The sequence below is a fragment of the Lemur catta genome, chromosome 17, assembly GCF_020740605.2.
Source record: "Lemur catta isolate mLemCat1 chromosome 17, mLemCat1.pri, whole genome shotgun sequence".
NCBI lineage: Eukaryota > Metazoa > Chordata > Mammalia > Primates > Lemuridae > Lemur > Lemur catta.
The window spans coordinates 50007041-50126374 of record NC_059144.1 but is presented as its reverse complement, the minus strand read 5'-3'; the positions used below and the strand labels follow the sequence as shown (position 1 = coordinate 50126374).

Here is a 119334-nt window from a genome sequence, read left to right as displayed (position 1 = left end):
TTATAGGTGGGAGCCACCACACTGATGCTGTTAAAATTTCAAAACAACAATAGTTTTGACAATAACACATTTTATGCTGAGCTTAAAATGTATCTGGGCCCCTTCACCCCTTTTAGAAGATAGCATATACCAAAAATGCAAGAGCAGCTACTGACTGAGGCAAGCAGCACAGCAGTGCAGCGGGAAGGGCCGCCCGAGGAAGCAGCAGGCCTTCTGTGCATCGTCCTCAGCTCGAGGGACGCGAAAGAGCCGACTTAAACTGCCCCTGTGCCGGCACCCTTTTGGGCCAAAAAGTGGGGGTGGGGCGTGGTAGGAAATAGACAGAACCAGAGTCTTAAGGTAGAAAACGTGACAAACATTAAAACATCATCTATTGAAACCAAAAATATAAAATACTTCGAACACAGCTGCTGCGCTGCAGAAGTTTTAGTGGGGACTCAAACTCAGTGCTGCTTGTGCCCTCTGATGTCATACCTCAACTGGGGGCTTGAACAAAGGTCTAAAAGCAAATGGAAAGTCACTCTATGACGCCCAACAGAAACCAGGGTCTCCTGAATGGCAGTTCCTCCACAGTACCCACAGCAGTTCTGACCCTGTGGGGGGACCCCCAGCTCCAGTAACTGGCATGTCATCTTAGAACCTGGCCACGAGGAACCGCAGGGAAAGCTCGGATACAGAAACCGAGTGCGAAAGATGCCACTTTCTAAAGAACTATTGCGATTACACCTAAAGATATACATTCTCTTAAAAAGGTTAAAAAATATGGAAGTTTATTGTAGGACACTCAGACAGTATGAATAAGTGATAAATGGAATGGAAATCCCTACACATCACTGAGACTCAACCATGATTTGAATTTAAAAATTGTTACAAGTAAGGAAATTTGATTTCATCATGATGCTTTCTTTTGTTTCTTCTTTTCGTTTTCTTCTTTTTCTTTTTCAATTTCAGCAACATATTTCTCAATTTCTTCAGGATTTAAAATCTACAAAAAAAAAAAAAAGGCATTTACAGCTAACCAGCAAGCCACACAAGGTGCCACGGCACTAGCACCTTCCTTTGGTGAGGGCAGCGGGAGTGTGTGTGGCACAGCCAGTCGTGCAGCCTCTGGAGAGACTCCAAGGAAGACCCGGTGACATCTGCCCGACCCGGGCGAATATTCAGAGCAGCAGCAAACCCCCAGTTGCTGGCAACTATTCAGTGTGCCCAGACAACACGCAAGGGGCGTCTTTAACCAGACAGGAAAACAGAAGTGATTCCTTTTAGACTTCCGTGGGGAGCCTTGGGAAGACACTTCCCTCATGTTAAAACCACAGAATGGCCCCATGACGTTTCCTTCCAAACGGGTACTGCCTGGCCCTGAGCGTGGAGCAACATCCATAGGTAAGAAAGCAGACACACTGGGTGATCGATTACCTTGAGAGGTTGATCTCTCCTCATGACGGCAAGTTCTATGTTTTTGCCACCTGACTGAACCACCTTGAAGGGGAAGAAAGAAGCATTAGATACCTCTACCCACTCCAGACCAAAGCAGCTCTTCCGAGTACCTTAAATAAGGTGTGTACCCAAACCCAGCACTGCCACGAGGGAGGGCCCAGCCCCCAAAGCCTTTGTCCTAAACACAGTCCACCTGTGCAGCCACATCAGCCTGCCCCCTCGGACGCTCCTCTCTTGCGCAGCGGCTGTGCTCGTGGCCCTCCCCACCACACGGCGGCTGCCACCGTGACCTCATGCCTGCACGCCGGCTGGCCTGCCCCTGGCCTCTTTGGCTTCACTTGCCAGCACTTTCAAGGCCTTGATGAGGCCTGAGACTTCACAACCCCAACCGTTATCCCCATTTTTTCTCTCCATTTCTCAGCTCAAGCCTGGCACATAGCTAACTCCAGCATCAGGCACCGCTGTTGCACCCACCTTCCCGTGTGGTGCCTTTACCACCGTGTGAATTTGAAAGTGCACTTACTTCCAGGAGCGCCTTGATCACCAGCTTGATGGTCAGATCATCTGTTTCAATGGCTTCGTCAGTATAGTTCTTCTCCAGGAACTCACGCACTGACTTGGCACCCCGGCCTATGGCATTGGCCTGAAACAGACACGTGTGTTCTCACGTGGCACAGGGTGCAACAACCCAGAGCCAGTCCAAGAACATGGCCTGCCTGTGGGCTGGCCAGCCTCTGCCTGCCTCCTGTTCCCCAGGCCCTGTCCCCCGCCTGCCTTCGCAAAGAAGCATTTACAGTTGGTGCTGATTCTTACCAAGAATGAGATTATACCTTTTATTTCATTATCAAGACATACGCAAGATTTTGGTTTGTATCTTTATACTTTGCTGCCCTTTGATATTCTCTCAAATGGCAATGTTTAATGATTTTTTTTGCTCTACTGTCAGAAGTGTCATGGAACAAATACGTGCACGTAGGACTAGGTTAATTTGATCTGTCGCCTGTTCACTGGCGCAGGCCCTACGGCAGGAGGTCCAGAACCTCTCAGCGGGCTCTAAAGCCTCGCTTTCTGGTAAGACTGCCCGAAGCTCCTGTGTTTCCTCACAACTCACCTTCCAGGCATGGTATGTGCCCGAGGGGTCAGTCTGATAGAGTCTGGGGGTGCCATCAAAGTCGAACCCCACAATGAGGGCTGAGATACCAAACGGCCTGCGCCCATTGCTCTGTGTGTAACGCTGGCAGGAAAAGAAACAGATCAGTGCTGTCAACCGTAAGAAGATACATGGGATGAAACTGTACTTAGTGAAGACATGGAAACATCTTAAATCACCGAGCCCACTCAGGTTATTAGCAATTCGAATGATAAGTAAAATTAGCCAATAGCTTTCAATACCCTTTTTCTTTCTCTACCTTCACTCCTACAAGACTTGCCTAGAATTGCACCATGAAGCACACCTCAGGCCCCTAGAAATTATTTTGACAGGCACACATGCATTCTGGCTACATGCTGGTTTTAAAGATTAATGGCATTTGACCATAGAACGTGGGTGGCTGTCAGCCCCCTCCAACCTGCTTGGTGATTGAGTGATTGACTGGACATTTAGAATGGCAAGACAAAAGCTATTATTTCCCTCCCAACACATGAATTTAGACTGGCCCATATCAAGCAATGAGAACAAAGCAGTGTACTGAAATTGATAAACTCGATTAAGTTACATGTGTAAGATTAGGACTACGCCATGGATTAAATGCAGTTTTCCAATCCCCTAAGGTGACAGGCGATGCAAAACATGCACATGAAGTAATGTGGTAGGACACTTTTCATGACAGAGCAGTGACTGCTCCACAGCCAGAGGTGAGCACGTGGCCGGGCAGGCACCCACCTGCTTCAGGCTGGCGATGTAGCGGGTGATGTACTCCACAGTGACCGGGTCCTCCACCGTCAGGCGGTGGCTCTGGCACTCCACCCGGGCCCTGTTGATGACGATCCTCGCGTCGGCGGTGAGGCCTGCAATGCAAGCAGAGGCTTCTGCTGGAGCCACACCTCACAGCCCTGACCCGGGACTGGATCAACCTTTGGCAGATTCCAAAACAGTCCTTTGAACCCTGGCACCAGGCTATCGCCATTGCCAACAGTGGAACTAATCAGCCTCGGGAACTTCTCTGAGGAAACTGGGTACTGATGCTCCCTGACCGAACAACAGGGTTACGTCCCAGCGAGCCCATTGTTAAGTTGAAAATACCATCAGCTGAAAATGCACTTAATACTCCTGATAAACCTGTATTTTTGACAGCATAAAGTAAAAAAATAAGTGAAACCGTCCTCAATCAGGGACCATCTATATATGAAGAGCTTTGCATTGGACCATGTTTAAACACGGTAGCCGAGTCTTCTTGGGAAGCTTACGCATTAAGTCAGTCCCTAAGTTTGCTTATGTGAATTGAGATCTTCCTAGGGTGGATTTGCTGAGGGAAGAAATGAGTGAGACCAGGCAGTGCTGAGGATGTTCAAGGCCTGGCTTCCACGAGTGCCGCCCTGGCTGCTGCTGGGAGGGCAGGACGCCACAGGCACCACGTTAGCTCTAGAAAGCCTGACCTTTCTCCAGATCTTAACTGACAATACAGAAAAATAATGGTGGAGAGAAACAGCACAGTGGCCAGGGAGTGTTTTCATTCATTTAGCCATTTGTGTTTCAAGGAAACCGTGGCCAACCCTGTTCTTAAAGTCCAAATCCATTTCTTTTACGTGGTTTTTGTTTATCCAGTTTCCACGCCTCACAACAGCCCACCCACCCCAGGTCATCTCCAAGCTCTGTTCCTGGCGAGATTCCAGAGAACAAGGCACTGTCCTGACACATACCTGCGAAGGCCATGCAGACATTGTCATCCAAAGCACAGATCTTCCGCACTGTTCTTTCATCCTGCAGTTTGGCCACTGACTTCTTTTCCACACCAAGAACAACAATGTCTCTTCCTCGAACGCCAACCTTCAACAAAGATCCACAAACCACACGAAAAAGTGACATGAGGGTCTGCGCCAGGCTCAGAGCATTAGGAGCAGATGTGCACTTGGGTCCCGGGCATACACAGTGGGCAGCAGCCCCAAGGGAAGGTGTACTCTCCCACACCCTTCCTCCTCCACTTCCCTGTCACTGGTTGGCGCCACACTGGCAAGCCACTCAGGTAGAGCCAACACAGGTATTGACCTAGGTGACTGATCCTGTGCCTTTAAAAGGCTGATACGTAGTCTTAGTTACAACAGAGTAAGTAACCACCACATAACCAGTGTGTGTTTCACTTCAACCCAACTTAATCACACGGTCCTATGCAAAGCCTTGAAGCCTGAGACTTCACAGTTAAGTCCAGGATCCTCAGGCCAGTGTTTCTGTGGTTTGAAGTTCTATGAAGGTCCACTCTGCTCTTTCTTGCACTGTGGCGAACTAAAGTGCGCCAGTGTGAGGAAGGGCCTGATGTGCTCTCAGTGGACAACGGTATCAATTGCTATGGGAAGGGCAACGGCTCCATTTACAGCTGACACTGTAGAGAGAGGATGTAGCCGTTACTGAAAACACGGACGGTCACTGACAATTAACCTTCTCAAGCCAGAAGCAGAAACAAAAGGAACAGCCCCTCTTGGTTTAGAGCTGTGGTCCCAACCCCCAGGCGCGGACCTGCACCGGTAGCCCTGGAAGGAGGTGAGCAGCAGGCCAGGGAGTGAAGCTTCCCGTGTATCTGCAGCCGCCCCCCACGGCTAGCATCACCTCCTGAGCTCTGCCTCCTGTCAGATTCGCACAGGAGCGAACCCCACCATAAACTGCACATGCGAGGGATCTAGGATGTGGCTCCTTACGCCTGATGATCTGAGGCGGTGATGCTAGTGCTGGGGAGCAGTTGCAAATACATATTATCATTAGCAGAGAGGTTTGATTGCACAATAAATGTCATGCACTTGAATCATCCCCAAACCACCCCCATCCATGGAAAAATTGTCTTCCATGAAACCACTCCCTAATGAGGTTGGGGACCGCTGGTTTAGGGGAATGCTTCCCACCCTCAGCAGTATATGCAGCTGGGCCAGCTCATTCTTTGATGTGGCTGCTGTCCCGAGCACGGTGAGCTATTGGGCAGCACCCCCTCTCCTACCCCCTAGACACCAGGAGCACCTCTGCAAGGTCTCCACACATTGCCAATGCCCCTGGGAGGCAAAAGCACCCCTGGCTGAAAAGCACTGGTCTGGAGTGTGCTTCCATTCTCAGGCAGCTTTCTCATGCACTGACGCAGGTGACATTCAGACTGACCCCAGGTGCCAGAAAAGCCACATGGGTGCAGCAAAGCCAGCTGAGGCTGGCTGGCCTGGGTGGTAGCATTGAGAGGGTGGGAGTGTCAGGGACTTCTCTTCCAGTGTTCTTTAAACTTAGGTCACCACATAGATTTCTGGGCCTTAATTTCAAAGCAAAGATTCAGGAAATGAAAACAGTTCAAGATTTACAGAACTGTGTGTGCTTTTTTCTCTTTGCCCACTCAAACCTCTGAAGTACCAGATGATAAAAACTGTATTATACAGTTTGACCAATAACACGAACAGATGTCTTTCAGATATCATAAATTTAAATTTCAAACAGCGTTGCAAAGGTCGCGGTAGTCAAAATGAGAGGTACAGGCTCAGACAAGGACTGACCGTGGTAGCTCACGCTCAGCTCATCACGGGGAGGGCTCCTTCCAGCTGAGCAGTCAGACCAGGGGCAGCTTGTCATCAGCTCAAGGCCAGCTCTTTGTTCTCAAAGGCCACCTGGGCCCAGCGGACAGCCGCTTTCTCTGGGGTGGGAGAAGTCTCCCTAAGTGGGTATCCCCCGAGTGGCTGGCTGGCTGGCGTAACGTTCGCCAGGCGAGCGCGCTCCCCTGGCTCCGCTCCCGATGCGCACGGGCACAGCCCGCACCCGCACCCTGGTCTCCGCGCCGCGCAAAGGTGACCCGCCAAGATGGCCGTCACCACGGCCACCTGCTCGCTCGCACGGGAGCACCTCGCTACGAGATGCTGAGGAAGAAGAGAAAACAGGCCCTTAGGAGATCACGGCTCACACGCCACATTCTGTTTTTCAAAACACCTGTCAAAAATCACTGCCCAGTAGCTACCAAAATCAAGGTAAAATCCACTGAGAGCAAGCTCCGACTGTGCTGTCCGGGCCTGCTCTTCCTTGAGCTCCCTTTCCTATCTCGCTAGCCACACCGATGTCGTTCCTCCCGTGTCCCCAGGGCCACCGCGCTAGTTCCGAAGGCCTATCGCACACCAAGCAGCGCCGTCAGCACAGCAGCAGCCGGAGCTCCCCGGCCCGGCCCGGCCCGGCCTGGCCTCAGCCTCCCCGGCCCTACGCCCTGCAGGGCCCCCGGCCCGGCCCTCTCCCCGCAGACGTCTCCCCCGAGAGCCCGCCCGGGCCCCCCAGCGCTCTCCCCGCGGCCCCCGGGGCTCCCCCGCAGCGCTCTCCCCCGGCTCCCCGCGGCCCCGGGGCTCCCCCGCAGCGCCCTCCCGGGGCCCCCAGCGCCCCGCGACGCCCCCAGCCCCACTTCCGCCCGCAACCCTGGCCGCGCGCAGGCCCCGGACCGGCCCTGGCGCCTCACCGCGGTCGAGCCCTTCTTGACGGCCTCCTGCGCGTACTCCACCTGGAAGAGGTGGCCGTCGGGGGAGAAGACGGTGATGGCGCGGTCGTAGCTCATGCCGGCGGGGCGGGGGCGGCGCGGCCGGGCACGGACGCTGTCGCCGCCGCCGCCTCAAAAGCGCACACTCACGGCCGGCGCCCGCGCTCCCGGCGGCCCCTGCGCGGCTGGCGTCGGCGGCGTCGGCGGCGCCGGGCGGACGTGCGGGCGCGCGCGGGGCGGGGCCGGGCCGCACCACCGGCGGCCGGCGCGGGGGGCGGCGCGGCCGCGGCGGGCCGGGCTCGGAGCGTCGGGCGGACGCCCCGGGGCGCGGCGCGGGGCTGGGCGGCGGGAAGCGGGCGGGAGTTGGGCGGCAGCTCGGCGGGCCCGGGAGCGCGGCGGCGGCGGCCGGGCGGGCGAGCCCACGGCGCGGCGTCCCCCGCGCGCTCCGCCGCCCCCCGCGACTGCGGAGAATGGGCACCGCGGGCCGCCGAGCGCAGCCGGAGAGCGCGCCCCGGTGACTCCGGGCTGAGCCCCGCGCCGCCAGCATGTCCGTGGCCTTCGCGACCGCCCGGCCGAGAGGCAAAGGGGAGGTCACGCAGCAAACCATCCAGAAGGTGGGCCGGGGCCTGGGGGCAGCCGGCGGGCGCGCGTGGGGCCGGGGCGCGGGCGGCCGGTGGGCGCGGGGCGCGAACAAAGCCGGGGTGCAGCCGAGCGGCCGCCGGCCCCGCGCCCTCCCTCCCGGCTGTGCCCGGGCGCTCCCCGAGAGCTGCGCCGACCGCGGTGGGCGCGTGTGCCGGGCACGGCCGGGCGCCCTGGGGACCCGCCGCCCCTCGGGGGCCGGGCGTGGGGCGAGGCGGGGCGCGCTCCGCTGCCGGCCTCGATGGCGAAGGCGGCGGCGCAGCGCGGCGAGGGGCACGGGCCGGCCTCGGGCGCGGGGACGGCGAGGACTGGGCCCGGGTCACGCCGCTCGCGCCGCCCTAGTGAGGGGCTCCGAGGCACAAAGGGGCCGCCCGGGCGCGCGAGTGCCAGCCCCAGCCCAGGCCCGGCCGCCGACGGAGCGCGGAAGGCGGGCGACCTGCGGGGCAGCGCGCCGATGCCCTGCGGTGACCCGGCCGCCGCCTGCCCGAGGCCGCACACTCGGGCGACCCGGCTGCGAGCGCGGCCTTGAGGCTTTCCACGGACAGCGTTACCTTAACCAAAAGCAAGTTTGGAAATGGAGACTTTTCGTTTTGTACTGTTTTTTTTTAGAAGGCAAATTCAGGAGCAAATCGCTGTAGCCATTCCCGTGTGAGTTTTCTCGACGGCTTTGGTAGCTAGGTGGGTTCTTCTCGAAGCTGACTCTGCCTTCACCCTGGCGGGATCCCGGGATCGACCGCAGTATTCTCGGTTCCCCGGAGCCTCTTCCGTCCCTGAGAGGATTCGCCTCGGTGACCCAGGCCCTTACGCCTGGATGGTGCCCGTCTCTGGGGCGGTTGTTCTGAGGCTGTCCCCTATTTTGAGATTGCCCTTGCTGTCGCTAACTTTAGAAATTTAATGGTTTAAACAAATGAGCCCCGCTAACCCCGTACAGGAAGGAGATTATTTGAGAAACAACAAAAATACAGATTTAAAAGTGTGGCATTTTTATTTACTTAGTAAACACTTACGTTGTGCTTAATGTATTCCAGGCACTGTTCTATGGGCTTTATAAATCCCAACTCCTTTAGTTCTTCATGAACATTGCTATGATCCCATTGTATAGCTAAGGAAACTGAGGCACAGGGAGACTACATCCCTTGCTGGCAGGCCCTGGTGCCAGGAGTCTAACCCGGACAGGCAGACCAGGCCTTGCTCCATTTCTGCCCTTGATCTGGGAACACTGGCTAGGCGGGAGGTCACGCGCTAGGCTCAGCGGCACACGGTGGCAATCCAGAGTGTCTCCTGGCACCCTAGTTTTTGGAGCTTAACAGTCACGGTTCCTGATGCTGCCTCTGGCTTCCATCTTCATCCAGTTATTTGCACTTAGCACCCCCTCCTCATTAATGCTCCCCAAATTCTCCAGGCAAAAATGTGTGTTGGAGTGCCGCCCCAAACATCAGATCAGAAAGGAGACCCACCTGTGGACTGTGCCTCCTGGGGCAGAAAGTAGCCCCCAGCATTGAGAATGGGTCTTCAGTTTGGGCTCCTGGCTGACTTGACCTGGTAGGGCAGGCAGTTCATGTACTGGCCTTGGCGTTTTGACAGTGAACATACACCCAGGGATCTGTTACTGGGGGTCTGAGAAGGATGTGAGGGGTTTATGTTCTATGCTTAACATACAGCATGTACTAATAGGCTCGTGCTGAACATTGAGAAAAACCAGGGGCTCCTCAGATTCTTGCTTGGTAGTGAAGAGGGAGGAAGTATACAGCTTGTCCTTAGAGCATATCTGTGGATAGGATTCTGCCAGGTCAACTTCTACTCAACCTTCAAAGCCTCACTCAAATGTCCCCTCCTTCATGCTTCTATCACAGTCATATGGCCAGCGTAGCACTTGGGCACATTGCTTGGGCTCCTGAGTTAGCATGTAGCTGACTTATTCTTTGCTGACCTTCAGCCTGGCATGATGCCCAGGCATAGTGCGTGCTTAGTAGGTACTGGAACATCTGTGACACTGGTGCTGTCAGTGGAAGTGTTTGGGACAAGCAGATATATTAGTGTCCTGTGATTGCCCTAACAAGTGACTACAACCCCGATGGCTTAAAACAACAGACGTTTATTCTCTCCCAGTTCTGGAGGCCAGGAGTCCAAAATCCAGGTGTCAGTAGGTTGGTTCTTTCTTGAAGCTCTAAGGGGGAAGGTCTGTCTCAGTGTTCCCTCTTAGCTTCTGGTGGCTGCCGGCAGCCCCTGGTGTCCCGTGGCCTGTGGGTGTGTTGCTCCAGTGCCTGCTTTCTTCTTCACGCGCTGTCCTCTGTCCAGTGGGACCTCATCTTTACTGGATTACGTTTGCAAACAGCCTGTTTGCGAACAAGGTCACCTTCAGGGATGGGGGGTTAGGCTACAACAGTGGGGGTGTGGCGCAGGGTAGCCCAGAGGGGGAGAACCATGAACTAGAGGTAAGGGGGGTCAGGAAGCTTGGGATGTCATGGCTGGTCCCGAGCACGGCCTGCATGGGTGGAGGCACCCGAAGAGGAAGGGCGAGGCCTAGCCATGGTGACCAGGCAGTGGCGTGGGGGTAAGACACAGAGCCATGCTGCAGTGAGAGACCTCAGGGGACATGACTGCGCTAGGGACCCTGGGCTAGGGCCGGGCTGTGTCCCACAAGCTGGAGTTGCTTCTGTGCCTGGCTGGCTGGAGGACCGAGCCTGCACTGGTCTCCACTGGCCGGGGGCTGTGCTGTTCCCACTGTCCAGTGCCGTACACCGGATACCACTGGTGGTGAGGGGGTTCTGGTGGTCACCGTGGGCTGCGTGGCCCACCTTGGCACGTTGGAGGTGAACCCTGGGTGCTGGGCCTCAGCTGGTGTCCAGCTGCCATCTTGCTGCTTAGCACATGATAATTGCTCAGTAAATGTGTTCTCATTACTATTGGTATTGGCTTCCTACTAGTTTCCTTGACTGCACGACAGGAGTGTTGTCTGTCCATCTGCTGGGTGTCTGTATCCCCGGCACCTATAGTGGGGAGAGTTGGGAGGCAACGAGGGAAACAGGACCGAGCTGACAGAGGTGGCGGTCCGGGACTGACAAGGGTGGCTGCCGTGCCCGGGGTTTCGAAAGACAGGAAGTGGTCAAAAGTAGACCAGCCCTGCCCCAGTGTCCTCCATTCCCGGGAGTACGGGTACGGGATGGCCTTGGGTAAAGGGGTGCTTCGGGCAGGGGTGGGCTACAGAGGAGAGGATGTGGGCCTGGGGAGGCAGTGGGTACCCTGTGCACTTTCACGCCTGGAACTTGCTGTCTTAGAGATCATGGGCTAATTCGGTTAAGAAGGTAACTCGGCCAGTTATAAAATTAGAGCTGTCCCCACAACCGTAAATGGCTTGGGGACTCCAAGCTTCCCATAATGTGGTTAATTGATAGCTTTTAGGCAGTTGTTACTGAAAGCACCTCCTTCCCATGAGCGGACCACACCCCACAGGGAAGCAGAGAGACTTGTCTTTTCATCCCCTCGCTCTGGTGCCTGGGTCCAGCCCTGGGAAGGGCCCCCACGGAGCCGGAGCCACAGGGGGACCTGTCTTTGCTGTCTTCTGTCGGTTGGGGGAGCTGCTCCGCAAGGCCCTGGCACCTGAACACTGCAGGGCGTGGTGGGGGAAGGGGAAGGGAGTCATCGGGAGGGAACAGCCACAGCCAGACCTCTGTCCCCTCTGCCTAGTGAAGCCGGGCCGTGAGCCTGCCTGCTGGGAGCGCCCAGAGAAGGTGTTCTCCCAGCCTGCTGTCCAGGCCCCGAGAGCCCCTCAGGCAGGAGGGCAGGGATGCGATGCCCACCCACCTCCCTTCACCCGTCTCCTCTACAAGGCTGGTGGTCTCCAGCGGTCGCTGTCTTCTGTCCAGAAGCTGTGTGTGGAGTCCGGCGAAGGTGGTGCTTACCTGGCGGGGGTGGTCTCCTCGTGGCTCCGGCCCTCTGCCTCCTGGGCTGTTGGCTGGGCCAGTGGGTCAGGGCCTGGGCACCTGCCCCTGTGCTCCAAGTCAGAGGGCAGCTTCCCTGGATTCCTTGGGCTGTAGGTGATGGAGATGCCACGCCCACCCCCAGCGGCTGCAGGAATACAGGACAGAGATCGCCACCACGGGCCCTGGGTGCCTAGCAGTTAGCCGGCAGGCGCTGGTGTCCTGAGAGTCGTGTGGAGCTGGGAGCAGGTGGAGAAGCCTGCCCTGCCTGGGCTGTGGCATGCACCTCCGCTGCCCTGCCCGGGCTGTGCCGTGCACCTCTGCTGCTTGCCCTGCCATGGGTGTGCAGGAGGGGTCGGGAGCAGGTGCCGTCCACGTGGTAGAAAGGGCGCTTCTGTGATGCTGGTCTGGTTCTCCTGGGCCACCATGCAGTCCCTGTGCAGAGTAGGGAGTGGAGGTGTCCTGTTCATGTATCTTTCCAAGTTGGAAATGGGGGTGCAGGTGGCAGGGTGGGGTGGGGCAGGCTTCCTGGGCTTTTCCATGGCTGGTAATTCATGCTTAGTTTTCCTGTGCCTCGGTTTCCTTGCTTGTGCATGAAGGCAGTGGCATGGCCTCCCCATAGGCTGTATTTGTGGCCAAGATGACAACCTAGCACGCTGTTGTAATCGACTGTCTCCAGCCTTTGATCAGGCACTTGACCAGTAGGGAGCAGGCATTTGGACAGGGAGGTGAGGGCTCCGTTGCACACTGTGGGGGACTGTGGCAAGTCCAGGGGCACAGACAAGGACAGGGCGCCTCTGCACGTGGGCGCGATGTCTCCACACAGCGTGTGTTTCCACACAGCGAGTGCACCTGTCTTCAGCATCCACATCCTGCAGCAGGGAGATGGTTTCTTGTGCTGTGCTGTGTAACTGGCATGTACAGGCACCCAGAGCAGCGTAGGACAGAAAGCGACTCCTGTGTTGTCTAAGGAAGGTGGAAATTTGCTGCTGCTCTCAGAGTCATTGAAAATTGGCCACGTGTGTCAAACACACAGTGGTAGGGCCACGGGGCAGGGGTGCTGCGCACGTGCAAGTCGGGGGCTGTTTTGAAACCCACCCAGCTGATTTGCGTATTCTGCCAGTGGGCGGGGTTCAGAGAGGCCCTGTGGACGACCCCGCTGGGGAGAGCCGACTTGCCCAGCTCCTGTGCGCTCTCCACTGGGGGCGCTGCCCGTGGGCGGGGGCAGAAGCTTGGTGGGGCTCCATGGGGAAGAGGGCTGACCAGCTGGCGCTGCCGGCCCGAGAGCAGGAGTGGCAGGAGGCCACCTGGTGACACTTCCCCAGCCGTCCTGGATCCTGCATTGGTGTCCACACCGGGTTGGAAGGGTGCACTGCCACCCTGCCGGCAGCACCAGGACTGGGAGCGATGTAATGTCTCTCAGAGAAGACCAACTGAATAGCACTTTTGTCCCTGTCGTGGGACTCCGTGGAGCGTGGGAAACAATGAAGTGGGTCTTTATGTGCTGACCCAGGACGGTCTGCGAGATACCAGAGAGGAGAGGGACTGAGACAGGCCCCTGGGAACACGGTGTCTCTACGTGGGTACAGAGTGGGGAGGGCAGTGCACACACGGTGAAGATGCTTCCGGAAGGGCCGGAGGCTGGTTGATGGTGGGGGCCGCGGGTGGGAGGAGCCGTGGGGGCAGGGACAGGGTGGGGGCACAGGCTCACTCTTGACTGGGGACTGCCTGAACTTCACGCCACACCGGAGGAACTCTTTTTCCATTTAAACAAAAAGCAGCCCATCTTTGTTCATTAGAGAGAACAACCACAAGGACGTTGTGGAGGGTCTTTCTCCCCAGTGTGGGGTGACCTGAGCCCCCCTCGGCAGAGAGCCTCGGAGCTCCCAGGCCTCCCCTGTGCCCACGTCCAGGGCCCAGGCACCCCCTTCAGCCACCCACACCTAGCCCTCCCGCGCTGTCTGTGTAGCCTCTCGGACCCCTCGTCGGGCCGCAGCCCGGGTGCTGGTTCTGCCCTCACTGCCAGGCAGAGGCCTGTACCCTCCATCCGAGCCCCCTGCGTCCCTCGCCAGCCCCCTGAGCGCCTGCAAGGTGGATTGCCCCAGAGCGGTGTCAGGAATGACCCTCCCTGCTCCCGTGGCCCCTGGCTCCGCTCCCTGTGGGTGGATGAAGGGCTCAGCCTTGTGACTTGCTTTGGCCACCGGGACGTCAACAGACACGAGCAGCACCTGCACGTTGGGGCTGCCCTCCTGGGACCTAAGACTGCTGGGCCACCACATGGAAGGGAGGTCCAGGCAGCCAGCTGGGCCCAGCCAACACCAGCAGAAGCCCCTGCCAGCCAGCCCAGGATCGTAAGAACTAAGAAATCGTGTCTCCACTGTGGCACCCGGGGGTGTCTCTGGCTCCCCTGGCTCCTCCAGATGGTGTTGCCGCCTCCCCCTCTCAGTCCCCAGCATCCTCCCCTCAGGAGGCCTCAGCCCCCCATGCTTGGCCTTGTCAGTGACATCAGCACAGGCTCACCTGAGCCCGCAGAAAATCAGCCTCCCAGGGTGTGGGGGAGGGGTGGGTCTTCTGATGCGGAAAGCACAGACCTGCCCGTGGGGAAGCTTGGGGACACTGTGTCGGGGAAGACAGCAGTAAATACCTGCAGAAGCAGATCTTTAACCCTCTGGGCAGCACGGGTGGTTTCTTCATTTTTTTGCCTTTGCATTATAGTTACACACCAGGTAGAAAAGTGAGACGGGGCTGGGTGTGGTGGCTCACGCCTGTTGTCCAGCACTTGGGAGGCTGGGGTGGGAGGATCGCTTGAGGCCTGGAGTTCGAGACCAGCCTGAGAAACATAGTGAGACCTCCTCTCTACAAACATTTTTTTAAAAAGTCAGGTGGGCCCCCAGACTGTCACCAGCTTGGGCAATCCCAGACTCCAGGCCGCTTTGAAATCCCTTTTTAAATGACGACATGAGCATATGCTTGTCTTAGAAGTTTTCATAAACATAAGCACAGGAAAATAGCGACCAACATGCCTAAGTTACGCCCTGGAGAGCGCCACGGCTGCCTTTCAGTGCATTTCCCTCCTGTCACTCGTCCTTTGTTGTAGATTTTCTGCTCATCAAGCCAGGCGTGCTCATCGCGTCGGACAGCGAGTGGGCTTTCCCTCCTCGCCCACTCCCCCGTGGCACTCGGCACCCCCCAGAGCTTTCTCAAGGCTGGGGTTGGGCCTGCCGCTGGCGTGGACGTTGTTGGGATGGTTTGAACTGTGCTCACGGCTGAGCCACGCTGGATCCGGTGGCTACTTTTCTTGCTCCGCCTTTTTGTTTTCTCTGGAGTTGGTCTTTTTTTTTCTTTTTAATCACTTGTCACTAGTTTATCTCCTCCTCAGCTTGGGCATTCTTGAAGGTTCATTGTCCTGGGCCACTGTCCTTGGGCTTCCCTGGGTCTCTTTCCACCATTGGCCTGGGTTCCCCGGGTCTCAGGGCTTCCCCTGTGGGGATTTGTGCCCTTGTTTCGGGGGAGCACATCCTCCCGTAGCTTCCTGAGAACAGGTGTGTGGGGCATGCCCCTCTGAAGAGAACCCTCACATTCCGTTCACCCAGCTCCTCAAGTGCTAAGTGTTACCCCACCTGCTCGCTCCTCCCCGCGTCTCCATACTGTAGTATTTTTACCTGAACCATTTGAGAATGAGTCATAGACCTGGTGCCCCTTTACTCCCAAACGCTCAAACACAACTTCCCTGTAACAAGGACGTTACCACCGCAGTCGCAGCCGGCCTGCCTCGTTCCAGCTTCCCCAGTTGTCCCAGGAGCGTCCTTTATGGGGCATTGCTAAGGACGTTGTTAAGTCCTGAGTCATGTCGGTTTCATCGCCCATCCGTCTTATTGTTCACAACGTTGATGTTTTTGACAAATACCAGCCAGTTACTGAGCACCCCTTGATTTGGCTACAGGCAAGGCTTCTCAAGTTGAGGGTGACAGCGTGCAGCCATTCTGCCGTCACACCTGGCGGGCGGTTTGGCTGGCCAGAACTTGGGCGCAGAAGTCTCCCTCGGGGTCAGGTCTTCACTGCTCCCCCGCAGTCTCCGGCCCCAAGTGGAGACGCCCCGCGCCTTTGGGACTCGCCACCTTTCATGTGAAGCCCGGCTCTCCTCTCCTGCCGTTTTCAGGATCCTGCCTTGTCTCCCGTGTTGGGCAAGCTGGTCCCTGGGGGCCTTCCCACCTGGAGATGCCTCCTGCAGCTCCGATCCTCCTCGATCCTTGGTCCTTTGGTCCTTTCCTCCGTGCTCTCTCTGGAAGTCCCGCAGGAGCTGCTGGCCGGCCCACTTGGACCGCACCTCCTGTTTCATCATCTCCTCTATTTTCTGTCTCTGGTCTTTTTGTTCTGCTTTCTAGGAATTTTCCTCAACTTTATATTCCAACCCTTCTGTTGAGCTTTTCCTTTTGGCCAATGTTTTTTTAATTTCCAAAGCTTTTTTTGTTTGCTCCCTCTGTTGTTTTTAAATAACACCCTCTTTTTCAGGGATACAATAACTTCTTTTTATTTTTCTGAAGATGCTAATGGTAGTTTTTTTGGATTTTTAAAAAGTTTTTCTTCTTGCACAATCTTCGTTTTGGCCTCTGTGCAGGTTGTGGCCCAGGGCTGGGGGCCAGAGGTCACAGGCCATGCGTGCCGTGCTCTAGCCAGGCTTCGCTGGCGGGCCTCGCTGTGAGGTGCTGTCCACCTGCAGCATCTGAGCATCTTGTCCTCCCAGGCTGGTCACACTCCCTGGAGACCCTGAATCACCTGGCCTGGCTCCTGCCAGTAGGGCCCAGTGACCCAGGAAGGTCCCCAAATCTCAACATCCCGGAGCCCTATGGGGCTCTGTGGTGTGGCTCAGATCTGGCATGCTGGGGTCTCCTGCCCCGTCCTTGTCCTTGGGAACTTGGACCATTTTCATCCCCTACGACAGGGTTCGGGGCGTCAGGCACGTGTCCAGCTGCCACCTTTCACGTGCCCTGTCCTTCCCTCTGTGAATGTTTTTAACTTAAGAAAGTACGCTCTGTACCCTTTTGTGAGAAACATGGTAACAGTACGGTAGTTCCTCCTGCTTATAAAAAACTGCGAAACATTGTAACGGCTGCTTAACATCCTGCTGCACTTTCTTAATTTTCCCGTGGGGACCCTCAGAGCAGGTTGAGAAGGGGAAGTGGGGAGGCCTCAGGGAAAGGAAGAAGCCTCTGGAGTTGTTTCCCTGGTGCTGGGAACGCCCTTTCTCACCTGCCCACAGGTGAGCTCCGCAGGCGGCTCCAGGCCGGCAGCGCCCCCTGGTGGCTCCCTGTCTTAGGACATGGCTGAGCTCAGGCAGCTTGTCCCCAGTGGGGAGGAAGCCGGTAGAGAGGAGGAGATTGTAATTTTTAAAAAGTAGAGCAAAAGAAGCCAACGCCGACGTTGTGGAGATGGGTGGAACAGGAAGCTGAGTTGGGGCCATCACTCGGCTGGGGCATGGCTGGGCTCTCTGTGTCTTGGACACCCCACCTGTGGTTGCGTTTGTGCCCCAAGGTCAAACAGCAGTTCAGGGGGCCTGTGTGCAGGGTGGAGGGAAGGGTGGGCGCAGTGGCCTTGCTGTCAGGGCTCCACCTGCTGGGGGCCTACAGAGCCCCCCCTGCCACAGGCCTTCCCCAGAAGGCAGCCGGTGTGGTGGGCTCGGTCCTGCCCCTCCCTCCAGGCTGCGGGGGCTGGTCGCAGGGCCGGGTGGAGAACGGCCACCATGCCCGCCTGGCCACCCCACGGCCAGCTGAAGCCCCAGGCCCACTGGGCTCCTCCCCCTGGTCTCCCTGGGCCACGCTGGCCCCCAGTGGCCTCCTTGAAAAGAGGCAGCTGCTCTGGGCCCTGCCTGCCCACAGCTCTCCGTGGCTCTCCACCGCCCCTGGGCGTCCTGTGTGTCCTCCAGGGGCTGCCATCTGCCCCACCCGCTTTGCACCAACCACAGGCCCAGCCCATCCCAGCTCCGGCCCACGGAGTGTGCCGCACCGCCTGGGCACTCAGTGTGCAGGAAAGAAACCGCCTGGCTGAGCCCAGATCGGTGCTGTGCAGACGCCCAGGCTCGCGCGTCCCCTGCCCAGAGACGGGCCTGAGCGGGCGCTGATGCTGCTGTGTGAGGGCTGCGGCCGGAGGAGGGCACACCCGGCAGTCCCAGCGCCTGGCACCGGGAGCCTCTGTGTTTTGCCACAGTTCTGGGATCACTTGGCGCCCACATGGAGAGCCCCGGTCCCAGCTCTGGGTCTGCCAGGCACTTGGGCCGTTCACCTGTGTCGCCCGAGGAGATGGTCTCACATCTGGGCTTTAGGTCATGACCCTGCACATGGGCACATCCGTTTATCGTATGTAAAACAGACCAAAGGTTCCGACAGCCTTGCTGGCCTTTCCCACGCTGCTGCGTGCAGGGTGATCTGAGTTCCGCCTTGTTTCGTTTTAGGGCGTGGCTGGTGGGGACCCACTGACAGGGAGGGCTGCAGGTCGCTGGCCCCAGGATGGGGTCACGCTCAGTCCCTCCGCCCCACCTCCACCCCCAGGCCAGTGTGTGCAGTGCCTCCCGCCCGCCATGCCGTCCTGGCCCAGGCAGCCTGTCCTTCCCTCACCTGGGCCAGCTTGCCTGTGGCCCCTGTGGGAGTCTTCATCGTGCTCTGCAGGGGTGAGAGCTGCCCCCCGGGGAATGTCCTGGCACCCCTGCCTGACCATGTGGGGGCTGCTGCCTCTGCCCACCCTGTGTGGTTGTGATTTGAGGGTCTGTCATTCCCTCCAGGTGGGGGACCTAGGACCTTGTGTGGGGTGCCCGCAGGGTCCTGGCTTCTGCTAGGCTGTGGCTAAAGGTGCGAAAGGCTGGAGGGTCCTGCGGGCCGTGGGGGCACTGAACCTCCGTGTTTTCGTCTGGAGGGCTAGACGACCTGGGAACCTGCCCCAGGGTTTTGGGAGACAGACTGTGGCTCGCAGGCGAGGTGCCGAGCACAGGGCTGTGGTGAAGGCTCGGTCCTCCGTGGCTGAGGTTCTCTATGATGGTGACAGTTTTATATACAGGTTGGGTTCCCAAATCCAGAAACCCAAAAATGTTCCAAAATCCAAAACTTTTCAAGTGCAACATGGCACTCAAAGGAAATGCTCATTGCAGCATTTCGGATTTTTGGATCAGGTGAGTATAATGCACATATTCCAAAATCCAGGAAAACCTGAAATAGGACACATTTCTGGTCCCAAGCGTTTTGGGTAAGTGTTCCTCAGTCGGTGTAAAAAGTAGCTGTGTGGCGCCCGTTCTTGCCTGTGCCGTGTGGCGCGGGGTCCTGCTCACGTCTCTCCCGCAGATGCTGGACGAGAACCACCACCTGATCCAGTGCATCCTGGAGTACCAGAGCAAGGGCAAGACGGCCGAGTGCACCCAGTGAGTCCCCGTGCCGGGTGGCTTCCTGGGCTCGGAGCTGGGTGTCTGTGTTGGAGCACTGAGGCCGGGTACCCCTGAGAAGGAAGGCCCGCTTCCCTCCTCGGCCCTCCCCCACAGAGGTGGGAAGGGTGGCCACCAGTGGGGGGGGGACTGGGGGAGCAGGAGTGCCAGGAGGTTCAGGCTGGCTGCTGCGGGCAGCTCCGTGGCCAATAGTGAACTCACTGAGGACAGCAGGCTCCTCCAAGTGGGACCTCCTGTGCCCCAGGGCTGCAGTAGGGCTTTCTCCAGGTCGCTGGTGCCATGGAGTTAGCCTGCTGCCCAGCTCCGCTAGTGGAGGGCTGCGTCCCCTGGCCTCCCCCTGGTGGCCTCTCCTCCCGCTTGGCCACCACCACAGGGCTTCCCAGGGCTTTTGTCCAAGGACAGGGCCTGTCAGGACTCGGGCTGGGTCTGCTCCGCCTGGATCCAGCGCCCTGCCACCTGCCTCTGTTTCCAGCCAGGCAGCCAGGCCTGTCCCTGGGTGTTGTCTGGGACCTGTATCCTGGTGGGTCTGGCTGGACTCTAGGTAGTCTTGCTCACACTGTACTTCTGCTTTGGATCAGCCTGCGGGTGCAGCAGCCCTGTTTTCCTGCCTGACACTCGCCTCTCACCTGCAGGTACCAGCAGATCCTGCACCGGAACCTGGTGTACCTGGCCACCATCGCAGACTCCAACCAGAACATGCAGTCCCTGCTCCCTGCCGTGAGTACCATGCGTGGCCGGGGCGGGGCGGGGGTCCTGCACTTCCTGACGAGGAGTCAGACATGGCCGGGAATTGGGGTTCTGAGCGTGTCACCTCAAGTAGCAAAGGTGACTAACAGAGGAATCAGAAATGTCACTAGAGCCATCAGACACAGGGACTGGAAGATGGCGGCATGGTCCCTCCTGTCACGCAGGGCACAGGGCAGAACTGCAGCTTCGGCTTCTTTGGCGCTTAGCGCGGAAGAACCAGACCTGGGACGGTGGACAGAGCTGTCCAGGCAGAGTGGGGAGGGCTGGGATGGGGACCCTTCTGAGCAATTTGAGCTGTCACAGACCACGCTTAGACACTGCTGGGATGGAAAATGAAACTTAAAAGGAAAAAATGCCCACCCAGCTCAGTAAATACTTCAAATGTTAGTTTAAATATTTTGATTTTTAAAAAATGCATTTTTCCCAAATTCAGTTATCACTCTGAAGGCTGTGTTCTTCCTGCTGCATGGGACAGCCCACCCTGAGGAGGGCCCGCTGTGGCCAGCAGTGAGGTTGCAGGACCGTCACCAGGGCGGTGGCTCTCCCGATGGCCCGCAGCTCCCTGAAGAGCGGTGACCTTGTAAATAGCAGGATGCATTTTGCAAGTGAAAGTGTTAAACCAGCCTCAGTTGGGCTTTCAAGTCAGGGTTCTCCCGGTAGCTACCCACAGATCCTGCTGGAAACTCCGTCCTGCTCGGGTGCAGACAGCGTCTGTGTGTCGGCCTGGGAGCTGCGGGTTGCTCTAGATCGGGACGGGAGGCAGAGGCGTCGCCATAGGCCCTCTTTCCCTTCCGTGTCCTGCGATCCAGGGTGCACTTGAGATTGGTGGAGGATGGGCGGGGAGGGGCACACAGTGGGAGCACAGGAAACAGGGTCGGCCAGCTGTGCAAAGGCCCCGGGGCATGGTGGGGGTGCAGACGTGGTACTCAGAGTCTGGCCTGCTGAGCCCGAGAGGGACAGGCAGGTGCAGCCTGGGCAGGGTCCTGTTGTCCCAGGAGAGGGGGACTCGGCATGTAACATCCACACGTGTTGATAAACTTGGTTCACACAGACCACTCGTGTCACCTCCTTCTGGGCCTGAGCGTCTGGGCCAGGTGGTTCCGACCATCTGCTGACTGTGGTGTAGCTGTTGATCATAGACGTTTACCAGGTGGCCGTGAAACGTAGCAGCAAATCTCATGTGCCGCCTGAGCCCTGGAGTGGCACGTGGTGGCTCTGTGTGTGTCGCCCATCTCCCTGAAACTGTCTTGTGCCCGCAGCCGCCCACCCAGAACATGTCGCTGGGCCCCGGAGCGCTGACGCAGAGCGGTTCCAGCCAGGGCCTGCACCCCCAGGGCAGCCTGAGCGACGCCATCGGCACCGGCCTGCCCCCGTCCTCCCTCATGCAGGGCCAGATCGGCAATGGTGAGCGGGTGGGGGGGAGTTCACGGACGCAGGGTCACCAGGGCCACCGTGGGTGGCGGCTGCCACAGTGGGCCACCCCACACTCCTCAGGGCTGGGCGGGGGCCCTTCACCTGGGCCTGGCCGCAGGTCACCCAGACGCATGGTGTCGTGGCTTGACGAGCAGAGGGGACAGAGCCCATCTACCCTTCCTGTTTCTGACACTCGAATCCCAGTCTCTGCACATGCGGAATGTGGGCTTCCACGGGGCTGTTCTAATCAGAGCGAAACCCTGCAGGTTTGGGTTGGGAACTGTGCAGGGCAGTTAGAAAGTGTTAGTGACAATGTAGCGATAAGTATACAGTGCACCACCTGCTCTGTCAGCGCACTTGGCTCCTTGTGAATCGCTTATTCATTCGTAGTGTCATTGACCCTGGGTTAACCTCCCTCCCCAAAATCACTGGGAGGAGACTTGGGGTGTCTGCCGTCAGAGGTGGCGACCTGCTCTGCAGCTCCTGACACCCCCTCGGCCATCCCCCCCGGCAGGCCCGAACCACGTGTCCATGCAGCAGACGGCCCAGAGCACACTGCCCACAACCTCCATGAGCATGTCGGGCAGCGGGCACGGCACAGGGCCCGGCTACAGCCACTCGGGACCTGCCTCGCAGACTGTCCCCATGCAGGGCCAAGGCGCCATCGGCAGCTACGTGTCCCGGACCAACATCAACATGCCATCCAACCCAGGTACCCGCTGTGCCTCCACCCGGCCCTGGGGAGCGCGGGCCTGTCTCTGAGACCCTTGGAAACACGTGCAGGTCGTGCGCGTGTTCCCTGGGGCTGCCCTCCTGGCGGGCGCTGGTGGGGAGCAGAGGGTGAATCGGTGCTGGCTGCTGTCCCCTGAGAGCCGGGGGTGCAGGGCAGGGGGTACACAGCGGCTCCAACCCTGGCTTTGAGGGGCTGCCCCTCCGGAGGCCTCAGGAAGGGGTCTGATGAGGGGCGGCTTGGCCGGGGTCTGGGGCGAGCACTGGTGCAGAGAGGGACAGTCGTTCCCGTGTGGGGAGCGGCCTGGCCAGAGGTGCAGGAGGGAGAGGATGAAGGGCCACACGCCAGGCCAGAGGCCCGGGACGTTCCCCAGGGCAGGGGAGCCCTTCGAGCCCGGCTGTCCCCCCTGGCGGCCACGCCGTGTGTTGAGCGCTTGGTAAGGTCCCAACGGCCTTGAGTGTTAAAGACACGGATGTCAGAGGCTTAGGACAAAAGGATGTGACGTATCTCCTTAACATTTTATAATAGTTGCATGTTGAAAATTTATTTTGGATTTGATGACTCAAATAAAATGTATGACTAAAATTGATTTCACATGTTTCTTTTTACTTTTCCAACGTGGTCACCAGAAACTCTAAACTGTAGGCTCGGGTGGTGCTTCTGTTGGACGGGGCTCCCCGGGGGGGTTCCAAGCCCGTGATGACTCGGCAGCAGGGCCACAGAGTCTCGGAGATGGTCCCAGGCCACCTCCAGGGACGGGGAGACAGGACTGAGTCTCGGTGGAGCTGGGGGTGTTGTGGGGTTCGTGTGTCTGAGGTGCGACCCAGAGAGGCGCTTCTCTTTGCCATGGGGGCCAGGGTCTTCCTGCCCGGGGTTCTTTCTGTTGCTGCCGAGGGTCACTGCACTTAACAACAGCTGGTGCCGGCGGCTGGAGTGTGACCGTGCGCTAGGGCGTTGGGGCAGGTCGCTTTGTAGGAAGTGAGCCTTGGAGCAGAGCGTGACATTCTTGTGGGGAACCACAGGAACATAGCAAAAGAACAGCCCACGAGAAGGAGGTATTCGGAGTTTGGAGGGGGCGCAGGACCTGCTTCCCGGAGCGCCCCAGTGACGGGGCCTCTGTCCTGTCGCACAGTGTCCATGATGCACCAGCAGGCCGCCACGCCCCACTACAACTCGGCACAGGGCGGGAGCCAGCACTACCCGGGCCAGACGTCCATCGCCATGATGGGCCAGGGCGGCCAGGGGAGCAGCATGATGGGGCAGCGGCCCATGGCGCCCTACCGGCCCTCCCAGCAAGGTAACAACGCCCACGGGCACCAGGCCAGGGCTCCGCCGTGTGAGGCCCTGCCCTTGCGTGTTTCTCCGTGTTGCGTGGGGGGTGAGGGTGCGGGGGCATGGGGGGGGTGCTTGCCGGTGGGTCTGTGCTGTGCCTGCAGTGTTGGCGCGTGGAGCAGGCTGGATCTGGCGTCCACGGGGAGCTGGAACCGGGCTGTGCGGTTGGCTCGGGGTGGGCTGGGGTGGGGTGGCCGGGTGTTGTTACCAGGGCAAAATCCAGAGTGCTGGGCACGGGGGTGGAGGAGAATGAGGGTAGACGGCCGAGGTTGTGCTGTGCCCTTGGGTGGCACCATGGGGTGCTGTCTCCGTGTGGGCGAGCTGCCGGGGGACTAACGGTCTCACCTGTGCGGGAGCACACCTGGAGCAGCTGCCCTGAGCGTGGCTTTCCCGCCTGCAGGCTCTTCCCAGCAGTACCTGGGCCAGGAGGAGTACTACGGCGAGCAGTACAGCCACGGCCAGGGCGCCTCGGAGCCCATGGGCCAGCAGTACTACCCGGACGGTGAGGGCCAGTGACTCCCGACGGCACTCGAGGAAGCGGAGTGGCAGAAGGCGCCAGGGGGTCTGACTGTCTGTCAGCAAAGCGGCCAGAGTCCCCCTGCTTGAGCATGTTTGAGGACAGGGACGAGGGCTGGTCTGGCAGCAGTGCCTGATCTCTGCTGAGAGAAGCTTCCGGCACAGGCTGCTGCCACTTGGCTTGCTTTCCTGAAAGGCAGTAAGAATTTATAGCGGGACACGCGGCCCCACTGAGTGGCTGTGTGTGAGTGGTCAGAGGGGACCCACGCAACATGGTGAATGCCCGAAGGTGGTGGCTCCGCTGCAGCGTCCACTGTGACCTTCTGCATCCACCGTGAACTGCCTCCCAGCTGCCCCCGTCGTCTCTGTAGATTATCTTCCTTTTGTCACCTTCCAGTCATCTTTAGACGTCCCAGGATCTGTGGAGGTGGCATTTAAGGTGGTCTTAAAGGACGGGTTGATTCGGGAGGCAGAGACATCCCGGCGGGAGCCGGCCTCAGCTAAGGTGGGAGACAGGAGGGCACAGCCAGGGCTGGAAATTGTAGCCACAGGGCCAGCGTGTCCCTGCTGCATGGTGGTCACGTGCAGTGAAGGCCTCGTGCTGGGAGCCAGGCGGCAGGATGGGGAGAAGGTGGGCACGGGGTTGGGGGAGGCAGGCAGGTTGCTGGTGCTGTCACCAGGCTCCCACACGGGCACCCCGTGTGCCGGATCCTCTCAGTAAGCTGTCCAGCAGCGTCACGGCAGCGCAAGCAGTGGGACGCCATGTCTGCGTTTTAGTGAGGAGGCTGTGGCTGGGAGTGTTGGGACGTGGGCAGTCCCTGGGGGTGCGGGTCGTGCCCGTCCTGGTGCTCGGGTGTCCCCCCAGGCCCTGGGCGGGGAGGGGCCCCCGCTGACCCCGTCTCCGTCCCTTGCAGGCCACAGCGATTACGCCTACCAGCAGTCGTCCTACACGGAGCAGAGCTACGACCGGTCGTTCGAGGAGTCCACGCAGCACTACTACGAGGGCGGTAAGGAGCGCGAGGGCCCGTGTCCTGCTCCGAGTGTCAGTGCCACACTGTGGCTGGGCACCGCGCTCTCAGGAGCCAGCAGCGCCCGCCTTCAGTCAGTCTCCCTGAATCACTGTCTGGCAGGGAACAGACTCAGACGTAGAGCAGGTGGCTGAGTCTTGTGACATCGTGTTTACTCCTGGAAGCTGGGGGGGACACAGGCTGTGCCTCGGAGCCCTGCTGGCCTCGTGTGTGCGTGAAGCGGGAGGGGTTCACCGGGCCAAGGGGCGGACTCTGCCTTGTGGCCCAGCCGCAGCTCGGGCCCGCGGGCTGCTCTCAGCTGCCTCAGTCAGAGGCCGTCAGCGGTTCCAGACTTGGTCACGCCGTGGGGACCAAGGCCCCACGAAAGCCCTCCCGGGCCAGGCCGATAGTACTGTGTGTTGCGCGGCACTGACACCTGCCAGCCAGGTGACACACACCTCTCGCCCCACATGGCACAGTGTTGGGGCTGCCTGCTGGGAGGAGGGGTGAGGCAGCCGTGTGCTCGTGGGCTGACCTCCGAGTGGAACGCCCTGGTCTGTGGCACTTGCCCATTCTCTGGTGTAAATACGCCCACCTGGCTGACCGGAAGCCACCAGTGGAACGTCCCAGAAAGTGGAGATGGGAGGAGGCACGCAGTGTAGGTTCCTGAGCAGGTGCCAGCCAGTCCCACCCCCTGCGGGGTAAAGGCAGCCCCAGAGCAGATCCAAGGACCCTAATGCGGGGTTGTGCGAGCCCACCCGGCAGGGAAGAAAGGCCACCAGCCCCAGGGAGAGGGGCTGCCTGCCTGCTGCCTGCAAGGGCCTCCTTGTCACAGGGCCCTGCGGTATCCGTAGGAGCAGCTGGTGAGGTTTCACCAGGCACGAAAAGCAGGCAGGCTCTCTATGCCTATAAATTGGCTTGTTTGGACTATTTTTTAGAAAATTAGATATGTAAAATTTTTGTGTTTTTTTTTTTGTTGTTGTTTAGAGACAGGGTCTCGCTCTGTTGCCTAGGCTGGAGTGCAGCGGCACAATCATTGCCCACTGCAGCCTTGAACTCCTGGGCTCAAGCGATCCTCCTGCCTCAGCCTCCTGAGTAGCTGGGACTACAGGCGCACACCACCACGCCTGGCTAATTTTTAAATTTTTTGTAGAGACAAGGTTTTGCTGTGTTGCCCAGGCTGGTCTCGAACTCCTGGCCTTGGGCTATCTCCTGCCTCGGCCTCCCAAAGTGCTGGGATTGTAGGCGTGAGCCACCAAGCCCAGCCCAAATTTTTGCTTTTGAGCTTACACATCTCAGCCTGCTGTGAAGAAATAAACCACCCAAGTGTGTATGTATATCAGACCATCCCACTGTACACCGTGAACGTATACAGTTTCTGTCCGTTATACCTTAATAAAGCGGGGAGAGAAATAAAAACACATAACTAAATAATAAAAGTTTTTAGAGAGAACGAACCCACCTAGGGCCAGTGCACAGAGGCTGTGTTTTGGCATATTCGTACCACGGCAGCTGCGCTGGCCCCGGGGCCAGCCCTCGTCCCCCTGACTGCTGAGCTGGACAGCAGGGCTCCCCCTCCCGTTGCACCCCGCAGGGCCCTGAGCCTGCCTCTCAGGGCCGTCACTGCTTCATCCAGCCAAAATAGTTACCCCAGAGACAAATTTAGGACATGCCCAGCCTTTTAAGTTTGAAATACGTATTTTTGTACCCTTGTTTTGGGTTACATATTCTGGCTTTCTGTAACTGATGAGGAGTTTGAGGAAGGAGCAGAAATTAAGAACTTAAGATATTTTCTTAGATGGTGAATGATTGGAACGACTCCAATTACCTTTCCCCAACGTTCCCAGCTTAGGGAGGACTCCAGCCTTGACTGAGAGCATGTGTGAGTGTTTTTATTCTACGTAACGACAAACTGAGTTTCCCTGGTAGGTCAGCTTTTCCAATGTGAATTATCTCGATCAAGCTGTTCTTTTAAAAAATACATTACTAGGATCCAGTTTTAAAATACTTAATTTTTATAGCTCCTACAAAAGGAAAGTTATTGACAACCAGAAAAGTAAAGTAGAAAAATGGATTCTTCAGATACCAGTTTTCACGGTCTGACCTCTTGCTGTGGCGTCTTCATCTTCTTACTGATGAGAAAAACTGCTTGTTTATGTGACCCTTGGTGTCCCAGAGCCTCAGCTCCCGGGCCTGGGATTGGGCCTTACGCAGTTGCAGGACTTGACAAGATGCAGACTGAAGGCTGTGCACTTCGGATGGTTTCGAAGGGCAAACCCTACTCAAAAGAAAATGATGAAACTAGACTTAATCTCTGTACTGCGTCTGAAACGGCAGCACTTCAGCCCTGTGTTAGGAAAACTTGGCGGGAGGATTCCAAAATGGTGGTTAACACCCTCCTTTGAACTCTTGGTAGTTATTTGGTAATATACTCACTGTTTCCTAAATTATTTTTTGCACTATAGGCTTTCTTCCAAAACAAGGCTTTAAGCATGGGTGCTAGCTGGTAATTAGATTTTTGACAGTAAGAATTAAGGTGTTTACTCTGGGAAAAAAAGAAAAAGTGACCCTAACCTGTCTCTTGGAGTTTACCAACCGGCTGATAAACCGCAGATACGGGTAAACATCTGCCTTACTTTCCACCTCCGTGGCGCTGGTTTCGTGACGTCACAGGAAAACCCGTCTCGAGGGGGGGCTGGAACTACAGCCTCTGCTTGACAGTCGCCAGTGCAGTTGGGGGCCCTGGGAGTCCGGGGGGCATGAGGTTGGGGGGCTGTCTGGGAGTTCTGATCTCAGAGGAGCGTCCAGTGGTCGCCCCCCGACAGCCTGTGGCTCCCTGGCGCGGCTGCTCACCGTGTTCCGTGGTGCGAGTAGGTCTGGGGGCAGGCGGTGCCTGGTGACGGGCCGTGACCGTTTCTCTGGGTGTCGTTTCCCAGCCTGGAGCCCTGCCATCGCCGCCGCCCCAGGTGACGGGCCCACAGTTCCAGTCCTGGCTCCCTGCTGACTGTGCACCTCACTGTCTGCATCTGCAGAATGGGGACGGGGATGGTGCTGTCTCACGGCGCGTTAAGGGACTTAAGTGGGACACTCCACGTGACGTGCTTAGAGTACACACTGGCCCACAGTCCATTCTAGACATTGCAACTCATTTTTTTCTCATCTGTGAGAAAATATTTCTGAATAATTGATCAAGTAGACGGCCCTTGAAGTGAATTTGTGGGAGGGAACCTCAAGAGAGTGCGCGTGCAGACGTGCCGGAGTGTCGCCTGTGCGGGCTCGCAGGTGGAAGCTGCAGGGCTGTCTCCATTTCTGCTCTCGTTACGCGGCGCCCTTGGGCTCGGCGTGCGTGGCGGGTCTGTGCTGCCTGTGCGGGTCCCTTTGCCTTGTCCACAGTGCCTCACGGCCCAGGCCCCGGTGGCCGGCTCGGTAACATGTTCACTGGTTACACCAGTCTCGCAGGGCTGTCGTGACGAAGGACAACGCACTGGGTGGTTTAAAACGGCAGGAATCTATTCTCTCACGGCTCTGAGCCCGGAAGTCTGAGTCAGGTGTCCGCAGGGTTCTGCTCCTGGGGTCTCTGCAGGGAAGCTGTTCCGGCCTCGCCCCCAGGGCTGCAGCCACTGGCAAGCCCTGGTGCTTCTCCGCCTCTGCCTCCGCCGTCAGGTTTCCCTCTTCTGAGGACGCCAGTCCTTGGGATTGGACCCACCCTGATCCAGCATGACCTCGTCTTAGTTACGTGTATCTGCAAAGACCCTCTGTGCAAATAAGGCCACATTCGTTCGCAGGTGCTTGGAGTGGGGTGTCTGCACCTATTGGGGGAACAGTCAGCTCACAGTGTTGGTATTGGTCTTTGTCTTCATTGCAGCATTGGCCAGGTCATTTTTTTGGCTTTACTTTTGTATTTTTATAAAACTGTAAGAGAAAATATAGTAAAGTATTTGAATCATTGTGAAAAAGAAAACATACTGAACCAACAGATTTGTTTTTGGGCTTCCCTGCTTGCCCGTGTGGCACGTGGTGACAGGACGAGCTGCCTTCACCACCTGGAATGAGCCATGTGTCTCCTCCTCCTGCAGGGAACTCCCAGTACAGCCAGCAGCAGGCCGGGTACCAGCAGGGCACGGCGCAGCAGCAGACGTACTCCCAGCAGAGCTACCCCAACCAGCAGAGCTACCCCGGGCAGCAGCAGGGCTACGGTAAGGCCGGCGCTCGCCCGCTGCGCGTGGGCTGCACGCGTGTGACCCAGGCACTTCATAAGCTTCTTGCTTTGAAGTAGTTGTCGATTTCTAGAAGAGTCATGAGGACGGTCCAGAGAGTCCCAGCTCCCTGTTGCTCATGTCACACGTCACTGCGGCACAGTTGTCAGGACTGGGAAACCCACACTGGTGCGTTGCGAGGAGGGAGACCCCTGCTTCGTTCAGACTAGTTTTCCCCCAATGTCCTTTCCTGTCCCAGGGCCTCATCTGGGACCCCACAGACGTCTGCTCCTCATGTCTGTGACAGTTTCTCAGATTCCCTTGTCTTCATTCCGAGGACTGTTGGGTGTTCTGCGGATCAGCCTCCGTCGGGCCCGTGTCTGATGGTCTCTCAGGGAGGGGGTTCGAGGGTTGGACACACACAGAGGGGAAGGGCCGTGTCCGCACACGGGGCCGCGGCGCCTCGGCACGGCTTGGGCCCGGGTGCTGCCCTGGTCCCCTGGCGAAGGTGGTGTTTGTCAGGTGTCTCCACTGTCACATTCCTCTTTTTCCCTTTTCTTTCTCTGTTCTTGGGAAGCCAGTCCCCAAGCCCACACTCATGTTGGCATTTATCTACATATGTTACTTGGAATCTGTTCCTCTGTCTCCTCTCCCCAGTTATTTAGTTATTCAGTCACTTACTTTAGTATTTATTCATGGGTGTTAATTCCGTACATTGGCTGTAGTCTTATCCTGCCTCCCTGGGTAGCTCAGTGTCCCGGCTTTGGCCTTGGAAGCTCTTTCAGTTGGCTCCCGTGTCCCCAACGTACCTGTCCTTCTGGCATTTTGAGCATGTCTGTGTTTTCTGGCACTGCAGTGACTGCGCTGCCCCAGCCCAGAACCAGCCACCTCACCACGGAGCCCTGGCTCCTTCTGTGGCCGAGTGGTGCCAGAACTGACGGCTGGCTGCAGGCGGGCACCCGTGAGCCCGGTTTACTTCACTCACCTGTGACGGCCCACGTGTGGGCCAGGCTGCAGCCGTGTCCAGCAGTGCTCGCCCATTCGCCAGCTTTTGTTCACCCCACAAGGACCCCTGAAGTGAGAACAGGCTGACGGGCATTGGTCCCAGGGTCACAGGATGCAGTGAAGAGGACAGAGGGGACGGAGTGGATGGGCCAGTCACACGGGCCTGGAGATGAGCAGGAGTGAAAACTCTCTCCCGGGTCAGATGCCCCAAGCAGTGACCCCATGTCTGCCCCTGTGCTTGGGGGCTCGTCCTGGCAGGGCACGTCCACTGGGAGCGGCCACAGCCCAGCCCCAGCCAGGTGAAGCTGTCCCCGTCGTTCTGACCGCTCCCTAGCACCCAGGGTGCGGGGCACGTGCTGCTCATGCTGCCGGCCCCTGAGGGCCACCTCGTTTCCCCGCTGTGTGCCATCGCTCAGATAGCCAACACCGAACGTGGCGGCAGAAGCCGTCCTCCCTGATGTTGTCAGAGCGGGTGGGCACCTTGTTCACTGAGAGAGTGAGCCAAGCGGGTATTCGTGAAACGTCCACGCCCGCCGACCTGAAACTCGGTCACCTGAACGTAAATGTGCACCCGCCACCCGTGGGGTCTCCGGCTGGAGCCGAGGCTCGGTCCTCCGCAAACCACACGCCCGACGCCCGCGCTGCCGCCACCTGCCACCCCGTGAGGGGACACGTCGAGGTCTGCGGGTCTCGGCCTGGGCCGCCCCGAGAACCACCCGAGGAGCTCTAGAAGATAAGTCGCGGGGCCACCCAGAGCGATTCCCGGGCCAGGTGCCCACACGTGGTTCTGCCTCAGGAGGCCTTTGACAAAACAACTTGGCCTTTATCAGTCGGTTCCGCCGCCGTGTGCTTGGGGTGCAGACACGGCGCTGCTTTCTCCTTTGCCTGCCGTCTCCCCGGGGCCCGTGACACTTCGGTTACAGGTTTACGGCAGCTGCCACGACCGACACCAGGTGGTTCTGGAACAGCCACTCACCTGGTTCCAGGAAGCACCCGGCACAGGCGTGCTGCAGCGACCCCAGCCACCGCCCCGGTGGGCGCAGGGACCGGGGTCTGGGGGCTCTGGCGAGTGGGCCGCACGGTGCGCTGCCCACACAGATTTAGTTGAGGAGAAGCAGGTGCCAGGTGTTGGGAGGTTGCAGGGGACTGAGGGCTGGCTCGTTGTGCTCACGGTTCCTGGTGTGTCCCCGCAGGGCCTGCCCAGGGAGCACCCTCGCAGTACCCCAGCTACCAGCAGGGCCAAGGCCAGCAGTACGGAAGCTACAGGGCGACGCAGGCGGGGCCCTCAGCCCAGCAGCAGCGGCCTTACGGCTACGAGCAGGCAAGCTTTCTGGATGCTTCCAGACGCGCCCATCCTCTCTGCCAGCCTCCTAGCTGAAGGCACCCCGACCTCTGATTATTAACAGGTGGGGGGAGCAGAGAAGCGGGGCGCTGAGATGAGTGGCAGTTTCCTTCAGCCATGGCATCTCCCAGGTGACTTTGCTCATGGGTCAGGGGGTCTGTCCAGCTGCCCAGGGGACCCTCCTGCCCTGCGGCCTTGCTGGACAGAGGCCCCCCAGTTCTCTCTCCCCCAGACTTCACATTGACTAAAACCTGTTATCCTGGTCATCCCCCACCCCATTTTCTTAATTCGGCAGGCTGGGGGGCCAGCGTTTGCCCTTCAGTCCCCACAGGACCGAGCTCCCGAGCGGGGACTGGCCGGGGGGGCTTCCTTCCCGGCGGGGTCCTTGTGGGATCTGATGCTTGGCACCTGGCCAGGCCCATCCCGCCGCGAGCCCAGAGTGTGACCAAATGAGCAGCCCTGTCTGACCTTCTCTGATCTGCACTGTCAGCCGCAGGCTGGGATGGTGGCTTCTGGAAAGCCAGCTCCCTCCCGCCCAGGCCTGGCGGAGGCTGTTTGGTGGCCTTGGCTCCTGCCTCCTGCTGACCTGGATGCTGGCTGGGAGCGGGGCCTGTCTGACCTTGTGTGTGGACCCTCCTACTCATGACTGTAGGGCATAATCTATGTCTTGATCTCTTTTAGGGCCAGTATGGAAATTACCAGCAGTAAGGGACAAGCGTCCTTGTTGGAGCCCTGTGGTTGTGTGTTCATCCAGGGGATGGACGGGCCGCTGGCAGTTCTGATGAATTGTGACATGTTGGTTACCCCTTCGCCCAGTGCCACGTCTGCATGTGAAGCGTGCTCATTTCATGCTGGGTATGACGCCGAGCGAGCACCGCGGGCACGAACCAGCGCTTTGGTGGTGCGACACATCTGGTGCTGTGTATAGTATCGTACGTCGACACGATGGAGCGGTTGTACTGTCCTTGTCCCCCACCCTTCTTGATGTTTCTAGCTAGCTTTGGGGGTCATTTTGTCATCAGAGTATTCTGTGCCCAGTGATGGGTCGCAGCTAGAAGACACCACAGTCCTCGTATTTCTGTGAACAGACCCCTCCCCTCCGGCAGTTGTCCCATCCTGGGTTGTAACGTTTCTTGCACCGGCCACCCGCAGCCTGACACACGTGCAGCCCCTGGGTGGCAGCCTCTTCCTGTGCCTCGATGGGTGGGTGGGAGGGCGTCTCCTGTGTTCGGGGCGGCGAAAGGGATCGGCACGCTTCGGTGCGGAGGCCGCGGACGGTCCTTGCTTAGCTCGCTCTTACCTCTGTCTCGCCAGCTCCGTTCATCCAGGAAGGTGCATGTTCTCATGTTAAAAAGCAAAGTGGGATCAATGATTATATTCCAGATAAATATGAGCCCACGGGGGCCGTGTGCAGTTCTCTGAACCCGGGGAGAGGGTTTCACGGAAGGAAACAGGCGGTCCTCTGGGCAGGGGGTCGCAGTTGGGAATTACTCTGGCTTTGAGCCTTGTCTATCTGGCGGTCATTTCTGGGATTTGAATGTTTAATACGCCCAATTCTAAACGTGTAGAATATTTGAAATACTGATACTGAGTTTTCCAGATGGCTGGCAAGTGGTTTATTTTATGTTATTTCTTCCAGGACCTGCTTGTGCAGATCTCCAAGCAAGCGTCCTTTTCTTTTAGGGAAATCTGACATTGGCGTCTTATTTTTAAAAGGAGCCCCAGTAACTTTGTTGTGTTCTATATAATGAAAAGTGAAGGTTTTATATAGAAAAATTTGAGTAATTTTTACATTGCTAGGACAGTCGATCCCACTTAAATTCTGTGAGACATTAAAGACAGCTCACATGGGAAAGTACAGTCAGAGGGAAAAGTCCTGCGTTTCCACTGATAAGTCACATGGACATTTGATCAACCTTTACTTGGATAATAATATTCATATTTACTATGAATCCTTTTTCAAAAAAAGTCTTTGGATAAATACTGACATATTTCCAAGAACTACCCAGAAAATACAAAAAAATCCAATGCTTGATATATTATGCCTGCTGCTGCTGTTTTTCTTTCACTGATAAATTTTATGTTTTAAAAATTTAAAGTATTATAATACTTTATACAGAGTTGAGTGCTTTAGAATTTACAAGGCACTTTGATCGTTTTTGCTTGATTTAACCCTGGCAGCCCACGTGGGGAGGCGTGGAGCAGTCACTGTTCCCATTTCACAGGTGAGGAGCCGCGGCTCAGAGGAGAGGACTTGGCTGTGCCGAGTGCCAGTCCCGTTCTAGGACGTTCTCCCCTCTGTGAGACAGCACACAAAAGTGAGGATAGAAGCGTTTGTTGGGTAGGCATGAGGGTTTTAAAAACCCTTAACACTGGTAAGGGCTTAGAAATATATGTCCATATTAAATTACTGAAATGAGAATTCTTAATTGCTAAATGACAAAGGTATCAGCAATTTCATTTAGGGACTCATCTCCCTTGATTTTGTTCTTTTCCTTTCTGACAATTTTCATAGAACTAATTTGCAACTCAATTGGGGACTAAAATTTCCCATTGAGAATGTTAAACATTTTAGATAACTGTGAAAATAGTTTATTTTTATTCCTTGCCAATCTGGGAATATGCCTTTTATGTGTGTGTGTGTGTGTGTGTGGTTTTTTTTAAGTGCTGTATTAATACTTTTTGAAAGAAAAGGACACTTAAAAAAACTTATCCCAAAACTTCAATCTGAAATGTCTTACATTAAGAATATCTTGAATGTTGTGTATATATTTTAAAAAGCACTTTGCGAAACAGTTTGTACATTTATTTCCTAATTTATACATGATTTTTGGTGTTAATATATTTAAGGATTAATAACAGAATGTTTATTTAAGGTGTCGTCCATTTTTATGTATTGTGGGGAAAAGTGATGCAAGCAGTTCTTTTTCGTTAACTGTATTATATCTTCTCTTTTGTAATGTGAACACTGGGACACGCATAGGCTACAGCGAATTGTTTGTGCAGTGTGGTTGCTGGTGCTTTGTGTTTTAAGGCTGCCTCTACCGCAGGCTGGTGAACGTGCAAAGGAAGATTTGAAACTGATGCTCATTCTCCTGTTGTTCTCCAACATCCAGCAAGCTGTGAACTTAAAAGGTGATGACCACAGTTTTCACAAGTGCAGACAAATTCATATTGGTAAACAAACAAAAGCTCATCACCCTTGTGGGTTTGTTGAATCAACGGTACTTAGCATATTAAAAAGTCCATCAGAACTCACAGTCTTTATAATGGTATTAAGGTGGACGAGATCGCCTAGGATCTGAAAGGAAACCTTAATATGTTCATAGGGTAGGAGTATAAGTGAACCTCTGGTTTTGTCAGAGTTTTTAATATGTATAGGCTTGAATATCGGGCGTCCCTTCAAAACTGTAAAAAGAGGAAGACAGTTTCCATTTCCACTTAAAATTTTTTTAGCCATTACTTCACTTCTATTTATTGAACAGGTCAAATTCATCTTGTTATTTGTGAATACAGTACATTTTTTTAAAACATCCTTGTCGGTTAATTTTTTTTTCAGTTGGAGTTTGGCATATAAATTGTTTATGCTTTGGTGTAATCTCCTAATAAAATGGTTCTTCAAAAATCATCCTATAAAGTGAGTTTTCATGAAGTTAATGGGATTTAAGGTATCAACAGAAAATAACCCAGACTCTGCAAAGTAACTGAAAGAGGTTTATTCTGAGCCAAGTTTGAGGACCGTGGCCTGGAGCCACGCCCAGGAAGCCTTGAGCAGGTGGTCTCCCGTGGTTGGTTTACTGTTGGGTTTTATACATTTCAGGGAGGCAGGAATTACAAGAAAAGTCACAGATCAAAACCCGGAAGGTGTACATTGGTTCCGCCGGAAAAGGTGGGACTTCTTGAAGCAGGGGCTTATGAGTTTATAGGTTGGTTTAAAGATTCTTTGATTTGTAATTGTTTAAAGAAAGGAAGCTCTGTTCAAAGGCTTGGGATGTTCTGAAATAAGGAAGACGCCAGCCAGAGACAGGCCAGCGGCCACACGCGCAGCCTCAAGTGATCTGTCAAGTAAATCGAGGACCTGCGGGTGTAGTTCGAGCTTTGTCTTGCGTGGGACAAAGGAGTCACTCGGGATATCTCCGAGAAGGGAGGGGGCACGAGGAGGGTTTTCTAGCGTCCCCCCCAAGAGACGGTCCATGCAGCCAGCTGCGGGGCTAAGATTTTACGTTAGTTTGCCAGCGTGGTCTGTTTGCGACACTCCTTCCTAGGAGCGCCGCCCTGCAAGGGGAACCGCGATCCCAGCCGGTTGGCACCGGACTCGTAGCCCGCGGGGGCCGGGTTGGGGGCGGGCGCCTGGGCCACCGACCCTTGGTGACAACAGACCCAGTCCAGCATAGCAGGGTTCCCTCCAGGGTCCGCGGGCCGCGTCTTGCGCACATGCGCAATGGGAGGCCCGTGCGCAGGCGCGTCCAGAGCCGGGGGGGCGGGGCCGGGCGAGCGGCCCGGAAGTGGTTCCCCACGTCCGATGCCCCGGAAGTGACGCGATCCTCTGAGCCGGTGAGTGCGGGAGGCGGACGGCCCGGCGCGGGAGGGCCGTGGGGATGGTGTGCAGGCCTGGGGGGCGGCGGCAGGTGCTCCCGGCGCTGGCCCGTGCCGTGCTTCCCACGGCGGGGCTGGTCGCCCTGATGGAGCTCTGTCCCCGCGACAGGACAGGACGTGAATTCGGACTCAAACCCTTAGGAGCCTTCTCTGGCCCAGGGTTCTGAGTGTGAACTACAACAGTCCTAAGCCCCCTCCCTCGTCGACTGAATGCAACCCCGCTTGGCCCAGGGGACCCCAGAAACACCCTAAAGCCGCGTTGCTGGCCTTGAGAGGGGAGGTCAGACACCCCTCGTCGTGCCCCCTCCCTTCTTGGCGACAGTCTTTTAAACTCATTGACAGGCTGCGGCCATGCGAGGCAAACCTTCGGGTCCTCGATTTTCCTACCAGATAGCTTGAGTCTGGGTGTGTGGCCGCTGGCTTGTCTCTGGTTGGCGTCTTCCTTATCTTAAAACATTCCAAGCGTTTAGACAAAGCTTGCTTTCTTTAACCAATTACAAATCAAAGAATCCTTAAACCACAGTGTATTGATGTATGACTTTGTGTGTAATTCCTGTCTCCCTGAAATGTATAAAATCAAACTGCAACCCAACCACAGCGAGTCCACTTGGTCAAGGCTTCCTGGGCGTGGCTTCGGGCTGTGGTCACTCATACTTGGCTCAGAATAAATCTTTAAATTATTTTACTGAGTTTGGGTTCTTTTCTGTTTACATCTTGTAAATGGGTCTCTGTGTGAGATGCTTGTTTTCCAGGTAGTGCACTTATCCGTGGTTGAATTTTGCTGTGTGAAACTGGGTTTGTTACCAATTCTGTTCATGTTTTACCTTGTTCTAGCTGAAGACACAGGAAAGCCATCCATGGGGATCTGTAGATAAGGATTAGAGGATTCTGTTTTGAGGGGTGTCATTCTTTTGTAAAGGGAAGGACCCATTGTGAAAGGAGAATGGAGGACTTTTTCTTTTCAGTGCAAGTTCATGTTCAGCCAGATCTGTTTTAGCAAAGAGAACTTAACAAAAGTTGAGGAGCAGAAAATTGGTTCCCTTAAAATTATCCTTGCCTTAGTTCCCTTGGAAAGTCTTTGTGTGTGCATACTGCAGTGTGAAGATTCTTGCTGTAAAAAAATTACAGGTGTCAGCAATGAGTGAGGGAGGCCAGAGGAGAGGACACTGTGCGACTTTGGGCAAGTGACTTAACCTCTCTGACACTCAGCCTCCACTGTACTCAGTTTAGGATAATTTGAGCAGGGTTTATAAGGGACCGTTTGCATAGGTCAAGGGTAGGGGAAGCACAGAGTTGGTGCTTTAGCCTGGAGCTGGTGATGGTGGGGCTGTTTCTCTCCCGGGACTCCACAGGATAAGGGGGGAGCTGTTACAGAACCTGGCGTAGGAATCCTGGGAGAGGGCTTCCTGGCTGGAGGTGTGACCCTCAGCCTGGGGATCTGAGGGCAGGGACGTGAATGTCCCCGCCTTCTTATAGAGAGCAGCCTGGAAGAGCAGGTGGAAGATCCCCCGCATGCAGTAGGACCCTCACGGTTATCGTAGGGAATACATTTTAAAATCTGTGTGTAGAAGATTTAGAAGTGGTTCCTGGCAAATGACTTCTGTGGACCAGTAGACACTGAGCTTAACTATATTTTATAGAACAGCCCTAATAATGTCTCAAGTGGAGCCCTTCCTATTTATTGAATGCACTTCGAGGCATTTTTAAAAGCTCTACCCTGTAATCATAAAACATCTCAGTCTCTGTCAGACTCCGGACCCTGGGCTGTCACCACTGTCTGGCCAAGCTGTGCTCACCAAATGGATGCTGTTAAAAGGAGTTTGAGTTCGCTTTTTCTTGGTGCCCACTGCACAGTCTATAGTCCAGTAGAACTTTCTGTGATGATGGAGATGTTCCAATCTGTCCTGTCCAATATGGTACCCACTGGAAACATGTGGCTCTGAGCACTTAGAATGTGGCCTGTGGGACTGAGGAACTGAGTTTTTACATTTTGTTTAATTTTAATTAATTTAAACTTAGTATTGCATGTGGCTGCTGGTTACTGTATTGGACAGCATAAGGATATCTTTGTTAAGGAGACGCAGTGGGGCCCGAGCGGCCACTGGCCGTGGGCCGTCAGCCTGTAGCATCCCTGGTCTCTCCAGCCCTTGCCTGGGACCATGCTGACAAGACCCACTTCCCCTGGGCTGGACCCCTCTCGACAGCTAGGAGCCAATGACGAGAGACAGAACCAAACCCTGTGAGCTGGACCAAGAGCAGCAGGATGCTGATGACAACATGTAGAACATCTGCCTGGGGACAGTGGGGTGCACAAGTAGGTACTCTTGTCGAGATTTCTCATGGATGGATTTCAGCCACAGCAGCTGTCCGTGTATGCCCTGACCCATACAAGCACACTGCCACCGTAGATGGCAAGACCATCCTTGTGGACTTTTGGGACATGCATGCCTCTTACTACCACAGGGCCCCTGCCTGCCTGCATCATGGTGTTTGATGTGCAGAGGAAAGTCACCTATAAGAACCTGAGCATCTGGTATACAGAGCTTCAGGAGTTCAGACCAAAGATTTCGTGCTTCATGGTGGCCAGTAAAAATGATGGAGACATAAAAGTGACCCAAGAGAGCTTTAATTTTTCCAGGAAGTCCTCCTTGCCCCTATGTCTCAGCTGCTGATGGTACCAATGTCACCATCATGAAGAGCGTCAATGAAGCTCTTCAATGATGCAGTTTGATTAGCTGTGTCTTACAAACATAACTCCCAGGACTTCAGGGATGGATTTTGCAAGAGCTCGAGAACTTCAAATTGGGGCAGAAAGAGGAGGATGTGCCTGACCAAGGGCAGAGGGGCAGCCTCTCCCCACAGCTAGTCAGGTGGGGCTGGGGCCCCTTTCTACATACCCCTCCCATCGGCAACCTCCAGTTCTGAATGGAGACACTCCAGGCCATGCCTTGTTCTGCCTCCTGTGAACCTGCCCGTCCCATTTTCCTGGCTCATGATACAGGGACAGGTCAACACCAGTGCACCCTCTGGACAGGGTAAGAGGTCCACAAAGCACAGTTAGGGATCAATGTCATTAACACCTTCCCCACTCCCCACCCCCCAGGCCAGATAGTGAAGAGAATCAGAGAACATGCCTGGGTGTCTCTTTAATAAAAGGAATTTAGGTCATTTGGTTTTTTTCTTCCTAAAACTGACCTCAGGGACCGTTCCTTATGCTTCTGCCTACACAGCGCTCACCCGTTTCCTCCCCTGCAAAGTCCGTGGGCCCCCCCTTTTCCCACGTGGCCTCTCGTCCCTTTTCCTCTCTAGTCTCCCAGCATCTTTATTCAAAATGTTCTTGAGCAGACAGCTATTCCTTCCAGATTTGGGGGCACCCACTCTGTTTTAGGAGCTCTTCTAGGTGAGGGCAAGATCACAGGAGCAGGCTTGCCATTGGAGCTGAGGACAGCCCGGTGGCAGGTCTAGCCTAGTAAAACACAGCACAGTGTCGGCAAATGTCAAGGGTCAGTGCAGCCCCACCACAGGCGCACCACGTGGATTACAAGAAATGGACATTCAGAAGAGCTCCCTTTAAAGCCCCTGTTTCGTCATAGGAGGCTGTCCATGCCCTCGCCGTCCCGAGGACCGGGCGGACATCCTTCGTGCCTCCCGTGGGGCCGAGCGCGGTGGCAGAGCCGTGGCCGCTTTCCGCTCCTGCGGTGCTGTGGGGGCCTCGCGTGTTTCTGGAGTCGACTGTGCATCGTCTGCTTTGCTTTCATTAATTTACTTTGTTTTTATTGTTTCCTCTTTTACTGTAAAGGTTGAATGACACTCAAAGTAAGGATATCCAAACGCCACCAGATAGCAGCGTGAACAGAGTTGAATTTATGTGACCCACGAGGGAGAACCGCGTCACCCAGCCGGTCTCCAAACAAACCAAAAGGGCAAAAACAAGGAACATGCCAAGTTAGTCAGGATTCAGAGTCCAGGGCTCCGGGGGGCTTTGCGATTGACCCCCTTCCGTGAGACTGCTTCTCAGGTGTCGTGTCACCCGCATCAGGAGGATTCCAGAGTGCCGGGACGACGGCGGGACTGCTGTGGGCCCAGCTGCGGATGTGCGGCCCCGTGAGCAGCTTCCGTCCCCTGGCAGCTGTTTCCACGCTCCGCCCTCCGCTTCCCCGCAGTGGCGCTGGCTTGGTCAGTCTCTACACCTGTCTTTGCCTCAGTTTCCTCATCAGTAGAGCGGGGGTAATGAAAGTACTGTCCTCCAGTGTTTATGAGGACTAAATGAGTTAACCCCTGAAAGATACTTAGAACAGTGTCTTGTAAGCAGTGAGGTAGCGGTCTTGAATGTTTACTGTTGAGTTTATTTCTAGGTACTTTTTGTATTTGGCACAAATGGGATTTTAAATTTTAATTTTCAATTTTTGCTGCTGTTATAAGAAGGTTTTTTTTTATATAAACCTAATAACCTGCAACCTTGCTCAGTTCATTTCTTATTAATTGTCGTTTTGTAGATTTCCCTGGGATTTTCTGTGGAATCAAACATCTCCTCTGTAAATAGGGACAGTTATTCTTCATCCTTTCTTCTTTTACTTTTTCTTTACTGCAGTGTCTGAAAGGACAGTGTGGCACAGCAGTGGGGAACATCCTGGCCTTTTTCTCGAGCTCAAGGGGTGACAGTTCAGTCTTTCTCCGTTAAGTGTGATGAGCTGTGGCCTTTTGCAGATGCCTTTTCTGAGGGTGCAGGTGCCCGTCTGTCCCTGGCTTGCTGGGCGTTGGATTTTCCTGATCCCGAGTGTGTGCTGAACTCTGTCTCGTGCGTGTCAGTGTGGTGAGGAACGCGGCGTGGTGAGGTACGTCAGCTGAGCTCTGACCGCTGATGAGACCTGTGTCCCCGCGCAGCACTCCCGGGTCTCCATGTGGGGTCCTCTCTGGATTGCGGGATCCAATTAGATGACACTTTGTTAAGAGTTCTTTGCATCTGTATTCCTGGAGGGTGTTGGTTTGTAATTTTCGTTTCTCGTAATGTCGGGTTCTGGTACTAGGGCCTCATAGGATGAGTTGGATAGTGACCTTACTTCCTCTGTTTTCTGAAAAACTTTGTGTAAGATTGGTGTTCTTTATGTCTTGACTGTTTTCTGAGATTTACCGGGAAAACAATCTCAGTCTGGCGTTTTTGTTTGGGGAGTGTTCTTTTATAACAAATTCAACTTCTTGAGTAGACAGAGGGCTATTTAGAATGTCTGTTTGTTCTTGTGTTTATTTGGTCAGTTGCATTTCTCAAGAAATTTGCCATTTCGTGTAAGTTGAATTTGTCGGCATGAAGTTGTTCGTAGTGCTGTCTTGTCCCTGCTGTCTGCGGGGTTGGACTGATAACCGTCGCTCGATCCCTGGTGTTGGCGATTGGTGCTCTTGTCCCTCCTCGGCCAGGCAAGCTGCAGGTTCCTCAATTCAGTTTGCCTTTTCTAGGAGCCGGGGATTTTCCTGTTATTTTTTTAATTGTCTTTCTATTTTCTCTTTTGTTTATTTCTGTTCTTTATTATTTTCTTCCTTCCACTAACTTTAGGCTTACTTTGTTCTTTTTCAGTTTTCTTGATTTGGAACTTGAGCTTATTGGTTTTAGATCTTTCTTCTTGACTTTTTTTTTTTTTAAATAAAGGGGAATAAGGAGGGGAGTTCATTTCCTTTTTTTTTTCTTTGAGACAGTCTCACTCTGTCGCCAGGGTAGAGTGCGGTGGCATCATTGTAGCTCACTGCAGCCTCCAATTCCTGAGCTCAAGCGATTCTCTTTCCTGGCCCTCCCAGAGTGCTGGGATTACAGGCGTGAGCCACCACGCCCGGCCTCTTCTTTACTAATATGAGCTTTTAGAGCTATAAATTTCCTTCTAAGAACTACTTAGCTGTATCCTATAGATTTTGGTATTTTGCATTTTTATTATCATTTAGTTCAAAATATTTTATTTATCTTTTTATTTTTTTAGAGATGAGGTCTCGCTCTCTGGCCCAGCCAGGAGTGCGGTGTCTTGATCATAGCTCACAGCAGCCCTGAACTCCTGGGCTTAAGCGATTCTCCCATAATTAAAATATGTCTCTTGTAGGCAGCATATGATAGAGTCTAACTTTTAATCCACTTTGTCAATCTCTGCCTTTAAATTAGAATTTTTAAATTGTTAACATTTAATGGAATTATTTGTATGGTTAGACTCAGGTATTTACTATTTGCTTTCTGTTTGTCCCCTCTATTTTTGTTCTCTATTATCCTTTTTTGAAGTGTTTGAATAGTTTTTAGTATTTCATTGTATCTGCTGGCTTTCTGGGCCTGTCTCTCTGTGTGACAGTTAGTAACTGCTCTGGGTGGCAGCTGGGTAGGGCTAGGACCCACGTGAGGCCCTTCAGTCCACTCTTGACCCTTTTGTACGTTTTCGTTTGATTGCCTCTATACGGATTAAAGCCCACTAGACAATTTTATAATTTTTCTTTCTAAGATCAACATATATAAAAACTCTTAAGGAAGAAAAAAAGTAGTCTTTTATATTTTCCATTTCTATTGCTCTCCTGTTACTTCTCAAGATCTAGGCTTCTCTCTGGTATCACATTCCTCCAACCTGAGGAACTTCCTTTCATGTTCCTGGTTCAGCAGATATGAGTGGCAGATTCCGTTAGTTTTCCACCGTGTGAGGATGTCTTGTTTTCCTTCCTGAGGATGTTTTCACCGGGCACAAGATGGTTCTTTCCTCCCAGCACTTGCGCTGTCGTTCCGTGGCGGCTGCGTGCAGTGCGGGGTCCTGGAACGCAGAAGGGACATCAAGGGAAAAGCCGGCGAAACCCAGACCCCTCTGGGGTTTAGTCAATAGCAACAGACCAGTGTTGGCTTCTAGTTCTGGCAGATGTGCTGTGGTCACATCAGGGGCTGCTGTGAGGAGGACATGGGCAAGAAGTCTGTGCGAATACCTTTGCAACTTGTCTGCAAATCTAAAACCATCCCAAAACAAAAGGTTATTTAAAATACATCGACAGGAAGGGGAAGAAGAAGAGGGTGTCCCCATGGAGTGGTGGCCCAGCATGGCAGAGGAGGAGGGGTGGGGTGGTGGGGCGAGGGTGGGGTTCTGGGGGTGCTGAGCAGACAGAGGTGACGAGGACAATGTGGGCAGGACCCTTCCGGTCAGAGAAAGGAGTTGCACGGGTAGAAAAAGAAGATTGGATGACCCCGTAGGCTGAATTGGAAACTAGGAGGTTCTGCGACGGCTGGCCTGTAAACCCTTCCTGGTGTCAAGGGCATGAGAGTCGGGAATGTTCCAGCCCGAAGGAGACTGAGGCAGCGCGACAGCTGAACACAGCGCATGATGCGCACGTGGACCCTCCTGCTGGGAAAGTCACTGTGGGGACAGCCCTGCTTGGGGTCCTGAGCAGTGGCTGGCAGTCATGGACCACTGCTCGTGGCCTGGCTTCGTAGTGCCCTTGGTTCTGTGGGGGACACACGGGGAAGTGTCCCAGGTACGGGGTGCCAGGTTAGCGAGTTATTCTCACATGATTCCGGGAAAGGGTCCTTTGTGTTATTCTAACCTTTCTGTAACTGATCGCTTCAGAATTAGAAGCCAAACTATTGAGCGCCTCACTGAGGGAGTAACCGCCACAGAGAAAGTGTCCCCTCTTCAGCGCGCGAGGGGTGTGGATGGGGAGGCCCCCGTGAAGGACTGGTGTGTCCCACGCTTGCTGGCTTTGTGGTGACTTTTAAACAGCACACATCCATTTTACCCCTCCTGTGCATATACATGTCATACTTAAAAATGAGGGGCTCTGTGAGTTTTCCCTTATGTGGGGTACACGGAACAGGGCCATCTGGGAGCGGGGCTGTCCTGTCCTGGAGGGCAGGGCCGGCGTCCTCGTCACTTACCCTCAGCACCTGCGAGACACTCGGCTGTCAGGAGCCGTTGACATTCCATAGGGTGAGTATTCAGTGTTGCGGGAGGTTTACTGTTTCAGGTCCTTTGCACACAGCTCCCAGTCTTGCTCCCGGGCAGCAGGCAGGCTGGGAGGCCGGGGCCGCGCCTGCTGCGGGGCCGCGTGGTGAGTGGCGTGAGAAAGTGGGGTCCGTCAGTTCACTGTTTGCCTCAAAAACCCGCTGCGAGATTCTCTGCACCGGCCGCTTTGCTTTAGTCTCCGTTTGATGTTCAGGTTTAAACTGAGCTACAAGTAAGTAAACTTATTCTGCCAATTTGACTCTTTTTAGGGGGCCATGATACTGTCGAGGCTGTTCTCAGCAAGACCGCGGACCGTGTTGGAGGGCGCGGGGCGCCAGCTGCCGTCCACCCTGGCTGGCCCTGCACCCGGCCGGCGCCCCCCGCGGCAGGCTGCTCCCCGGCTGCTCTCGGCGGGCCACGCAGACTGCACCAAGCATCAGGAGCCCCCCAGGAAGAAGCTGCTCTCCGAAAAAAAGCTGGTGAGACTCTCAGCTGAGGGCAGCCGGCTGCAGTCTCCTGCTTGGAGGGCACAGGGCCCGGTGATTTCTCCGCGATCGTCTCCATCAGGGTCATGGGAGACGCAGCGAGGCCTGGGCTGTGCTGCGCTTTGTGGCATGCAGCCGCGGGACGGTCCCCAAGGCGGGCAGGCGTGGCCGTGTTGCTTCCCGCGGGCAGGGTAGGGCGCAGGCCTGCTGGCCTCGTCCCTGGCCTGTGTCTTCCGTGTGTCTCGTGCATGTCCTTCACAGGTGCCTGCGTTTCCTGAGAACATCTAGGGGACAGGGGACCTCTCGTAGTCCTCTAAGCCCGACACGCCGTTCTCGTTCTGTTTACCAAACCCTATTTAAAACGGGAACGGTCTTTGAATAAATGCGAGAAAGTGCGTGTTTACCGCCCAGGCCCTTTCCTCCCCCACGGAGGGGTCCCGACGGGCACAGGACGGTGCTCCTGGCGGGGATGTGCCGGCAGGACGTGCGCCCACACGGCCCGAGTTCCACGTGGCCCCATCCCTTCCCCAGCGATAGAAAGTGATTCCAGGTCTCTCCGGTGCAGCGCCCACCGGTTGTGCTCTTTTTCCTGTCAGGTGGATTTTGATTGTGTTGGCATGTAACGAAATCACGCATTGAGTTTTAGAAATAGTAATTCATGGTTTTTCCACGTGGTGGTGCCAGAGAATCTTAAAATATCTGTGTATTTTCTTTTTAAAAAAGATGCATTTGTGGAGCGTTGACTGGAAATGCAGTGCAGGGTCCCTGCAGGGCAGGCGCGTCGGCCTGGCAGGTGTGCGGAAGGCGGGCCCTGCGGAGGGTGCAGGAGGACCCCGCGCCCTGGGCCTCAGGCAGTGCCAGCTAGTGTGTGTTAACCTAGTGAGTCCCCGTTCTTTAGCCAGAGTGTGCCCGCCTTAGGGAGCTGAAGGAAAACTTTCTCTCAAATAAAGGGCTGTGTTTGTGTCACTACATTTTAAAAATTAGCCCTGTCTTAGTCTGGCCGTAGAAAACATTCCTTCTTCAGAGTTGAAGGCCTGGCAGTTGTCCAAGGACTTCACCTCTCTTGTTCCCCGCTGCATCCTAAGGAACTGAAACTTCCCATGAGTAAAGGCCTATTCTTTGAGTACTGTTTCTACGTGGGGGAAAAAGGTGGAAAGACATTTTATTTAAGGCACATTTCTAATCAAGGTCTGTTTTCTTTAAGTTGGAAACGCTGAGTTCGTTTTTGAAGTGTGTATTCCATACTGTCCACCCTTTATTACTGATTGACCTTGAGTGCGAGTACGAGTGACTTGTAGGAACTGTGGTTTTGTCTCTGGGTTTTAGGAGAGATTAGCAATATTAATACATAAACATCTAATTTTGATAGGTATCATAGAAAAGGTACATTGCAAATGGAAGCTGGGTCTCTTGAAAGGATTTCAGAGTCTGTAGTGACGGGCTGTGTTGTGCTTTCTGCAGAAAAGGCACTTCGTAGACCAGCGCAGGGTGCTCGTGCGCGGGGGGAACGGAGGTGCTGGCGCAAGCTGCTTCCACAGCGAGCCACGGAAGGAGTTCGGAGGCCCGGACGGTGGGGATGGAGGTGACGGCGGCCACGTCATCCTGAGAGGCAGGTGCCAGGGCGGCTCAGGGAGGGGCACTGAGGCTGCTGGGCCTGCGGTGGGAAGGGCCACCTCCTCATCCTCTCATGCATGTGAGTTAAAAAACTTGATGTGTGGACATCATTTTTGTAAATTATGTGCTGTGCTTAAACAGTGCACCAAAAAAGCAACTTTGCACGTGTTTTGTTTTGTTTTATTAATTGTGGGAGCACTGACTTGATAGCACACGCGAAGGATACGGTCGTTCCTCCCACGCAAATGCCGGGAGGGTATCGGTTCTGCTCAGCACACGTTTAGCACAAATGCCCACAAAGCTGGGAGTAGAACAGTCATAACACAATCAAGTGTCGCTATGTTTTCAAATTGATGATGGCATTATGAGTAATTTTAAGTTTTCAGACATGGGAGTATTTTTTGAAGGAAAATAGACTTTAGCTTTTTTATAAAAATCATGTTGATGGTTTCATAACCTTTGTTTCAGCTTCATGCCATGTTTCCATACGTGTTTTTAAGGTTCTTAAACTGCACAAACAAGCATTAGCAATTGACCGTGATTGTTTTAACACAAAGGAATGTGAAGGTTCTTGCTCTGACTCTAGTTGACCAGCAAGTCAAGTCTCTCTCGGCGGTCCTGTCCCAGTACCAGGGTTTCCACGGAGAAGACGGCGGCAGGAAGAACTGCTTTGGGCGAGGTGGAGCTGTCCTCTACATCCGGGTAAGCCGTGGCCGCCAGGGCTGGCTCTGTCCCCGTTGCTCAGGATCGCCCAGCTCCCTGGGTGGGGTGTGACCCAGAGGGGCCCTGCAGCCCGACGGGTGCGGCCAGGAAGCAGCAGGGCAGGCGGCGGCGGCAGGCGGGAGCCGTCCCGTCCCCGAGCACACGCCCAGACAGGTTTCTGTGCTGGTGTCAGGCCACGTGAAGTGGCCTAGTAAAAACACCATGAAATAATTATTTTTAAAAAAGAGGAGATTTTGAAAAAGCCATTTATGCAGTTTGAGGGGTGTGTTCCCAGCCCCGTGAAATCCTGAGCCTCGGACCTTTTCCTTGGTCGTCCTTGGAGCTGGGAAGGGCAGAGGCCTGTGCTGTCCTGTCGCCTCCTCATTCCCAAGTGGGGCCACCGAGGCACAGCCCGCGCATCCCTCCCTCGGCCTTCCCTCAGGAGCGCGTTAAAACGGTCTCCTCGCCGCTTGCTGAACCTGGCCTGATGCACCCCTGCTTCTTCAGGTCCCCGTGGGCACCTTGGTGAAGGAAGGAGGTGATGTCGTGGCAGACCTGTCGCGCCCGGGTGAGGAGTACGTCGCGGCGCTGGGGGGTGCGGGAGGAAAAGGCAACCGCTTCTTCCTGGCCAACGACAACCGTGCCCCCGTGACCTGTACCCCTGGACAGCCGGGTCAGGAGCGAGTTCTCCACCTGGAGCTCAAGACAGTGGCCCACGCTGGGATGGTAGGTGTCCCCTGCCACTGGCGTCTGCGTCCACATTGAACTGTGGGAGATCCGCTGTCCCCGAGGAGGGATGTCCGGTGGCTTAGAGAGAAGCATTGCTGCCGTAGAGTCACATGACCGTGTGTGCTGTTCTTCCAGGTTGGCTTCCCCAACGCCGGGAAGTCCTCGCTGCTGCGAGCCATCTCGAACGCCAGACCGGCCGTGGCTGCCTACCCGTTCACCACCCTGAACCCGCACGTCGGCATCATCCACTACGAAGGCCACCAGCAAGTTGCAGGTAGAACTTCCAACACTCTGTCCAAAGGTTAGGTTTACATGATGTGATTCAGAAAAACAATTATGTAACTCTTCAGCTTTGCTTCCTATGTGGAATGCAGCAGTTTCCAATCTGAACAGTGTCGGTGAATCTGTTCTGTCAAAGTTACAGTCCCGCCCCTCTCCCCGGGAGTCGGTTAGTTACGTTCAGGAGCTGAGTTTGAATTCCGGGCCGAGGCCTTGTCCCTGCTCCCTGTGCTTGTCCTCACCTCTCACCTGGGGACCCAGCAGCACCAGTCACATCGGCAGCGTGCAGTTTAGCTTTCCCTGTACCGTTTGCGAGTGAACCTTTTCCAGAAGATAATGTACCCATTAAAAATAGTCAGCCTGCCTGTAAGGTTATTTGTATAGCACTTTATGTTTGCAAAGTGCTCTATGATAATTTCTATCTGTAATCAAATTATTAAGAGAGTACAGGAAGCCATTTTCCCTTTTTTTGAATCATTTTTAAAGCCAGAAAGAGAAGGGTGTGTTAAATGCTGGTTATTAGACTGAGCCATCATCGTGCCTGCCACCCGAATACTTCAAAGAGTTTTTCAGAACTGAAAGCTGAAATTTCTCGATGTCAGTTGCCCCAGTGAATCAGCAAGGTGGTGGCTCAAACAGCTTCAATTCCAGGCCGTCCTTGGAAGGAAAGTCTCAGACCCCGGGAAACCCGGCCTCCGAGGGGGGGCTCCAGGCCTCCCCTCCAGACCCGAGGTCGAGGCAGCGTTGCCGGGCAGGCGGGGTCGTGACGCCGTGTGCTCTGTCCCCCGCAGTGGCAGACATCCCTGGCATCATCCGAGGTGCCCACCAGAACAGGGGCCTGGGCTTCGCCTTCCTCAGACACATTGAGCGCTGCCGGTGCCTCCTGTTCCTCGTGGACCTTTCCCTGCCGGAGCCGTGGACGCAGGTTGAGGATTTAAAATACGAGCTGGAGAAGTACGAGGCGGGCCTGTCCCAGAGACCCCATGTCATTGTCGCAAATAAGATCGACCTCCCCCAGGCCCGGGCCAGCCTCCCCCTGCTGCAGGAGCGCCTGGGACAGGATGTCATCGCGCTGTCGGCAATGACCGGGGAGAACCTGGAGCTGCTGCTGCTGCGCCTGAAGGTGCTGCACGACGCCGACGCGGAGGCTGAGCTGCGCCAGGGCCGCCAGCCGCTCCGGTGGTAGCCGGGGCGCTGCCGTCACCAGCCCCCGAGGACCAGGAGCTGGCGCAGGGCGCGGGTACCGTGTCCGCGGAAGGCAGCGCGGCCTCCAGGCCCCACACAGGCACACCCGAGTGTAAACCGTCAGTGGCTTTGAGTGTGTAAGAGAAGGCGCTTTGTGAACGTCTGGGCGTCCGTGCTTCTGGCTCCTGCGTCACCTTGGGGCCCCCCATCAGTGCCCCCGACCCTCTGGCCTGAGATTCCCTGGGGTGGTGGAACTTTCTGTGCCCCCAACTCCCAGCCTGCCACACCCCTTGTGTTGCACCCCTGTCACCTGCTGATTTGCTGGGGTTGACTCATCTGTGCTACTGTCACTCCTAAGCAGGGCCAGCACTGCTGCTGCCGGACACTGCCAGGTGCTGCTGTGCGGGGGCTCCCGGGGGGCCCAACAGGAGGGCGTGGCAGAGCCCAGGGCCAGGGTGCAGACCCTCAGCACTGTGCCCTCTCTGCCCTGGCTTGCTGCGGAGGTGGACCTCTGGGTTCCACAGTGGGATCGGGTCTGCCCGCCCACCCAGCAGCCCTGCCGGGCAGCAAGGCCCAGGCCAGTGTCTTGGGGCTGCGCCCTGCTGCGTGAGGGGCCCTAAGGACAGGAAGCATTTCCCCGCCAGGGCAGCAGCAGGTGCGGCTCTGTGCTTTCCTCGGATGTCGCCGTCTGAGGAGAGCAGGAAGGGCCAGCTCCTTCCTGTTCTCAGAACGCCGCGCTGCGCCAGCCGCATGCCAAGAAGCCTGGCGGCTTCGCGGCTGAATGCACCCAGCGTCTGACCCGGCCGCGCCGATCCTGGCTCAGCTTCAGCATGTGCACGTGAGGTGTTAGCCGGAGGGGCGCATGCCCTGGCGTTGTCAGCGATATTCCCAACAGGTGGCTGCGGCACGCACAGGTGTGGTTGGTGCCTCACGCCCGAGAACACGGGGCTGCAGCTCCACTCGGCTCCCTGTGCTGTAATTTGAGGAGAACCCTCGTCCTGGGCCAGGTGGTTACCTAGCCTCACCGGATCTCGTGGGGAACGAGTCCAGCCGTCTTCCTGAGGCTGGGCAGCAGCTGCAGGAGTCTTGTGTTTGCCCCTGAAGCGGCCGCGCGGTAGAAAGTGGCCTCTTTCCTGCGTGTGGGTGAAGTCTGCGGTAAGGATTGATTGCGCCCGAGCCACGTCCACACCGTGCCCGGCGTCCTCCCTGGCTGCACACAGGCCGAGTGAGGACAGCTCGGCAGCTGGAGGCACCGGTGTCCCTGGGGGCCTTTACGAAAGGAGGTGATCAGAGGGGACCTTCAGCCTTTTGGGGAGACTGCCACAGGGTGAGGGTCACACGGGGGCCCCAGGCTGCTCTGCCCCTGGGTGTGGGGTGTGCCTGAATAATGAGCCCGCCTGGGCTTTCAGGAGCGGCTGTGTTTTGATCTCACATCAAGTCTGCAGTGGAACAGGAGAGTCCTTTTATAATTTCAAAGGTCCTTGTGTTGTAGAAGCCAGAGATGGTTTTGCATCTATTTGCTTTTTCTTTCAGGCCACCACAAAGGACTTGTAGAGTCAAACCAGGCCTGAGAGCGTCAATTACCTGTGGCTTTCATCTTCCTGCTGGGCACTCAGGGTGCCGCCCCGCCCCCACCACGGAGCCCCCAGCCTGGCCTCCCCGCAGGTTAAAGCCCTTGCGGCCTCCCTCGTCAGACTGTTCTGGGGACCCGCCAGCTGTCCTTTGCTGAGCTTTCATCCCCACGTGGGGAGTCACAGGCACTGAGGTTGCTCGAAATTCTGCTTACTGCAGAAGCCACGCGGCAGGCATTTGCCACCGTGCTTTAAGAGCTGATCGTTTTTCTCTCTACCACTCTCTTGTCTAAGGTGGTAAAGCTAGACTCAGTTTCCCCACAGAGTTTTCTGGTTCCCATCTTTTTGGTTTAGAAACAAGTTTTTGCCACAGTCTTTTTAAAATTGAGATATATAATTCACATAGTATAAAATCCACCCCTTTAAAGTGTACAATTTGGTGGCTTTGGTATATTCAGAAGGTTGTGCAACCATCACCACCATTCCAGAACATTTTCATCACCGCAGAAACCCTGTCCCGAGTGGCAGTCACTGCCCACCCCACCGCCGGTCCCCGGCACCCACTAGCCCACGTGCCGTCCCCATGGATTTATCTGTCTGAGTGGAGGCTCAGCCGTTGCTGAGGGGGTCAGAGCTGCCTTCCTGAGTCCGCAGAGTGCTCGCAGGTGGGGGGCGGTCCCTGCTCTCGGCACCCACAGGGCGCTCGGGCTGCCCCTGGGCACAGGGTCTTGGTCCTGTTCCTGACTGTGCCCCTGCAGCCTCAGAGGACCCGGCGCAGAGAAGGCGACCGGTGAATACTGGTGGGATGAACAGGTAGGGGTGGCTGGGATGGGGTGTGTTTAGGTTTCTCTGAGTTTGAAACTATTTTTAGAAGGCAAGTGTGCTAAAAGACTCACACTGAAAAACAACAGTCCCTTATTTGTTTTTTGAGACGGGGTCTTGCCGTGTTGTCCAGGCTGGTCTTGAACTTCTGGGATTACAGGCTTGAGCGCCGCACCTGGCCCGGCCCCTGTTTCAAATAAAGTTTCACCTGCCATGCGTCAGTCTCTCCCCCCGGATCCCGCTGTGCGCCGTCGCCTGTGCCTGCTGTTTGCGCGAGAACTGGTCTCCGCTTGGGCACAGGCGGGCGTGCCCACCCAGAGGCCCTGCTCCGTCAGGCTGCGGGGGGCAGAGTTGGTGTCCTGCTGGAAGATATTTGTCTACTCCCTAGCAGCCTCCTAGGGCTGCCCTGGCAAAGTGCCACAAACTGGGTGGCTTCAAACTCCAGACGTTGGTTCCCCCGTGGGAAGGGCAGTGCTCCCTGCGGAGGCTCTTCTGGCTGCAGGTGTCTCTCGGCTTGTGGCCGCCTCGCTCTGCCTCCGCCTCCTTCATGTGGCCTCCCCATGTCTGTGTCCTCATCTCAGGGACACCCGTCGTTGGAGCTAGGCCAGCTCTAAACCAGGAGGATCAGCTGGGCGCGGTGGCTCTCTCCAGTAATCCCAGCACTCTGGGAGGCCGCGGCGGGAGGATCACTTGAGCTCAGGAGTTCGAGACCAGCCTGAGTAAGACTGAGACTCCTTCTCTACTGAAAATAGAAAAAATTAGCTGGGTGTGGTGGTGGCACCTGTAGTCCCAGCTACTCGGGAGGCTGAAGCAGGAGGATTGCTTGAGCCCAGGAGTCTGCGGTTGCTGTGAGTTAGGTTGACGCCACGGCACTCTAGCCCGGGCAACAGAGGGAGACTCTGTCTCGAAAAAAAGTAAACCAGGAGGCTGTCGCCTGGAGATCCTTCACTGTCACTCGCAAAGCCTCCCTAGGTGTATTCTGAGGGTCTGGATGGATGTGGATGTGGGGACACGGGGTTCAGCCCGGCACAGATCCCTCTTCCTCTGGTGTCGTGCACCCTTTGCTTCCTCTCCTGGTCCACACCAGAGCGTTGGCTGCGCCTGCAGAACGCCCAGATCCCGGCCGCATGTGTCGCTGCACCCCCACATCCCAGCAGCCTCCTCCCGGGGCCGTCCTGCCTCTGCCTGGGCCTCCGCCTTCCCACGTGGCAGCCTGAGCGACCCTGCGGGTCACGGGCCACCCCTCCCTGGAGCCGAGCCCCAGGGGGCCGCAGTGGCTGCCTCGCCAGTCCCCTGCCTGTCGGCCCACTGAGAACACCCCCAGACTCCAGGCCTCCATGTTGCTGACCCCTGTGACCCGGTGCCCATCCCGGACAGCCGGTGTTTCGGATGGGCAGATGCACTGTGTGCGCTCACGTGTCTGCCCAGGGGAGCTGCCTGGAGGAGCCTGGTGGGCTGTCACCGGCCGGGCCAAGGGAGCAGCCACATGCTGAGCTCTGGACATGACAAAGGGCAGAGGCAGGGAACAGGCCTCTGGTCCTCGGGGTGGGGAGGAAGGTGGGATGGAGGTGGCCGGGCCTTCCTGGGGCCGGACTGTCCTGTTTGATGGAACCATGAACCTGCACGTGTGTAAAGTCCCATAGGACTTGGAGTCTAATGGGCAGAAAGGCTCCGTGTGGGAAGATGGGAAGTCCTGGAGACGGATGCTGGTGATGCAGCACAGGAGCACGCGTGTGCTTAGTGCCCTGGACGGTGCGCTTAGCGGTGGCTAAGACTGTAAGTTGTGTGTTACGTGTATTGCCTAGAACCGAAGACACAGGCAGGAGGACGGGTGGGGGAGTCTGACTGTGGCGGGGCAAGCGTTGCTGCCCCCCGCGTGGTCTTGTGGGATGGCTCCGCCCGATGCTCCCGCTGGGGAAGCGGGGGAGGGGCACCTGGGCCTCCCTGTGCTGTTTCGCCCAACAGCGCGTGATCCACAGTGGTCTCAGGTGAAAGGAAAGTGCGGCCGTGAGGGAGGCCCGCCCTCTGACACAGCCGCGGGCAGCGCCAGGCAGGATCAGCCCTCACTGTCCCTGGGACCCGTCCCCAGCCCAGCACTCCTGATGCACGTTTGCTGGAGGAACGAGCAGGTGAGGTTAAATGAATGCACAAACGAGTCCATTTGCAGCGTGCACAACCCCTGCCTCAGGCTCTGCGGGGAGCACCCTCCTGCGCTTTTGTGCAGCTGAGGATCCTGGAGTCTGGGATGTGTGCAGCAGCTCCACAGGGTGCAGAGTCCTTGCAGAGGGACTCCGTGCAGGCCCAGCTCTGCCTGCCGTGGGTGTGACTCACACTCTTACTGCCCGGACGGGCCCCACAGTCAGCCCCGGCCCAAGGCCAGCACGTCTCCGCTTCTGAAATGGGCCAGACGGAGTAGAGAGGACCCTCCGCGTGACGTGCTCACCTGCAGCCCGGCGTGCAGGGTGGCCACACACGCAAGGGAGAGTCGGGTGACCTCATCAGCACGGCCACTGAGCTCATGGGGTGCAAGACAGGGCTGCATGGGGGACTGTGACCCACCCTGGGGCCGAGGAGTGGGTGCTGGGGACAGGACTCATGACAGGGGGGGCTGCGGATCATCCCATCTTGCAGCCCCCCGGTCCCTCAGGGAAGAGCAGCAGGGGCACCTATGGGTCTGCATGTCCCCGGAGCTAAGGTCACTTCTGCCGTGGTCTCCAGGGGGCCACTCGCCCCGGGCCGGGATGTGGCAGTGACTGCACACTGGGACGTGTCATTCCTCCTGCCCCATGTTCTCCAGTGGGGACATTGGGCCCGAGGTCAGTGGGAGGCACGAGCCGCCCTAGCCTGGGGGGTCTGAAGCACTTCAGCCCCACCCAGGGCCTGGGCAGGACCCCTCTAGGCTCACAGAAGTCCAGAGTGTCACCTGGGATCCACAGCAGGGACAGAGCAAAGCCTCGTGGTCCTGGTGGCCTGGCCCCTCACCAGGCCCAGGGGTCCAGGCCACAGGCAGCCCCCCCCAACCCCATGAGCCTCCGTCCCTTCCTTTCCGCAGAGCTCAAGGGCTCCTCCTCCCTGTCCCCTTCTCCTGAAATGTCTTTGTCAGTGGAGGGGCCTTGGGGATGGATAGGAGAGTGGCCCGGTTGGCTCAGACAAGCACAGGATCCACTGCACGGACATACACGCCCAGAACGTTACTTGAACATGAGTCAGAAACTGGAACGAAACTAAACATCCTGTATCTTGTCTGGGGAACCTGAGCAAAGGGACCAGGCCAGGAGGGGAAGGGGTTGAAACGGCAACTTTGATCGGCACGAACTGTCCTGTTTGGAGAACTGGGCCGAGTGGGGGAGAGGGTGGCTGGAAGGAGGGACACCCCTGCCCGAAGCCTCCCTGCCTCTTCCAGCTCCTGGGGGCCTGGGGGGCTGGGGGAGGGGGGCAGAAGCCTCGCCCTGCTCAGGGCAACCCGGGGGGCTGTGGCCCCGCTCAGCCTCCCTCCCTCTCACAGCCTCCAGCCTCCACGCTGCCCACCCAGGCCCCAGACCTGCCGAGCTCGTGCTGTCCACCTGCTGTTGGGCTGGGAAGTGTCCCCCAGCACCTCTGCCTGGCGTGTCCTCAGGAAGGCCCCTCCGGCCCTAGGGACGGGCCAGCGGCTGGCAAAGGCCTGGGAAAGCCCTAAGGTGTTGGGGGGGAGATTGAAAACTTCCCTAACAGCCCCTCCCCATACCAAAAGTGCATACGGTAAGGAACTTCCTTGCCCCCCCCACCCCGCCACCAGGACAGCCCGTAGGTGGACCCCGGGCTGGCCCTCCAACCAGCTGCCCTCCCTGGCATACCCCTGGGTGCCACCGCAGCCAGTCCCCCTCCCGGAGCCGGTGGACATGTGCCCGGGGTCTGCCTTCCACGTGGCTCTGGGCCCCTGCAGGAGCCTGCCCTGGGCCAGCCCTCGGGGCCAGTGGGGGGTCGGCATCCACAGGTGATTAGAGGCATGTCTTGAAGGGCCGGTTCCAGGCCCAGGAAACATCGTGTGGCCCCCACAGAGCTGCTGGCCTACGGGGGGCTCTCACCTCCTGGCAAATCTGGGATCCTCTGTGAGGTCAGTGCCTGGCCCAGGGCCCAGCGCGTGGCAGGAGTCGGGAAAGCCTGCAGACACTGTCCACACCCTCTTCAGCCCTTAGTGTGTCTCCCTGTCTGAAATCCTTGCATTAGAATATAACCCTTTGGATTTAAAGTTTGTCTTCTGTTAAAATGTAACTCTCCGCCTCACCCGGGAATAGTCAGTCCATCACACTTTAGTGTGAATTAATGGATTGGACGGACAAGGGACAGTTGGTTTCTGGGACAAAGCAGATAATAGCCCAGAGAAGGCCCTCAGCTGACAAGAAGCCCGTGGTCCTGATTCGCTGGGAACTGGCAGTTCTGCCAAGCCGTGGGATTGGGCCCCGGGAGGAGGGCAGAGGGCAGGTGCATCCCCCTCCACTGAGCTGCTCCGAACTTGGGTGGCCGGAGACTCCAAAGATGGCCCGGCGTGGACAGCAGAGGCGTGTGAAGATTGTCAGGTGTGGCGGGTTTGCATTTGGAAACCAGTGGCTTTGGAGCGGCACAAAGGTGTTTCTAACCTGGTGGCAGTCCTTCAACGTCCCCTCCCTCGTCTCCTCACCCCCAGATCCCGTCCTTCCCTTCTCTCCTTTCTGTTTCTGAGGGTGTGTTTGTGTCTCGCAGAGCAGGGTGCCGCTCCGGACACAACGCCTGCTTCCTTGGGAGCTGGGGTGACGAGTGCTGTCTGGGCGCCTTGTCTGCGGGTAAGGAAGCGGGGCCAAGGCAGGAACCTGGGCAGGCCCCTCCAGGAGGCCTGTGGGCAGGAAGCGTGTCACCTCTCCACCCCCAGAGCAACTAATTATGTTTACCAAAGAATCATCTTCTCCATTTCTTGTTCATGGGAGACACAGGCTCTCGTGAGCAGGAGGGATCTGTTCTCCCCGCTGAGACAGGGATGCCAGCCTGAGCCAAGTCTCTCTGGGCAGGACTTTTTCTATCACAGTTGCAAAAACACATTTTGAATCAGCTTTAAAAATGAAGGTGTATTTGATGACTTGTGAAACATAAAGCCCCACAGCTAGCTTCAGGCAAGGCTGGATCCAGGTGCTCAGACAACATCATCAGCTGTCTCTCTCTGGCTCTCGGCTCAGCTTTCCTCTGTGTGGCTGCACCAGGTGGGCTCCCTCCACAGGGTGGTCTCTGTGAGGACAGCCTTGGAGGCTGCCAGGCCAGCAGCCACCGCTGGAGAGGGGCCCCTCCCTCCCAGGGTTCCAGCCTAAGTCCCAGGACGGCTGCTTGCTGGCTGTGCTGGGGCCGCTACCACTTCAGACCCACCGCGGTGATTCTGACTGGCCAGCCCTGGGGCCCAGATGCATCCTGGAGCCCAGGGCTGGGGTTGGCCCCACTGTGCCTGCCAGAGTGGGGGAGGAGTAGTCGGGCTCAGAGGGAAGGAGAAGGTGGCCCTGAGAACCGGGGGAGTTGGGACAATGGCCACAGCAGGATGCCAGCGCCAACTTAGCTTCTCATTGGCGATGTTTGACCAGGGCTCTTAACCTCTCTTGCCTCAGTTTCCCTACCTGTGACATGGGAGTAACAGTACTGCTGTGTTCGAGGACTAGATGAGCTTAGCTAAGAAAAGGGCTCAGAATGGGGCCTGGGACGCAGTGAGTGCTGTGACCCAGGAGCTGTCCCCACTGTGGTCTGCTTGTGACCCCGCGGGTGGGTGCTGGGGAGGGTCTCGGCCTCCACCCTGCCGCTCCCTGCTGCAGCCTGTGGGTCTCCTCCACCCCCACGTGGCCCTGTGTGTCCTCAGAGGGGAAACCCAAGCCCCTCTGGAGCTTGACCCTTGACCCTGACTCCTGATTTGGGATCCCCAGCCCCTGGATGTCCCCCCGCCCCCGAGGCCCAGGGAGGGGTCTGGGCTCCTGAGGCGCCGGCAAGGGAGGGGCTGCGGGACCCGCCTGGGGTCACCTTGGACATGGCACAGCACAGACGGACCTGCAGTCCCCTGCTCACTCCACCCCATGGGACAGGAAGCAGAGGAGGGGGTGGGGAGAGGAGAGCCCCCAGCCTCCCCCGCCAGCCACCTTGCAGCCGCCTGCTGGCGCTTAATGACAGGTTAGCGCAGCGCTGTCCGCTGGGAGCAGGTGCGGCGCCGCCAACAATGGGGCAATTTCGGTAATGACGGGGAGGCCTGCCGCGGGCGAGGAGCCGCTTCCTGCCCACGCGGGCGAAGGGCCCTGCTGCGCTGCACGCTGGCGCCAGAGCTGGTGCCAACTGCTGCCTGGGGGCCCTGGCAGAGCCCACCTCAGTGACAGCACCCCGCTGCCCCTCTGAGGCGGCTGTGGCTGTTCTGAGGAAGAAGCCCAGGCCCGGGACCCCCCACCTGGTCCCCCAGGCCTGCTGGGACAGGAAGGGGAAGGGCTGGCGTCCCCAGGATGCCTGGATTTCGGTCCCAGCCTAATGCAGACCTGCTGTTTAGGCCGGGACAGTCCCGCCCGCGTCTCAGTTTCCCCTCCAGGTACACTGGCTGCCTGGCCCGGGCAATTGGGCCTTGGGACTTGGGGCTCCGCAGCCCACCCTGCCTTCTCCTCCGTTCTCTGCCCCCCAGTCCCTGACTCAGCGCGGGCTCAGCGAGGGCCGAGGCTGCTTTCCCAGCCCCTGTGACAGCACCCCAGAGCACACAGTGGCGCTCAATCGCGGCTTCCTGCTAGAATCACAGAGCTGAGGTCTGGTTCCGAGGCTCAGAGTCCTTCCAGCCGTCCCACTCTGCTCTCCACCGTGGGGGCACCCCTGCCAGCCGCAGCGCACAGAGGTGACGAGGCCTGGACGCTGTCCCCGGGAGAGCGCCCTGTGCAGGGAGACCAGCTTCCCGCGGCACCCGACGCGGCAGGTGCTCGGGGAGCCGGGATGCGGCGGGAGGAGCGCGATGGGAGGTGCCAGCCTCGTGGGTCTCCCGTCTGCAGAGAGGACAGTGCAGGAACCCCGGGGACCGGGGCGCGCGGCCTGGGCCTGGCGCCAGGACCAGCCGCATAAGTGTTGGCGGAAGGTTCTTCACACCCCAAGCCCAGCCACGAGTGCTGGGATGGGATGGGGACACAGAGGGGCAGTGGCCGGACAGCCACGTGGCCCCCACACCTCAGGGCTCTGGAAGCCTTGCCTGGGGGACCCCAGCCATCCCTGTCATGACCCTGGCTCCCCAGTAACGTGACCTTTTGCAGAAGGACGGGGGTGGGTTTGTCTGCTGGGCTCCCTGAGAGCTCAGGGTCTTTAACCCCGGCTGGGAGGGACCCTCACCGGGCATGAGCCCAGAGTCTGCCCCTAGGGGCACCCAGACCCAGAGCCAGCAGCAGGGCAGGTGACTAGGCTGGACTTGCACAGCCAGTGCCCACCCCTGAGGGCCTGGCCAGGAGGGCCCTAGGGACCCGTGCTGGCCCCAAGCCTGGGGCCTACAGGTGGGCCCTGCTGGGTGGGCAGGCTGCCCACGTGCACGCAGGGCAGCATCCTGTGTCCTGGGCACTGCCACCTTCGCAGGCGTAGTGGCTGGCTGGCTGTGGGTCTGCCTCCAGCAGCTCAGGGGCAGCCCCGTGCTGTTCCCGGCACAGCCTGGCACCGAGTAGGTGCCCGGTAAGCGAGGCGGCCGGGTGGGCAGCTGCCGGGTGCAGCCTTGTCTCTGAGACTCCGGCTCGAGGAGAAAGGCCCCTGCGTGTGTGTTTGCTGCAGAACGTGGGCCCAGTGGGCTTGGTGTCTTTCTCCTCCACCCCGCATAGCAGCTCCAGGGAGCGGCACTTTCCAGAGATTGAAGGCAAAATTGCTTGAAAGCCTGTGCTTTTATCCTCCAATTTGTAGCCATTTAGCTGGGCCGGGTGGAGGGGCAGCCAGGGCTCCGGCTGGGCTCTTGGCGCAGAAGCACCCATGGCCGCAGAGACGGTGCTTTGTGCTTTGCCAGACAGCTCCAGCCTGCGGGACCCGCACCCACTGCGGGGCCAGGCTGGGGGGTGCGGGGTCTCCTGGGGGCCGGTGTCTGGCCTGCCGGAGGAGCCACGGGGCCTCCAGAGACAGGAGGGGCTCAGCCCTAAAGGTGACCCCTGCCACCACTGCTCCAGCCCTGGGCACACCCGGGCTGGGACGGAATTAATGGTGGGAGGCCCAGGTGTCCCCAGACTCACCTCCCTCTGGTCACTAAGGAAGGGCCCTCATGTCTTCTGCCTAAGAAGAGGGTCCTGCCTCAATCACGGGGGTCCCCTGGGCGTCTGGGGGAGTGAGAGCGGGGGCAGGCTGGAGCTTTGGATTCTGGGGGAAGTTTTCCGGGAAGTTTGGGAAATAAAAGTGCAGCCGCAGCTGTGGGGTGTGAGGAGAGGCCTGGAGCCCGAGGGGTTTTACCGATAGTTCCCCTCCACAGCGTGGGGGGCAGAGTTGCCGGGCAATGGTGCTTGTGTGCGGGGCCATGCTGCCTCGTCCAGGTGGACCTGGCACCTGGCCGGGGGTGTGCCCAGGGTCCCGCATGGCGCAGCAGCACCGTTGGGCGGGAGTGAGGGTCAGAGGGAGAAGGGCCCTCCAGGCTGGAGCGGGGACTCCCGGAGGGGTTGGCACCCGGCCCCCCAAGTTTGCATCTCACTTAAGGGGGCTTGTCCTGTTTGCAAGTGGCCTCTGAGCACCTGGGTGGGGGCAGGCGTCTGCCTCCCCCGTGCAGGCCCCTGGGACCCGCGTAGCTGCCCTTAGGACAGAGGGCTCACGGCCAAGCTCGCGGAGGAGGGCACCGTCCCCCTTCCACGCTCCACCCTCCTCCCAGTGTCCCCATCTCGCGCCCTCAGCCCCACCTCCAGGCCTCGCCTAGGCTGGCTTCTCTACCAAAGACAAGACCGCCCAGCCCAGCCCCCACACCCGGGGCGTGCCCCTGCAGTCCTGCCCCCCCCCACCCCGGCTCCGCACACATGGGGTGGGCCAAGATCCCAGGCCCGAGGTCTCGCCAGGGTGCAGCCGGGAAGGCCGACGAGCATCCCGTCCTGCATCCTCCGGGCTGCAGTGGGCCCCCACCCTCCAGCAGGAGCATCTCCTCACCCTCGGGGTCTGGAGAGCTCGGGAGTCCCGTGAGCCCCTTCTGGGATTAAGCCCTGCTGGGGCAGGTTGTCTCTGCCCGCGGCAGCCCCCGCTTAGATGGAGACACCGAGCCCCGGGCCTCTCTCCAGCTGCTGGGAGGTCTCTCTCCTCCCTGGGGTCCTTGACCGAAGCACAGGGGCTGTGACTGCCCCAACAAGGTCCTTAGGAATCAGCACCAATAAAAAAATACACTTTATTGTGATCTCAGGGTTTGCAGGGTGCGTAGCGGGCACGTGGTGGTGGCGCATGCAGGCTGCCTGGCACGGGTGCACAGAACACGGAAGCGGCCCCTCTCTGGGCGTCCCCCAGGCCTGCTCTCCTGCTGACTGCCCTGCCAGCCTCAGGACCCCGAGGGCACGGCCGGGTCCCCTCCTCCCCAGTAATCCCCCAGAAGTCCGGGCTGAGCAGATGGAAAGGCTGGGGCAGGCTCTGGCAGGACCACAGGGCAGGCTCCGGCCAATCTCCAGCCGCCAGGGCCCAGCGCCCCGGGCCGGGGGCGGAGCGGGCAGCAGCAGCTGGTGCAGCTCAGCCGGAAGCGCAGCAGAGGGAGGAGGGCGTGGGAGCCCACACCTGCCAATCCAGCCCTGAGCTCCTCAGCAATTCTGTCTCTCTTGATTAAACATCCAAGGAACATCAAGTTCACAGACGTGTTTTCTTCTTCATCCTCTTGGAAAACACCCAGAATGGAAACGCGGAGAGCAGCTTCGAGGGTCTTGGGCCACGCGACACTGGGTGGCGGAGAGAGTCGGAGGGAAGGGAGACGAAGGAGCCGGGCCCTAGGCTTCAGCAAGAGACAGACAGCAGCAAAGGCGGCGTCCTGGGCTTGTCTGGGGAGGACGGTGTGTGGGTGTGCACGGGTGTGTGCGCGTGCAGGAGGCGGGGCCGCACACCAAGCATTTGTTTTGGGAGAACGCCAACCAGTGATTGTGTGAAGGGCAGACGCCACTGGCCATCACGCTGTCTGGGGGGTGGATGGCATGGCCGGGACCCCTGGACTTTCCCGCCTGGGCTGGAGCCAGCGTGTGGGTGGCAGGGCCAGCCGCTCACACTCGTCCAGCCAGTGATGGCCCCTCTGGCCAGCCTGACACACTGCCTCCACGGCAGGGCAGGTGGCCTGAGAGAGGCTGCCATGGCACTGGGGGGGCCTCAGACGAGGCGTGGCTCGCCACAGGGGCTGCCCAGGACACCAGGGCGGAGGGGTGGCTGCGGGTGGCGGGCGGGGCTCACTTCCAGCAGTGCTCCAGGGAGCCGTGGGGCTGGAGCTTGAGCTTCTGCGGGCAGAGCAGCTTGGTGAAGGCTCGGCGGAAGCTGTGGTGGCACAGGGGGTAGAGGACGGGGTTGACGGCCGAGTTGGCCCACAGGAGCCAGAAGGACGTCTCGTACCAGTAGTCGGGGATGCAGTGGCCGTGGCAGGCCGCGCGGATGATCATCAGCAGTGTGTACGGGGCCCAGCAGAGCCCGAAGATGCCCACGATGACAGCCAGAGACTTGGCCACCTTCTTGTCCCGCGACAGCCGGAAGCGCTGGGTGAAGCTCTGAGTGAAGCTCTGGGACACCATCTTCATGCGCTTCTCCAGCGAGGCTGAGGACGCCGACGGCTTGGAGCCCCGCTTGAGTGAGCGCGGCCTCTCCGTGCCCCTGGAGGAGCTGCCGGAGCTGGAGGTGGGTGAGGCCGCGGCCCCGGCCCCCCCGCCGGCCCCCGGGGCTGCCTCCCCGGCCTCGGCGCCAGGGCCCGCCTCGCCCACCCCGCACTTGTGCAGCGGCACGGCCTCCCCGTGCCCCTTCTGCCAGCAGCCCCAGCAGCCCGGAGGCGGCGGCGGTGGCGAGGGCTGGGCCTCGGGCGGGGGCTCCGGGCCGGCTGCCTCGCGGGCCCCGTCCAGCCGGAGGCGGGTGCGCCTCTGGATGTTCAGGTAGATGCTGAGGTTGAAGAAGGTGACGCTGAGGAAGGGCGTGAAGAACTCCAGGGTGGAGGCCGTGATGAGGAAGTACCAGTTGTAGAAGAACTCGGCGTAGCAGTGGCCCTCGGGGATGGAGCTGCCCCCAGACAGGTACTCCCAGCTCAGGATGGCCGGCCCGTACAGCAGGAAGGCCAGCACCCACACCAGCAGCATCTTCTGCACCGCGCGCCGCGTGTCACCCTGCTGGGCCCGGTAGGAGACCTGCGGGGGAACAGGCTGGGTCAGGAGCAAAGCGGGAGGTGGGAATGTGGGACCAGGAGCTCCTGGCGGCCTCTGGGCCTCTGGGCATGCCCTTCCCTGGGCAGCAATGCTCTTCCCTTCTCCTGCCCTTCCCCCACCTTCCTCTCCTGTATCCTACCCCCGGGTGCCCCCCACCAGTTGGCTGATGCCCTGCCGCTTGCCTAGAGCCGCACAACCTCCCCCAGATCACCCGAACCCTAACTTTGCGCTGGGCTGCCTGTGCACCAGCCCTGCAGCTGTGTGCTCCCCGGGGGGCCTGTCCAGCCCCCGCACCCAGCAAAGGGCTCAGCCTCGGCCACAGCCCCGGTGCACACACAACTGTTTCTGACACTGCACATCTGGCCAAGGCCTGAGCCGCCTCCTGAGGCTACGTGCTCCGCGGGGAGGCTCACTCTGGCCCCGTGCGGGTGCTCGCTCTCCTGGGAGCTGGAGGTGCAGGAAGCCACTGGCTGGCCCACTGCCGGGAGACTCCCCTCCCCCCCGTGACAGAGCACCCCAGACCCACATCGGGACCTCCGGGGAAGAACAGCAGTGAGTGCAGGGCTCAAGGCTGCAGACCCCAAGTGTGAGCGCAACCAGCTGGCGGCCAAAGGTCCCAGTGAGGGGTCTCAGGCAGGGGGACATGAGGGTCCCCCCTGCCCTCCCCCACCAGCCAGATCACGATGGGAGCAGTGGTTGGAGCGACTGCTAATCGGGGTCTGCGGGCACCTGCCTGTGCCGGGCTCTGCGCACCCTCGAGTGTCTCATTCATCTGCACAAACCCATGCCCCCTGCACCTGTCCCTCGGCCCTTCTAGGCTGGCAGAAAACGTGTGCCCACCCTGGAGAAGGACCCCTGACAAAGCCTGGGTGTGTGAGCCATCAAGGAGGAGATGGGGAAAGGAGTGACTCTGGTGGCAGCATCCCATGCCCGGGTGGCACCGACGCAGGGGGCCTGGGCAGGGCCAGGATCCCTAACTCATGGTGGCCACTCACGCAAAAGGGAACCTGGAGCCGGAGCTGCTGCCCGTCTTCCTGGGGCGTGTGTGTGTGTGTGTGTGTGTGTGTGTGTGTGTGCGCGCGCGCGTGCGCCTGATGCCGCCAGGAGCCCTGGCCCCAGATCCTCCCTCAACTCCAGGGACTCTGGACATGTCCCAGGGTGGAGGCTGCAGTGACTCCTTCCTTCAGGAGCGTCTGATTCCACGTCCAGACTCCCTGCCCCCTGCCTGGGCCCAGGGCAGTCCTGCTGGCAGCCAGTGCCCCTGCGCGGGAGCTAGCCACAGCGTGCCTGTGCGTCAGGGACCAAGCCCAGCGGCACCTACCCACAACTCAGAAGTGGCCGTCCCCTCCCCAGTGCCTCCCATGGCCATCCCGGGACTCACAGCTCGGGTGACCGACAGGAAGCGGTCGTAGCTGATGAGCACTATGTTGAACACGGACGAGGTGCACAGCAGGTAGTCCACCACCAGCCACAGCTTGCAGAGGCCCCGGCCGAAGGTCCAGCGGCCGGTCAGCACGTAGGGCACGTACAGCGGGATGCAGAAGGCACCTGAGGGAGAGCTGCTGTGGGCCACACCCAGACGGGACTCCGGCCAGCCTGACCTCCACAGAGCAGAGGGCAGCACCTGGGGTCGTAGGCGGCCATCTCTCTGGGACCAACCACCCTCATCCTCCCCACCGCCACCTGGTCTCCTCGCCACACACTGTGCCCTGCTGCAGGCCTTCACCCCCACGCAGCTCCCAGCCCCACTGGTGTCCCCGCACTTGGGGACAGATCCAAGCACGGGGACCTCTGGGCACTGCAGGACTCAGAGCGCCAGGAGTCAGGACTCCCTGGACTTCTGCCCAGCCCTCAAAGAGAGGAAGGAGGATAATTTCCCTGTCCCCAAGCGTCCCCCCTACCCTGCCGCGGGACAGCCCTCCCTCTCTGGAGCTTAGCATCCCGGAGAGCCTTCCTCCTGGCTGACGGAACTTGGCGGCAGCCAGGCCAGCCGCTCCCAGCGCCAGCCCCCGCTTCAGGCGTCTGAGAGACGCACCTCGCAGCCCCAACAGGTGTCTGGCGTTCTGCCCCTCCGCGTGCCCCGCCCCCCAGCCGGCAGCAGAGCACGGACACGTGAGAGCGCGTTCCTCCAAGCTTCTCCCCACCTCTCGCCTTCCCCACGGGCCCTTCCCCCAACGCAGCTCTAAAAATCCCCCCGATGTCCCTTCCCCCAAACCTTCCCCAAACCGGCCCCCAGCGCCCTCCCCGCGTCCTGAGACCGCAGCAGCCTTTGTTTAGCTAAGGTGCAGGAGCCAGCGCTGTACCCGCGCTCGCTGCGCCTTGCGCCTTGCTGAGCGCCCGCAGGCTCGCGCCCCTTCCGCGGGGACATCCCTCTCCAGCCCCCGTCCCGCGGCCCGGGTGGCACGGAACTTCGCCAGTGCCCACCGCCCCACGGGTTGCGGACGCCCCCTTCCCAGGCCGGCCCCCTGGCGGGACGTGTGCCTGCCCGAGCCACCCAGGTCCGCGCTCCAATCCCCGCTGGCCGTGCCGGGCTGGGCGCCCTTGGGCTCCAGCGGCGGGCGAGGGCTGGGGGCTTTACCCACGAGGAAGTCGGAGATGGCAAGGTTGAGCAGGAAGAAGTTGTTCTGGGTGCGGAGGCTCGAGTCGGCCACGAAGGCAAGCATGACCAGCGCGTTGCCCAGCACCGTGGCCACGATGAGCAGCGCCATGAGCGCGGCCAGCACCGCGGTCCAGGCGGCGGAGAAGCCTCGCGCCCCGCCCGCCGCCGCCGCCTCGCCCGCCAGCGCCCCGGACGCGTTTAGCGGCCCGTCGGGCGGCGCGCGCTCCATGGCCCCCCAGGCTCACGCTGCGCCGGGACGCGGGGCAGGGCGCAGGTCGAGAGCCGGGCGGCCGGGAGGGGCCCCGGCCCGGGAGCCTCGTCTTTGCGGGCTCTCGGCCGGGTGTAGTTCCCCGGGGTGCGCCCGGCGCATGGTCCGCGGGGCCAGGGCCGGGCGGGCGGTGCCGAGGGCGCCGGGGCCGGATTCCGAGCCGAGTGGGTCCGGCGGAGCGGCAGCTGCAGCGGGAGAGGAGCCGGAGCGGAGCTGGAGCCTGAGCCACCGCCGGCGCGACCGTGCACCCCGAGCGCAGCGCGCAGCCGAGTGCGCCCCGCGCCCAGCCCGCCGCCCCCCGCGTCCCGGCAGCGCCCCCGCCATTGGCTGCCACCCTCGCCCCGCCCCCGCCCCGCCCCGCCCCCGCCCCGCCCGGCGCCGGCAGCACCACGGACAGCGCCGCGTGCCCGCCGGGCGGCTGGAGCCCAGCCCCTGAGCGCACCCGGGCGGGCGGCGGGCGGCGAGCCCAGCCCGGGCATGGCCGGGTCTGGGGGCTTGCCTGAGGTCGACCGGCCGGCGCACCCGGGAGCCGGTCCCTGGGCTGCTCGGCCTCCCCGTGCCCTCGACCTGGCGACCCCTGCCCGGCCCTTGTGGGGAGCCCGGGCGCCTGTGGGGACCTGGGGTGGGGCTGGGGGTTGGGGGAAAGTCTGCACCCGCGCTCCGGGGAACTTGCCCCGCGGGGCCCCTCCTCTTTTAATGCTTTGGGAACGTGGGTCTTGGGAGGAACAAACGTCTGGAGGAGAAGGAATGGGGAGGGGGTCTCCAAGAGCGGGTGCCCAGACCCGGGGTCCACTCCATCCCCCATATGCACGGGACCCTGAGGCTCAGTGTCCCTGTGGGCAGGGCCCAGCGCGGGGTCCAGGGTGACCTGCAAGGCGCAGACAGATGTGGAGTTACATAAGGGAAGATGAGGGGCCGGAGCGGACCCAGCCGAGAGGGGAGCGCCCACCCGGGCTTCAGGCCGCCCTGACTGAGGGGTGAGCAGCAAGCAGCTCCGAGCCCCGCCACGGACACCCCCGGTGGGCAGCGCGGTGGGGTGGTCACTGCTGCAGCGGACAGACGAGGTCACTGCGCTCCGGGCGCAGCCAGGGCAGCGGCTGCGCTAGCTCCTGCAGGGGGGGGTGGGGGAGGAGAGACGGCGAGGCAGTGCCCCCCCCAGGCGTGCGCTCAGATTCGCCTGAGGGTCACGGGCAGATTCCGCCCGAGACGCACACAGCAGACAGACAGACAGACAGACACACCCACGCTCAGACACACAGACACCCAGGCTGGGGAACACATCAGACAGCAGACAGGGAGGGGACAGTGCCAGGGGAGAGCAGCGCACCTCAGCGGGTGCCTCAGAGAGGACAGAAGCGCACGTGTCTGTGGGGGCGGGGTGGAGTGGCGGGTGCTGGGGGAGGCGCTGCAGGCAGGACCCCGGGTGCTGGCACCGGCACTCACAGCAGCCTCCCGATCACGTGGGGACCCGCCCCTCGCTTACCCCAAGTGGTGCTTCGGAAGCTCTGGGGAGTGCAGGACCCGGCTCCCTCTGCCTCCTGCTCTGGGCTGTTGCAGAGAGGAGCCCCCACACCCCAGCTTCTGGGCGCCTGCTCTGGGGGGAGGGGTTCGCATTCCAGCTCTTCCTCTTCCCAGGAGCCCTCTCTGACCACCTGGCTGCACTCATGCCCCCCCCCCCAGCAAACCTTGCTCCTCCTGCGGGGCTCCCCCAGCTTCCCCTCCCCCCACCTCAATGACCCCAGGGGCAGGAGCTGTGCCGGGACAGCCCCTAGTGGTCAAGGTGGGACGTCCCTGGAGCCAGGCCGCAAGGAGCTGCTAGTCCCATCCAGCTGTCACCCCCACCTTCCTGTGGCCTTTGTGGGAAGCCTGGCCCAGCCAGCAGCTCCCTGTGAGTGGAGCCTCCCCCAGACCCTGCTCCTCCCCAGCCCCGCCCAGGCTGGCTCCCCAGGCCATGCCTCTGGGCGCCCCCAGAGGCCTCAGCAGATGGTATTGGGTGGGGGTGGGGAAGGAACCAGCTCTCTCACTCACTGGCTGGGGCCTCAGTGTCCTCATTGTGAAATGGGGAACACAAGTTGGGACCCCAAGCAGGACCAAGGGTGAAGGGACTTGGAGACCCACCCAGCCATCTTCCCTCCCCCCCTCTTCTCACCTGTAACCCACAACCCTCCGCATGACCCTGGCAGAGGGAGCTTTCCGGGTGGTCTCTCTGCCTTGCAGGAGCTGGGGGGCAGCCCAGGCCCAGCCGCCCACAGCTTTTCTGGGCAACTGCAGCCGATCGCCACGGTGATGGTGACAGTCCGTCATACATCGAGGGCACACGGTGTGTCTGGGGCCGGGACTCTGTGTCCTGTCAGTCATCTCACTGCACCCTGACAGGAAGTCTGCAGGGCCCCCCAGGGTTCAGAGCCCACACTGGTCCCAGCTGCGTGACCTTGGGAAGTTACTGAATTTCTCTGAGCCTCGAGGTCTGTGCATGGCCCGGAGGGCTGATGGTGACTCTGCTGGTGCAGACCCCTGCAGGCCAGACTCCGGTGAGCACTCGTGTGCGTGACCTCACCAGCCCTGCCCCAAAGGTGGGAAGGCCCAGTGAGCCACCTGCCTGAGGTCACACAAGGCCCAGCACGACTGTCTCAATGGCCACCCTCCTGGCGCAGCCCTGAGGCCAGCAAGTGAACCCGCATGAGCAGCGCCCACTCCCAGGGCCCTGGCCCTGCCTGGACAGGAGGCTGCTGTCCTCTGGGCTGGGGCCTCACTTGGCCAAGGCCATGCAGGGCGGAGAGGCAGGTCTGCACATGGCTGTCCACAAGACATCTTGCCCTGGGGCCTCTGTCCCCAGGAGTGGCTACCCCACTTGTGCACTTTGTGGCTTAGGTGAGACGGTGCATGGATTCAGGGGCAGTGGCCGATGTCCTGGCAGGCTGGTCAGGGGCCTGCGAGGAAAAGGACCGGATGTGGAGACAGGAAGCTCCAGGCCGAGCCATGTGGACAGCCATGTGACCGTGGGCACAGCCTGCTGGGTGTTGGATCACACGTAAACGCCCACTTGAACGCATCTACCCTGAAGATGTGACATTAGCAAGCCTGTCATCGGCCACCCCAGAGCGGGTGTGATAGCACGACGGGAGTGGCCACACTGGAGGCCCACGGACTCCCACCTCCCGGCCCATGCGCAGCTGCTGCCCCGAATGTCAGACTCCCAGCCAGAGTCCAGCACTGAGCCCCACGCTGGGTGTGTTCCTCCAGGAGAGCCAGGCCCCGCCCGCTGGCGAGTGACTGCCAGCGCTTCCGTGCCGGCCCACAGGGCCACAGACCTGCCCGTGTCCGCAGAGCCCGCACCACGGCCAGGGCCTGTGGAGTCCTGGTGCACGCGTGGCTCCCACAGAGCCCAGCGGATGCCCAGGACCCACTTCCCAGCAAAGGAGCAGGCACGGCCCCGTGGCCACGGCGCTGCCCGTGCTGTGTCACCCGCCGCACCCTCTGGGAGCCGCTGGCCTCACACGATGTGGGGACAGCTCTCCCCAAGGCACACAAGCTCGGGGGCAGTAGCCCTCGGGGACAAGCACTGCCCTGCAGGATGCAGATGAAGAATCAGAGACTCACGTGGCACTGCACCTCCAACAAGACCACGTGGCCAGGAGGCAGGAAAGGGGCAGGAGCTACCCGCTCCCCCCACAGGGGCCCACTGGGGAGTTGGCGCTTTTGAAACTTGGCCTCTGCAGGGCTAGAGGTCCCTGTCTCCAAGGGGGCACATTCTCACCAGGGGACACAGGAAGGGTCCCATTGACCCCACGCTATGGATATCTCCCAGGCATTTGGAGCTCCTCAGGCCTGGGGGCCAGCAGACAAGGAGAGGCGTCCCCGTTCGTCAGGGTAGGCGGCCCACAGGAGAAGCGGGGGCGGCAGGGGTCCTCGCAGGCACCGCGGGGCCCCCTTGCCTGGTGGTTCCTGTGAATGGACAACTGCAGCCCGAGAAGGCGTATCAGCCGGGGGCTCAGCCCCTCCAGAATGACAGTAGCTCCCAGACCGGCAGAGGTGACCGCTGTGGTGGGGGCGGGAGTGGACAGTGGGGGGTGTGCACCAGGAAGGCCAGAGACCCGCTGCCGCTGCTGCCCGTCCCTGGGTCTCTCCCAGGCGTTATCCCCATAAATCTCTGGCCCCAACGCGGGCGTGGCCTCTACTTCCTGGAGGGCCCACGCTGGCCAGGTGCCGACTTTGAGAGGGAGGCCGGGGTCTCCGCTGAGCAGGAGCGTCGCGAGCGAAGGCCTGGGAGGAGGGCGGAGAGGGAGGTGCTATCTGGAGGGAACAGAGTTCCAGGCAGAGGGAACAGCAGGCTCAAAGGGCAAGAGGTGGGCGGTGTCTGGCATGTTCCAGGGACAGCAAGGAGGCCAGTGTGCTGGGGCGCAGCGTCGGGGGTGTAAGACCTCTGAGCGGCAGGTCATGTGGCACCCCTAGCTGTGGCAAGGACGCTGATGTTTTCTCGGGGGAGATGGGAGCTGCAGGGGTGGGGCTCAAGGGACATTTTAACAGGGTCCCCGGCTGAGAATGGTCTCTGGGAGGACGAGGGCAGAGGGAGCAGCGGGGAGGCCTTTGGGAGAATCCTGGCAGGAGACGTGGCGGCAGTGGGTGGCAGACCTGGCAACGCCGACACGTGCGGCCCGAGAGGGGAGAGGGGTCCGGGCTGACTCCACGGTTTGGGCTCAGACGCCTCGGCGGAGGCGCTGACACGAGTGAGATGGGGCAGGTCTGGGGGGGCGACGGGGTGCTCCGTGTGACAGCACTGAGACTGAGTTGCCCGCCGGACCCCGGCGAGGAGAGGTGGCTCCAGTGAGCGGTTGGGGTCTGGTGAAAGGAACTCGGGCTGCAGTGGCCATGCTGGGTGTCACCAGCATCAGACTGAGTGCTGTGCCGCACACCCGGGCTGTCCTGGTGGCAGCTGTGGCCCCAGCGCCTCTCCCGCGCGGGGAAGACCGGTTCTCCCTAGAGCCAGGGGCTGCCCCGTGCTGTCACCGCAGAGCTCGGCCCCTGCTGAGCGGGGACACGGCCCGCTACTGAGAATGTGGGGCAGCGGGGCCACCCAGGGCCAGTGCGAGGTGACTGTCCCCGGCCACAGCCAAGGACTCATCAGGGTCTGGGTCCAGCACCAGCCACCTCTTCAGAGGAACTGCGATTTGCTTTCTCTTTCTGCCAGAGCTCATTTCAATATGGGAATGTAAATTTTTCTTTTTTTGTTCCATGTCTTTTTTTCCCCCTGGTGACATTCTGAGCCAGCTCTGGGTACATCCTGATGAGCTCAGGGCTCGGGTGTGATAAGAATGGCGTCTGAGGCCACCGATTTGGAATAAAAAGCTGAGTATGACTTTCTCTGCCTTTGGGGACAGGGCAGAATTGGGCCCACGGCCCAGGTGGTGGGAGGGAGAGAGGGGACAGGAGATCCAGAGATCTAGCTGCTGTAGCGTGGCTGCAAGTGACAGCACCAACTCACAGAGACCCGAGGAAGGCAGCGTCTGTTGCTGCCCAGCCTGCGAAGTCCGGAGCAACGGGCTTCAGGCGCGGCTGCATCCAGAGCTCAGAGGGCGGCTGCTGCTCCCGCCTTTCCCTGGCTTCGCCTCACTCTCGGGCAGGGGCCACTCCCTGCAGCTCCACGCTGCTCTCCCCTGTCCCCTGCCCCTGTGCCCAGGAGGGGTGCAAGGGGCTGCCTAGAGCCCCACACCAGCCTGGCTCGGGTAATCTGGTGGCTGAGCTCACAGTGGTGGGAGTCAGGCCACCTGAACTGCCCCCCGCAGCCCCTGCACTCCTGGCATGGCTGCAGGTGGTGGTCCCTGCAGCGGCCCCAGTAGCCTGGGGAGCCCAAGCGCCGTCCCCTGGGATGGTGGGCTTGGTCGGGGGTGCGGGGGGGGAACCTCGAGATGGCCCTCGCCCTGGGCTCTGTGCCTCCCACCGCCCGCTGCTGTGAGCACGGCCAAAGAGAGGGAGGAGGCCGAGGTGAAGGGTGAGGGAGTGAGGGTGAGGAGGGCCATGGCCCTGTCCCTCGCCAGACCTGGTGGCTCTGGAGGCCACCACAGGCCGTCCCGGAAGGAAGCCGGCAGCCCCTGGGTCTACTCTCTGTGCACCCAGAGCAGTGCGGCTGGCGGGAGCGGGCAGGGCTGTGCCCACCCCACAGGCGGGCCGTGCAGAACGCTGAGCTCCAACCCGAGTCACCCTCCCGCCTAGCCCTTGGGCCCTGGGTCTCTACCTGGGGCGGGGAAGGAAAGCTGAGGGCAGAGAGGACAGCAGGTGCCCGGCTCAGAGGCTGGAGAGGGCAGGAGAGTTTGCAGAGCTGAGTGGGGCTGAAATCTCCTGACACAGCGCTCCTCCCCCCCAGGCTGGTGCCACGTGGGGATGCCAGGCATCGAGGTGGGTCATCCCAGAAAGGCTGCCTGGTCCTGGAGGAGGTCTTGAGGACCAAGGTCTGGTCTGAGGGGCAGCAGCCCAGTGCAGGGCAGAGGCTTCCGGAGGAGCCGGGGGAATGTTGGGGGAGTCCCTCGGGGTGAACCAGACTGTCACGCTACTATGGACGCGTCAGCCTCCCGCGTCCTCGGCTGGTGAGTACTTGCTGGAGTATTTGCGGGGTGGATGGAACGGGCTGCATCTATGCAGGCTCCCTCTGTGGGTTAGAAATGAGCAAGTGACAGAGAAAACAAACTTTCTCCCCGTGCCAGAGCCCTGAGCCCGGCTCGCTGTGTGGCCCTTGGAAAGGCCCAGGGGGCCCCGGAACAGCTGGAACGCAGTTGCAAACCCAAATGCTGCTGTGGGGGAGCCCCGCCCCAGCCCAGGAGCCTCCAGCTGTCCCCAGGAGCCTCTAGCTGTCCCCAGGAGTGTGTGCTGGGGCCTCCTGTGGCCGATCCAATGGAGCTCCACCAACGCTGCCTGGGGGCCAGGAATAAACCCACACCCTGACCCCACCTGCCCCGCCAGTGCACCAGGGCCTTGGAACTAGCTCAGGCCACGGACAGTAAGCATCAACCCCTTGGGGTCACTGAGCCTGGCCAGAGGTAGGGACGGGCCACACTGACCAAGCGCCCAGCTCTGGTTCTGGAAACTGCAGCCCAGGGTGGGGGGAGGCAGCCCGCCCACCTCCCCCATTCCCCCCCTGCCCCTGTCTCTCCACGCACCTTCCCAGACCTCACCCCTTGCTCAGGCCTGCCTGGCGCCCCCAGGCCTCCCCCTCCCAGAAGCCCTCCGTGTTGCTCCAGGTCACCCGATCTTTCCCGTGCCGTTCCCAGAGCCGCCGACCTCGGGGCCCAGGCGATGCGAGTGCATGTGTGTGCATGTGTGTGGGCTCGCTCCCTGGATGAGCGTGTGGCGCCCTGACCCCTCATGTGGCTCCCTCCCCTCTCAGGCAGCCTCCTTGGGAGGGCAGGGGCTCATGGGGGTGGGGCTCGGGGAGCCGCCTCCCCTGCTCGGACTCGATTGCTCCCAGGTGTCCCCAGATTCAGAGCAGCTCGTGGGGGACCCGGCGCCTGTCAGGAGAATAAAAACTTACTGACCCCGCTGAAGGCTGGGCGCGGGATCCAACTGCTGCCGACGTCCCTGTGCCCGTGCGGGAGGAAGGACAGGGCCTGGGGGGCTCCGAAGCAGCAGGGGTGGGATGTGTGCGTGCGGGTCTCTGTACGTGCGCATCTGTGTGTGTGCGTGTCAGCATGCACGTCGGCGTGTGTGTCCGAGTGCGCCTAGGTGTGTCTGTACGTGTCTCTGGGGTGTGTGTGTCTGAGGGTCCAGCCGAGGGTGAGCTGTGACGGAGGGGCCAGGAGGAAGCTGACACTGCCTCGCTCCACCCTTCAGGGGACAGGCCGGGGGCAGAGAGCCATCCTCGGCCTCCACAAGGTCTTGGGCCAGGACTGAGTCGGGAGATTGCTCTGGAGGCCGAGCCCTCCCTGGGCCTGGGCCCGAGTCGCAGTCCCTCATTGGCCCCACACGCACCCACACGCAGCTGGGAACAAGGGGACAAGCTGCCCGTCGGGGCTGCCGCACCATGTGAGGGCGCCAGGGAAGTAGGGAGACGGCGTCCGCGGCCTCGCACCAGGGGCCGAGGGGCTTTGCTTGTGAGCTCGCCTAGTGTTCCTTGCTACCCGCCGAGGCAGCCTTAGCGCGAGTCCCACCTGCAGCTGGGAAAACAGCAGGCTGCGGCGGGAACCAGGTCGTGAGCAGAAAGGGGCAGTGCTGGGTGCTGGCCCAGGGCGTGGAGCCCCAGCCCCAGCCCCAGGTCAGAGCCCACCTTCTGTGGGGCCACCTGAGCTCTCCCCGCAGCCCTGGGCCCTCCTTCCCACACCTGCCAGACCTCAGCCTGCATCTGCCTCCTCCTGGCTTCTCACAATCCCCTTGCTTTCCCTAAACGTGCTCTGCGGATCCAGGCAGAACTGGACATGTGCCCGCAATGAGCACTGAGGCGGTTGGGCGGCTCCCTCCTCCCCAGGGCTCAGTGTCCCTGTCTACACAATGGTGCAGTGCTGGTGAGGGGAGGAGGGGTACCGGAGAGGGGTCCCATGTGTGGAGGTGTGGGTGTATTGGCCAGGACCCTTCATGGGCCAGGAGGAAAACCTTGGCATGCATCCAAGAGTCCACTGGTGGAACCTCTTTCAGGCATGGCTAGATCCAGGCGCCCGAGTGCTGTCATCAGAACCTGTGTCTCCCCAGCCCTGGGCTCAGCCCTGCCTCCCTCCCAGGCAGCCATTCCTCTCGGCGTGGCCCCTCGTGGCTAATGGCCCAGCTCAGTCCTGGGCAGATGGAAGTCCTCTGGCCTGAGCCCATGACCTGACTGATCACCCTGAAGACATGAGCGATGTCCCAGGTCCCAGTCACATGCCCCTGTCTGGGGCCAGAGGTGGGGTCAGCCTGCAGGAGGGTGGTCCCCAAAGGAGAATGCAGGCTGCTCCTGGAAGATGGGGTGGTGCTGGGCACACCGCCAGGTGCCCATCCGCTGGAGCCACGGCAGTGCCCCGGGCCCTCCCAAGTGCCCCACGTACTTTGTCTCCTCTGGGCCTCACCAGGCCGATGAAACCGAGGCAGTCTGCCCGAGACCTCCATGAGCAAACGGCTGGGCCTAGACCCACGCGGGCTCCAGGTTCCCCCAACTGCCAGGCACCTGCCCAGGCCAACCTGTGCCCACCTGGTGCAGACACCCGGGGGCATGTGTGAGCGCCCACTGCGGGCACCTCGGCCAGGGCTCAGAAAGCAGAGTTGTTCCTGTGGCCGGCAAATGGGCCGTGTCCCCCTGGCCCTGAGGGCTTCCAAGCCCTGGGCCGTGGGCCTCCCGGAGGACGGCCTCCCCCCGTGTGCGCAGCCCTGGCGAAGTGCCCAGCGCAGGCCTCTAATCAGCCCTTCGCCTCTTCCCCAGAACAAACCCAGCCTGCTCGCCCGGCCTGTCACCGTGCCTGAGGGGCCGCAGTGGCCCAGCGGCCGCCAGCAACTCCCGAAGCCCCAAACCGGAGCGGCAGCCCCGTGGCTGCTTCCTGTACACGCCCTCCTCACCCAGGACGGCTGCAGAGCTGCAGGGCCCCTGCGGAGGGAACCGCGGCCCCGGCCCCCAGCTGTTCGGGGTTTCAGGAGGGAAACAGCGGAGCGGTGAAGCTGCAGGTGCAGGTTGCCGGCCGGCCACAGAGCTCCCCGCGGCACAGTCCAGCCCCACGGCCACCAGCCCTCCCTGCTGAGAGCCCTGAGGACTGGGCTGAGGCGCACGGCTCTCTGCGGTGACAGGGCCTGGCACACGGTGTCCCGGCTGAATTCCCTGACTGCCTGTCCTAGGGATGGAATAGGGGAGCATCCTGTCCCTAGAAGGACCCCAGATGCTTGGCTGTCTCTTACCCAAGCTCCCCAGCCCCAGGTCCACCCGACAGAGCGCGTGCTGCCACCAGGGATGGGGTGGGCAGCTGCGCCGGCCCCTCCCCGCAGGAGCAAGCTGCACACACGGTGCTGCCCTCGGGCGCCCTCCGCTCCTCGTCCTGTCGGCTCCGTTCGGCCCCCCAGGCGCGTTTGCACTTTGCCCCTCCCCCCACGCCTGGCAGCTCCCCTGGCACCGGGGCCCAGCCAGCGGCTCTGGCCAACGCACTTGGCTCCCGGCAAGTTAAATCTAACCCAGTCCAGCTGTCTCTCCTCCGGCTCCCACCTGCCCCGCAGGCCCCCGCACAGGCACGAGCCCAAACCCCTCCCTCCCCACGTGGGGCCTCGGAAGGGTGCAGAGAGGGGGCTGGAGCCCCACACTTGCCCACGCTGGGCACCCCCTTTGCCCCGTGGCCCCTGGGGTCTGTGCCCAGCTCACGGTGGTACCCTGGTGCCCTGCGCGGGGCCAGCAGCACAGCAGGTTTTCGGTAGGCATCGAGAGAAGAAACAGCAGTCCCCTTCCCGTGAGTCAGGTGCAGGCAGGAAGAGGGGACCCCCGGACGGTGCTGAAGCTGGGCGGGTGCTAGGGCAGGGCGAGCACAGCGAGCGCGTCAGGGAAGGTGGGCTGGGAGCTCCCTGCGTCTGGCATTGCCCCTCTTCCGAGTATCACCAGCCCACACCTCATGCGTGCAGGGCGCTCGTGGTCCACTTCCAGAGATGTCCACGTTTCCGTGCCTGGGGGAGACCTGGGCTGCAGGCAGGCCTGGCCACAGGGCTCCGAGTGGTCCCCCCCTTAGGTGGGGCCAGCAGGCAGCCCCCTCTGACAAGTGACCATCCGTAATCTTCTCCCCTTAGCCGCATGTTTTATTTAGGTTGGCAATGGACTCAGCTAGCATACTGTTGTCCTACCAAAAGTGACATAGCCAGTGAAATGGGAGCAGAGTGCCAGTGTCTCTTCAGGGACAGGTCCTCAAAGAGAGCTGACTTATCTGGTCAGCAGCACTTCTGCCCTTCCTCGTTCCCTCCTCCTTCTTTCTGGTTAGCTATACATGTGACAGCTGGAGCACCAGCAGCTATTTTGGGCCATGAGGTGACACTGAGGATGGAAGCCAGCACTAGGAAAATGACACAATGAGACAGGAGCTGTGTCCCTGAGGATGTGCGGTAGCCTGCCAGCCTGGACAGCCTGGGCATGTGTCACATGAGAGAGAAGTACGTTTCTGTCTTGTTGAAGCCTCTACTATTCTGGGCTTTCTCAGAAATGCAACTAACTCTAACTAATCTTGAAGGGCAGGCAGCCAGGTTGGCGCAATGTTCCCCCCAGCAAGGTAGGAGGCCACTCCAGCGTCCCGCAGGAAACTTCATGGAAAAAAGGTGCCCAGTCCCAGTAAATCCTGAGTCTGCCTTGGGCCCTTCCTGTATCATGGGGACCCCATGTACACCCAGGAGGAAGAGCTCTGGGAGGCCGCGCGGTGGAGGACACCTGTTGGCCTTGTTTAAACATTTTTCCCAAACCTGCTTGACCGTGGAACCCTTTCTGCCAGAAACAGAACCACGGGCAGAAAGGCCGTGGGAGTCCGGGCCCCGGGCCCTGCCCACTTCATCACCACTCTCGTGGGGTGGCTGAGGGGTCTGACCGAGGTGGCGCGTTCCAAGGTGCTCAGCGCAGCGCTGGGCACACAGAGAGTACACAGTAGGTTCCGGGGCTGCTGCTGCAGAGCTTGGAAGTGGGGGCCCCGGCCAACTCGTGAGCATGCAAGTCAAGGCCCCCGCCCCGGCCCCCTTGATCGTCCTGTTCCCGCTGTTCTGGAGCTGCAGCCGCACCCCACCTGCCCCTCGGGGTGGACCGGCCTGTCCACTGGGCAGACGGCTCTCAGGGCCGCTACAGAGGCTGGGTGGGTGCTGCGGGTCAGGCGGGGGCCAGCCCAGGGAGCGGCAGTTTGCAAGGCTGCAGCAGAGAGGAAGCCGTGGGGTAAAAAGTTTGTGAGAGGAATACCATTTTTTTTTCTTTTGGCAGAATTTAATGGGTGCAGATTGTTCAGGTCCCAAAGACATGGAAAAAAAAAAAAAGAAAAAGAAAAAGCCCTTTGCTGCTGCTATTGATAACTTGTCTCTCTTCACGTGGTGGGTTCAAAACTAAAAATACTCTCCCTCCGACGACAGGGAAGCCAAGTGTTGTCACGCTGCAAGGAAGATTCGAAAGTTTTGGTGGGGAGGGATCAGCTTGAGCCACGTGAGGGCCAGGGCCAGGGCTCGCTCAGTGGCCCGGCCACCCTCCCGCCATCCAGGCTGCATCCGCATAGAAGGTTCCATGGCATTCCACAGGAGAAGTGGGGAACTGTCCTCTCCACAGGCCTGGGTGGAGCCGAGAGAGAGCTGGCGGCCAGCAATGCCAAGGACCTGCGTTCCCGGACCCCAAGCCCCTCCGATTTCCTGGGGCCGCTGTGGGCACGACCCCGATAAGGAGGTAAACCCAGGCCCAGGGAACCGGCGGGGAGGGAAGAGTGAAGCGGGGCAAAGGGCAGGGGCTTTGCGGGCTGGACTAATACTGCCGTCCCACTCCTCCCTGTGACCCTGGGCAAGCTGCTGCTCGCCAGGCCTCAATGTCCCTGTCCAAAGGGGGAGCAACTGTCTCTGTTCTGCCTCCTTCATGGTGAGAGGGAAGGAACCAGGTGACCCAGACGTGGCTGTGACTGCTGGACCCAGCACGCCGGGCCTCGGGGAGGGTCAGGATAGCACCTGGGTGGTGACCTGCCCTGTGGGGGGGAGGGAGGTGGTCCCCGCTCCTTGGCTAAGAGGACTCGGGGTGGGGAGGCTCCTAGAAATTCGGTCGGGAGCTCCTGCCACCATCCTGAGCGCTCAGGCCTGGTCTGGCCCCAGAGTTCTGTCGAGCCCTCAGGGGTCCATCCGTGTTGCCCCCCGACATTCAGAAGAGTTGAGACAGGGAGGCACCAATCGTCTGTGCTGGGTGGGGGCAGCACGGTTGTCACTGTGGGGTTCACTCTTGGGGTTGGCTTGGTCTGAGAGCAGTTCACGTGGGAGCAGACACCCCAAAATCACCTACTAGACCAGCACCTCTCGGACTCTAGGAGCACATACAGCACACACGGCTGCCGGCGTGGCAGGGGGTCCAGGGGCCACGGCCACCTGGGAACACCTGGACTCTTGTTCATGAGCAGATCCTGGTCCGGGAGGCCTGGGCAGGGCTCGGCCTCTGTGAGGGGCTCCTGGGCCAGCAGCCCACGGACCGCACCATGCCTGGAGCCGTGTTGGGCCACTGCTCACCGCAGGGCTCGGGGCGTCTCCCGACCTGCCTGAGGCGCAGCTGCTCATCTGTAAAGTGGGACTGACGATACACAGGACCCACTTGACTGGCCGAGGCAAACTTGAAGCCAGATGAAGCGTGTAGATCACGCAGCTATTGTCATCGGCATCACCACGGCATGACCCATCTCTGTCTCCTTGTCCACTCCCATCTTCCGTCCCAGGGGAATTCTGCCTCTGGAATCGGCCTCTTGACCTAACGAAGACAATGGAAAACACTCCTGAGTTGGTCCTAAGACCCCCTCCCCTCCATCCACCGACCGAGGGAGGACTCCCTCCCAATGCCATGTCGGGGACCAGGAAGGGGAAGGCAGTGGCGACACTCGGAGCCCAGTTACTGCAACTGTTAGAAGGGGTCAGCCCCCATCCCAGCCCCAGCGCCCTGGAGATCATGCCCCCACACCAAGGCCAGGGGGGGCTGGCTGCATGCGGCCCTGGGTGGCCCTGGGCAGGGGAGGGTCCTTCTGCCTGAGCCTGATGTGCTCAGCAGTGGTGGAGCCCTTAGCAGGGGCATGTCCCTTGCACAGGGGTCAGAGTCCTAGAGACAGATGTGCAGGGTGGTGGGTTTCCGGGACCCTGAGCCGTGGAGGGAAGCTGTGCAGCACGGTCACGTCCGTGTCAACTGGCCTCATCGTCCTTGCCCTGGCTTGGGGGCCTGTGCACCTCCCCTTCCTTCTGCCGGCTGGAGTCGCTTTCTTCTGGGGTAACCATGGCAACGCCTTTGTTTCGGAGCCCGCCCGCCTCCCTCCCTGTTCTCTCTTTGGGAGAGGCTCAGAGGCTCCTTCCTAGTCCCAGCACGTCCCCAGCGGTGCTGGCAGACAGTGGGCCACCCCTCGCGTGGGGGAGCACCGGCGTCCTGAGCCCGCCCTGCTGCAGGGGCCCCCTTGGCCACTCACACCCTGATGTTTACAGAGGGCACCAGCGTGGGCCACCGGGGCACAGACGCAGCGGAGGCCTGTCCCTGCCCCAGGGTCCTGCTAAGGGTGACCTGGAAGGGGGAGACACGGTCAGAGGGGGCAGCACAGAGGACCGACTGGGGCTGGCTCTGTGGCACCTTCAGAACACGCTGCAGGATCACGGGGGCGGGCGTTCCTGCGGCCGCAGGGAGCCACAGCTCCCTTGGCTCCGCTTAAAACTGGCTTAAGCAGGAGAGAGAATGTGGCAGCTCATGTAACTGAAAGGCTAGGACAGCGCTTGCTTAGGCTCCGCCGCTTCCAGGTGACCCCGCGGCATTTGCTCTTGGCTTCCCCTGGCTGGCCTCTCTCCCGCACACCCCTCTCAGGCCTCTGGCCTGCAGGCTCAGACTGCCACCCCTGTGTCGCCCAGCCCGGTTCTGGAGATGTCGGGGGCAGATGGGTGAGTCTTTTGACTTCGGCCTGCCCCTGGTGCCGACGCTCCGACCCTACAGCAGAAGCCCCAGGGCCAAGTCTCCTTGGCCAGCACAGGGACACAGGCTGCCCCTGACCCGCGGGGTGTGACTGCGAGCGGCAGGCGGGCTCCCAGCACCACACTCCTCTCAAACCAGACCCCGGCGCAGGTGGGAGACGCACCTGCGCCCTGCGTGCGAAGGGAAGCCCGGGCTGCAGGCTCAGAGAGATGCGCTAAGTCGCCCAAGGCCGCACAGCGGCGAGGCTGCGAGCCCGGCCGACGCCAGGGCCCCTCCCGACGGGCTCACACGGGGGTGAACCGGGACGCGCGCGGGGGAGGGAAAAGGCGTGGGGGACAGTGGCGGCTGCGTGGGACGGTGGGCAGCAGCCACGCCCCACCGTCGCCGCGCCCCCGGATGTGCAGAAGGACCCCCGGGCCTGGCAGCCCAGGCGGGCCTCGGGCGCCAGCACCGCGCGGACACCAGCGCACCGACTCGCCGTTTGCAAACACGCCTGCGCCGCAGCCACACCCCCTCCCGCGCCCGCGGCGGTCAGGATCTGCATAGCCCCGCCTCCCCGCCGCGATGGGCTGGCCGCGCCGTCACTCCTCCGCGTGGGCGGGGCTCCGGGGGCGGAGGGAGGGACCGCCGCGGCGACGCGATTAGCATAGTCCCGCCCCCGGCGCGGCCCCGGGCCGGGCGCTGATTGGGCGGACGGTGGGGACGCGTCGGCGCCGGGCGCAGCGAGTGGCGGGCGCGGGCTGTCAGTCGGCGGGGCGGCGGGCCGCACTTCCGCCTTGGTGTCAGTGGGTCGCGGGCCTGCGGGGCGGGGGCGGGGTGGGCGGCGAGCGCGGCGGGCGCCCGAGGGACCGCGTCCAGGTGAGTGGCCCGCGGCCGCCGAGCGAAGGCGCGACCCCGGCGGGCGGCGGACCCCGGCGGGCGGGCGGGCGCGCGGGGCGGGACCCGGGCCCGCAGGCCGCCCGGCCCCATCCCGGCCCGGCCCAGGCCGTAGCCCGGCGCCGCGAGGAAACTTTGGGAGCAAAGTTGGGGCCCGCCGGGCCTCGGGCCGGGTCGGGCGGCCGCGCCCTCCCCGCGGTGGCCAGGCGGCTGCCCCGGGAGCGGACGGGGCCGCCGCGCCCCGCTCAGCCCTGCCCGGGCGCCTCGTGCGGGGCGTGGGTTCGGTCCCGGCGCCGGGCGACGTCGCGGGTGGGGGCCGTGGCGAGCGCGGCCGAAGCAGGTCCGGCCGGGAGCACCGCCCTCGCGGCCCAGCCCCTCGCCCGGGGGCGCTGCCCGTGTGGGTCTCCATCCCCCGCCCTGCGCCTTGGTTGTGTTTTTAGTTTGTGAATCTCAGCAGACTGGACCTACCGGTGAGAACTTTTTGCCCAGCACATCCTTGGCAGGCTGGCTTTAAGAGGTTCCTTCTTTCTCCGCAGTCACTGGGAGTATGTCTTCAGACTTCATGAGCCCCGATGGAGACTGTGAGACTGTCACAAAGTCCGTCTTGCTGGTGTACGTGGGGACCCGCAGGCCGGTGGTGTCCCGCTGGCACAGGTTCTCCCGAGTCTGAGGTTCCCCTCCCAGGAAGCTGGCTCACGTCTCCGGGGTTCTAGTTCCGAATGGTCCTTATAGAAGAAGACCATGGGACAGGTCCTGGCTTGGGACGAGCAGCCCTTGGATGACTCCCTTTCCCGGGACTGCCTTTGCACATCGGGAGAAGTGGTCTCCTTCAGTTTGGCCCCACAGACGTTTCCTGAATGCCTGCTGCGTGCCTGGCTGCGTGCTGTACAGCCCTCAGCCTGGCGGGGATGTTGAGGCGCAGCTGAGAGCAGAAGTGCCAGCCCAGCCCGGGAATGTCGGGGGGCCAGGCAGTCTCGTGCCCCTTGATGCCCTTCCTAACTTTGTGCACGGGGCCGCCTTCCCTCTCTCTCAGCCTCAGTTCCTTCATCTGTGACGGGTAGCATTTACTTTGCTGATACGAGGAGCAGATGAAGTCATTGTCTACAACACTCTCTGACACCTAGTGTATGCTCCAAAATGCTAGTTCCCTTTTCCCCATGTTGAGGACAGGAACCTGGTTGACAGCACTTCCTCCCTGTCCATCTGGCACCGTGCCTGCCATGGTGTTGTCATTTAAAGCGTGATAATGAGTGAATGGGTGACTGAATCTCCTTAGTAGAATTCCATCTGTTGGTAACAGTTCTTACCTGAAGAGATGATGCTTAGCAACAATTGTTCTAGGGCTGTTTCCAGCACGTTATGTTCTCTTCATTCAGGTAATTCTCACAACAGTCTACGAGATGACAGGTGCCACATGATCCTCAGTTCACTCACGAGGAGGCTGAGGAATAGAAAGGTTAAGTAACTTACCCCAGTTCACACAGCAGTAAATTATAATATGAACCAGGGATTTGAACCCAGGCAGTCTGGCTCCAGGGTTCACACTCTTTTTTTTTTTTTTTTTTTGAGACAGAGTCTTGCTCTGTCACCCTGGGTAGAGTGCAGTGGCATCATCATAGCTCACTGCAACCTCAAACTCCTGGGCTCAAATGATCCTCTTGCCTTAGCCTCCCCAATAGCTGGGACTACAGGTGTGCACAAACCACTGCGCTTGGCTAATTTTTAAAAACATTTTTTTTGCAGAGATGAGGGTCTCTCTGTGTTGTCCAGGCTGGTCTTGAACTCCTGGCTTCACATGATCCTCCTGCCTCAGCCTCCCTAAGTTTTGGGATTACAGGCGTGAGCCACCATGCCTGGCCTATACTGCCTTTTAATACCAAGATTTTTCCTTTAACATTTTTGTTTATAACATTCTAATTATGCTACGTGTCAGAACTTTGTTTCTTGTAGTATATATAACTAACATTTTCATTTTTTTGTGGGCCTGAGTGTTTATAAAAATCATTTGTTTCTTCTAAAATAATTCTCCATCTGGCTATCCAGGGTTTTGCTGAAGTACCCCACCTGCTGCCTCATTCCTTTGTCACTATCAGTCACTGGTGCTCACCACATGGAAGGGGTGAATTGGGGGCCGGGGTGCTGACTGACGCAGGCAGCTCAAAGTATGAACAGTCCAAAGTTTTCGTTTGGAGTTCAATTCTGAGTGGACTTCATGCAGTGAGTCCTAAAGTATACACTTAGGACATTTTTCTTCTCTCCTCCCAAGTGCATTTAGTGGGGTCAAACTGTTGGGTCTCACATCTTGATGACCTCTTAATGTTAAAAAGTGCCTTGCAGCTTTCATCCTAGCATCTCTCCTCCATGTCCTCCAGGAAATGGTGGCAAATGGGTCTTGGATATGTCCTTAAAACGTGCTTGACTTGTAAAGTTTTATTACATTCAGCTAATTATAAAAGTGACATTTTTTTTTTGATGAGGAGATTTTTAATGCATTTTATGGACTCTTACACTGTCTTGAACCAGGGAATTTACTCTCTCCTAAAAGTGATCTCTGTAGCATCCCTGGGAAAGCCATGTCTTGTCTGGCAGGGGTGGAGTAAGTCTCTTAATGGCAGCAGTGCTGACCAGCCCGCTGGGTGGCCGGCATGTTGCTTTCATGAATTTAAGCATGTTTCCAAAGGTGGCGTGGGGGAAGTGGGGCTCCCCGGGGCCCCCAGGTCCTGACTGTTGCTCTCCAGCTGTTGGACAGAGGCAAGTGGCTGTTTGCCTTTGCAGCGGGTTATTGTGAAGACTGTGCGTGAGAATGAGCGTCGGGTGTCTGGCGTGTTGTAGGTGCTCAGAACGCCCTTGGCTGTCCCACCTGAGAGTGGAACTGATGTCACCCCAACGATCACACCACACACACAAATGCAGTTTAGGAAGGAAGCCGAGGAAGTCTTTGCTAGGCAGATTTGTGTTCTTTTCGACGTGTGTTACCATTGAATGACCATTGAAGTGAGGGTCGTGCTCATACAAGATCTCTGGGCACGTGGGGACGTGGCTGCTGTGACTCAGGTGGGGCCTCTGTGGGCGGTTGAGGTGGAGTCGGCCACCTCCCGGCCATCGCCGCACTTCCTGGTGGGTGTCGACATTTGAGTAGCATTAAGTGCTGATGGTCAGGTGTGAGGTTTACTTCCAAAACTTAGTGCCCTGTGAAGTTGATCTGTAAAGGCTAAAAGGAAGCTAGTGTTTGAACATGACTGATGATTAAAAAATACCTAAATCCTAAGAGTTAATATTTTAATTCTAGTTTGACACTTCAAATGCAGTTTCCGTGTATACTAATGTGTGTCTCTGATGTATTTTTACTTTTTCAGTTCTTGCTAATGAATGTCAGGTATTGGTGCTGCAGCCTCATCCAACTGCTGGTCTGGGTTTGAGTCCCGACGTGGACGTGTGGCGTGGTGTGGTGTGGCGTGGCATGGCGTGGTGTGGCGTGGCGTGGCATGGCGTGGTGTGGCGTGGCGTGGCACGCTGGCCCATCCCACAGCTCTCGATAATAAACGTGTTAAACGGGTCACGGAGATGTTCCCGTGAACTTTTTGGCACCTCTTTCCTTTTCCTTCCAGATTCAGAAAAGAACTTGGGGTCATTTGGCAGAATTTCCACACCCATGTGTCGTGCTAAGGAAGGGAGTGAGCCTTTAGAAAGGACCGGGCCTGAGGATGGGGGCGTGTGGACTGCCTGACGTGTGCCTGTTGCTCGGCGCTTGCCCGTCTTTCTTCCAGGGGAGCACTTGCTTGCTCTATTTTGAGAAGCAAAGTCTGGGATCAGGGTGCTAGTGGCTGGCGCCACAGCTGGGGGGCCTGGCCCCCTCTCCTGGCCTCGGCTGTGCCTCCTCTCCCCAGCACCGAGGGGCGCTCTGTCCCTGAAGCTGAGGCGTGTCAGTGCGTGTCAGTGTGGGAAGGGTCCGAGGGGCTCTTCCTGGGCAGGCCCTGAGCGCGTCCCTTGCCAGAGGGGCCGGGGCCCCAGCTTCGGAGGTGCTGGAGTGCACGTGTCCTGGGCTGGTTGGGGAGTCCTTGGGGAGCGTGGCCTGGAGGACAGCATTCTGGGGAAGTTGTGCGGAGTCCTGGTTCTGGAGAGGTGAAGGCAGGTGGGAGGGAGGCTGTCATATGCGGAGTGAGCCGCTGAATAAACAGAGGGATCAGGGCTGAGAAAGGGTCAGCAGGAACCTGGCTCCTGGTGTCGCTGTGCTTGGCCAGAAAGTGACTTTCATGATTGCCTCAAAACCAGGGTGACTGTGTGATTCGGTGTTCAAGCCAGGAAACCAGAGAGAGAAAGGAGCAGGGTTCGTGGTCCCGGCGGGAGTCAGGCACGGACGGGGCCGAGAGAGGCCGGGGCTGGATTATGGAGTCCGGCGTGTGGGTGTGCTCTGCCTTTGGGTTGGCCTCTCTGCTGCCAGGACTCGAGATCTGACGGATACCTGTGTTCCAGATGCATGTCAACCGGGGGAGGTGTCACGACGCCCGAGCGGGCAGGGCAGGCGGCCGCGCTGGGCGAGGAGGGCTGAGGTGCTGTGGGGCCCTGCCTGCTGCCCTGCCGCCTCCCGCCGCGGGCTTTGGGCTTTGGGCTGAGGCTTGTCAGCGCACGAGGCTTCTGGGCCACTGGAGGGTTTTCAGAGCTGGCTTCTCGTCAGGAAAGCCCGGGGACCTGGTGGAGTGCAGGCCCAGGGCCGAGTTACTGGGGCTGAAGCTGCGTGTCTAGCAGGCTCCCGGGCACGTGCTGTGGGCCCTCTGCACGCAGTGCCAGGCCAGCGCCGGGCACCCGCTGTGCGGTCAGAACCCTGTGTAGGATCAAGGACTCTCTTAAGAACTTAATGAATAATCTGAATCATTTTTCTGGGGAAAAAAATGAACACAGAGCTTTGCAGTTTTTTTCTTTTTATTTCTTTCTCTTTTTTGTGGGGCTGGGGAGGGGGTGTTAGAGATTCATGGATTTCCCTGACCTTGGTTTAAACACCCACCCCCACTGGTGCTCAGGAAGTACAGTAGGGAGTGGCGTGGGCAGGCCTGGCGCTGGGATGACAGACTTCTCAGCGCCGTGAAACCGGTTAGGGGCTGAGCACGGCTTGTACAAGCCGGTACGGAAGGGCCTGGAGCAGAGGCGTGGGGGAGGGAAGCGGAGCCACACTCCTTCCCGGTGGGGTTTCTCCCCGGCTGGCTCCCTTCCTCTTGCTGGTTTAATTTTCCTTCCTCCTCATGGCTCCGTCCTGTGTCCTGCGCAGGACCCCGCTGTGATAGCGGGCACGCTTGCCCCACTCTGCTCCTCTTGGGGCCGGAGGGTTGGAGCCTGGGAGATGCCTGGCAGTGGCAGTCCAGGCGGGGCCAGCCTCCTGGTTCCAGGGTTGCTCTCAGGGTACTTGGACAGCCATTGGGGTGGCTCTCTGTGAGCAGGAGCCCGTAGGCTTTGGGAAGCAAACCATCCAGAACTTTCTCACCCAGCCTCTTAGGCTGCATTTGAACAGCTTTTTTCTGTGTTGCATAATGGTGAGGTTAATTAAAACAAATGTTTTTGTGCAGAAGAGCTTCTATTCATCCTGTGTGTGTTTGGAAATACATTGTACTGGGGCGAAAGACGATGCCCCCTGAAGTGTGGGGTGTGTGTTTGGCACTTACTATTCAATAGTGAGCAGTTCGATCCAGTCGAGGAAAACACTTGAGGGGATTTATGGCTGTGGGGCGTCAGGGGCACTGGGCAGAGAGTCGCTTGGGGAAGAATGCAGCTCTCTGGGCTGCTCTGCAGACCAAGCCGGCTTCACCCTTTGCCTGCCTGTCCAGGCCACCCTGTTGGTGTGGATAGTGGTAAACTGTGGGTGCATAACGCTGTTGTTTACACAGCATGGTAGGCTCACTTGTTCTCCCAAGTCCAGAAACTTTCTGTTTTTCGCATGGATTCTTAAGTCAGGCTTGGGCCATGTATGTGTCCATGCCATGGAAGAGCCGATATCTGTCCCTCCTGGAAGCGTTCCGTTCTGTCTGGCGGCGGCAGCTGATTGTGATGAAGCACACAACCCGAGGTGGCTGAGACCTTGGTCGTGCCAGCTGGTTTTGCCCTCAAAAGAGCACTGTAATGGTATTTCACATGCAGCTGACTTATCCCCTTTGCCAAAGGGCGAGGAACCAGTGTTTGGTCAAGGTCATGCTTGGGTCCTTCCCCCGTCACCAAGGCAGAGTGTGTTTGAGGTCCCGGGCCTGAGCGACCTGGAGTGCGTGCGTCACCAGTGATGATCTGCAGACGTGGGCTGAGGACAGACAGCCGTGCACATTCCCCTTTTGAAAAATGTTTTTGTTGTGAGAGTAGGACTTGTTTATTTGATTCTAAATTTATGCAAAATCTGTAAAAATAACCCCTAAGCTTTTACAATGACAGGAATATTAAGGCTTGATGTTTCCTCAACAATTAGCAAAATGCATGTTTCAGTGGGTAGGACTCAGCCATCCCAGGAGGTTTTGGAACTGAGACTAAAGGGGCTTGGCCCGGTCGGTGTCCTGCCCCGAGTCCACGGAGGGGTCGGCGTTTGGGAGCTGCTGTGTGCAGGGATGGCTGCTGTTCCTGCTGCTGTTCCCGCTGCTCCCAACAGAGGCCTGGACCTGCGAGTGCAGGCTGGTGACGTCCCCTCCGCCGCTGCCCTCTGGCGGGGCCAGAGGTGCTTTCAGGGCTGAGCACAGCCCAGGGGGCGCGGGAGCGCTGCTGTCCATGATGGGCGCTGCTGGCCTTGTGGGCTGACCCCGCAGTTAGCGCACGCTCACGTCCTCGCTCGCCCGCCACATTTCTAGCCCGGTGCTCGCCCGCGGCCAGCAGGGACTGCACCGCACAGAGCAGACAGAACATTTCCAACACGACAAGGGGTTCTACGCTCAGCTGCAAAGCTGTGAGATGCTGACTCTCTGTTTTTCGTGTTTTACAAGAGAAGCTGGAGACTGGCGTGGCAACCAGCTGGGCACCGGTGGGACGGGGCCTCTAGGCATCCAGACAGCGTGGGCTTCGTGTGCAAAGTGGACGTGTAAAGACTGAGATGCTAAAAAGCAGTGACCTGGAAGGCAGAGGCCTGGCTTCGGTGGGGAGCGACGCGGGCTCCGAGGGGCCTGACCGCTCCTGCCCCGAGACTGGGGGGCTCTAGGCCCCTCAGGCGGCTTCCTTAGCAGCTGCTGGGGGAGGAGAGCCTTGGGCTCCCTGCCGCCCTCCGGAGCACACGGGTACCGCCCTGTTCTCAGGCTGCTTTCCCTCCGTGTGTCCGTGTCACTGGGCGGCCTTTGTCCTGCTCTCTGTGGTTTAATTTCCCCATCCTCCATCCTTGATCCGGGAGACCTTCTGTCCTTTAATTCCTACAGAGAGCTGGTTCTGTCCATTGTGTGCTCAGCTTTGTGACTCCAAGGCTCCTAAGTGACACTGTTTTGTTTCCCAGTCTTGCTGCTCTGGCAGCATTGGAGTGTTACTGTAGCATCTGTCCGGGGCTCTGAGCAGCCAGGCGGGGCTCGGCCAGGTCCCTGCTGGCCTCCGGGGAAGGAGCAGCTCTGTGGGGATGTGACGGTGGCTTTGGCTTGCTCCGGCCTGGCCCTGCCTGACCCTTATTCTGCTCTGCACTGGCTGGGCTCGTCTGTTAGCCTTGGCCGTAAGTGATGGCAGGTGCTCTGAAGTGCACAGTGGTGCTGCACCAGGCACTTGGCACGTGACTGCGGTTCGCTGGGCTCTGTGTCAGGCGTGTTCTCCATGGAAGCTGGTTTGTGCGCCCGTTGGCTTGAGCAGGTGCGGAGGAGCTGAGCTTCCCGCTGAGCTCGGCGCTTGCGTGGCCTTCCTGTGCTTCCTGTGCAGGTGACTGCCGTGTGGTCATGTGGTGTGTGGCCGCTTGGGGGGCAGGGGCAGCCCTCATGGTCCCTGTTCCCTGCGGCTGCCCTGGTGCCCTGGCTTCCGAACCCTCCTGCCACCCGCAGGTGCGGCCTGCACAGCTCAGCGAGGACCTGGGTACCGAGGGGCCCACAGTTTCCCGACTGCGTGCATTTGCCGGTGGAAGGAGCTAGAAAGTCGATGCTGGTTACTTTGAACTGTCAGGAGGGTCCGAAGGAGAAACGTTCTCTGAGGTTTGAGTGTTGGGATTTTTAGGGTCCTTTCTGAGAACCCTATCATTGTCAATAGCGGGGACTTTCTCCCTTCCAGCAGAACTCCGCGTAAGTTAAGAGGCTAGTGTGGATGGCTATGTATCTGTTAGTACTGCTTGCTGATATATTTTTAAATTCTAAAACAAAACATATTATTTTGAGTAAATTAAATTTAGAACCTCAAAAGTGGTTTAGAATCCTCCCGTCACGGGTGTACTGTGCTTGTGAAGGGCACACCCGGCGGCCTGCTCGTTTCCGACAGAGAAGCTGAGCACGTTGACCGGGCAGTCAGCACGGTCCCTAGGCTCCCGGCTCGCGCTGCCCAACGGCCAGACCTGTTGTTCCACGAGCAACGTAAAGGTGGATTTGCACTGTAGGAGTGAGAAATCAGCTTTCATACAAGTGGTGGGGCAGGGACAGCACCTTCAAGAGAACTTGACAGGTCTCCTTTCCGGGACTGGTGGGGAGCCTGGGCCAGCGCCCCTGGGCGGGCAGTAAGCTCTCCCCCGCCCCACCCTGACGGAGGAGGAGGAGGTGCCAGGCCGCCTCTAGCTCGTTCCTCTGGGCTTTTCTCTAGACTTAGGAAAGGGAGATGTTGGCCAGAAAAAGCTGACTAAAACAAACACAAGAAAACCCCAGCAAATCCCTTTCCTGAAACACCGTCTCCAAGGATTGTCTTCTGAGTGCAAAATAAAATCTGCATGTAGAAGAACATGTTCAGGATATAACAAATCCTGCCTTTCTGCTGATGCTTTTTCTCCAGCAGTTAGCTTTCTGTATGTTCCTCAACTTCGATAGAATTTCGATAGAATGCTCAATTATGCAGCCCAGCTTTTGCTTTCTTTAGTGGGAGAACCTTACCTCTCGAGGGATTCTCAGACACAGCCCCGTATGCCCGCTCAGGTGTATAGGCTGGGCCTGGGGCTTGGGGCCTTCTGGGCAGTGGAGGAGGCCGGTGTGTCGGACCAGGCCTCTGAGCAGAAGTCCAGGGTGGGCAGAGGGCAGATGGGAGGAAGGACGGAGGGCCTGGCCAGGCACCGGGGACATCTGCGCCCAGAAGCCCACACTCTGCCAGCTCCTCCTCCCTGGCCCAGGCTGGTGCTGGGCTCAGCCCTGGTAGCTCTCTCAGGGGCCTGCCCGGGAGAGGCTGTCCCGGGAGCACCGTGCGTCCCAGTCTCCCCTGGCGACCAGCTTCATGGGGGCAGGACCACCCTGTTTGCGCTGAGGCCTAGCACTGAGTGAGCTCCTGGTGCTTGTTGGATGAGTGAATGAAATCCAGTTGTTTTGCGCTGATAGTTGGTAGCATTTGGGCCTGGGCTGGGCCTTGATAAAACGAAGAGGATAAATGCGTGTTGACTGTTGTGGCAGCTCCTTCGGGAGGGCTGCCCGTGAGCCTGACTGACCTGTGGAGCTCGTGGGCGTCTTAGGGGAAGGCCTGGCTGGGCGGGTGGTCTCAGGCCTGGCTGGGCGGGTGGTCTCAGGTACTGGGTCACGGCTGGGCCTGGCTGGGCGGGTGGTCTCAGGCCTGGCTGGGCGGGTGGTCTCAGGTACTGGGTCATGGCTGGGCCTGGCTGGGCGGGTGGTCTCAGGTACTGGGTCACGGCTGGGCCTGGCTGGGTGGGTCGTCTCAGGTACTGGGTCACGGCTGGCCCCGGCCCGCGCGGCGGGAACACAGGCTGCAGCCAAGTGGGTGTTTATCTGACCTGACACCTTGCTCCCTCGCTGTAAAGATTTTCCGTAAGCTTTGATTTTGGCACTCGGGCTTTGTAATAGGTAAGAAAGCATAAAAAAAGGAGAAGGAAATGGCTCCTGACCTGCTTTTCACCGTGGCAGACGGCACACACAGAGCCACAGGCGGAGCCTGCGTGGCCCCTCGGTGCCGCTTGGCACCAGCAGTGTGCGGCCCAGGCCTGTCCTGGTCAGCGCGTCCCCCCGTCTCAGAGAAAGCCCAGCCCTGCTGTCATCTAACCCATGCGTATTTCAACGTGCAGCTCTAAAAGATAAGGCTTCTTTAGAAAGATACTATTATGATCCTTCAAAAATGAGCAGTAATCCTGTCATCAGCTGTCCCCTGTTCAGATTCCCAGGGCTCCTGCAGTGTCTCCACCAGACCCCAGCTGTGTGCGGCCCGACCTGAATCCCGCTTCAAGCATGGTGTTAGTTGGTGTGTCTTTCTTTGTTTTTATTAGAGACGGCCTCGCTCTGCCTCCCAGGCTGGAGTGCAGTGGCGCCATCGTAGCTCACTGCAGCCTCCGACTCCTGGGCTGGGTATGGTTTTTTAAGGTAGCTTCTTGGAGGTATAATTAGCATAGAATAAATTGCACATACTTGACATGTACAGTAAGTTTTGACATGTGTGTGCACCCATGAAACCCTCACTGTACTCAAGACAGTGAGCGGTCCTCTCACCTGTCGGTCGCGCGGTTTTCGTTGTGATTTATCGTTGGAGGAGTCTGGATGTGTCCTGCCTGGGTCCTGCTGACTGTGTCCCCGAGATGTCGTCTAACGACGCCCACATCCCCAAAGCCGCCACCCAAGCGAGACCACGCGCTTCCTTCTTCCCTCTGCCACTGTCTTCTCCGCTGAGACTTGTGTCCCTGGGTTGTGTCCCGTGGGGCTCCCGGCTCTGGAGGCGGCCAGTGCGTCCTCACGGAGTGTTCGTGCGCTCCCCTGTTCTCTGTGCTTCCCCGTGTTGACAGGTGGAGACTGGCGCGACCGCTCTGCCGTCGGTGCATCCCCAGGAGGTGCCGGCGCCGTCTCTGCACATCAGTCCTGGGTGCGTCAGTTCACCTGTGTGTCCCAGTGCCGGTGGCCACGTGCTCCGGTTCTTTCTCGGAAGCGACCCCCCAGCTGCTATTCGGTGACACGAGGGTACCAGTGGTGTGACAGGAAAGGCAGGTTAAAGGCTCAGTGCTGTCCCCTTGTTCAGTGTTGGTATCATGTGTGGGTTTGCTGCCGTCATCCAGTGGTGACCGATTAATCTCCTCTTTTGTGTCTGCGTGAACTTGGCACTTGACACGTTTGATGTGTTTTGGTCCCTTGCAGCCTCTGGTGCTTAGACCGTCCCATCTCTGCCGTGGGAGCATCTTAGGTTCATTCTGAGTCTGTGACGGGACCGCGTGTCTCAGTCCGTCACGCTGCTGTAACAGGACACCACACACCGGGCAACTTGTCACAAGCAGATCTTTATTGGCTCACGGTTCTGGGCGTGGGAGCCCCACTGTCAAGGTGCCGGCATCTGGCGAGGGCCGTCTTGCCGCACCATCCCGTGGCAGAAGGTGGTGGGGCCAGGAGAGGATGCGGGGGAGGGCGGAGAAGGGGGAGGTGTGCAAAAGGGGGGCCGAACGCGCCCTTTTACGAGACCCACTCCCGAGATCCCGGCAGTGGTCCGTTCCTGAAGGCAGAGCCCCCACGCCCAGGGCCCCTGGGAGGTCCCACTGCCTGGCGTGGTCACGAGGCCCGTCCAGCATGAGTTCTAGAGGGGACAGACATTCAGACCGGAGTGCCCCAGTAGTCCTGAGTCACGTCCTCCCTTCCTGTGGAGTGAGGCGGAGCCCAGTGGATTCTCCTCCAGGGAACCCACTTCCTCTGGTGGCTTCCGGAGGGAAGTTGCTGGTTGCCGTGGCTGGGTGTGTGGCATCAGAGAGGAACCAGACGTGAGCAATAGCAGCTTCTCTAACGTGCAGAGGAAAGCAGATCGCACTTGCGAGCGAGGCTCTTTGTACTGTTTCCAGAAGCTGCTCTGGCGCCAGGTTCCCGGGCGACTGGGAAGTTGGGAAAGAGGAAGAAACACGGAAAGGCTTCGGGAAAGCAGAGCGGTTTCATGCTACGTGAGCTGCCGCGTAGCTGCTCGTTTGCCTTCACTTTGGGGGCCAGAGCCCCAGAGATGAGCCACTTTGGGGGTCTCTGAGCACCGTGTGGCCGCTCCCAGGACAGAGGGCGCGTCCCCCTCAGGGCTGTCCTTGCTGCCCCTGCGTCTCACACTCTGAGAACGGCACAGGAGCTCCGGGGCTCGGTTTTTATATTTCTAACGCAATTAAATATGCTTATTTTCAGAACAAGTTAGACCTTTTGGGACCAGGTTGACCTTTTGCTCCGTTCTCTTGTCACGTATAAAATGCTGCTCTTCACGATGGGAGAAGTGAAGGTGCCCGGGTTCTGCTGGAGTACGGAGCGAAAATGGCACTGAGAAACTCCAGTGTACGTCAGCGTGTCCTGACAGCAGCTAACTCACGTGGCACTCAGTTCTCTAGAATTCAAAATTGGTTTCGGTAGATGTGAAGCAAATATTTTCACTTATTTATGATAAGTTAACTATAATAAGATGAGTTTCTATTTATTCATAACCACGTGTTCCAGCCTCTGACGAAGGTTGCGATGACTTTCGGCGAAACTTCCCGAGCTGCGTGTGCGCCCTGGCGCCGGGCACCTCGCTGGGACTCACACCGCCCGCGTGACCTCCCCGAGCTAACCTCCCGCTGTTTCTCACACAGCTGTGGATAGTGATTCTAGAAGTAGCTCTTCAAATACTGTTGCTTACTGATCTCTTATTCGTTGATCGGTCTTGCATTATATGATGCTTCCATTACGCTGCTTCTCATTTATGGTTTAGAAATTATGTATTTGTCATGAGATAGTGCATTTTATTTCTTAGACGTAAGTGAGATGGATTTCAGAAATGGAGAATGGATATTTTAAAAATGTTTCCGAGCCATGCATGAAACTTCTGAAAGCTAAGTTTGCCAAAATGTTTTTCCCCTTAGCTCCCAGCGTCTGTTGGATTTTTACCAAGAAAAAGTGTGTAGAGTAAAATTCCTTACACTGCCGGGGGGATCAGACACGATGATTCAGTAGAAGAGCACAGACCCTGGCGGCGAGGGAGCCCGGACGCTGAAGGATGAACGGGGAGGAGGAATTCTTCGACGCCGTCACAGGTGGGTTGAAAGAGAAGCTGAGCTGGGGGCAGTGATCGGAGCGTGGAACCCGCAGGATCCGGACGTTAGACTCAGCATTTGGGTGCGAGGACGGCTCAGCAGGGCCACATGCCTGAGGGTCACATTAGACTAGACACTGGCTTTTCGTAAAATTGTGACATCCCGTCTCAAACGTGGGAAAACCTTGACTTTGCATCGCAGGAGCCAGCATGGAAGGGCAGTGGGTTAAAGTCTCGGAGAGTTTCCCTGGGGTGCAGGTGTTTTTGTGAGGATCCCAGGTGAGATGGTCAGTGCTCTTATTTGTGCTTGATGAGCAAAACGTTATCGAACTTATAACTGCCTCTCATTTTGCGCTGCTTCCCGTGTGCCGGACTGGTGAGTCCTCGTGTGCCGGACTGGTGAGTCCTCTGCTTCCACCGCAGCTCTCGCCGTCCACAGCTGTTCTGCTGCTTCTTGCCCCTTGCGTGGCCATTTGAAATAGTGGTGTGCAGCCCGCAGTCGGAGAGGAATCCGTGTGCCTGGTGGGCGAGAGCGTGGCGGGTGGACGCGTGTGGTGTGCAGCCCGCAGTCGGAGAGGAATCCGTGTGCCTGGGGGACGAGAGCGTGGCGGGTGGATGCGTGGGAGGGGGCAGACCAGGAGACAGGATCTGGTGACAAGTTTACCTCAGCTGAGCACCCATCTTCTCCCTGACACTAGGAGGTGGCAGGAGAGGGCTATGAGTCCGAGACTGCTGGTTCAGGATGCGTCTGCTGCTCTCCGTCCCGCAGAGTCAGCGTCTGGAATCTCTTGTCTCCTCTCTGAGAGACTCTCACTGCCGGAGCAGTAGGGCCTCCGGGGACTATGCTAGTGCGTTTCCTCCTCAGGGACAGGCATATGGGAGTTGCCACTTCTGAAACGGGACTGCAGGCCAGGTGGTGTAGGGATGGTCTCTGCGGGCACTTGTGTAGCGACTGCTGTGCAAGGGTCTTTCCTGACGGCCCCTCAAGGGCACGTGGACGGCCCTGCTGAACTTTGGTTCCACGGGGCCCTGCTAAGCGGGCTAGAGTGGGCATCATCGTCTGCACAGGCCCATGGGGTGGTAGCCCAAGATTGTCTGCTTACTGTCACGCGAGGTCCCAGGAGAAGGAGACGCTGGGCTCCTTAGCCCTTCCAAAGGCTACGTTAAGTCCTTTTTATGAGTTCTCAGCTGGCACCGGCCCTGCTTGTGCTCCCGTGGGACACGCTCCCGGGAGCCATGAATGTGCTGCCTCATCGGCAGTTGCTCTCAGCGGTTCCCACCCAGTGAGTGGTCGTCAGGCGCTCTCAGCCTCGGGCCACCTTGCTCTCGAGTGGGAGGCCACGTCTGGTCACCGAGAGCCCTGCCTCTCTAGGAGTCTCTAAGAAGTCCCTTTCACCTGGGACGCGGTGTAACCCATGCTCCCCCAAGCACCTCTGAGCTTTCTGAGCACAGTCGTGGTGGTTTCTCCCCAGAGGCGACTTGGCCGTGCGTGCTGCAGTGCTGGGATGGGCCCCCCGCCCGCGAATGCCCAGCCAGCGCTTCCCTGCGTGTCCCTGAGATCAAGGCGGAAGGGACAGACGTCTGGGTGAAAATAATTTCTCGCCTTGGTCATTTGGCTCCAAAACAAATAATAGAAAAAGAGAAAAATATAAAGTCTCTTAACGCAATGAAACGCCCGTGTACAATATGGAGTCTTGACTGCTTCACTGTCTGTGATATTAATCAGACTTGATAACTAATTTTAAAAGTATTTAAGCCAAGCAGTTATTAAATGAATGACTCCGTTAGGAAATTACTTTCTCTACGAATCAGTACCATTCAAATGAGTAAAGCACGTGAATAATATGTACAGGATTACAGGCTACAAAAATGCAAAGGGACCTAGTGACAGTGGGCATTTCCAAGTGACCAGATTATGGGTGATTTCAGCTTTCTCCTTTGCTTATCTGTATTTCCTCTGTTAATACAATAAATACAAGTTGTATGTTAAAATGTTACAGTATTTACATAGCGTTGGCTTAACTGGAGCTAAGCCTTCGCCTGGCGGTCGAGCGTGTGCTGCCTTGTGTTTCTGGGCGGGGCGGATCCTGCGCAGTGCAGTGTCCTGGGGTGGGGAGTGTTTGCAGGGTTGCTTCAGAGGGGGGATTAAGTCGATGTTGCTTTGGGGATAGGCAGCAAAAATGAGAGGTGATGGGCTAGTTCAGAAAATATTGATCATCTAAGAGGTTCATTTTTAATACATCCTTTCAGAATCATTTCGCGGTAAATCCCAGCAGTGCATTTTATAAGTTCCGTCAGTGTAGATGTGTGTGGAGATGCTTTTGCTCACTCTCAGGGAAGCGTAGCAGCAGGTGTATTTACATGCTGGGTCTGACCGGTTACCCGCCTGCCCTCCCTGGGCCTGCCCTTCCCTCGTGGAGCCCCGGTCTGTGTCGTCACCCGGCTCCCGCGGGCACTGTGCAGCCCTAGCCCTCACACCAGCCGGCCCCACAGCACAACCTGTACTGACTGAGGGGAAGGGAAACACTCTGTTCCTTTTCCCGTAGTCACCTGTTCCTTCCTGGAGAAGGACCCTGTGGCAGAGAAGGGCCGGGAGCAGTGGCCGGGCCTCTCCCAGGACTGGTGGCCCAGGAGCGTTTCACACAAATTCTAGATGGTTCATTCTCCAGAGTCCTCATCGCACGGAGTCCACTCCAAGTTCAGCCCCCATGTGATGTTTCCATGAGAGACAGTGATGCTTTGAGGTCTGTGGAGGTCTCGTTCCTTTGAAACCTCGGTGAGCGTATTTTAGAGCAAGATGCAGAGCCTGCTTGCAAACCTTGCACAAAGACAGGGCCCAGTGCAGCCTCAGGCTGGCGGTGAACTCTGTGCAGGTGGCCTACCCAGAGGGCTGAGTCCTCGGTGAAAGCGAAGTGTTCGCTTCAGGAGGATGAAGCTTTTGCCCTGGAGCTGCACCTCCAGCCCCTGGCGGCGGGAGGCTGCGTGGCCGGGGAGCCCCTGGCGGCGGGAGGCTGTGGTGTGGCCGGGGAGCCCCTGGCGGCGGGAGGCTGTGGTGTGGCCGGGGAGCCCCTGGCAACGGGAGGCTGTGTGGCCGGGGAGCCCCTGGTGACCGGAGGCTGTGGTGTGGCCGGGGAGCCCCTGGTGACCGGAGGCTGTGTGGCCGGGGAGCCCCTGGCGACCGGAGGCTGTGGTGTGGCCGGGGAGCCCCTGGTGACGGGAGGCTGCATGGTCGGGGAGCCTGGGACGTCTCCTGCTGCAGGTGGAGCAGCGTTCCCAACCTCTGCTCCAGGCTAGCGTGTTCCCGCGCTCTGTGCCACGGCGTTTTATGTCTGGGAAGCAGAAGTCCTTCCAGATGTGCCCAACGTAGACCTTTAGCAACCTGCTTGTGTAGTCAGAATTCCTGGAGGTGGGTTTTATATCTTCCAAGCCCAGCAACAATTACCATTCTTTTTCTTCTGTGCAGGCTTCGATTCCGATAACTCTTCGGGGGAATTTTCCGAGGCAAATCAGAAAGTCACTGGGATGATTGACGTGGACACCAGCAAAAGTGACAGGGTCGGGAAAATTGGGGAGAGGCCCCCTCAAGAGAATGGAGTGCAAAACCACAGGTGTGTTGTCTCATGTATTGTTCTAGAGTTTTCCAGAGTGCGTCTGCCATCACCCCGCAGTGCCCTGCAGGGCCCCAGCCCAGGGTGGTGAGCTGGAGCTCCCCGACTGGCCCCGGCGCCCGGCCTGCCAGCTGCGGCTCCGAGAGGCTGGCACCTCTGCTCGGCTCCTGCAGTGGGTGGGCGGCGGTTTGCCGACCAGCGATTCCGCATCTGTGAGACGATGACGCTGTCCTCCCCCCCCCGGGACTCACGCTGAGGGGGTGGGGGCGCAGGCTTTGCTCGGGGCCCTCTGGTCACCAGACCCCTTGCCGGTTTCCTGCAGATCTATTCTTCCCAGACAACCAGATTAACCCTTTGTCTCATCTGAGTTCTGTTGTGATGCGTTGACCTCTGACCCCGTGAAGGTAGGAAGGGTTTCGTTAGCTTGGTGCAGCGAGACCATGTTCTGTTCCCCTCCCACCACATGTTCGCATTCACGGAGGGAGCTTCTGGGGACAGTGCCTGTCACGAGGGGTCTTCAGTCCTCGTCAGCAGAAGCAGGAAGGCAGGACGGGCAGTCGGGTGGTCAGGGGGTGCCCCAGAGTCGGTGGCCTGGGAGGGTGGGGCTCGGCGCACGTCCGCAGTCCTGCCCCTCCTGTGCGGGACTGTACCTGACGGCTGTGCACACGCCTGCTTGGTGGGTCCTCGCTGTGCCCTGCGTGCCTCCCTCACCTGTCACTTGCTTGCCCAGCAGATGTGGGAGCCCCTCCCCTGTGCTCTGGGGCCCTGTCCGAGGGCAGCGAGGGCCGTCTGTCCTCCCCACCACGTGCACCCCGACCCTCGTCCACACCCAGAGGTGCCCTTCTCCTCCCACAGCCCGCGGCCCCCGGGGCCTTCTTTCCTCCTCCTCCTCATCTCAGTTCCTTTTCTTCCTTCCCGTCTCTGCAACGGTCGTATCCTTGGGGACCCTCTCCTGACTTCTGTGGTGCCAGGTCCCCTCCTGGCAGTGACCTCGAGTCATGGAGTGCTCCCCAAGTGCACCAGCAGTGGGTGGAGCTGGGTGCCAGTTTCCGGTGCCAGGTGCCCGGCGCTCAGTGGTTTTCTTTTCCGCTGGCCTCGTGGCTGCCGATTCCTCTTCCTCTCCCCGAGATAAGCAGCTTTGACCCCCTGCCCGACATGACACCCCCGGGGCGCAGCTCGGGTCTGGCACGAGCATGTGCTGTCGCCGTCCTGGAGATGGTGGCCCTGGGGTCAGGGCTCTGCGGGGCTGGTGCAGACTGTGCTTCGGAGCAGCTGCCACGAAACACGAGTTCAGCGGGAAAGCTGGGGTCCCGGGGAGGGCTGTGAGCAGCGGGGCCCCGCGCCCCGCCCTGTGGTGCCCTGCCAGCGGTGTGTGTGGGTCCCGCCTGCCTTCCCCCAGAGCCTGTGTTGGCATCGGCCCTCAGACCCCTCCCCCAGGTGGAGACTGTCTCATTCCAGCGTGTGTTCCCAGGGCCACCACGCAGCCGGGCCAGTGGCCCCCAGCGCAGTCAGCTGGGAGCGGCGGTTGAGGATTAAAGTCTCGTGGTGCAAATGTGACTGTTGGGCCCCACTGCAGTTGGTCGGAAGGCTGCCCATGAGGGATGCCCCTCAGGAAAGACAAACCTGTGTTTACAAGGGGCTGGAAAGGTTTTCCTAATCCACGTCACCGTGGTGCCCTCGTGGCTGCTCCATCTGTGGTCCTGCCGCTGCCCAGGCGTCTGCTCTCCGTCAGGGGCCACGGTGGGCCATGCGGTGTGCGGGGCAGGGCTCCCCCCTGGCCGCTGCCCTGGCCGCACTCGAGGAGGGAAGCGCAGTGTAGCGCTGTGGAGCCAGGACCCCCGTCCTCCTGGGTGTCCTCCGCGTCCCCAGGGAGCCCTGCCCAGAGACCCAGGAGCGGGCGAGTCTGTCCTGAGGTGTGCCAGAATGCAGAAATGCCGCGTTTACATGTAAAATTAAAGAGAAAAGTGGCCCATGGTGGGTGAGTCTCGTGTTGGAGTCGCCCACACACACGCCCCTTGTGTCCCACAGGACGTCCCTGCCCGCACCCATGTTCACCAGGAGCGACTTCAGCGTGTGGACCATCCTGAAGAAGTGTGTCGGCCTGGTGAGTGCGGCGGCTCAGCTGGCCTTGCGAGCTCACTGCCCTGCACTGCGCGTTTAGGAACAGCGCGAAGTTAAGGCACTAAAACAGGAAGAGACAGACGCCTCAGGACAGTGGCGTGCTGGGGGTTCAACACGTGACGTCGGAGCCGTCACACGCGCCTGTTCAGCCCGCGGTTCTGGGAGGTGCTCTTGTCAGCCACCCGTCGTCTGCGTGAAACGGTCCCCGGCCAGGGGGGCTGCAGGTGCGGCGTCAGCCACACGCCTCTGTCAGGTGCTCAGGGTTTGGGACAGAAAAGCCAGTGGAGAGTGAGTGTCCAGAAGCCTTTTCCTTCTATGGTCCTCCCGCCTGCTGGTGCCCAGGCCACGCCCCCCCATGGTCCCTCCGCGCGGCCCCTGCCCGCCCGCTCTCGGGCACCTGACGCTGGAACTCAGGCTCCATGTCACAGATGACGCACGTCTGTCTCTCAGGTGTCCCTCTCCCATGTTCTTCTGATGCCGTTTGTTTTTTGCCCTTATCCATTTGAATCCATTTTTCCCCAAAGGAAACGTCATTTTTTTCCTCAACTTTTTATTTTAAAATAGTACAGAGTGTTCCCGTGCCCCCACTGCCCAGCCTCCGCTGGCATTGGCATCCACGGGGTAACCGCAGGGCAGCAGTCGAAACGGGGACTCCTCCTCGACTGAAGTCCACGCTGCACTCGGATGTCCCATGTCCCTGCCGTTCTTCCTGCCCCAGCCCCCGGGGCCCCCAAGCACGTGGACCAGAAGTGCCCATCAGCCTCCTGACAGGCCCTGTGACTCGCTTGTCCCTGTCACCACTGAGTAGCTCCCTCCTCCTCCTCCTCTGCCTCCCACGAGGGCACCCCAGACCCCGGTCCTCCCCTGGAGAGCCCGTGCTGGTGTGCACGGCTGTGCCCCTCCCGCGAGGCCGCCTGTCTGATCTTTCGGAAATGCTATCCTAGAGAGCCGGCCTCCCGCTTCCCGGCTGCTCCGAGCCGCACAGCGCCCAGGGCACAAACCGGGACACCTTTGCCTGCTTTGGGGCCTCAGGGCAGAGCCTCAGGGCTGCGGCACGGAAGGTCTCACTTGCCAGGCCTTTCCTGGCACCTGGTGGCAGGGGGACGCCAGGGACTCTTTTTCGTGACATGAAGGCTCTGCTTTGGGACTGCTGCTCGCGAGTGCAGAGGGCATCGTGTGGTGTCGGGGCATGGTTCCCCGGGCGGGTCCGGGAGCTCCTGCTGCTGTCCCCGTGTGCGGAGTGGGGTGCTGGCCGGGGAAGAGGGGAGGGCTCAGGGGTGTCTTGCAGGAAGATTGCTCTGGGCTTGGTGGCCTCCGTGGGGGTTGGGGGAGGCCAGGATCACTGGGCGGGGCTGGGGCCACGAGGTCCTGAGTCTGCGGCTCGAGTCTGCGGCTCAAGGGGGGGGTGGCGTGGGCCGCACGTCAGGAACGTAGCGAGCAGGTCTTCGCTGGTCCTTCCAGGAGCTGTCCAAGATCACGATGCCGATCGCCTTCAACGAGCCGCTGAGCTTCCTGCAGCGGATCACGGAGTACATGGAGCATGTGTACCTCCTGCACAAGGCCTGCCGCCAGCCCCAGCCCCTCGAGAGGATGCAGGTGGGCCCTGGGTTTGCGATGACAGCCACCGCGTTTGAACACCTTGCCACGTGGGAGTGGGGACTCACGCTCTCGCCTGGACATAGGACGACTGTGAGGACGGCCACGGGGCTCAGCTGGTGTTGGGCCACAGCGTCCCCACGGGTCTATGATCACAGAACTCCCAGGAGATGCCGTGTGGCTCTTCGCATCCCTGGAGCTCCCTGCTGCTTTGCCAGGAGTCTCAGCCTCTCCGAGCTGCGGGTGGCGGGCCCTGCCACGGGGCAGTTCGTGGGTCCTCTGGCACCATCCCTGCCTCACGTGTGTGTGTGATTGTGTGTGTATGGGCGCAGGTGTGTGCACGTGTGTGTGCACATGAGTGTGTGGGCACACGTGTGTGAATGTGTGCTCAGGCCTATCTGTGTGTGTGAATTTGTGGCCTGTGTGTGTGAGACAGACAGACGGACGTCGGGCACCGTCTGCAAGGAAGGGCCCGGCCACGGGTGTGGGAAACAGCGTGTGGTTCCTCCTTTCTGCGGCTTTGAGGGTGTGGTGGGTGAGGGTGACAAATGACACTCCCCGGAAGTTCTGTAATCTCAAGACGTGTTGCTAGTGGAAGACTGGAAGGTCACCTCAGAGGAGGTGACGGCACCAAGAAATCAGGTGCCGTCCACGCTCCACGCGTCGGCGCCGTTTGCCGCCTTCCCTAACCGACGTTGTCCTTTCCCGCCCTGCCCTCCCTGCAGTCCGTAGCTGCCTTTGCTGTCTCGGCCGTGGCCTCCCAGTGGGAGCGGACGGGCAAACCCTTCAACCCACTCCTGGGAGAGACGTACGAGCTGATCAGGTAAGAGAAGAGGGGCCCGGCGCGAGCGTCTGTGAGTAGGATTCTTTGGATGACGAGCGAGTGATTCTGTCACCCGCATCGATCCCTCTGCCCTGAGGAGGATCCGTTCGGACTAAGCTTGCTCACTCGTGTGCGAGACTACAGGCAAGAAGCTGCTTCGTGTGCCTGGAATGCTGTGTCAATGGTGTGACAAAGCCCCAGGGAACGTAGAGTTGAGAACAGCACACGTTACTGTGTTAGACGCGAGAGTGGGGATGTACAGTGCGTGTACACAGGCAATTTCACATACGTGTGCAGCGTAGACGAGACGTGTAGATTGGCTGGTTTCACTAACATGGAAACAGGTGCTGATGTGTGATGCTGGCCCGTTTTACCAAAGCGTAGTCGTGGATTCTGGAGGAGAAGGACGATTGCACGGAGGGGTCTGCTCCCCAGGCCCCGCTCCCCTGCAGGGGGTGAGGGTGGGTGGGGGGCGCTGGCCCAGCCAGCACGGAGGAGACCACCCGGATCTTTAAATGTCATGGAAATTCCTTCCTGCGGAGTCTTCCTCTAGGCCGATCACCGCTGCATCCTAGACCTCCCCCCGCCCAGCCTCCTTCTGGGCCCTGGTCCCCAGCACACAGCCCTGCGACTGGACGCCTGGCACATCTGCCGTGGCCTCCAGAGGGAGGGCTGGGCGGGCGTTCTCTCCCCGCACCTGTCGCCTCAGGGCTGCTGCGGGTATTCAGAGAATCGTCCCAGAGGATTCCCCAGGAAGGGGCCGCTGAACCAGCAGATAAAGCCAACAGCAGACAGCAGAGATGCTGGCACCGTGGGGACTTCTTGGTCCTCAGACCAACACGGTGGGGACCCGGGAGTCGTCGATGAGCGCAGATGTGTGAGCTCCTTCCGGGGCCCTGTGCCGGCGTCTGGGGCGGTTTCTATCCCGCCTCCCCCTAGAGCCTTCTGCTCCGGACGTGCCGTGCGTGTGCCAGCAGGTAGCATGTGAGCAGCCATCCCAGCGCAGTTCAGAGCGGTCTCGCAGGCGGGGGTTGAATTACAGGTCTGGAAGAGGGAAGAGAACTGCACCCCAAGCTGCGCCCTGCCCTCCTGACGTGGGTCCCACCTGGCCGGCGCCTCTCTCTGCACACTGGGGGCTGCGGGGGTCCTGAGGTGCTGGCCACGCGCCCGGCCCAGGAGCAGAGTGCAGACAGGCGCGCGGGAGGCCCTCATCAGCTCGGCTTAGCACCGAGTTCTGTCAAGGGGGCGGTTCAGCCATGAGAATCAGCCTCCTTTTTGGATTCTGGGTTATTTGAGATTCTGTTGGAATATTTAATTAAAATAAATAGTTTTTTTTTTTTTTTTTTGAGACAGAGTCTCACTCTGTTGCCCTGGCTAGAGTGAGTGCCGTGGCGTCAGCCCAGCTCACAGCAGCCTCAGACTCCTGGGCTCAAGCGATCCTACTGTCTCAGCCTCCTGGGTAGCTGGGACTATAGGCATGCGCCACCATGCCCGGCTAATTTATTATATATACATTTTTAATTGTCCAGCTAATTTCTTTCTATGTTTTAGTAGAGACGGGGTCTCGCTCTTGCTCAGGCTGGTCTCGAACTCCTGAGCTCAAATGATCCTCCCACCTTGGCGTGGGATTACAGGCGTGAGCCACCACGTTCGGCCTGTTTGCTTTTTTATTTACAAGAGAGTGGTCTTTACAGCTAAGTGCAGCTCTGGGAAAAGCAGGAGGCAAAGCTGTCCTCGTGGTGGCGGCTTCCTTTCATGGGGGTGCGTGTGGGAGTGCGCATGTTTGCGTGATGCGATGGTGCCAATCTGAATCCTCTTCCACTTTCTGTGATGTCGTAGCTTCTCTGAACTGCAGCTTTCATTGGTTCTAAGGCCGTGTCTCACGTTGCCGCGTCTACATGTCGTGGTTGGTTCGCAGCAGTTTCTCTTCCATAAAACCCAGTGACAGTGTTATGCACAGTGGCATCTTGAATTCCGAGAAGAACCATTCTTTTGAATTGAAAGGTCGTTATTTCGGGCCCTTTATTGTACCTTATGTGTTATCAGTGATTGAGATTTTTTTCCAATGGTGAGTGATTGTGGGGTTCAGGGGTGTTGGTTTGCTTCAAATGGGCCTCTTATGTGCAAGAGCTTCGGGGTGTGCCCAGGTTTGCATCCTGGCGGGTGTGTGGGGAGGAGTCGTTGCCCGTAGAAACACAGGCCTCCCTGCAGGCTGCACGCTGGGCACCGCGCAGGTTGGGAACAGCCTAAGTGCCATCGTTTCAAGCTCTGATCTGCCCCTGGCCTGCCCAGGTGGGCCAGCTGCTGGTGGGGGATACCACCTGGAGCTTTTAGTTTGATTTAGGGGGGACACTGAGTGGTTAAAGGCCCGTTCTCGAAATCCCATTGCCTCTGAGGAGGCAGGGCCAGTTAGGAGAGGGTGGAAGTGGTGGCCAGGGTGCCTGGTGGCCTGGGCGGAGGTGCAGCCCAGCAGGAGGGATGGTGGGGACAGCTCTGCTTCTGCAGGTTAGAAATGGGGAAACCGAGGCCGGGACTTGTCCCAAGAATCACTCTTGAGGGAACCTTTTGTTCTGAATTCATTCTGTAGCACAGTCTTCCTTTTCTAGATGCTTCTCTTGAGCGGCAGTTCCCATGGCTGGCTGCCTGCCCACCTGCCTTCCTTTCTGCCATCAGCACTGACCTATCTGGCTGCAGAAAATTGTTATTATTATTATTATTATTATTTTTTTTTTGAGAAAGAGTCTTGCTCTGTCACCCCGGGTAGAGTGCAGTGGTGTCATCGTAGCTCACTGCAGCCTCTAACTCCTGGGCTCAAGCGATCCTCCTGCCTCAACCTCCTGAGTAGCTGGGACTGCAGGCATGAGCCACTGAGCCCGGCCAGGAAATTATTAAAATATCTTGAAAAACATAAATCAGAGCAGGAGAAAAGCTCTGGCTGGTAGGAAGGAAGAAGATGGACGCAGAGAGCACGCCCCCCCCCCTCCCCGAGATGCTGACCAGTGTGTGAGGGGCAAGTGGCTGGTCTTTCTCAAGACCTTCCCTCGGGCTGGGCCAAAGTTCCCCAGACGGGAAGAAAAACCGAAACTCTCTGTAGACTGCGGTGCACGCCGCTTGTCACGTTTCTATTTCCAGACCGCACTTGTCAGCGTCTGCCGCATGCCGTGCCTCCGTGAGACCCGCGGGCCTTCTGGAGCCGCGACGTGCGTGTGCCAAGTCCTGCCCCGATATCTTTCATCCTGCAGATTCCGCTTGGGACTAAAAATACACCTTCTTTTCTTAGACAAGTCTTCATTTTGTAAATTATATACCTTGGTAGACAACCTTTTAAAATCTAGTTTTTCTACTTTTCTTCCTCTCTAATGATTGGAAATTCTAATTCTAGTTAAGTTAGTAATTATGTGGTTTAGCTTTTATAATTTTTAATGACTACAACTGTAGGTGTATTCACGGTTCCGGAACAATTAAAAACTGACATTTTTATTGAAAAAGAGAGTGCTGAAAATCCTATTTCCTGGCCAGGAGTATTTTGGGGTATAAGACATGCCATCACGAAATTTCAGGAGCCGTGCAGACAGGTGGGAAGGACGCCCTCCCGAGGCTCTGGGTCCCGGCTGGGCTGCTGGGCAGTGGGGGTCCCCCTCGGGTCACAGTGGCGCCTGGAGGCGTATCTGGAGGAGATGCTTCTCGACCTGTGCCAGGGGCACCTCTGGCCCAGTGCCCGTGGGCCCGGGTGGCCCCAGGGAGTGTGTGCAGGGTCAGGGCGGAAGGCCCCCGGCACTGTTGCTTGTTGTGTGTGGGGTCTGGTGTGCTATAAGGTGGCCGTTTGTGTGTGTGTCTGTCTGGGGTCAGCGTCAGGCCAAGTGTGACATCAGAGGGCAAGTGGTGGATGTTTCTGCCAGAGAGTGCCACGCCTCCGCGAGCCCGCGGGCGGGGGTGAGCCCGGGGCTTCCCGGCCCACGCGTGCCGTGTGCGCCAGGTGACGGCTGCGCGGCTGTGCCAAGACCTCTGTGAGCTGACCTGTCTTTGATGTTGCTGTCACTGACATGGCTCTTACCTTTCCCTCTGCCTTCCCTTCCTCCTCCTGCTTTCCTTTTGGACCCAGGGAAGACTTGGGATTCAGATTCATATCCGAGCAGGTCAGCCACCATCCCCCAATCAGCGCATTTTACTCCGAGGGCCTCAGCCAGGACTTCCTGTTCCACGGCTCCATCTACCCGAAGCTGAGGTTCTGGGGCAAGAGCGTCGAGGCGGAGCCGCGGGGGACCATCACGCTGGAGCTGCTCGCGTGAGTGGTGGCGCCTGGGCTCAGCCTCTTTGGCAAACCGGGACGTGTGCTGTTGGCTGGGAGGGAAACCACTTTCCTTCAGCTTCAAGGCTGTTCCTGCTTGTGGGGAATCCTGTGCTCCTTCTGCCAAGGCAGCCAGCCCTTCCCACAGCGGGAGCGTCTTCCGGTGAGGTTCCTGCTCAGGAAGGTGTCACTTGGGGAAATTCTTCTCACCTCTGACTGCTGCCATGTTGGCAGCACAGCAAACCCAAACATAGCAGCTTAAGGGCGGGTTTATTGTCTCGTGTGGTTTCAGGGCTGGGGTCCGGGCAGCAGAGCTCCCGGCAGGTTGCGGTGGAGGCAGCCAGGCTGCGCGGAGGCTGGATGGCCACGCACCTGCTTCCAAGCTCCCCCCCACTGCCGAGGCTGCCCGCAGCATGGCACGGCAGCTGCCATCCCTCAGGGACAGGCCATGGAAGCCACGGAAGTGACCCTCCCCACACCCAACCTGCCGTGTGCGGTGGTCACACTGGCCTGGCGGAATGTGAGGGTGACCTAGGGTTTGAATTCCGAGAGGAATCGCTGGAGGGGCTGCCCAGAGGCTGCCCCCCCACTCCTGCTCTCCCTCAGTCTCAACCCTCTCCAGTCCAGCCAGCGGCAGTCAGAGACACCTCAAAGCAAAAAGTGAGTCCCCAGCAAACGCCAGGACATTGAAGACCCCCGTAGATACACAGCCGTCACACGCGGTGTTCTCCGAGACAGGAGTCTTGTTAAGCCGCAGCCTGCCGCGATGAAGCATTTGATGCAGCATTGGCTGCGTGGCGGCCCGGCCTGGCTGGTCGCAGGAAGTGCCACAAGGCTCTGGGGGAGCAGGGTCTCCGCGGCACCGCCCGGGGAGTGCGTCTCGGGTTGCCAGGCCTGCGAGGGCCGCGTGGGGCCAACACGGCTGGGGCTCACGGCGGCCTTTGCTTTCTCGGGGTGAGGCCTGCAGAATCAAAAAGTTGCAAACCTGATTGATTGACAGGTTTGGGTTCCAGCTAGGAAATTTGAGGAATTCCAAACATATGCCACGAATACTCCTGCTCTGAGTGGAGTTTCGCCCTTAACTGTGGCTCCTTCACACAGCCTCTCTTGAGACAGGGACCTGGTGACCTGTGTCTCACATTGCGGGATTTTCCTCCTTGGCGGGGCCATGTGGGAGGATGGGGAGTAGAAGAAAAGCGTTACAGGGTGCTGCTGGGAACGGAGGGCCCTCCCACACCCCCTCCTGCCGCCCCATGCAGGACGGGCGTCACTGCAGTGTCTGTGAAGTGGCTTTGCCTCTGGCAGCTTCACAGAAAGCTATTGCTCTGTTTCCGTCTTTTTTTATCGCTTATTAACTTGTCTTGACATTTAAGTAGAAAGCTTTGTTGATGCTACAAAGGGAAGAAGTAAATTTCAAACAAATGCTAAATAAACAGACGCCCTGGGAGGGACTTCAAAGCAGGGCTCTGCCCTTGTGCGGGTCCGCAGTCGTGCTTGGCTCTGCCTGGTCTCTGCGGTTTGAGTCACGTGGCGTCTTTGCTTTGCTGGCCCCTGACTTGCTTATCTTCTGGCCTTTTCACAGACACAATGAAGCCTATACCTGGACCAACCCCACCTGCTGTGTGCACAACGTCATCATCGGGAAGCTGTGGATCGAGCAGTACGGCACGGTGGAGATTGTGAACCACAGGTAACGGCGCCCGCCGGCTCCCCACCGTCCAAGGCTCCGGGTGGGGCTGAGTGAGCCACAGGGCGTCCGTGTTGCAGGGTGACATCTAGCTCTGGGGGAGGGGCCGCTGCTGCCTCGCCTCCTCCCTTCTGCCCCGGCTGCTGCCGGACCCTCCGCCTGCCGTCTGGCCACAGGGTCATCAGGGTGCTCCTTGGTGGTGGTGTTTTCAGTCCCAGTATTCGCTTTGTTTTGAGAGTTTAACCGACACCAGGGAGTGGTGCCATCCCCAGGCGAAATGCGGTGACTGTCCTCAAATATCATCTGCCGTCCCATCTCTAACGCGCGTTCCTGGAAGTTCACGGCTGGTCGGCATTGCTGCTTAACAGCCTTTAGTGAGATATAAGTGACGTGTCATAAAATTCACCCATTTCAAGGGGGCACTTAGACGATTTTTAGTAAAGTTACTGAATTTTGCAGCCGTCCCCCCCAGCCGGGGTTGGGACATCTCTGTCTCCACGGGTGTGACAAGGGCCCGTCACACCCATCTGTAGTCACTCCCGTGCTACCTGCCCAGGTGGCCTCCAGCCTGCTTCCCCTCTAGAGATTTGCCTTTTCTGGACGTTTCCTGTCACGCCACAGAAGCCTGTGTTTGCTTTCCCTGCAGAACTGGACATAAGTGTGTGCTGAACTTCAAACCGTGCGGATTGTTTGGAAAAGAACTTCACAAAGTGGAAGGGTACATTCAGGACAAAAAGTAGGTCTGCGTCCGCACGGGTTCCCGGTGTGCTTGCGTGGCCATGGCGTGTGCTGCGCAGACGAGGTGGTGATACCGTGGCTTCCGTGCCCTTCTCGCTGCCAGCCTGCGTTGTGTGTCGCCAGGCAAAACTCACAACCTGAGCCGGCAGGGGCGTCACTGCCACGTGACTGGCTCACTGCAATCTTTAAATCAGGGACTTGTACAAGTTTTTGTGAGCAGAGAAACGGTCACTACTGTTTTAATGAGTTTTGGGAGGTTTTCCCCGCACTGGGTTAATTACTTTACGTTCTGGGTCTCAAATTTCTCAACTTTTTTTTCACTAAGGAATTTGAGCCACATATAATGTCAAGAGATTTCTTCCAGCTCCTAAAAGCTGTACATTTTCAGTTAGAAACCAGTCTCCAATTTAAAACAGTGGGTGCTTTTGCTCCGTCCACCCTCTCTTGGTGCCAGAAACTGGCCTGCTCAGACAGCCTGTAGAATGTGTCAGGCTTGAGACCGACCCTTTCCCTGCAAGTCACACGAGGACTTGGCGTGTGGACCTCCACGGCCATCCTGCTGGTGGGTGTGGTGCTGCCCAGCACCCTGGGCAGCCTCTCCCTGCTGGGTGTCAGCTGGGAGAGACTGGCCTGTCCCTTCACAGAAGCAGGTGGGGGGGCCGAGGCTGACACCCACGGACCCTCAGGGAGCTCGTGGAAGCCGTGTTTGGTTTTCTGGCTTTGCATCCTGAATTCAAGTGTGCTCCTTGCTTGGAGCTGGAGAGCTGCCCGGCCATCTCTCTGTAGCCTCCGCATGCGGGTCTGCAGGCCATGCCTGCACTCGCCTGTGTGGCACACGCGCCCTCCTGTGTCCGGAGCCTGCCAGAGCAGCACTTCAGGGAGAGCTGCCACGGTGCGCTCTTCCCCGGAGGAGGCAGAAAAGCAAAAGCACAGAGAGAGTGCACGTTGCAGTGGCTTCCCTTCCCTTTGGGATCGGGCAGAGAGCCCTGGTGGCTGATCTGTGAAGATCTGCAGACTTGGTGTCAGATAGAAGGAGCAGGCAGGGACCAGGACAGAGCAGACAGCACCAACCCAACGCTGGAAGGGCTGTTTCTGTGGTATTGGTACCGAGAGAAAGGGCTGTAGGGCACATAGCGCAAGACAAACAATAATATTGGCCGAGCATGGTGGCTCACGGCTGTAATCCTAGCATGCTGGGAGGCCAAGGAGGGAGGATCGCTTGAGGTCAGGAGTTCAAGACCAACTTGAGCAAGAGTGAGACCCCGTCTCTACTAAAAATAGAAAAAATTAGCCAGGCATGGTGGCAGATGCCTGTAGTTCCAGGTACTCGGGAGGCTGAGGCGGGAGGATTGCTTGAGCCCAGCGGTTTGAGGTTGCTGTGAGCTAGGCTGACGCCACGGTACTCTAGCCTGGGAAACAGAGCGAGACTCTGTCTTAAAAAAAAAAAAAAAAAGGAAACGATAATATCAGCTTGAGTTCGGCTCAATTAAGGAGAATTATGATACGTGGACACATCCGGCTTTAAAGTTAAAAACGTGCATGTTCTTCCTATCGCTGCCTGGTCCCCACAGTGCTGCAGGCCGCTTTTAGGGTTTGTACCTTCATTTTCTTTCCTACTTCAGTGCATCAGGGTTAGGAATAGCTACCCCCAAATGGCATGAGTCGAAGTCCCAAAATGCACATTTTCATCTTTGCATTTCTATCCTGAGATATCCCAAAATGTAGAAGACGGCATGGCGGGAGGGGAGTTTATTCTGTGGTCAAAGTCAAGGTGCTGCGTGTTCAGATGGGTAGTTTGTAACCGCTCTTAACCCGGTCTCGACGATCCCATTTGACTGCAGCAAACAGAAGCTGTTCATGATCTACGGCAAGTGGACGGAGTGCCTGTGGGGCACAGACCCCGTTTCCTACGAAGCCTTTAAGAAGCAGGAGAGGAGAGGCGGCCACCCGCGGAAGGCCAAGCTGGTAAGGGGCCCCCTCCCAGCCGATACCCGCGGAGCTGAGCCGGGGGCGGGGGGAGGGCTGCCTGGCCGGCGCCAGCTCAGGCGTAGCGGGGAGCCCAGAGTGCCCCCATGGCCCAGCCAGGAGGGACGATGTTCAGAGCTTGTCTGTCTGGATGACACTGCTTGTGTATGAATTCTGGCGTTGGTGGTGGCGTTTGTCTGTGTTTTGACTGAGAGGATGCAGCTGTTGTAAACCGTGGGCTCGGGGTGTCCTGTGTCATAGTCTCTGTCCCCCCAGGCTGGAAATACCCGGGGGAACCTCACATCAGGCCGTTTCTTTTCTGGTAGCTCCAAGTTCTGGGCCCTTTTTAACGAATCTCCTTTCTTCGTTACCTGGGTTAGCCAGACATAGTTGAAAAATCAAGTGAACTTCATTTTTGTCTTTCGCTTCTGGGGACCAGATGATGTGCTCAGCAGTGAGAAGGTGCTGGCAGGGAGTTTCCGCCTAGCGCTTCGGGACACCGATGGGCTCGAGCCTAGTTTTTCTTGGGCTCAAACTGCAAGTGCTAGTTCAAAAGGTGTGTCATTTTCCCAGACAATACACTGGAATGTACCAAACCTGAGATGTTCAGTGTTTATTTAACAAAAACATTCAACCTCCTCCAGAATTCTGTTTTCTATATTGTAATATTTAATGTGTGCTGTTAGGCACCTTTTCTAATCATTCTCTTTTATTTAAAAAAAAAAGATAAAACTGCATTTGAAGACTACACAGACTCAGAATGTTAGGTCCAGTTAGTAGCATCTTTTGACGCTTTCTCTTGGCCTTCGAGTTCCTTTGGGCCACCGGAGACGGGGGAGTGTTTTCTGCGGAGACCTGTCCGGAGCTGTGTCTCAGCCACATCCGCCGCACAGCCGCGGCCAGCGTTGGCACCACCGTCCAGAGTCAGGCCGGGAGTCTTGAGCTGTGGCGCCCCTGTTAAGTGTCCTGCCTTAACAGCTGCATCCAATAAGCCACTTTCTTTTCGCAGGACCTATTTGTATCTTTTTATTAAGAGGAGATTTCCGGTCAGGATTCAGTCTAGAAATGCTGAGATACCATGAAATCGCCACGTGTGAACCGCTTCTCGATTGAGAGCAAAAGGCAGCATTTAGCAAAGCCTCCCGGTCTCAGAGACACGCCTCTCGGGAGAGTCACCGTTAGCTCTGTGAACGTGCTATTTTGGAAGGTGTCACCCCATGTAGCCGTGTTCCGACGCAGTAGGGTGACCTTGTGGTGCACGCGCTGCTCCCAAAAGGAGCGTGTGCCGTCCTGCCTGTCCTGCCTCTGGGGGTCAGCACGGCGCGGCCCTGCACGGGGCTGTGAGCCACTTCAGGGGCAGAAGGCCTGACTCCTCTCCACGCTGATCGACAGGATCGCAGCCTGGGGAGGAAATTTGATTTTCTCCTTGGTTAAAAAAGGAAAGGCCGTGTCGCTGTGCTCGGGCCGGTGGCCGGTCTGAAAGGTGCTCTGAGAACAGCCCTGCTCCCGGCGGCCAGCTTTGCGCTGGGCTGCTGGACCGCGGTGCTCTGTGTTTCAGGACGACGGCGCCGAGAGAGCTGACGGTGACGTGGCCGACGACGTGCCTGAGGTGCAGGAGACCGTGCAGGTCGTCCCGGGCAGCAAGCTGCTCTGGAGGATCAACACCCGGCCCCCCAACTCCGCCCAGGTCTGTGCCCCGGCGCCCCGATACCCCTCGGGGCCAGGCCTCAGTCCACACCCGCCCAGGCAGGGCCTCAGCCTGGCTCTGTCCTTGCACCCGCGCTGCCCCCGGCCCCGTGTCCCAGGGCAGACAGCAGACCGGGCCCCGCTGCTGCCGCGCTCGCCATGGGGTCTGGGAGCCCAGGCCGCGGCAGGACAGGATGCGCCGCGTCCACTGCTGCACTGACCCTGGCTCAGCCACGCCCTGGGTCCCACGCGTTGGAGCTGCCCTCCAGGCACACGCTTGTCCCCCTGCCAGGAGTGTCACACACGCCTGTGCCCGCCAAGGCCTCTTCTGTGGGTTGGAAGAGGGTTCCGGCCTGTTTGGGGAGATTGTTTTTCTGACTTGTCAATTTAGATGCTTAACTGCATTGTGACATTAGTTTCTGATAATTACACTTACAATTTTAATTACACATAAAATAAATCACATATATAATACAAATAATACAAAATATGTAATATATTGTGATACATATTAATATATTATTACATGATGGATATATAATATTATTTAATAAGTTCTATTTTAATATCTTACATCATTTACATATAAAATACACATAACTTACTGTGAACATTTGACTGTATTCGTGTGTCCTGAGGAGCTAGCAGAGCTCGTGTAGAGAAAGAGAAACAGAACAAACACTCGCTGCGGGCACAGTGCCCGGCCCAGCACCGTCACCCTGTCAGTAGAGTGTGAGCTGGCATCGCGGTGCCAGTTAAGAGTTTTGTTTAGAGAAACTCAGCCTTTTCAGGGAAATCCTCCTTCCTCTGTCCTTTGGTTCATGGGATTTATTGAGTCCCTCCTGCGGCCAGGTGGGCCCGGGGCTCGAGGAGGCAACTTGGACACCTGGCAGGCAAGGGGGCGGCGGGCGGTGGACACACACCTGAGCACCACGGTGCCTTGTAAGGCACCAGGGAAACACCTGCCCGGTTCAGTGCTGTGGCTTCAGTGACGAGGAGGGCGGGCACCCAAGGGAGGGCAGGGGGACAGCTAGGCAGAGTCCCAGGCGCAGACGGGGGCAGGAGGGCCACAAGGCCCGCAGCTGTGGGGGTGGGGGTGTGGGCTCCGAGTGACATGGGGCACCGGGGAGTCATCTGAGCAGAGACTGGATGGGGCTGGCACTTTCCGTGGCCCTGCTGGCTGCTTGCTGAGACCCTATGGGGACAAGGGCACAGAGCGGGTGGGGGTGTGAGGGCGGTGCAGCAGGCCCCTCAGGTGCTGGGCTGCAGACCCCTCTCAGACCCCTGGGAGAAGCTGGGCAGACACATGTCCAAGGCGGGAGTCAGAGTCCGGGCTGGAGAAGGAAACGTGGGTGACGCGGGCACAGGGTGGACGTCCCCCCGAGCTCGGGAGCCCCGGCCTGAGGTCTGGCAGCCCCGGGGTGGAGCAGCTGCACAGGGCGCAGAGGAGGCACGGGCTCGGGGCTCAGGGTTTAGGGCAGGACACGGGTGGCTGAGACAGGACAGTTTCCAGCGAGCAAGCGAGCGGGTGGCATGAATCTTCTCTCTGTGAAACTGTGAAGGAAAAAGAAATTCATGCTAATTTTGCTGTCGCGCCTCAAACTGTAAAAGTTCCAGCCGCAGCGTGTGACAAGTGCGTAGTTAAGATGGAAAAGGCGTTGGTTTGTGGGTGGGAGACATGAGCGGAAACGCACCCCTGCGGCGGGCGCCCGTTGGGCTTGGTCTGTCCGTGGCGGTCTCGGGTCGTCCCCCGCGGCCGGGGGCTGCTAAGTCGTGTCTCTGTGCTGCTCTCGCAGATGTATAATTTCACCAGTTTCACCGTGAGCCTCAACGAGCTGGCGATGGGCATGGAGAAGACCCTGCCCCCCACGGACTGCCGCCTGCGCCCCGACATCCGTGGCATGGAGAACGGCAACATGGGTACGCTTGCGGCTGGGGTGGGGGGACTTGAGGGCAGGGGCACCAGGTGACCCTGCGGGCTGCGGAGCTCAGCGTAGGGCTGCTCCAGCCTTCACCGCTGGACATCCGCAGGGCTCTCCTGCCCTGGACCAGGCCTCGGGTGAAGACAGTAGACTTAAATCGCCAGGAAACGAAACGAACAAGAGTATATAGAAAGTACATGTCCCTGATTGTTCATGACCAAATTCAACAGACGTGAGGGCGAGAGTCGCTGTGGAGGGGCTCGCCTTCCTGATTCACCGACTCATCTGGATCAAATAACAGCGAAACCCCTTGCTGGCGACGCTTGTCCGTGTGCCCCTGGCTTGGTATTGGTTGTATTTTGGTAGAGAAACCCACCTCAGGGGTGTGGCTGGGAGTGGAGGTACCTGCCCCTCTGGCTCCAGCGCCGTGAGGCCAGCGATGGCCTCCCCGGCAGCCACACGGCAGTTTGTCCTGACAGGTCGAGGCTCAGTGGAGCTTGTCTTTAAGAAAGAAACAGGTGCTGGACTCACATACTTAGGGGCTGTGCTGCCCTCGTGCCTGGCTCGGCGTCGGGTGGCATTAAGTCGCTGCGCAGGGTTCAGACACCCGCAGGCACGCCCTGCGTCACGCTGCTCCAGGGCTCGTGCGCACACAGCTCCACGTGGAGCTGCCCCATGGGTGCAGACGCCACCGGGCCCTGGCACCTGCGCCTGCACTTGGTCTCCTAGTCAGAAGGCTCTTTACCTGTGGCTTTGCAGCCAAAGGGGGACTTGCCCCCTGGGGTCTGGGGGCACGTGGGGTCCTGAGGTCTCTGTGGGACGTGGACAGGAAGCGCTGCTGTCCGCCCAGCGTACCCAGACACATGTTTGCTTGGACCTAGACCTGGCCAGCCAGGAGAAGGAGCGGCTGGAGGAGAAGCAGAGAGAAGCCCGGCGGGAGCGTGCCAAGGAGGAGGCGGAGTGGCAGACCAGGTGAGGGCTGCGGGGCTGGGCGCCGGGGCAGCCAGGAGGGCCACATACACACCGGGGCAAGGAAGGAAGCCCCCTCACCCCCCACATACCCCCGTGGCCAAGCAGTAGCTGATAAAGGTAGTGACACCAGCAGCCACGCCCAGCTGTCACCGTATGGATAAGGGTCCCAGGTAGGGCACACCTGCCTGACTCCACCCAGCTGGGAGTGGCCTGTGCACAGGGCCAGTCACCTCAGACCTGGGCCTTACTGGCACGCTTCAGTGGCGTATTTGACCCAAAGCGCTCTTCTCCAATACGGCAAATTTAAAGAGAAGATGTCATGTGACCCCCTCTCACTCAAGGCGAGTACACCCGACGAGAGAGCATTAGTGCAGCCCCCACGGCCACGTTCCACACTGTGGGGTGAGGAGCACCCGGGCTCGGGGACCTGCGCCCCGTGAGGCCATGTGGCATGGAGCACCCGGCTGGAGCCACGCTCAGGCTGGCCTTCAGGCCCGTGACCAGGAGAGGTTCTGTGAGAGTTAAGTGCCGTGTCATTGAGATGTGGGTGGGATGGGACACGGAGCGGCCGTGTGCACACACAGGCGACACCCCTCCCGCAGAGCCAGCGAGCCGTTTTCCCACTCAGCCGCCTTAGACTGATGTTAGTGTCTTTATTCTTTAGTGTCCCAACATGAGAATAATTCAGTTAACAGCGATTTGGTCAGTAAAGCGCCACATAAGTGAAACATGTTTGTTTCAAAGCTCTGGGTGTTTTGGGCCGTTTCGGTCCGTCAGGCAATGCCCTTCCCAGTGTTCGTTTCCAAGGCCAGTAACGGCCGCGTCTGTGACCACGTCTGTGACCGCGGTGGCTGCTACCCGGAGGCCCATTCTTAACGCCTGGGCTCCCAAGTCTAGTTAATGTGAGGCTTCTGGTAGTTGGATATTTGGAATTTGTCCTTGTTCCCGAGAAAAACAGCTTGAAAATAGTTGGCCTTCCTTCATTCTGCTTTTTTTAAATATTAAAAAATATATTGTGAAAATAGTGATTATTTATCCTCGGGAAACAGTTCCTTCTACTGTTCGAGCCCCCCAAACACTCCCCGGTCCCCGAGCACCAGCGGGACCCACGGCAGCAGCGGGACCAGCCCGTCCCCAGGCCCAGCAGGTGCTGGAGGGCACAGCCACCGTCACTCTGCCTGTCACCTCTTCCCTTGTCCTCAGAAACAATCCTAGGTCGGCTTAAACAAAAGGCCACGTGAGCTTGTAACTGCTCTGGCCTTGAGGATGTCCCAGCGTTACTTAGGACAAGTGACTGTCCTCTGGTAACGTCCTCTGCGATGGTTTTGTGTTGAGTTAACGCCGTGAGATTTTTGGGACGGGCAGCTGACATGGTAGGTGACGTTTGTAGGTCACAGTGAAAGTGTGCTCAGCAGTTCCCAGTTGAAGTGGTCGCCCTGGGCTGCATTTTTCAAACAGACAAAGGCCAACGGCCGTTTCCTTGGGGCTGAGCGCCGTCTCTGTGTTCTGCAGGTGGTTCTACCCGGGCACCAACCCCTACACGGGGACTCCCGACTGGCTGTACGCGGGCGATTACTTTGAGCGGAACTTCTCTGACTGCCCAGATATCTACTGAGCACCTCGGGGCCCCTCCAGTGGCCACGCTGACCTTCGCCGCGGCAGAAAGGGACTTTCTAACGACCGTGTTCGTGGAGATTGCGTCATCCCCGGTCAAAGGTTCAAGTCTAATTAACTGTTGATTGCCAAACACTCTGCTACTGTGCAGCCTCTCCATACAGCTTCACTTGGGATCATCGTTTTCATTAAGGTTTAAACAGGAAATTCCTCTCCGCTCCCTCTGATGTGACGAGAACCCGCAGGGGCTGCTGGGCTCGCGGCTCCACTGCCGGCTGCGTGAGGGAGGCGGGAAGCCGCGGGGTCTCTGTACCTCGCGGGGCAGAGGGCTTTGCAAAGTGTTTTAAACTCGGACCATTGTGGGGAAAGACGGACTTGGAAATAACCCTGCGGAGGGCGTGTGAAGGCCGGGAACCGCTTTCTAAATTATGCTAATACAGAAGGGAAGATTTTCAGAGCATCAGATTGAGTGAAATGAACAGGTGTCAGATTCTGTATTTTTTACCAATCTTCAATAATGTAAAGATTACTTTTGAAATATTTAAGTTAAAATTACTTGAATAGTATTTTGCTGAAGAGCAAGATATGCATTAATCACCAGTTGTATACTGTCCAGAGTGAAGCATCACCGTGACAACCCGGAGTGGGCAGCAGCAGTGAGAGTCGGACCCCCCCGACGCTCCCACCCTGAGGGAGGCCCAGGCCCTGGCTGTGGGCACCCTGTTGCCGCCAAGCCTCACTGTCACCGCGCACCACGCCCACATCTCAGAGGGGGGCCATTCTTACAACACTCCGCCTGTATCCATAGCACTCCCAGTTCCGTTTCCCGGCATGCATGTGTGAAATCCAGTGAATCCCGTCTGGTCGTGCCTGCGGGAGGGCCAGAGGCAGAGTCTCCTTACGGTGGCGTGATTAAAGTTATTGAACCAAAAGTAGGTGTGTGTCCATCTCAGCACTCGTCTGCATCAGGGGACTAATGTTATTTATGTAGAAATGTCAGCATGGTAGATCATGGTAGAGCTCTTTGAATCAAAGACAGTCTGCCGTGTGTGTGTGTCCCGCACATGCGTGCACACACACGGCTGTATGGAGTGTGGGTTACTAAGTCAGGCACTTCTCAATGAGAGGTCATCGTTGTGTGTCTACGCTTCAAAATCACATTTTTAATTAAAACACTTCTAAAAAGCAAATACTTGTTTTGAAAGCTTGATTTTGTAGCTTTGGAAACTGGGAGCGATGGCGTTTCCGTGGAGCCTGGTGTCGACCTCGGGGCTGTGGTCCCTGTGCCACCTGCTCACGAGAGTCCCGCAGAGCCACCTGCGACTTTCAGGTGCGTCTGAGGAGTCAGGGCTTTGACTTTAGGCAGAGAGGAGGTTCCGAAACACCTGCTGGTTGGAAGGTGGAGCCCCCGGGCGCCGGGGGAGGCTCCCATTTTCCACACGGGCTGTGAATGGGCTGAGCCTCCACGGAAGACAGAGCTGAGAACGTCAGTGGGTAAGACCCCGAGACACACTTAAAGCATCCGCATTTAGGCAAGTTTAACAACTGCTTACAGATGATTCCATTTTTTACTGCTTAAAATGCTTTGCCAGCAGGTCTGTATTTCTGTGTCCTGGGGCCAGGCTCTCAGTGTCCAGCCTCACACACGGCCCCCGCCTGCCCCACCCCGGCCGGGTCCCTGTGCACACACAGGTGTCCCCAGGTCCAACGCCGGAGCAGGAGGGGGAGGAAGGCTGGCAGGAAAACACGGCCACGTTTTCGGGTTATTTTAATTTCTGGTTACAATCTTTTATTACTGCTGTTTCCACAAAGACACATAAGAATGCTGTCGCCTAAACTTTGTCGCCCTTGATATACTGATGTCAGTATCTGTAACAGAGTTTTCCAGTAGAAGATGCATCTTAAAAGGTGACGGGCCCCCAGCACCGTGGAGAGCAACGGCCTTCTCCAGGGCCACACGTTTGTGTGACGCTGTGTGCCCGCGACCTCGGGCCGCAGAGTTTTTAAAAGCAATCCTGTACCATAGCGCGATTTCAGGGACTGAAATGCCTAGCAAGCTTTTTTCCCAGCAGAACTTGCTATTTCGGTTTGGCTCCTAATGAAGGGCGTGCGTGGGCTGCGTGTCCGAGGCGGGCATGGGCTGCGTGTCCGTGGTGGGCGTGGGCTGCGTGTCCGAGGCGGGCATGGATTGCATGTCCGTGGCAGGCGTGGGCTGCGTGTCCGTGGCGGGCATGGGCTGCGTGTCCGTGGTGGGCGTGGGCTGCGTGTCCGTGGCGGGGTGGGCTGCGTGTCCGTGGCGGGTGTGATGCTGAGCAGACGCACGTCCTCCCAATGTGCGTGTGGCCAGTCGTGTCAG

The 119334-nt window shown here is 58.7% G+C and overlaps 5 protein-coding genes, 1 long non-coding RNA gene and 1 pseudogene across 18 annotated transcripts; 5 read left to right on the top strand and 2 right to left on the bottom strand.

Moving 5' to 3' along the window:
- Window positions 1–749: 749 nt before the first annotated feature.
- PSMA7 (proteasome 20S subunit alpha 7) lies at window positions 750–7254 on the bottom strand. The gene is made up of 7 exons (XM_045529218.1): window positions 7053–7254; window positions 4297–4423; window positions 3320–3444; window positions 2549–2671; window positions 1961–2080; window positions 1417–1479; window positions 750–985 (listed from the first exon to the last, which is right to left on the bottom strand). Exons 1-7 carry the CDS (start codon window positions 7146–7148, stop codon window positions 893–895), a joined length of 747 nt encoding a protein of 248 aa, XP_045385174.1. The 5' UTR covers window positions 7149–7254; the 3' UTR covers window positions 750–892.
- LOC123622687 lies at window positions 949–2298 on the top strand. Its single transcript, XR_006729602.1, has 2 exons — window positions 949–1557; window positions 1859–2298. It is a non-coding gene; the product is annotated as an uncharacterized LOC123622687 (long non-coding RNA).
- A 264-nt stretch (window positions 7255–7518) lies between the features above and the next one.
- Window positions 7519–34971, top strand: SS18L1 (SS18L1 subunit of BAF chromatin remodeling complex). 3 transcript variants are annotated; one of them, XM_045528354.1, is made up of 11 exons: window positions 7519–7684; window positions 18958–19034; window positions 19688–19772; window positions 21062–21206; window positions 21730–21927; window positions 23078–23242; window positions 23678–23779; window positions 24708–24800; window positions 28877–28996; window positions 31195–31322; window positions 32025–34971. In XM_045528354.1, the coding sequence occupies exons 1-11, from the start codon at window positions 7616–7618 to the stop codon at window positions 32049–32051; spliced, it is 1209 nt and encodes a 402-aa protein (XP_045384310.1). In that variant the 5' UTR covers window positions 7519–7615; the 3' UTR covers window positions 32052–34971. The 3 variants fall into 3 exon arrangements, with proteins under 3 accessions (XP_045384310.1, XP_045384309.1, XP_045384311.1); XM_045528353.1 differs by having other exon boundaries at window positions 31195–32093; XM_045528355.1 differs by lacking the exon at window positions 28877–28996 and having other exon boundaries at window positions 7546–7684; window positions 31195–32093.
- An 868-nt stretch (window positions 34972–35839) lies between these two features.
- On the top strand, window positions 35840–61041 carry MTG2 (mitochondrial ribosome associated GTPase 2). Of its 6 annotated transcripts, none has more exons than XM_045528387.1 (12): window positions 35840–35897; window positions 44152–44361; window positions 45829–45976; window positions 46568–46683; window positions 47191–47409; window positions 47548–47686; window positions 48483–50031; window positions 50410–51988; window positions 52905–53045; window positions 53235–53398; window positions 54775–56068; window positions 60613–61041. In XM_045528387.1, exons 2-7 carry the CDS (start codon window positions 44158–44160, stop codon window positions 48875–48877), a joined length of 1221 nt encoding a protein of 406 aa, XP_045384343.1. In that variant the 5' UTR covers window positions 35840–35897; window positions 44152–44157; the 3' UTR covers window positions 48878–50031; window positions 50410–51988; window positions 52905–53045; window positions 53235–53398; window positions 54775–56068; window positions 60613–61041. The 6 variants fall into 6 exon arrangements, with proteins under 6 accessions (XP_045384343.1, XP_045384342.1, XP_045384346.1 ...); XM_045528386.1 differs by lacking the exon at window positions 35840–35897 and adding an exon at window positions 40039–40115; XM_045528390.1 differs by lacking the exon at window positions 35840–35897 and having other exon boundaries at window positions 43033–44361; window positions 50410–51260; window positions 51851–51988.
- LOC123622201 lies at window positions 37968–39068 on the top strand (annotated as a pseudogene).
- A 2-nt stretch (window positions 61042–61043) lies between the features above and the next one.
- Window positions 61044–65722, bottom strand: HRH3 (histamine receptor H3). Of its 4 annotated transcripts, none has more exons than XM_045528384.1 (5): window positions 65160–65409; window positions 63963–64129; window positions 62150–62563; window positions 61632–61903; window positions 61044–61070 (listed from the first exon to the last, which is right to left on the bottom strand). In XM_045528384.1, exons 1-5 carry the CDS (start codon window positions 65407–65409, stop codon window positions 61064–61066), a joined length of 1110 nt encoding a protein of 369 aa, XP_045384340.1. In that variant the 3' UTR covers window positions 61044–61063. The 4 variants fall into 4 exon arrangements, with proteins under 4 accessions (XP_045384340.1, XP_045384341.1, XP_045384337.1 ...); XM_045528385.1 differs by having other exon boundaries at window positions 61632–61712; window positions 62157–62563; XM_045528381.1 differs by having other exon boundaries at window positions 61632–62563.
- Window positions 65723–80807: 15085 nt separating this feature from the next.
- On the top strand, window positions 80808–118168 carry OSBPL2 (oxysterol binding protein like 2). Of its 3 annotated transcripts, none has more exons than XM_045528915.1 (14): window positions 80808–80872; window positions 93789–93959; window positions 97422–97566; window positions 99595–99670; window positions 101149–101283; window positions 102009–102106; window positions 106209–106391; window positions 107977–108084; window positions 108728–108817; window positions 110661–110784; window positions 112343–112471; window positions 114267–114390; window positions 115274–115364; window positions 116877–118168. In XM_045528915.1, the coding sequence occupies exons 2-14, from the start codon at window positions 93923–93925 to the stop codon at window positions 116977–116979; spliced, it is 1443 nt and encodes a 480-aa protein (XP_045384871.1). In that variant the 5' UTR covers window positions 80808–80872; window positions 93789–93922; the 3' UTR covers window positions 116980–118168. The 3 variants fall into 3 exon arrangements, with proteins under 3 accessions (XP_045384871.1, XP_045384872.1, XP_045384870.1); XM_045528916.1 differs by lacking the exon at window positions 80808–80872 and adding an exon at window positions 82250–82266; XM_045528914.1 differs by lacking the exon at window positions 80808–80872 and adding an exon at window positions 92425–93225.
- The last annotated feature ends 1166 nt before the right edge of the window (window positions 118169–119334 follow it).

Excerpts from the sequence above, each read along its gene's own strand:
- SS18L1 (XM_045528353.1), top strand. The coding sequence starts at position 7,616 with ATGTCCGTGGCCTTCGCGACCGCCCGGCCGAGAGGCAAAGGGGAGGTC. Across the intron at positions 7,685-18,957 it reads CGCAGCAAACCATCCAGAAG|ATGCTGGACGAGAACCACCA; the intron begins GTGGGCCGGGGC and ends TCTCTCCCGCAG. Across the intron at positions 28,997-31,194 it reads CGGGCAGCAGCAGGGCTACG|GGCCTGCCCAGGGAGCACCC; the intron begins GTAAGGCCGGCG and ends GTGTCCCCGCAG.
- PSMA7 (XM_045529218.1), bottom strand. The coding sequence starts at position 7,148 with ATGAGCTACGACCGCGCCATCACCGTCTTCTCCCCCGACGGCCACCTC. Across the intron at positions 3,445-4,296 it reads TGTCTGCATGGCCTTCGCAG|GCCTCACCGCCGACGCGAGG; the intron begins GTATGTGTCAGG and ends CTTGCATTGCAG. Across the intron at positions 2,672-3,319 it reads ACATCGCCAGCCTGAAGCAG|CGTTACACACAGAGCAATGG; the intron begins GTGGGTGCCTGC and ends TTTTCCTGCCAG.
- OSBPL2 (XM_045528915.1), top strand. The coding sequence starts at position 93,923 with ATGAACGGGGAGGAGGAATTCTTCGACGCCGTCACAG. Across the intron at positions 106,392-107,976 it reads ATCACGCTGGAGCTGCTCGC|ACACAATGAAGCCTATACCT; the intron begins GTGAGTGGTGGC and ends GCCTTTTCACAG. Across the intron at positions 108,085-108,727 it reads GTGGAGATTGTGAACCACAG|AACTGGACATAAGTGTGTGC; the intron begins GTAACGGCGCCC and ends CTTTCCCTGCAG.
- MTG2 (XM_045528387.1), top strand. The coding sequence starts at position 44,158 with ATGATACTGTCGAGGCTGTTCTCAGCAAGACCGCGGACCGTGTTGGAG. Across the intron at positions 45,977-46,567 it reads CGGCCACGTCATCCTGAGAG|TTGACCAGCAAGTCAAGTCT; the intron begins GCAGGTGCCAGG and ends CTCTGACTCTAG. Across the intron at positions 46,684-47,190 it reads GAGCTGTCCTCTACATCCGG|GTCCCCGTGGGCACCTTGGT; the intron begins GTAAGCCGTGGC and ends CTGCTTCTTCAG.
- HRH3 (XM_045528381.1), bottom strand. The coding sequence starts at position 65,409 with ATGGAGCGCGCGCCGCCCGACGGGCCGCTAAACGCGTCCGGGGCGCTG. Across the intron at positions 64,130-65,159 it reads CATCTCCGACTTCCTCGTGG|GTGCCTTCTGCATCCCGCTG; the intron begins GTAAAGCCCCCA and ends GCTCTCCCTCAG. Across the intron at positions 62,564-63,962 it reads TCCTGTCGGTCACCCGAGCT|GTCTCCTACCGGGCCCAGCA; the intron begins GTGAGTCCCGGG and ends GTTCCCCCGCAG.